Raw genomic sequence first — 124,516 nt, 5'->3', positions numbered from 1 at the left:
CAGTTCCTCTAGTCGCCAACCTGCTGCACAGACGTCTGTGGCTCATGTCCCTGCCTGCACCTTGGTCTTAGAGGATCCACCTCTTGAACTTCTCATAACAGTGCTTATTTTCCAGATCGGTGTCTTCCAAAGGGCTGCTGAAGGTAGTGCGCCTTGTTTGAAGCATTCAGTTCATTTCAGGAATGGGTAGGATGTGATGTAGCCAGGATATCATCAGTAATTCATTAACATAGGGGAATTGATGTCATCATCTTCAGATAAATAGGGGGTTCTATTGGGTGAAGATTCTCTGGTGGTTGGAGATTCTCTTGGATTTTGGTTGCACCATTCCAAAAAGGAGCAGATGGCAAAAGGTTCATTTGGGTGCGTTGAGAAGGGTCCACTATTTGTCCAGTGGCCTGCTTTAAATGTCATTTGGGTTTAGGAAGGGCACATACAGGCGCACTATTAAAACACAGGGATGGTTCTTTTTTTGTCCAGGTATCAGTTGTCAGTGGTACTTGAGAAGTTTGGGGTCAGAGTGAGAATTGGGACCACAAGTAAGGCAGAGCTGTGAGGCCTGCATTCTGAAGTGGTGCTGAAAATGGGCAGGTGGGAGTCTATGAAATACAAGCTACAGTATAAGTGCGAATACATCCTGGCTGCCCACTGTGTTTCATAGTGCTTGACTGTACTACCGATGCAGGGAAACGTGTGTTTGTACCCGCAAGAAACAGTTCTGACAATGGGGCTAATTTTTTAAATGCCTTGATGACAACAAGCCAGGACTTTTTCATGTCTCCAGAAATAAGGATCATTTTTGGATTGCTTAATAAAAAGCCTTTGTAATTGCCAAATGATTTTGTGACTAGCAAACCAATTGCAGGCCACAAAAAAGGGGATATTTTTTTCACTTCTCGTTGAGGCCATTATTTCTTCACAATTAAAACAGTACAGTACACGTGTTTTGTCTCCCTATTAAAGGGGTTGTGCCGCCATAAAGAATACAGTTAACCAACCAGAAAAGGTGGAAACAAATAGTTTTGTAATTTATAGTGATTCAAAATTGTGCTTCATTCAAAAGATACCAAGCTTTTATTTTTTTAATTCTGCTCTCTGGCGCCTCCTGGTGTTATTCTATTACGTCCTGGTAGAGGGTGATCAGCTGGTCGATTTTGCGCAGTTCCTGTCATAAGAGCTCCCCACCCGCAGAGTGTACAATGTGTTCTCTGTCACAAGGCTCCCTGCTGTAAGCACAGAGTGTCTGTGATTCATCCCCTCCCCCTGCGCTCACACCTGATCTCCGGGTGAGACACCCCCTCCCCTGCCTCACAGCTCCTCTCCAGGTGAGATAACCCCTCCCCCTACCTCACAGCTCCTCTCCGGGTGAGACACCCCCTCCCCCTGCCCTCACAGTTCCTCTCCAGGTGAGACACCCCCTCCTCTGCCTCACAGCTCCTCTCCGGGTGAGACAACCCCTCCCCCTACCTCACAGCTCCTCTCCTGGTGAGACACCCCCCTCCCCTGCCTCACAGCTCCTCTCCAGGTGAGACAACCCCTCCCCCTACCTCACAGCTCCTCTCCTGGTGAGACAACCCCTCCCCTGCCTCACAGCTCCTCTCCAGGTCAGACAACCCCTCCCCCTACCTCACAGCTCCTCTCCTGGTGAGACACCCCCTCCCCTGCGCTCACAGCTCCTCTCCAGGTGAGGCACCCCATCCCCTGCGCTCACAGCTCCTCTCCAGGTGAGACACCTCTTCTCCCTGCCTCATCGCTCCTCTACAGGTGAGACATCTCCTCTTCTGCGCTCACAGCTCCCCTCCGGGTGAGACACCCTCTCCCCTGCACTCACAGCTCCTCTACAGGTGAGACACCTCTTCTCCTGCGCTCACAGCTCCTCTCCGGGTGAGCCGCCCCTTCCCCTGCGCTCACAGCTCCTCTCCTAGTGAGCTGCCCCTTCCCCTGAGCTCACAGCTCCTCTCCGGGTGAGCCGCCCCTTCCCCTGCGCTCACAGCTCCTCTCCGGGTGAGCCACCTCTTCTCCTGCGCTCACAGCTCCTCTCAGGGTGAGACTCCCCCTCCCCTGACCTCACAGCTCCTCTCAGGGTGAGACACCCCCTCCCCCTGCCCTCACAGCTCCTCTCAGGGTGAGACACCCCCCTCCCCTGACCTCACAGCTCCTCTCAGGGTGAGACACCCCCTCCCCTGACCTCACAGCTCCTCTCAGGTTGAGACACCCCCTCCCCTGACCTCACAGCTCCTCTCAGGGTGAGACACCCCCTCCCCTGACCTCACAGCTCCTCTCAGGGTGAGACACCCCCTCCCCTGACCTCATAGCTCCTCTCAGGGTGAGACACCCCCTCCCCTGACCTCACAGCTCCTCTCAGGTTGAGACACCCCCTCCCCTGACCTCACAGCTCCTCTCAGGGTGAGACACCCCCTCCCCCTGCCTCACAGCTCCTCTCAGGGTGAGACACCCCCTCCCCCTGCCCTCACAGCTCCTCTCAGGGTGAGACACCCCCTCCCCCTGCCCTCACAGCTCCTCTCAGGGTGAGACACCCCCCTCCCCCTGCCCTCACAGCTCCTCTCAGGGTGAGACACCCCCTCCCCCTGCCCTCACAGCTCCTCTCAGGGTGAGACACCCCCTCCACCTGCCCTCACAGCTCCTCTCAGGGTGAGACACCCACTCCCCCTGCCCTCACAGCTCCTCTCAGGGTGAGACACCCCCTCCCCCTGCCTCACAGCTCCTCTCAGGGTGAGACACCCCCTCCCCCTGCCTCACAGCTCCTCTCAGGGTGAGACACCCCCTCCCCTGACCTCACAGCTCCTCTCAGGGTGAGACACCCCCTCCCCTGACCTCACAGCTCCTCTCAGGGTGAGACACCCCCTCCCCCTGCCCTCACAGCTCCTCTCAGGGTGAGACGCCCCCTCCCCCTGCCCTCACAGCTCCTCTCAGGGTGAGACGCCCCCTCCCCCTGCCCTCACAGCTCCTCTCAGGGTGAGACACCCCCTCCCCTGACCTCACAGCTCCTCTCAGGGTGAGACACCCCCTCCCCTGACCTCACAGCTCCTCTCAGGGTGAGACACCCCCTCCCTCTGCCCTCACAGCTCCTCTCAGGGTGAGACACCCCCTCCCCCTGCCTCACAGCTCCTCTCAGGGTGAGACACCCCCCTCCCCTGACCTCACAGCTCCTCTCAGGGTGAGACACCCCCCTCCCCTGACCTCACAGCTCCTCTCAGGGTGAGACACCCCCCTCCCCTGACCTCACAGCTCCTCTCAGGGTGAGACACCCCCTCCCCCTGCCTCACAGCTCCTCTCAGGGTGAGACACCCCCTCCCCCTGCCTCACAGCTCCTCTCAGGGTGAGACACCCCCCTCCCCTGACCTCACAGCTCCTCTCAGGGTGAGACACCCCCCTCCCCTGACCTCACAGCTCCTCTCAGGGTGAGACACCCCCCTCCCCTGACCTCACAGCTCCTCTCAGGGTGAGACACCCCCTCCCCTGACCTCACAGCTCCTCTCCAGGTGACATCATCTGCTTCACAGACTTGTAAACACGATAGCAGAGAGACGCTTCCTGAGGGGCCCGCCATTCATTACATGGGGGATACATGGTCGCACATTAGTCATAACTTATTAAACTGGTATAAAATTATTTGTATTAGGCTAATATCCTTCTCTAGTCATATTCTAGGTCAAAGGTTATTAAGGTCAGCTGTACAAGGGCCCGAGCAGGTTCAGACTGGTTTGTGGCAGTTTATTTGAGCAAGAAGCTGATTGGTGGAATAAAAAAGTGCGGGAAATTCATGCTGTATTTAATACCAGGTCCGTGTGTCAGCTGGCATTTGCCATCGGACGGAGATAAGAAGACGGATGGAGAGCCTCATAGAACAGCTTCTGAGGAGAGCGGGTGAAGCCGGCGGAGAAGAGTGGATGAGGAAATGCTTAGAAGAATCGGCGCTTCAATCAACATCAGGAGAAGAAAGAGAAGATTACCCAGTGCTGAAGATAACGAAGATTCCAAGGATCAGTCAGCGGCGGTGACTGAGTGAGGGCAATCCTAGCTATTAAACCTTAAGAGAAAGGACACGCCGAAGCACTTACTCACCGCCACCGGTGATGGCCAGGAAGTAGACCGGCGCCAAGAGGAAGTTACCACCCATTCTGGTTCAGAGGCCGAATCACGTCATGAGGCGGCGTCCGTGACGTTCAAGAAAAGCGCCCATGACACCGCGGGTCACCGGGTGAGTATTGGGACACCGAGGAGGGCGCCTGCGGCCACGGCACCAAGGTGCAGATCGCCTGCTGCGGAACGACCCAAAGGAAGAGCAAGTGCATCAGTGACAGGAGCCTGGTGTGATGATGCCAGGGAATCCTCTGAAGACAAAGAGACAGCCAGATCCGAAGAAGATTGGTGGCACCAATGCTCACCACTGCATGAAGCTGTGAGCACAGATGAAAATATCATCGCATCACCAGGATCCAATCAGTCTCAGGCAACGGAAAGGAGGAGTGAGATGTTATATGTTCCCTCGTATGTCCCTCCCATGTTTGATCAGTCTTTTAAAAATACTGTTAGGCTGTGTGCCCACGTAGCGTTTTTCAAGCGTATATGCTGCGGAATTTCCGCAGCGTAAACGCTTGAAAAACGCATGTATATCCGCACCCCATGGTCCCCAATGGCATTCCGCAATGTCAATGCCCATGCTGCGGATTTTTCCGCAGCGTATATGCTGCGGTCAAAAATCCGCAGCATGTTCATTAATTTTGCGGAAGCGCAGCGGAATCAATGTGCGGATGGTACCCAAGTCTGGATGAGAGGAGACTCTCATCCAGACCTGGGTACCAAAGAACCTGTAAAAAAAAGAATAAAATAAAGTTTATACTTATCTTCTGATGTTTTCCCTCCGTCGCGCTGTTGTCTGAAGGACCTGCCATGTCATTGAGTCATGTGACCCACCACATGACTCAATGACGTCACCGCAGGTCCTGCACACAACAGCGTGAGCCGCTCAAGACTCCGGACGGGGCCGAGAATGCATCGGAAGGTGAGTATAAAGTTTATTTTTTTATTTTTTACCATTCTGAACAAGTTGTCAAGCACTTTTCCAAGTGATGCTTGGAGAAGTGCTTGATAACCCGCATGCGGAAATGCATGCAAAGACGCCTCACAAACGCTTCTACCTGGCGGGAAAACCGCATGTAATATCCGCATGCGATTTTCCCGCCAGGGAGAAGCGTAAAAAATATGCTTCAGGTCCGCAACGTGGGCACATAGCCTTAGACAGATGGTAGCAGATATCCTTGAAGAGCCTGGTGTTAGGAATAATAGTATGGGTAGTCTTCATTTGGAGAAGTCTGACAGGCCTAGGATGAGTAAGAATTCTGGTGTGTCAGAGACTTGTCTAAAAGAAGCCTTAGTGTGTGACACCTCGCCATTGTGATTTCGTTTAAATCATTCAGTTAAGGAACAGCTCTGGAACTTGGAATATGTGGGTATATTTTCTTTACTTCCTATTAAAGATTCCTATTCCAGAGAGAAAAGAGAAGTTTAAAAGTGAGGATAAAAAGAAAGTAATGAGCAAGTCTTTTAATAATTGGATTCAAGCCTTTTCTATTTATGCTGCTGTGCTTGGGGGAATAAAGGCCCAATCTCTGTTCTGGCCTGTTTCAGCACATGGACATTGTGCTAGAAGCATACCGCAATTTTGGTGGTATTGCTTGGTGCAGCTATGATGAGCTATTTAGATAAAAACTAGCTGTGCATCCGTCTTTAAAATGGGGTGTAGAGGACTTAGGGCTGTGGATCAACCTTATGTTACCACAGAGAAGCAATTTCTCTAGACAAGCTACTCCTGGAGTATTGCATTTAATGAAACGGTATGCATATGGCAAAGCAACTGAAGATTTCGACATGAGTGTTCATTCTGTGGGGGCACCTACGCAATGTCTAAATGTTTCAAAAAGAATGCGCAATTGCCCCAACAGCAGCCGGGATCCAAGGAGCTTCCTTTCTTTATCGCTTCATTGGGGGACACAGGACCATAGGTGTATGCTGTTGTCGCTAGGAGGTTAACTCTATGCAAAAAAGAAATAGCTCCTCCTCCGCAGTATACACCCGCATACAGGCACCAAGCTCAGCAGTTTAAGCTTAGTGTCTGTAGGAGGTAGACCTGGATCCTAACAGATCCAATCCTGTTGTGTTTTATTAAACCCTGTCCTTTATTTTTCAGATACAGCTCTCCAGGGTTAACAGGGAAAACTGCGTCCCCTGTTATCCCCTTTCACAAGCGACCGAGAGAGCAGTGTGGCATCCCCCACATCGCCCACTCTCGGACCCGCTGGGCAGGACCTATCCCCTGTCACCTCACTGTGTCTCAGGGTGATTCCCGGTGGCCAGTCCTTGCCTATTCCCCACCCCAGTCCCCTCCTCGGAGTGGCCTGGGAGGGAGACTGTGGTTCCTGTGGGTGACCTTCCCCCAGATTCTGGGGTCGACACCATCTCCTGCACTGTCCAGTGCGGTCAGTGCGGGAAGGAGGAAGAGCCAGGAATCCCCCCTATCCACGGAGGACCTCCTGTGACCATCCTCCGAAGGGGAGAGGAAGAAGAGGTGTCGGGACCTTAAACAGAAGGTACAATCCCTCCCACTCCTGCTGCGTCACAACCACAGGCCCCAGACTCCTCAGAACATTGGATATTGAGTGCTTACTTACAGCAGCGCTTCCCTGGCCATGCCCCCTCTCCTTGCATCTTCATGGCATCTTTCGCAGCATGGCATCCCCCACAGCCCCCCCCCTCCTTCTCCTTTATGCGCTTTCCCTGTCGGGGGGCGTCTCGGGTGGGGCGTTCCTCTTATCGGCATATATGCCCGGCAATCGGCCAATCAGGGCCGTGGAGCATTGTGACGCTTCCGCCACACCCACAGCTCTCCCGGGGACCTATCAGCGGCCGGGTCCTTTAAGCCCACCCCCATTCCTTCTGCCTATCAGAGCCTCTGCTCCCCTAGTCACTCAGGACAGCGCGCTCTGCTCCTGCCCCGCCCCTCTATGCTGTTCTGTTCCTGGCTCCGGCGGCACCTCTCTGCTTGGTGGCTTCAGCACCACAGCTCCTACAGCGGCTCGCTCCTGCCTCAGCGCCGGAGCTCCGACGAGGGATACGGGACCGTGGTTACTCCAGACCGGATAGGTCCTGCCCTGGCACCGACCCACACCCTTTCCTGCCCACAGACTCCCTCTTCTGCAGTATTCCTGGTTAGGCACATATGCCCAAACCCAGGGAGCTCTCTGTCCATCCTGCTCACATAGTCACATACTACGCCTGTGCTCTTTGCAGTACTAATTGGCCCGCGGGTCTGACAACGGCTTTCTTCTCGACCTGCAAGCCTCTCACCATGCTGGCACCCCAAGACACCCCCGCCGCCCAGGACGAAGGAACTCCCTCTCCTCCGAAGTGGGCTGTTGCTATCTCCCAGTCTGTCTCTGACCTCACCAAGGTATCTCAATCTGTGGTGCAGGTCCTTGAAGGGTTGGCTATGTTATCCATGGCCACCAGTGCCCCGAACGTTCCCATGGACGGTTCACAGGCAGATTCAGACTCTGGATCCGACACGGACCAATATTCCAAGATCCAGGACATGGTTGACAGACTCTGCATGTTAAAGAGGACGAGAGCCCTTCTCAGGACTACTCCGTTTCCTTCAAGAGAATTAAGCGCCCGGCACGCACCTTCTCTAACCATACAGAAGGTGTCTTTCAGAAACAGTGGGAACATCAAGAAAAGCGCTTCACTGGAATGAAACAGTTAAACATGCTATACCCGTTTAACCACGACCTTGTCAGCAAATGGACGGAGTCCCCATCTGTGGATCCTCGTGTCTCTTGTCTCTCGGCCAGACGGTTCCTCCCTCAAGGACATTACGGATAGACAGGTTGAGGCCTTGGCTAAGTCTGCTGGCGCCTCCTTTTGTCCTTCCTTTGCCTCAACTTGGGTATCAAAAGCAGTCTCCGCATGGGTCAAACAGCTTAGGCAGGGCATCCTAACAGGGGCTTCCCACGACGATCTGGCTGACCTCGCAGATCAGATCGCCCACGCAGGGAAATATCTGCTCTGGGCTTTCCTCGACGCCGCTGTCTGTTCAGCCCGCGTCTCTAGCAATATCATTGCTATGCGTAGCATTCTTTGGCTGAAGGCTTGGAACGCCGACCCGGCTTCCAAAAAATCACTAACAAATCTCCCGTTTCAAGGCTCCAGGCTGTTTGGGTCCAAGTTAGACCAGATCATTCCGATGCCACTGGGGGCAAGAGCACCCCCCTTCCCCAGCCCAGACCTAAACGCCCTTTTCCTAGGAGACGTTCCCTTCAGTTCCGGTCCTTTCATCAGTTTGCTCAACCGGGCCCCTCCTCTCAACAGGACCGTACCCCAGCACAGCGAGAGAGACCTAAGCCTTCCTTTTAGGCCCACCCCCAACTGGCGCGCAAAGGGTCGCTCCTCCAAGCCTTCTGGATCCCGATCACGATCTAACAGATTTTCCTCAGCATGACGGGTCACTCCCATCTGTGACTTCTCCCAGGGTGGGTGGCCGTCTACTTCTGTTCCGAGACTCTTGGGTCTCGGCAATTGAAGACGCCTGGGTCAAGGAGATTGTGACCTCCGGCTACAAAATCAAATTCAACGCCATGCCAGGAACACGATTTCTCAGGTCCTGCCCCCCGCAACCATCTCTGCTTCCCGGCTTCCTTCAGGCCATTGCCTCCCTTCTGCTCTCAGGAGTCATAGTTCCCATCCCCTTTCAGGAAAGGTTTTCCGTTTTTTACTCCAATCTTTTCGTTGTTCCAAAAAAAGACTGTTTACTACGTCCGATCCTGGACCTCAAACAGCTAAACCGACAAGTACGCATCCGGCACTTCAGAATGGAGTCCCTCAGGTTGGTAATTGCCTCGATGGAAGCCGAGGAATATCTATGTTCAGTTGACATTCAGGACACGTATCTTCACATCCCAGTCTGCGCACCACATCAGAAGTTCCTTTGATTTGCCTTCCAGAATGCACATTACCAGTTCACTTCCCTCCCCTTCGGGCTTGCCTCCGCCCCGAGGGTTTTCACGAAGGTAATGGCGACGGTCATGGCCATTCTACGAGCCAGGGGATTGTAATTATCCCTTACCTCGACGACCTGTTAATCAAGGGCCCCATGTTCAGGAATTGTCTCCACAGTCTCCAGATCACCTTGAACACGCTCTCTTGGTTAGGTTGACTGATTAACACAGACAAATCCTCCCTGGTCCCATCTCAACGTGTAACCTTTGTAGGGATGCAGTTCGATCCCATCGGGGGATCCACCTTCTCTCCCACCCAAGTCCACACTCTCTTCGCCTATGCATGAGTGTCTTGGGGGAAAAATGGTGGCAGCTATGGAAGCAGTGCCGTTTGCCCAGTTCCTTACCCGGCCTCTTCAACTGGCCCTTCTGTCGGCATGGGACAAGAACCCGTCGTCTCTAGACTGACGCATCAGGTTACCTCTTCAAGTAAGAAGGTCATTAACATGGTGGACCCGCCCCTCTTCCTTCAGACCTGTGATGTCATTCCTACCGCTTCGCTGGCAGGTGTTCACGAGCGATGCCAGCCTCATCGGTTGGGGGGCAGTCTTCCTTCACCACAAAATGCAGGGCCGGTGGAATCCCCACGAAGTCTCTCTACCGATCAATATCTTGGAGATAAGGGCAATTTACCTGGCATTGCGCCACTGGCAGGATATTCTAGCAGGGTTCCCAGTCCGTGTACAAGTCCCAGTCGGCAGGGCCTTGCCTCAGGAGAATGGTTTCTCCATCCCGAGGTGTTCCATCAGATTTGCTTACGGTGGGGCACGCCGGACGTCGACCTCATGGCATCTCGGTTAAGCCACAAGGATCCATCCTTTGTAGCCTGTTCCCGCGATCCCCTTGCGATTGCGTAAGACGCGCAAAGTCATATTATGGTCTCAGTTCCAGCTGCCCTATCTCATTCCCCCTCTACCATTGATCCCTCGAGTCGTCAAAAATAACAAGACAGTACCGGTAATTCTAGTAGCCCCGGATTGGCCCAGACTCGTCTGGTACACAGATCTAGTAAACCTGCTTGTCGACTCCCCCTGGAGACTACCAGACCGTCCGGATCTCCTCTCTCAGGCGCCTATTCTTCATCAGAGTTAATAATAATAATAATTTTTATTTATATAGCGCCAACATATTCCGCAGCACTTTACAATTAAGCGGGGACATGTACAAATAATAAATTCAATACAAGGTGAGACAGTTTAACAGTTACATCAGGAGTGAGGTCCCTGCTCGCTGCTTACATTCTACAAGGAAATGGGGGGACACAATAGGTGGAAAGTGCTTGTTATTTCAGGTCAGGCAATTATAATAAGTCGGGATTATCATATAAAGCTGTATGATCCGGTCATCAGCCTGTATGTTCAAGTGCAATATTCAATTACCGAGTGCAGTTATCGTGTGTATGGAGGGTGTAGAGACAGATGAACAGTGGGGGGCAGATTCTGAATAGTATTTAGGAGGGAACAGGGGAAAGTTAGTTTACTGGGTATTTGAGGTGGTAGGCTTGTTTAAAGAGATGGGTTTTTATAGCGCCCTTGAAGACATCGGGGCTAGGCATCAATCGGATCGTCTGGGGTAGAGCATTCCAGAGAACTGGCGCAGCACGAGAGAAGTCTTGGAGAGGGAGGTGCGAGGTTCGGATTATGGGGGATATTAGTCTTAGGTCATTTGTGGAACGGAGGGCACGTGTAGGATGATAGACTGAGATGAGAGAGGAGATATAAGGTGGTGCAGAACTGTGGAGAGCTTTGTGGGTGAGAGCAATGAGTTTATATTGGACCCTGTAGCGAATGGGTAACCAGTGTAATGACTGGCACAAGGTGGAGGCATCGGTGAAGCGGCTGGTCAGAAACATGACCCTGGCTGCCGCATTCAGGACAGATTGGAGAGGGGAAATTTTGGTAAGAGGGAGACCGATCAGGAGAGAGTTGCAGTAGTCCAGACGAGAGTGAATAAGAGCGACAGTAAGAGTTTTAGCAGTTTCAAAAGTGAGAAAAGATCGGATTCTGGAGATGTTTTTAAGATGCAGGTGACCAGAGCGAGTGAGTGATCGGATATAAGGAGTAAAGGAAAGGTTAGTGTCGAATATGACCCCAAGGCAGCGGGCGTGCTGCTTGGGAGTTATGGTTGAACCCTCCAAGGTAATTTCGATGTTAGGTAGAGTTAGGTTAGTAGAGGGGGAAACACAAGAAGTTCAGTTTTGGAGAGATTCAGTTTAAGATAGAGGGAGGACATGATGCTAGACACAGCAGACAAACAATCCTTGGTATTTTGTATTAGGGTAGGGGTGATGTCAGGGGAAGAAGTGTATAATTGGGTGTCGTCAGCATAGAGATGATATTGGAACCCAAATCTGCTGATTGTTTGTCCAATAGGGGCAGTATATATAGAGAAGAGGAGGGGGCCTAGGACTGAGCCCTGCAGAACCCCGATAGTAAGGGGATGAGGAGGGGAAGAGGAGCCGGCAAAAGATACAGTGAAGGAGCGGTCAGAGAGGTAGGAGGAGAACCAGGAGAGAACAGTGTCCTTGAGGCCTATAGAGCGGAGCATAGTGAGGAGGAGAGTTCTTTCTCCGAATTTACTGGCATGGCCGTTGAGGCCGCAGTGTTGAGGAAGGCGGGTTTTGCAGTCAACGTCATTCAGACCCTAATTAGCGCCAGAAAACCCGCAACCTCGCGCATATACCACAGAACCTGGAGAGGCTTTTTTTGTCACTGCGAGAAAGATCAGCTACCTCCCATGTCCTTTTCGTTACCAGTCATTTTGGCCTTTCTTCAGTCTGGCCTGGAAGCGGGACTCTCTCTAAGCATTCTCAAAGGCCAAGTTTCGGCCTTGTTCATTCTATTCCAACGTAACTTGTCTGCCCGTCCTCAGGTCAAGACATTTCTACAGGGAGTGGCTCACCTGGCACCACCTTATCGCCCCCTGGGGGATCCATGGGACCTTAATATGGCCCTAAGCATCCTCCAACAGCCCCTGTTTGAACCCATTCATGACATCTCAGCCTCTCTTCTCTCCTGGAAGGTGGCTTTTCTGGTGGCTGTTACCATAATTAGGAGGGTTGCAGAGCTCGCAGCCCTCTCATGTCAGTCGCCCTTTATTGTCTTCCATCAAGACAAGGTAGTGCTCAGGTCGGTTCCTTCCTTTTTGCCGAATGTAATTTCCTCTTTCCATACCGATGAAAAAACCTACTGGATCTTATCTGGAAGCGCCGCAATACTTAACCAGAACACACTTATTTGATCTTTCCACATCAATGAGGACATTGTTTTGCCTTCTTTCTGCCCGGCCCCAGTGCATCTAAATGTGCTTGGTCGGCTAAGTCAATTAGACACTTGTTTTTTTATTGTCTGCAGAAAAATGTTTGGCTGAAGGCACATTATATTGAGGGATATGGTAACAAGATAGCTGATTCACTTTCTTGCCGCCAGTTGGAAATATTTTGTTCTTTGGTACTGGGAGAGGAACAGGAAGGGATCCATTGCCCAGCTCATCTATGGAATCTAATTTGGGAATAATTCCGAGTTACATTAAGAACTCGATTATCCAGCCCATGTTCTATTGGCAATCAGCCGCATGGATGGAATGGAAGAATTTCTGTAATGCTTCAAATTTTGACTTTAATAAAAGTAGAATTGAATCGACGCTAATATTTGTTCAACATTTATTAGATAGACGGTTTCAATTTTCTGCTGTTTTCAAAATGCTAGCCGGTGTATCTTTCTTTTTAAAATTAATGGGTGAAATTTCCTTAATGAGTTTTTTTTCCCAGTGAAACATGCATTGAAGGGCTTTAAGAGAGCCTATGTTCAGCCAGATGGTAGGCGTCCAATTTGAGTCAAGTTGCTTAAAAAGCTTTCTTTTGTTTTACCGGAGGTGTGTTCTGATTGATAATTTTGAGACATGTTTATTTAGGAGTGCATTTTTATTAGCCTTTTTTGCTGCCTTGAGGATTGGAGAATTCATGTGTCAGAGTAAAGATAAAATGTCTGGTTTATTATTCAGTGATGTCAATGTAAAAAAACATTTTATGTTGATTTTTATAAGCAGGTCAAAAACCGATTAGACGGGTAAGGGTTCATGTATTAGGATAAATGCGTTAAGCGATGTAATCTCGTGTCCGGTGGTAAATATGAGGAAATGGTTAGCTGTGAGACCTGTTAGTGATGGTCCGTTATTTATTCATAAAAATGGGTTATCAGCTACAAAATTCCAATTCAATGCTGTTCTTAAAAAGTGTTTAACAAAGTTAGGTTTAAAGAATAGAATGAGACGATATTTTTCATCAGGATTGGCGCGCCCACTGAAGCTGCGAGATTAGGTTTGAATGAGAATATTATCAAAAGAATAGGTAGATGGTAATCTAATAGGTACAAACTATATGTGAGACCGGAGCTTCTTTTAAAAAACTAATTTTATCTCTCAGGGACAGTTATTATCTGGATTTTGGGCCATTCCTATGTTCACTGGGCCCAGAAGAGGGCAGCCAAGAGGTCTAACTCCGAAAATCTATCTTTTGACCAGAACAGGTTTAATATATTTTGGCACGGGGTTAGAGGACTAAGGTGTAGTGTTGAGCGAGTATGCTCGGTTAACCCTTTCGCCGAGCATGCTCGGGCCGAGCACCTATTATCTGCAGCGTACTTGAGCGTTAAGTTTTCGTCGCTCCGTGAACATGATTTGCGACTGTTTGACGGATTTAATACATGTGAGGAATGCTGGAAAAACAGGCTTTCCTCACACGTATTAAATCTGTCAAACAGTCGCAAATCATGTTCACGGAGCGACGAAAACTTAACGCTCAAGCACGCTGCAGATAATAGGTGCTCGGTGAAAGGGTTAACCGAGCATACTCGCTCAACACTACTAAGGTGGGAAAATGTTTGTAGTGAGATAATTTCTTTATCTGTGTTATGGCCGAATCCTTATTTAATTCTAATACAACCCCTGGCAAAAATTATGGAATCACCAGGCTCGGAGGATGTTCATTCAGTTGTTTAATGTTGTTGGAAAAAAGCAGATCACAGACATGGCACAAAACTAAAGTCATTTCAAATGGCAACTTTAGGGCTTTAAGAAACACTAAAAGAAATCAAGATTAAAAATGTGGTACTCAGTAAGCGTAATTTTTTTCAAGAGAATGCCAAGAGTGTGCAAAGCAGTCATCAAAGCAAAAGGTGGCTACTTTGAAGAACCTAGAATATAAGACATATTTTCAGTTGTTTCACACTTCTTTGGTAAGTATATAATTCCACATGTGTTAATTCATAGTTTTGATGCCTTCAGTGTGAATGTACTGACGCGCCCCCTGGGCCGTGGGGTACTCGGTAGCCGGGCCGGTTTTTGCTAGGGGAGATGCCACAGTGGCGGTGACCCGGTCCGTGACCCATGGCAGTCAATAAAAGGGGTTATTTACCAGGGATTTATAGTTTTTTATAAAGTTCGTGACGCCACCTGTGGTATGCGGCTATATGGAGCAGCTGCTGCGGAGCAGGTCCTCTGGAGCTGTTGTTAATGCAGCAGAGTTGGTTTATCTCTCCACAGGTAGAGCTTAGCTCCAGGGCAGGATGTGGTGATGTCATAGCTGTTGCTGTGCAGTGTAGTGCAGGTGACGGCGCTGTAAAGTGGCTGCCGGACAGGTCGTGGACGGCAGGTATGTGTCCCCGAAGTGCCAAGCTTCGGTGATGTAGGACCCGGAGAAGCAGGCTCCAGCACACATAGTGCTGAGAGGAATTTAATTAGCCCGGATTACAGGGCCGTGTTTTATGAGCAGCTGAAAGAGCTGGGGGGGAACAGCTGCTCACTTACCTCCAGTCCAGGTCCTGGAAGGCTGATTTAAGACAGCTGCGCCTGTCTCAGTGTGTCTGTGTTTTGTAGGGCAAGGTGAGCAGACCTTGCAGGTGCTTCTTAGACTCTGCAGGAGGCAGAGAAAAGCAACTTGTTTAAACGGCTGGAGCCGTGCTGCATGGACTTGTTACTTTTGAGCTTTGTTCTGTTATTCCTTTTTGTGCCAGGAAAAGGCTGTTACTTTTGTTTCTTAACTGGTGTATGGACACTAAATAAACCACCAGTTTGTTTGAACCCGTGGACTGCATCACTGTGTGAACCCGTGCCTACCTCCAACGCGGCTCAGTGAGTACAAATCCCTACAATTGGTGCTAGAAGCACGGGCACAGATCCTAAGCGGCAGTGTGACTGCTACAAGAAGACGTATATGTCCTGGGTGAAGTCGGCCATAAGCGAGCAAGTGTCGCCGGACAAAATGGAGGACCTACTTAAACATACAGTACAGTTTGGACACACCTTCTCATTTAAAGATTTTTCTGTATTTTCATGACTGTGAAAATTGTACATTCACACTGAAGGCATCAAAACTATGAATTAACACATGTGGAATTATATGCTTATAATGCCAAGAGTGTGCAAAGCCGTCGTCAAAGCAAAAGGTGGCTACTTTGAAGAACCTAGAATATAAGACATATTTTCAGTTGTTTCACACTTTTTTGTTAAGTATATAATTCCACATGTGTTAATTCATAGTTTTGATGCCTTCAGTGTGAATGTACAATTTCCATAGTCATGAAAATACAGAAAAATCTTTAAATGAGAAGGTGTGTCCAAACTTTTGGTCTGTACTGTATGTTGCAGGCGCAACAAGCCAGCAGCAACTTCAGCAACAGCAGGCGCAGTTCCAGCAGCAGTACCAGTAAAGCATGCAGCAGAGCCAGCAAAGCATGCAGTAGAGCCAGCAGAGCATGCAGCAACTGCATCAGGAGCAGTTGCGGCAGCAACGGGAGCAGCAGCAGGAAACAAACTTCTGATGCAGCAGATCCAACAGCAGCAAAGACAAATGGAAATCTTGGCAGAGCAGATCCGTGGCAGGACGACCGCCACATCCTCAGATCCAGACTCACACGTCAGGAAGACGGTAAGAAGAGCATTACAAAAGATGACTCCGGGTGATGACGTTGAGGCGTTCCTGACGGTCTTTGAGAGGGTGGAGGGTGGCAGAGCGGGAGAAATTGCCTTCAGAGCAGTGGGTGGAGGTACTGGCGCCATATTTGACAGGCGAGCCACAGAAGGCCTATTATGACTTGGCCTTGCAGGACGCGAAAGAGTACGCTAAGTTGAAAACTGAGATTTTAGCACGCTTGGGAGTGACTCTGACTGTCAGGGCGCAACGGGTGCACCACTGGGCCTATTGCAGTGACAAACCTCCCCGGTCCCAGATGTTCGACCTCCTACACCTGGTCCAAAAGTGGTTGCAACCTGAATCTTCCTCCCCAGCACAGATGGTGGAGAAGATCGTTATAGACAAGTTTATACACTCTCTCCTGAAGTCGGTGAAATCCTGGGTTGCCCAGGGAGAACCCCATAATACCGATGACTTGGTGGGGTTGGTGGAAAGATACCAGGCGGTTGAGAGTCCGTTGGGAAAACAAGGGGTTGTAGCCTCCAATACTGCGGTTCCCAAAAGGCGGCGGACATCCAAAAGAAGGGGGCTAGCGCCACACCTGGGGGGCGTCCTAGAGTTCGGGAGGGGTCTGAGTTGCTGCCCAAGGTCCCACCCCATAATATAGTGTGTTGGAGATGTCATACCCCTGGCCAAATGGCCGCCTAGTGTCCCATAAACTCTGAGCCAATGGACTGCAACATGGGCTGGCGTTGCTCCTATTTTGCCTACCCCGCCTGCAGCGCGGTTCCTCAACATGGCGAGGGTCCTCAGGCATGCTCAGTGTCAGTAAACGGGGCACAAGTCTCTGGACTATTGGACTCAGGAAGTTTGGTGACCCTGATAAGGGCCACACTTCCTCATTGGCTGGTTCCTGGGAAGGTGGTGGGTGTCCGCTGTATCCATGGGGACGCTAAGAACTATCCGGTGGCCCAGGTGGATGTAAACACGGACTGTGGCACCACATCTCATGAAGTGGCAGTCGTTAAGGACCTATTGCATCCCATAATAATTGGACGTAACTTTGCATTATTCTGGGAAATATGGGGGAAAGCGGGGACACCTGGTTGCTCGGACAGCCAGATCGCCCCTAAGGAAACTTGCTCTCAGAACATGGTAGATGATTTTCCCATGTGTGTGCTTGTGGGCGATGAGGATGAGGTAGCATCCCCTGAGGCCAATATCCCTGAGCTGGAGGTGTCCAAGGGAAACTTTGAAACTGCCCAACTCAGGGATTTAACTCTGAAAGGGGCCTTTGAAAATGTTACTGTGTTAAATGGGGTGCCTCAGGAACCGGGGGCTGACACTCGGTTCCCTCATTTTGCTGTGAATGGGGATTTGCTGTACAGAGTAACCAAGCCAAGGGGTGAGGTAATAGAACAGTTGCTGGTGCCAGGGCCCTATAGACGCAGGGTGTTAGACATGGCTCATTCTCATGTGTTGGGTGGTCACCTGGGTGCAGACAAAACTCAAGAACGGATCCTCCAGAGATTCTTCTGGCCAGGTTGCTATAGAGTAATAAAGAGTTATTGTCGTTCCTGCCCCACATGCCACATAACCTCCCCAGTGGCCCACTTCCGCAGTCCCTTAGTGCCCCTACCAGTCATCGAGGTTCCATTCCAACACATAGCAATGGATCTAGTGGGGCCTCTGGTCAAGTCCGCCCGAGGGCATCAGTATATCCTGGTGGTATTAGATTATGCTACACGGTATCCGGAGGCCGTACCACTACGAAACTCCTCTGCCAGGTGTATAGCCCGGGAGTTAGTTCACATGTTTTCAAGAACGGGGTTACCTAAGGAGATCCTAACTGACCAAGGAACTCTATTTATGTCGAAGGTCATGAGGGAATTGTGCAAGACATTGCAGATTGCACAACTGAGAACCTCTGTGTACCACCCCCAGACGGACGGACTGGTCGAGAGGTTTAACGAAATCTTGAAAGCAATGTTGAGGAAAGCAGTGGAAAAGGATGGCTGAGACTGGGACTGTCTGCTTCCTTATCTGTTGTTCGCCATCAGGCAAGTTCCCCAAGTTTCCACAGGTTTCTCCCCGTTTGAACTACTCTATGGACGACACCCTCGAGGACTCCTGGATGTGGCGAAAGAGTCCTGGGAAGCTGAGACCACTCCCTATAGGAGCATGGTGGAGCACGTTGCCCAGATGCAAGAGAGGATTGCCCACGTGATGCCCATTGTGAAGGAGCACCTCCTCAAGGCACAAGAGGCACAGTCCAGGGTGTATAATAGGTCAGCCAGGGTGAGATCGTTAAACCCAGGAGATCGAGTGCTTGTGCTAGTGCCCACAGTGGAGAGCAAGTTCATGGCCAAGTGGCAGGGCCCCTATGAGGTGGTAGAGAAAGTGGGGGAAGTCAACTATAAAATCCACCAACCAGGGAAGAATAAGCCCTACCAAATTTACCATGTTAACTTGATTAAGTCATGGCAAGATAGAGAACCCGCGGAAGTCCTCTGTTTAGTGGCTGAGGCTAAGGCCGATGTGAAAGAGGTCAAGGTGGCAGAGTCACTGTCACGTGCCCAAAAGCAACAGTGCAAAGAGTTGTTACAGCGAAATAAAGACCTGTTTTCGGAGTTGCCAGGACTCACTCAGGTCATAGAGCATGAGGTTCTCACAGAGCCTCATGTTCGCGTCAATCTAAAACCATACCGGATCCCCGAAGCCCGCAGAGAGATGATCTCAAAAGAAGTGAGGCATATGCTTAACCTGGGAGTCATTGAAGAGTCCAAAAGTGGATGGTCCAGTCCTATAGTCTTAGTGCCGAAACCAGATGGGGAATGGCGGTTTTGCAACGACTATAGGAAGCTGAACGAGGTCTCAAAGTTCGACGCCTACCCAATGTGTAGATGAGCTTATTGAAAGGCTAGGACCCGCCCGGTACATCACCACTCTGGACCTCACCAAAGGATATTGACAAATTCCCCTGTCCAAAGAGGCCAAGGAGAAGACAACCTTCTCGACGCCAGACGGATGTTATTAATACGTCAGGATGCCGTTTGGGTTGCAGGGAGCTCCGGACACCTTCCATACAGCCATGGACCAGATCCTAGTACCCCACAAAAAGTATGCAGCGGCCTACCTAGATGACATCGTCATATTCAGCCAGGACTGGGAAAGTCATCTGGACAAAGTTCAAACCATACTTGATGTCCTAAGGAAGGCGGGCTTTACTATCAACCCGAAGAAATGTGCCATGGGGATGGAGGAAGCCAAGTACCTAGGATACGTGGTTGGTAGAGGGGAAATAAAACCACAAATAAATAAGGTTGAGGCGATCTTGAACTGGCCACAACCCCTCTCGAAGAAGCAGGTCAGGGCGTTTCTAGGCATTGCGGGCTACTGTCGAAGATTTGTCCCTAACTTTGTCCTGATAGCAGCCCCGCTGACGGATCTTCTGAAAGGGACGAAGTCCGCTATGGCCAAGTGGTTCCCGGAAGTAGAAGCGGCCTTCCAGGAATTGAAACTGGTCCTCTGTAAACAGCCAGTCTTGGTGGCGCCCTACTTCTCCAAGGAGTTTGTGGTCCAGACGGATGCATCGGATATCGGGCTGGGAGCAGTCTTGTCCCAGGAGATTAACGGAGAAGAACACCCTGTAATATACCTCAGTCGGAAGCTCTCCACTTGTAAGAAGAACTACTCCATTGTAGAAAAATAAGGTTTGACCATTAAGTGGGCGTTAGACACTCTGAGGTATTACCTGTTAGGTAGAAGGTTCAGGTTAGTGTCAGACCATGCCCCACTGAGGTGGATGCAAGAAAAGAAGGGGAGCAATGCCAGAGTGACTAGGTAGTTCCTGGCTCTACAAGATTTTAGTTTCCGGGTAGAGCATAGGCCTGGGAAACAACATGGGAATGCTGATGCCTTGTGTATGTAAGGTGGCTGCCGGACAGGTCGTGGACGGGAGGTATGTGTCCCCGAAGTGCTAAGCAGCCCGGAGAAGCAGGCTCCAGCACACATAGTGCTAAGCGGAATTTAATTAGCCCGGATTACAGGGACGGGTTTTACGAGCAGCTGAAAGAGCTGGGCGGGAACAGCTGCTCACTTACCTCCATTCCAGGTCTTGGAAGGCTGATTTAAGACAGCTGCGCCTGTCTCAGTGTGTCTGTGTTTTGTAGGGCAAGGTGAGCATACCTTGCTGGTGCTTCTTAGACTCTACAGGAGGCAGAGAAAAGCACCTTGTTTAAACGGCTGGAGCCGTGCTGCATGGACTTGTTATTTTTGAGCTTTGTTCTGTTGTTCCTTTTTGTGCCAGGAAAAGGCTGATACTTTTGTTTCTTAACTGGTGTATGGACATTAAATAAACCACCAGTTTGTTTGAACCCGTGGACTGCATCACTGTGTGAACCCGTGCCTACCTCCAACGCGGCTCAGTGAGTACAAATCCCTACACGCAGATAATAATGCACAGAGACAGTAGGGTGCAATCCTCAGGGTTTTACTCACGGTTGTTGCACTTGCCACGTCGTCCTGTGCTTACTCAGGGAGGGGTTCAGCAAACTCCCAGGTCTCTCCGGAGTACGTAACGGAACCCCCTTCTGTGTATTCCTTCTGGCCGTCTCCCTGCACCTCACACCCAGTGTCTCAGGCCAGTGGCCGCGGACCTTGTCGGGCGACGTCTTCTCTGTCCCCTGGGTCCTCTATGTCCACCTTTCTGGTGATATAGATGTGGCTGTTGGCTGCAGTACCTGACATACTGCACCTTCCGGTTTCTAGTTGTACTTTGTAATTCTTACTAGTTAGGGGCCGGTCCCCTCTGTGCGACCAGATCCTTCCACTCCTCTGCAGACTCGGGCGCACGGGTGGCATCCGCACTGCCCGTGCCCCTAGGATCCTCTCTACGTTCCTGGAGCGTTTCTCCTGCTCCTCTCTCTTCCATCTGTCCTGGGCATTTCTGGCTAGACCGTCGTCCTCAGCAGAGCTCCTGCTCCTTTCACTTCTCTTCCTCTGACTGACTGTTCTCTCACTGTTCTGACCACTTCCAAGATGGCTTTCCTCTTTTTATCTCCTCCTTACAAGTGCTCCCCTGATATACTTCTGTGTCACCCCAGGCCTGGATGCCACAAACTTGTAAGGCTGTGTCTGAGAGCAGGAGAGAGGTTCTCTGGTCATGGACCATTTGCATGCAGCACCTCCTGTCCCAGGCCAGTAGGGGGAGCAGGCTGCCCCTATAAAAACTGGTACTGAGGGCAGGGTTAGAGAGACCAGGACCCACTTCTGAAGTATCCAGAAGGGTTCCCAGAAGCAGAGGGACAGGTCAGCCGCAGCTGAGGAGTCCAGGAGGCATAGGAGGAACACCAAACCAGGGACAGAGGCGACGAGAGCCGGTCCTGGCAGAGAGAAACTACATACTGGACGCTGGGGTCCGAGGCTGTCAGGATTGCAAGTCCTGCAGCAGATCATCTACCCGCGAGGGATTTTAGGTCCCTTGGCCAAGAAGCCTGGAGGTTCCGCCACCCAGAGGGACCGGTACAGCACGGAGAAGCTACAGGTACCTAAGGCCCGAGTCGCAAGCCATACAGGCGTAGTACACGGCAAGCTCAGGGACGTGGGCTATCATACCACTAAAGGGGGACATAGTCAGCAAGGGCAGGGAGAGAACGGTAGGCCTACCCACTCACCCTGACCAGCGGAGCTCGCCTGAATGCCCTCAGACACCCAGGTCCATTCCTACCCTGTACTCCTGTTGGGTCTTTGATAAGATCAGTAAAATACCCTGGCCTGCATTATTGGACTCTGTGTGGTTACTGCTGCGCCTGCACCATCACCCCCAGCATCCTATCACACTGCCCTGAGGCTACACTCCTCCCGTGGGGAGTTGTACTATTCCCTGCTGCATCCCCAACACCAGCCTCAGCGGTCTGCCTTGCAGCGTCGGTCCTACCTGACCGCAATCCACGGGTGGCCTAGTCGGACATTACCTAAAACACATCATTGACTACCACTGGTCTGACCACCCTGAGCCACGGGACCGGGTCGCCACTACTACTCCCAGCATTGCCCTGAAGTCCAATCTCGAGTGCCCCACGGCCCAGGGGGCGAGTCACTTCCTCCACCCACACCCACTACATAGTTCCCCCTCACTTGGTTCCCCCCACACCAGACAGGGACAGGGCTCAGCAGGAGAGCGACGCATCTTGCCCCTCCTGCAGGTCTGGAGTAGCAAACTGTTGGATGCAGGCGTTAGGGTCCCGGGCAGTATTCCTGCCTTACTTGAGCGTGAGATACCACACCTCTGGGTGAGATGCAGTACCTCTGTGGCGACTGAACCCGCAAGGGCGCCACATACCCCCCTGGTAAAACACAGCATGTCCACGGGCTGGAAAAGAGTAAAACACATTTTAGACATACAAAATTTTAGAATGCATTCACTTAAAAGAAATTTCAAGCAACTTTTTCTTCCCTTTATGGGAGGCACATTTCTTAAACGTTGCAGATTACTATATAAAACTTCTTTTTAAATAACATTTTTCCATATAAAACATTTTTAGCAGGCTACAGCGCGATCTGTAACCGGTTGTCCATTCCACTGAACAAGGTGCTATCTGGTGAACATGACGGACCCGTCCGAAAACCCTCAACGCAGGCCCTGGGCGTGGCTGCAGGGCATAGGTGATCCGGGTGTTGGACCACGTCTTCAGCCACGCCAAACGGGTTTTTGTTCTGAGGTCAGTCTTGTTGTATAAAACCAATAAGAGGCACTTTAATAAGTGCAAACTATTTACAAGGGAAAGTTTTTAGCTGCTCACCGTCCACAGGCAAATGTCTTTGTACCTTTACTGGGTACTCTAAATAAATACACTTTTCAAACACACTAAATGATTATTTCAATACGCTTCCAGGTAACTATATATAGTCTTTTCAAATAACCAGTTCAACAGTGGTGCCCCCTCCTGGGGAACACCTGGTTTCTGCAGGCTGACCCAGCCAGGTCATCAGCCTCAGACGGCGAGGGTACACTCTCCTCCTCCACCACCCTGTGTACACAGGGAGCGTACCAACCCCGTTCCGCTTTGTGCTGGGTGTAAGTGACTCGGTCACCGGGGTACAAATTTCGGTCAGGGTGTCCCTGTTGGAGATGGAACTCCATGTCCCGCCGATTGACGAAGAAGTCCCCCGCCATTTGGGGCTCTCTTATAAATCCCCATCCGGCCTCTAAATCAAACTTCACCACGGTCCCCTCTGCATGTGGCTCAGGAGTGGTTGACTTTGCCTTGCGGGCCCGGGTTTTCTCCTCCATATTCTTCGCCTGCATCTTCTCCCAGCGCACCCACCGGATGCGCCACTCCTTCTCTAACTGGAGGAGCTCCCTCCGACAGTGCTCCTCCCGTCGGGCAGCTTCCCTTCGGGTCTCACGGGGAAAACCCATAAACCCCACCCCCCTCCGGTTATCCCACAGGAACTGATCCTCTTTATTCCCATAGGTGGCTGAGGACTCAGGAGCGGGTAGCAGCAGGAGCCTCCGATCCTCTACCTCCGCGGACCACTCCCAGGGCATGCGCCCGTACACCCATTCAGATATAGGGGCAGGTGGTTCTTGCAGGGGGCCCAAGAGCAGGTCTGCGTCAGCAGCGCCCAGGGTCGATGGTTCCCGGCCCAGGAGCAGATCTGGGGCGTGAGTGCCCGGGGACGGAGGTTCCTGCAGGGGGACCAGGAGCAGGTCTGCGCTTTCAGCGCCCGGGACCGGGGGTTCCGCCAGAGTGCCCAGGAGCAGGTCAGCGCTTTCAGCGCCCGGGACAGGGAGACTCCTCTTACCTACTCCCGCGGCCGCTCCTGTGCTGCACACTGCCTCCTGGCTCTGATCAGGCTCCGCCGGGGCTGGGGCGCTGCCGGTAGAACACAGCACTGGCTGCTGCCTGGTTACCATCTTCCCCAGCATCTCCTCCTTCCAGCTGGCGATAGTTGCCTGCTGGGCTTTCTCCATCCGCCGACCCAGTTCTTGCATCTCGGCGTAGAGGAACTCTACATCCTCCAGGGATAACTTGGAGACCACCTCCTCCAGGGTGAGGGGTGTCTCTGGCTACTGCAGGCTACGGGCGGGAGCTCGGTTCTGACTCCCGTTCATGCTGCCTGCCGGGTGCGGTCTGTTTGCACGGCTGGAGACTCCGTCCTGTCTCCCAGGTTTCTTCTCTTCTCTCCCCTTTCTGGTGCGGTCCCATGGCTGCTTGCTGTCGGCACACCCGGAGGTGGCTTCCCCAGACTGATGGACAGATCCAGGTATATGGCCACAGTTGCAGGGGACGGGTTGCGCTTTTGGCGCCATTCTGGGACCCGGCCCACGATAGGAGGTTCTTCGTTGTCCTTGATAACACACATAATGGCGTCCGTTCTTCTGGGGCGGGCGCCACATTCAGTCTAGAAAACAGTCTGTAGGCGCACAATACCCTTTGATAACGGGTTGGTTCATATCCTGTTCGTGACGCCAAGTATGACGCGCCCCCTGGGCCGTGGGGTACGCGGTAGCCGGGCCGGTCGTTGCTAGGGGAGATGTCACCGTGGTGGTGACCTGGTCCGTGACCCAGGGCGGTCAATAAAAGGGGTTATTTGCAGGGGATTTATAGTTTTTATACAAAGTTCGTGACGCCACCTGTGGTATGCGGCTATATGGAGCCGCTGCTGCGGAGCAGGTCCTCTGGAGCTGTTGTTAATGCAGCAGAGTTGGTTTATCTCTCCACAGGTAGAGCTTAGCTCCAGGGCAGGATGTGGTGATATTATAGCTGTTGCTGTTCAGTGTAGTGCAGGTGATGGCGCAGATAATAATACACAGAGACAGTAGGGTGCAATCCTCAGGGTTTTACTCACGGTTGTTGCACTCCAAGTTACAACTGCAGATCATAACTTCCCACGTCGTCCTGTTCTTACTCAGGGAGGGATTCAGCAAACTCCCAGGTCTCTCCGGAGTATGTAACGTGTATATTCCTTCTGGCCATCTCCCTGCACCTCACACCCAGTGTCTCAGGCCAGTGGCCTTTTACCTTGTCGGGTAACGTCTTCTCTGTCCCCTGGGTCCTCTATAGCCACCTTTCTGGTGATATAGATGTGGCTGTTGGCTGCAGTACCTGAAATACTGCACCCTCCAGTTTCTAGTTGAACTTTGTAATTCTTACTAGTTAGGGGCCGGTCCCCTCTGTGCGACCTGATCCTTCCACTCCTCTGCAGACTCGGGTGCACGGGTGGCATCCGCACTGCCCGTGTCCCTAGGATCCTCTCTACGTTCCTGGAGCGTTTCTCCTGCTCCTCTCTCTTCCGTCTGTCCTGGACCTTTCTGGCTAGGCCCTCTGTTAGGTTTTTTCTAGTTTGCTGGTCACATGACCTTTTTTGCCTATTTAATCCTGCTCCGCCCTTCTGGCCTTGCTGGACTTCATTGTAATTTCAACTCTTAAGTTAGACAGGTGCTTTGTTACCTTACTCCATCAGTTTAGCTACGTCTCTTGACCTCTATTTTCTATGTTGTTTGTTTGTCCTTTTCTGCTACATTTTCTGCTAGGAGGTGTCCATCTTACTCCCAGTCCCTAGTTCTTGTAGGGATCCCTCCCTCACATCTATAGGTCTTCGTACAGACTAGCTGAGGACTTTAGCGGGTCTGATCGCAGGATCAGGTTCCCCGTTACATCGTAGGGATCAAGCTTAGTTCTATTGTAGGGACAGATCTCCTGTCTTTCCTTAGTGCTTGTAGAAGATCATAACACCCTCCTCCTGAGCAGAGCTCCTGCAGAGCTCCTGCTCCTTTCACTTCTCCTCCTCTGACTGACTGTTCTCTCACTGTTCTGACGACTCCCAACATGGCTTCCCTCTTTTTATCTCCTCCTTACAAGTGCTCCCCTGATCTACTTCCTCCACCCACACCCACTACATGGTTCCCCCCACTCCAGCCAGGGACAGGGCTCAGCAGGAGAGCGACGCATCTTGCCCCTCCTGCCGGTCTGGAGTAGCCTAGTGTTGGATGCAGGCGTTAGGTTCCCGGGCAGTACTCCTTCCTTACCTGAGCGTGAGATACCACACCTCTGGGTGAGATGCAGTACCGCTGTGGCGACTGAACCTGCAGGGGCGGCACAGTACAATTTTCATAGTCATGAAAATACAGAAAAATCTTTAATTGAGAAGGTGTGTCCAAACTTTTGGTCTGTACTGTGTATATGTATATATATATATATATAATTTTTTTTTTTTTTCTGGTTAGCCAATAAAGGTATCACTCCAAGAATACTTTTGTCATTTTTGGCATAAAAGTATTTACATCGATTTTTCTGGCTAACATGGTACCACAATATAACTTTGTATTGTACATCGTAATTAGAGATTAGAACATGTATGAAATTCTTTTCCTTACTCGCTATTTTTCCTCCCAGCTAGGTTAGGGCTAGGTTTATGGTCATGTTGGACCTACAGCGATCAGTGAGTTTTCTTGGTTGTTCACCACTTCTGTACATGCAAGACGTATGCCTAGTGAGAAGACATCACAACTCACAGCCTAGCTATCCAGATATGGAGGGAAAGCCATAAAACACTGAAAAAAATGTACAGTTAGTGTGTGACAGCGCAGCTGGGAGTTAGAATAGCGAGTAAGGAAGAGAGTGTCAATGTATGGATATTATCAGGGCATTTACGGGATTTGAAGTGCCATTGATTTGGTTCAAATTAAATTTCTTGGAGAACTTTGGCAAAGCTGGTAAATTCAAATGTAATCTGTTAATCTATATTCAGTTTTAAGAGCTGCTTTTACGTTTTTACACACACACACCTTTTCTAACCCTAGCTAGGGTTAGAATTAAGCCAGGGTCAGGTATAGGCCTAGTGATAGAGCTAGGTTATCAGGTCTACAGATAGAGATGTGTTTAGCTTTAGGCTGAGGTTAGGGCTAGGTTGACTTGCCATTGACAGGCAGCCTCACATAATTTGATCAAAATAATAATAAGCTAAGAACTTCTAAGTACAGTCTTTATGGCAGTATTGCAACACGAAATTCACATGCAAAACCAATTAGTTGTTATCAGGACCCTCAGCATTTGAAGAACCATTACAAAATGTATGGAGTTGTGCTGTTCCAGCTCCGTCTACTGAATGAATTCTTCCAGGGACCTACTAACATCTGATCTCAAGGGTTGACTGTTGTCGAACCCCAACTGATCTGAAATTGATTTCCTGATTTCATAGATCACCAATATCCTAGCTCCTGGACCATCTATTTTAGGCCTTAACATACATAGGCCGATTAATCAAGACCGTGCTGGATCATTCTCCGTAGAGCACCAAAATATGTGTATCTGGTAGACATCAGTGGATCAGGCAATATTAGAATAAGCCTGTTTTGTAATGATTTTCCCAGGAAATTTGATTAAAGAAGTTACTCTCAGCTAATTTAATATCCTGTAATATGCCCTGGGGTCTCTCCAGAGTTCAGAACATAATAAACGTAATATATGAAAAAAGGTAACATACTTTTCCTCGCCTCAATGCTCACCTCTGCGGATTCTCCTTCCTTACCGTCACCCATCCGGTACTCATTGCATCTGCAGATTGCCACCGCTCGCATTGAATTCCTTGGGCCTCTAATGTTGGGCTCAGACTTCCTGGTCTGATGAGCCCCGGGAAGGTTATGTGCAAGCTTGTGCCAAGTGTCATGAGGTCATGACTTTTGCGTGCATGCTGTGAAGAGCGTCGGTGATCTGAAGATGACTGGGAAGGTTACGATGAGGAGCGGAGGAGCCGGTGAATATAATTTTTTATTTATTTTTTTACATTTTGATGGCCTTTTGTGTTAATGCAAAAAAAAATTTGCCGAATCCGCGTGGAAGCAAATTACAAACAATCCGCATTTTGGTGAGTAGAATTCCACTCAAATCTATTCACTCATCTCTAGGATATAGGTACAGTTTTGAAATGTAGAAGACATTGTTTTATTGCTGATAGTAACTAACTAACAAAGAGTTTTTTTTATAATATTTATTTAAAAAAATATAAATTTGGGGACTATCAAGTTTTCTCCATCCTGCTAACAGTCCCAGTACTTCTCCTCTTTGTGCACAGGATGTCCATTTATAGATGTTTCACACTGAAGTCTCATAAAATATAACTTCCACTCTCTCCAGTTTTTCATAGATCTCGTAACTGGGTGTTCCAACTTTAACTACTTTAACAGTTCCAATGCTTTTCCACTTGGTGGCCAGGATGTCCATGGCACGGTTACTTGCCTCCTTCAGCCCTGGATTATAGATTTGACTTGTGAGTCTCCTCAAACCTTTAAACACATCACATAATTCTGACGGATGGAGTTCTTCATAGGGTAAAGCGTCTTTTATCATAGTGAGGTGTTTTAGGACAGCGTCTACCTCGTCTACCATATACAGCATTTCAGTACTGTGGATCATCATCTTCACCAGGAGGCCAGGTTCTTTTTGCCCGAGTTGTTCATATATTTTGAATGATTTTTCACCATCAGCACATAACAGCTCTTCTACGTTGTTACATCCGATGTGAGGTAGACAATGCAATAAGGCTGCAATACCGGATGCCTTAACCTGCTGGTCTTTGCTGTGTAACTTTATCAGTAAGTCAGGTAGGCATCTCCTGACGTGGTGACTGAAGCCTCTCTTGTCCCTGTTGCAGTTCTGGGCGAGATCTGCAAATAGTGAAGTAGAGTATGTGCGGATCAGTGGGTTTGGGATGTTTAGGTAGTCTGTACAACGATGGACAATTCTCCCAAAAGCACTGCCAAGTTTTGATCTTTTCAGCAGTGTAACAAACTTTGATAGGGCTTGTAAGCTTTTGATGACAACTTTTAGCTTCCTATGATCCGTTAGTTTACTGTAAAGGCAGCCATAGATGACTTCTTTCAGTTGATGCACCTGTCTTGGCGCACCTTTACTAGCATTTCCCATAGCTTCTACAGCAAGACAGATCTCAAGCTCGTCCGAGCTGTCCATCTTTGAAGCCATGAATAAGATTAAGTCTTTTGCCATTTTCCCCTCCAGGAGCTCAGGATGGAGTAAGAGCTCCGAGAAGAACATGATGCTGATGAGTTTGCTTGTTCTTACAGCAGATTTCATTGCTATAAGCAGGTAATGGATGACCGTTTTCCTTTCCTCATCAGTTAAGACACATGTAATGTAATGACACATCGCAGCCTGGGTTGTGTCTGTGTCTTGGAGGACATCAGAGTCATCCTGATGGTTAATGTACCCATAGCTAGGGTGCAGAAGATGATAACAAAAATCAAAGCTGTCAGATGATCCAGCTTGGAGTTGTGTATGGACAATCAAGTCATCCACTGTCAGTATATTCTGCGCTTCACATCTCTCTTTCCAAACTCTGATGGTTTTGGTGGAAATCAGATCCAATATTTTCAGTTCGCTGCTCTGCGGATGCTCCTCATAGATTTCCAAGAGCTCCATGACGTCTTTGGAGCGGTATACAGCAATGTTAGCCAGGAGCGTCATAGCTGCACCAGTTATTTCCTGATGTCTCTCACTTTCTGCATTGAGCATGAGACAGTAGGTCTCATCAATCAGCTCATTAGTCAGAAAGTTGTCAGCGTCCGCTCTGGCAGATGTTACGGTTGACAAGAACAGGAGGGCATTCACCAAATCCTGTCCATCCAGATCGTGCAGATGTTCTATAAGCACGCTGGTCATGGTCTTCATTTCTTCAGGCTCATATGATGTGACAATGCCTGGAATAGTGTCCTCCAGGAGTGGGACAGTGAGCAGGTCCAGCAAGGCCAACAGGTCTTTATGTTGATCGCTGGATGCCATGCTGGAATGCTTCATCATATAATCAGAGGAAATCTGCCAAGAAAGGAATATGATGTTAGAAAAAATGTCATGTAAATTGTCAATGGAATACACATTATAATTAAAAGTAAATTGTTATTTCTACTATATAAATGCAAATAATAAAATATTTCACATTACAGCAGTTTTGTTCTTGCCATTATTATTACTATTCTTTATTTCTAAAGGAACCTGTCACCTGATTTCTCCTGCCCAAACCACGGGAGCATGAACTGCAGTCTGCCAGCACAATTGCAGCAAGGTGCATTATGTACAATGAAGAACGAGCCGGGAAACATAGCCGGAGACCAGACTAGTCCAGCACTGCACCTGGCCGTCTTCTTCCAGCTCTGCAGCTAGTGATTGACAGGTCTCTTTCTTGCGTGGACATAAGGAGACACCTGATAATCACCTGCTGTGGTGCTGGGAAAAGCTGGCCAGGTGCAGTGCTGGAATAGTCTTGTCTCTGGCTATGGTCCTTGGCTAGCTGGATCAGTTCAGAAAATAATACACCTTGTTGCAATTGTGATGCCAACTGTAATTCATTCTGGCTGTGAGTTGGGCAGCATGAATCAGGTGACAGGTTCCCTTTAAAGCACCATTAAAGGGGTTGTCTGGTCTTAAAAAAGTTGGTCACTACTTTTCATTACCCTCCCCCCCCCCCAATGTATCCCCCCGGGGGCCCTAACGGTTTTTGTAATTACCTTGTGTTGCAGTTTCTGCTTGTAAGCGGTGCTACCACAGGCCGCTCACAGGCATCACGTGACCCGCCACTGATGTCACCTCAAGTGAGGCGTGACATCAGTGACGCGGTCCTCGTGATGGTTGCTGGGTTGTGCGCCGAGTCACACCCGGCTGCTTTCGGAGCATGACATGACATCAGCGGATGTCAGAGCCGGCTGTAGCGGGGGGTCACGTGATGCCTGTGAGCGACCAGTGATAGCGCCGCTCACAGGCAGTAACTGCAACAGAAGGAATTTACAAAAACCCTTAGGGGCCCCTGGGGGGTACATTGGGGGGGGGGTAATAATAAGTAGTAGACAACCCCTTTAAGGTAGAAGTCTGCAGTCAGTCTATGTGATTGGAGACTTATGAATGCTCACATCACACGCACTGCGCTGAGGATTCTCCGGTGCCGGGAGCGGGTGGTCATGTGTTTGTATGTATGTGATTTGCCACATTCCGACTAGACTGCATCTGACCTGGCTCAGTACACTTGCATTAAGCGAGGTCGCGGCCAGTTAGTCGGCATGTGACCTCATGTAGGTAAATCACATAATTGTGGTCACGCACCCACCACCGGAGAATCATAGAGTGACTGCAGACTTGTGGCTTAAGACCGGACAACCCCTGTAATTCCAGAGTGCAGTACATGTGGAGAGGGTTTACATATATATAGATACAGAACAGCAAGACCTGGAGGCATTTTTGCACTTTATCCCCCCTCCCACCTTATAATCTCCATCTATCTATCTATCCCCCTTCCCCGTGTAAACAGATGGGTGCACATTTTGCATTATTGCCCCCTTCCATTGAACATGTAGTAAATGTTCTTTATTAACTGTTTGTGTGCTATGACTACTGGTGTAAAGGTACAAACATTCAAATTTTGAAACATTGCGAAAAATAAAATGGAAAAATAAGAAAGTCATGTCTCTTTGAAAAGGGGGAGAAAAACGAAAACAGAAAAACAAAAATTGGACTCCATCAATTTTTTTCTCTTTTTGCACATAAGAAAAAATTGATGACACACGGATGGTAAAAAAACATTCTGACCAAGAACGGATGAAAAACATCCCCAGCACAGAGATGAGGAAACAGACGAGGAAAGAATTGGTGTCTAATGTCGGCCTAACCCTGACATTGATATTTGCTCCCTGGTTTTCTATCGGGTGATTCCTACTTTTATATCCGGTCACTGAGGACTGGATTTGTTTCATGATTTGTAAATAAAACCCAAAATTCAAGAGACGGTTATTAATCTGTTGTACTGTGCCGTGATTTGTGCCGGACGAGTTACTCATCTCTAGGGGCAATGGCGGCTTCCCAGACAGCAGAATACATGAAAAATAATGAGGATGAAAACTTCTAGTTTCATAACAGCAACAATAGATTTACCTCCAAATGGAGAAGTCCTCAGTCAGTGATCTCCAGAAAAATCCAGAAGTAATCCGATAATCCAGAAGTAATCCGATAATCCAGAAGTAATCCGATAATCCAGAAGTAATTCGATACTCCAGAAGTAATCCGATAATCCAGATGTAATCCACAAATCCAAAAGTAAACCGCTAATCCACAAGTAAATCGCAAGTAATTTGCTAATCCACAAGTAAATCGCTAATCCACAAGAAGAAGATCTAAGTAAGTGCTGTCAGAAGACGAACAAATACCAAGTCTGACCTGTGTGAGACGGGACGGAATGTTTATAGGTTCCGCTCTATTGTGACATCACTCACCTGTGTGACATCACAGCCAGCTTCCATATAAGGTAAGTGATGATGTCACAATACAAAGTCCCCATCGGTGCCCTTGTCACATGATCGCAGGACCAATGAGCTGTCATGACAGCCAGGGGTCTGCCAAAGACCCCCGTGCCTGTCATTGTGAATCTCCTGTGATCGCTGGCTCTTAAAAAAAAATACACATATTTGATATCGTCACGTTACGAAATGTTCAGTCTATCAAAATATTAAGTAATCAGATCGGCGTAGCGATAAAAAAATCAAAACTCCAGAATTACGTTATTTTGGCCACCGCAATATTGCAATTAGAGGCGATCAAAACATCGTATCTACCCCAAAATGATATAATTAGAAATGACTCAGTGCGCAAAGAATAAGCCCTCACCCGGCCCCAGATCCCGAAAAATGAAAACGTTACCAGTCCCTGAAAATGGCGACAAATGTAATAACTTTTTTCATACAAATTTCATAAATACATGAAAAAATAATGATGGGATAAAAACGACCAGTCTTATAAATAACAGCTCACAATAGATTTACCTCCAAATGAAGAAGTCCTCAATGATCTTCAAGAAAATCCAGAAGTAATCTGCTAATCCAGAAGTAATTAGCTAATCCAGATGTAATCCACTAATTCAAAAGTAAACCGCTAATCCACAAGGAAATCGCAAGTAATTTGCTAATCCACAAGAAGATCTAAGTAAGTGCTGTCAGAAGACGAACAAATACCAAGTCTGACCTGTGTGAGATGGGACGGAATGTTTATAGGTTCCGCTCTATTGTGACATCACTCACCTGTGTGACATCACAGCCAGCTTCCATATAAGGTAAGTGATGATGTCACAATGCAGCGTAATAACCAATACTTTTCTCTCACTACCTGCCCCTTATAAGGCAGCTGATGATGATGGTGGCACAAATAGGGAGGAATGAAATAAAATCCTGGCCGTTCTCCAGTTAGTAGATTACAGCCGGTGGTTACAGAGGTTTGCCTGAGCTTTTCCTATTTCCAATTCTCATCATATGACATTATCTTGCATTTCATCTTTATCTTCTCATTCTGTCTGGTAAAATACATTGAACTATATAATCTAGTGCTCAAGATAAAGTCTTCAAACATTTGGTGTCATCATTGGATTTTCCCACATTTCCACTGATAGGGGGCAGTGTTCTGGGAATTGTGTCATCATCTGATTCCAGGCCGACCATCACCAGGGCCACATGTCCTCACACAGTCTATTGGTTGGATGAAAGAATTTGTCAAAGTGCCATTTCAATGATGAGAAGTGATGACATTGCTGATGGCCGGGGTAGGACTCAGACCTCTGCGACCAGGGCCAGCTCAGCTCCAGGTTTATTCGGGCTCTTGGATGATAGATTCCTATTGGGCCTCTTTTCGCTTTCGATTTTTAGCTCTTTGATTATTTTTGATTTTTACTTTTTGTTTTTCAAGAGCTCAAACTTTTTTATTCTTTGGTTGATAGAATTGTCCATGATTATCCATAAGGTGCTGGTTGCATAATGTGACAATAATATACTGTACGTCCACATTTAGCTGAAATATTTTGTTGCGCAGAAGCCCGCTGGCTCCCTGTACTGCAATACACGGCACCAGGAAATCAGAGGCCGGCAGCTGACATTGGTGCCTGTGACTGGGGGCGCGTGGCAGTGTCATCATGCGGCATGGCGGGGACGACAAAGTCAGCTGCCGGCTCCTGCTCCGGCTATAGAAGGGGATTCCGAATGTCATGGGAGAGGAGGAAGGTAAGAATCAGGTTTTTTTATTTGTTGGAGAAGAACATAACCAGACAGGAAGAGGCCCACGATGGGGCACATTACCCCAGAAAGGGGACCAGGATGGAGCATGTTACCCCAGGAAGGAGCACATATCCTCAGGATTGGGACCAGGATGGGGCTCATTATCCCATGAAGGGGTTCAGTATGTGACACATTACACCAGAATGGGGCAGATTACCCCAGGATGAGGCACATTATTCCAGGGAGGGGACCAAGATGAGGCATATTATCCCAGCAAGGGGCACATTATCCCAGGAAGGGGATTAAGGTAGGGCATATTATACCAAGAAATAGGCCAGCCTGGAAGACATTATTTCAGGAAGGAGTCCAATATGGGGGACATTGTTACTGGAATGGGCCCAGAATGAGGGACATTATACCAAGAAGGAGCGCAGGATGGAGGACATTATTACTGGAAGGGGCCCATGATTGGGGACATTATACCAGGAAGGTGCCAGGATGAAGGACATCATTATATGGGGGGGGGGGGGGGGCAAACACATGTGTCTTTATAGGATGCTACAAGGGTCCAAACATCTGACCAACATACAGGTGGAGGCCCAGTTCCAAATTTTGCTAAGTACCTGATGCCATCCTCTCTTTTCATTATAAGACCTTGATACCATCTTCTCCCACCCCTTAATTCGTTAGGATGCTATCAGGGACTTATAATGAATGTGTGTGGGGGGACATAAGACAGGGGCTAAGACTATAGTGCTGCTCACCATTATTGGCATCCCTTCATTTTTTTCATAGACTGTACAATATCTTCAGAAATAAGTGGAAAAATGTACCAAAGTTATGTCCCCAGGATTTTTTAATTAGTGGTCCAAAGTAATACAACAATAAAACATTGAAATTGCAACATGGAAGTTGAAAAAAAACAAAACAGAATAAATAGCATTTGCAGCAATAGAGGCACCCCTAATTAATACTTGGTTGCACAGTCTTTGGCATTGCATACGTTTCTTGCAGCCATCTATAAGCTGCTTGCACTTCTCAGCTGGAATTTTCTCCCACTCTTCCTTTGCAGTTTGTTCAAGCTCTTGAATGTTTGCAGGGTTCTTTTTCCCAATGGCAGATTTCAGCTCAATAGAGAAAGCAGAAAAATCCAGCTCGCAGATAATGTCCAAAAAAGTGCATTTTATTTTCCAAGGTACATGAAGCCAAGTTTAAAATTGTGTGTTTACAAAAAAGAGAATGTAGGCATCTTTCGACGGGTTTCATGTTATCTTGACAAAGAGTGCTTGCCGCTTGAAATGCGTCAAAATATGCCTGCATTCTCTTTTTTGTGAACACAATATTTTAATCTTTGCTTCATGTACCTTGGAAAATAAAATGCACTTTTTTGGACTTCATATGTGAGCTGGATTTTCCTACTTTCTCTATTAGATGTTGTGCCCTGCCCAGGTGCTATCTGTGCTCCAGAAGTGTGGATCTGCAGGTGGTGAGCTGGATTTACTTCTGTAGATTTCAGCTCACCCTAAAGATTTTCAATGTGACTGAGGTCAGGACTCATTGCTGGCCATTTTAAAACAGTCCATTTTTTTATTTTCAACCTTTCGTGTGTACTTTTGGATGTGTGCTATGGGTCATAGTCTTGCTGGAGGACCCATGATCTCCGACTCAAACCAAGTTTTCTTACACTGGATAGGACATTTCACTCTAAAATCTCTTAATTATTCTCTGATTTCATGATTCCTGTGATACGGTCAAGGCCTCCAGTACCAGACGCAGCAAAGCAACCCCACAGCATTATGGATCCTCCATCATGCTTAACTGTTGGTAAGGTGTTCTTTTCCTTATAAGCTTCATTGCACCATCTGTTAACAATTATTGCTTTGCATTGTCAAAAGGCTCTATTATTGTTTCATCCGTCCACAGAACATTTTCCCAGGATTGTGGTTTGTCAAAGTACTCTTTGGTAAAGATCAGTTGTTCCTTTTATGTCTTTTCTTCAGCAATGGTTTCTTCCTTGACTTTCCCCCATAAAGCTCTGTTTGGTTTAGTGTGCGGCATATGGTAATTCTTGAAACCATGACCCCAGACTGTTCTAAGTTGGACTTCCGGTCTTTAGATATTTGACGTGGTGTTTATCCACCATTCGCACCAACCTTAGAAGACATCTCGTCAATCTTCCTTTTTGCCCCACGTCCAGGGAGGTTCTTGACGGTACCATGCTTGGCAAACTTCTTAATAGCATTGCGCACTGTTGAAACTGGGATACCAAGGTCTTTGGAGATGGCCTTATACCCTTTGGAAGTCTTGTGTTTGCTAATAATAGCAGTTCTGATATCCTCAGACAGCTTCTTTGTCTTCACCATTGTAACAAAGGAACAGGGCCTACCATGTGGCTTTTTAAACCACTGAAGTCATCATTCATTGGCTAATTTATGTCCCATGGGCACCAACAACTAATCACAGGTGAATCTCTTTTGTGATTTAGCACAGGCGAGTCAAAACATGTTTCCATACTAAATTAATGTAAAGGGTGCCAATACCAGTTACACAGCAAGCCTTAGGTTTTTCTATTTTTTCCTCCCATTGTTTTTAGTTTAAAATTATTGTTTTTCATTTGCTCTTTTGTATTTATCACAAGTGCTCTATACAAGAAAAACTGTTTCTCTTGATTCATTTTTTTTAGGAGATATTCCACATCATGTATTTAAACTTCATGGGTGCAAATAACGATGAGCATTTGTCACGCCAGATTGAATGCAATACAAGGGGGAAAGGTAAAGGGAGCCCAGACACTAGGGAAAGGGGAAGTGGTGACCTCCTAAACTGGACTAGTGTCACCCTGTCTTCCCCTACCGTCCCTATACAGCTTCCGCAGCTGTCGCCGATCACGTGCCTCGCCCTAGTATCCCTGATGTAAAGCTACAACTGGGGGTGGAAGGAGATGAGCACTAGTCAACCTCCGCTAGCACTCTAAAGACAAAAGGGGAAGACAACACAGGGGAATAACAACTTAGCTTTAGAAGAAACTTCAACAGGGCACACAGCCTCAAGACTCCAAAGAGGACGTGATGCTACTTCACCCAAACTCCAAGTAGGAATGAGTACAACTGGCGACGCCCACCTAGAGAGACCAGGTATATAAACACCCAGGCCAGAGGGAGGTAGTTGCTGGGTCCTAAAGACAACCTCCTATCTAGGAAGCTGTCTGCAATGCCAAACGTGGAGATCTCCTACAGGCCACTGCAGGGCGACTGTCTGTTACCTCCGACACACCCGTGACAACATTACTGTATGTGCACACATTCAGGATTTGGAGCAGAAAATTCTGCTGTAAATCCTGATGTGTTGGCAAGAAGAATGCTGCGTAAAATTCGTGTTTTTGCTGTATTTTTTTTACAAACATTTCTGTTGCATATTTTCCCCACTTGTTAGTATGGGTGAAATATGCTGCAAGAATTGACATGCTGCAGATTTTAATCTGCTGTAATTCTGCAAGGAAAAAAAAAAGGAATGTGTGCATACAATTTGAGAGATCTCATTCACTTTGCTGGTACTGAAATATGTTGCATATTTTCTACAACAGATCTGTGAGGATAAAAAGCAACAAAAATGCAACATGTGTGTGGCGCCCCTGTGGGTTCAGTCGCCACAGAGGTACTGCATCTCACCCAGAGGTGTGGTATCCCACTCTCAGGTAAGGATGGAGTACTACCCGGGACCCACACACTTGCATCCATTACACTTCAGGAGGGAAGGGCAAAATTGCTCCTAAGGGAGAGCACAGTCCCTGATCCCTAGCTGGAGGGTGGAACCATGTAGTGGATGTGGGTGGAGGAAGCTGGACAAGGGAGCACTTCAGCAGGAGTATAAAAAGGGGAGCCATCTTGGGAGTGGTCAGAACAGTGAGGAGAGAGTGTGTGGAGCAGGAGCTCTGTAGGAGCTCTGCTCAGGAAAAGCGGGCCTGAGTTGAGAGGCCCAGGAGGAAAGGCTGAAGAGGAAGGGAGCAGAGGAAAGCTCCAGGAGTGAGGGGATCCCAGGGGCACAGGAAGTGCGGATGCTACCCGTGTGCCCAAATCTGCAGGAGCGTGGAGGGATCAAGCCGCAGAGAGGACCGGCCCCTAAACTAGTGGAGAACTACAAGGCTCAGCTAGAAACCAGAGGCTGCTGTACTTGCAAGGTGCAGCTGCCGACCACCACAATTACATTGCCGAAAAGGTAGCCACAGAGGGTCTAGGGGACTGCAGGTCGCCCGACAAGATCTGAGGCTACCGGCTTGGGACACTGATTGTGAGGCGCAGGGCAGGAAGGTGAGAGCCAGCGCAGGAAGACGACTGAGGAAGGAACATAGAACGGGGTCCCGTTTAAGTGCTCCTGAGTTACTTGAGAGATTGGTGAACCCCTTCCTTGGTGAACGCAGGACGACGTGGGAGGTTACTCTAGTACTGGTAACCTGGAGGTCAACAACTTTGAGTAAATCTTGAAGACTGCACCCCACTGTGTCCTAGAATTATTATCTGCGCCATCCCCTGCACTACACTGCAGAGCAACATTTACCTCATCATTAACCATCACAGCACCACTCTGGAGCTTAGCTCTACCTGTGGAGAGCTGAACCAACTCTGCTGCGTCATCATCAGCTCCAGAGAATCGGCACCGCCGCGGCAGCTCTATATAGCCGCATACCACAGGTGGCGTCACGAACATTATATATAAAAACTTTATTCCCCTTCTTCATTCCCTTTTAATTGACCGCCTGGGTCACGGACCGAGTCACTGCCACTGTGACATCCCCCAGCATCGACCGGCCTGGCTACAGAGTACCCCATGGCCCAGGGGGGCATCATTTTTGGCATCACGAACAGGATATGAACCCACCCGTTATCACCGGGTATTGTGTGCCTAGAGACTGTGTTGTATACTGAATGTGGCACCCGCCCCAGAAGAACGGGCGCCATTATGTGCATGATCAAGGACAACAAGAAACCTCCCATCGTGGGCCGGGTGCCAGACTGACGCCAAAAGCGCAGACCGCCCCATGCGCCTGTGGCCATATACCTGGACCTGTCAATCGGTCTAGGGAAGCCGCCTCCGGGTGTGGCCGACAGCAACCAGCCATGGGACCGCCCCAGAAAGGGGAGAGGAGAGAAGAAACCTTGGAGACAGGGCGGGGTCTCCAGCAGAGCAACCAGACCGCACCCGGCAGGCAAGATGGACGGAGATCAGCCCCAGACTCCGGGCCGTGGCCTGCAACGAAGTGTATCACCCCTCACCCTAGAGGGAATATTAATGAAGTTATCCCTGGAGGATACAGGGTTCCTCCGAGATGAGGTGCAGGAACTGGGCAGAAGGATGGAGGACGCCAAACAAGCTGCTGTTGCCGTCTGGAGAGCCGGGCTCCTAGAGACGATGCTGACCCGGCAGCAGTCGGCGCTGCATGTGACCGGCAGCGCCCCAGCCCCAGCAGAGGTGCTCCTGGACCAGGAGGTGTCAGGCTGAGCTGAAACGATCACGGGAGCAGGTAGGAGCGGTATCCCTGTCCCTGACGCGGCTGGCACTGCTCCGTTCCTGGTCCCCCTTGTGGAACCTCCATCCCCGGGCCCTCACATCACAGATCTGCTCCTGGGCCCGGTAGTGGAACCTTCTATCCCGGGCGCTGGTGACACAGAGCTGCACCTAGGCCCCCTGCTAGAGCCACCTGCCCCCACACCCGAATGGTCCCACGTGTGGTAGCTGTGAAGGGTGAAGGAGTGGGGTTTTTTGAGCAGTGTATATATACAGTACAGACCAAAAGTTTGGACACACCTTCTCATTTAAAGATTTTTCTGTATTTTCATGACTATGAAAATTGTACATTCACACTGAAGGCATCAAAACTATGAATTAACACATGTGGAATTATATACTTAACAAAAAAGTGTGAAACAACTGAAAATATGACTTATATTCTAGGTTCTTCAAAGTAGCCACCTTTTGCTTTGATGACTGCTTTGCACACTCTTGGCATTCTCTTGATGAGCTTGTGTTGTGCAGAAGTCAGGTGGATACACAGCTGATAGTCCTACTGAATAGACTGTTAGAATTTGTATTATGGCAAGAAAAAGCAGCTAAGTAAAGAAAAACGAGTGGCCATCATTACTTTAAGAAATGAAGGTCAGTCAGTCTGAAAAATTGGGAAAACTTTGAAAGTGTCCACAAGTGCAGTTGAAAAAACCATCAAGCGCTACAAAGAAACTGGCTCACATGAGGACCGCCCCAGGAAAGGAAGACCAAGAGTCACCTCTGCTTCTGAGGATAAGTTTATCCAAGTCACCAGAAATCGCAGGTTAACAGCAGCTCAGATTAGAGACCAGGTAAATGCCACACAGAGTTCTAGCAGCAGACAAATCTCTTCAACAACTGTTAAGAGGAGACTTTGTGCAGCAGGCCTTCATGGTAAAATAGCTGCTAGGAAACCACTGCTAAGGACAGGCAAGAAGCAGAAGAGACTTGTTTGGGCTAAAGAACACAAGGAATGGACATTAGACCAGTGGAAATCTGTGCTTTGGTCTGATGAGTCCAAATTTGAGATCTTTGGTTCCAACCACCGTGTCTTTTTGCGACGCAGAAAAGGTGAACGGATGGACTCTACATGCCTGGTTCCCACCGTGAAGCATGGAAGAGGAGGTGTGATTGTGCTTTGCTGGTGACACTGTTGGGGATTTATTCAAAATTGAAGGCATACTGAACCAGCATGGCTACCACAGCATCTTGCAGCGGCATGCTATTCCATCCGGTTTGCGTTTAGTTGGACCATCATTTATTTTTTAACAGGACAATGACCCCAAACACACCTCCAGGCTGTGTAAGGGCTATTTGACCAAGAAGGAGAGTGATGGGGTGCTACGCCAGATGACCTGGCCTCCACAGTCACCAGACCTGAACCCAATCGAGATGGTTTGGGGTGAGCTGGACCGCAAAGTGAAGGCAAAAGGGCCAACAAGTGCTAAGCATCTCTGGGAACTCCTTCAAGATTGTTGGAAGACCATTTCCGGTGACTACCTCTTGAAGCTCATCAAGAGAACGCCAAGAGTCTGCAAAGCAGTCATCAAAGCAAAAGGTGGCTACTTTGAAGAACCTAGAATATAAGACATATTTTCAGGTGTTTCACACTTTTTTGTTAAGTATATAATTCCACATGTGTTAATTCATAGTTTTGATGCCTTCAGTGTGAATGTACAATTTTCATAGTCATGAATATACAGAAAAATCTTTAAATGAGAAGGCGTGTCCAAACTTTTGGTCTGTACTATATATATATATACCGTTTTTAATGGTATAGTTTCCTCACATAACACCGTCCCTTATTACGTTTTTACCCCTCTAGTTATGTACAGTAGTGTTCAAAATAATAGCAGTGTGTTCAAAAACGTGAGTTAAGCACAAAATCTTTCTACTAGTTTTTATTTCCCTGCATTGGGAACATTGCACACTGTTTTCTAATTCAAAACATGAAGTGAAATGTAGATAGTTTTTAACTACTTTACAGAAAATAACAAAAAATGAAGATTGGGCTGTTCTACAAAATAGCAGTGTCTGCATTTGTCTTTACAAACTCACAATATGTACTCTCTTTTTTTAGGATTTAGCATTCCTGTGAATCACTAACCTAATATTTAGTTGTATACTCAGTTTTTTAGAGCTGCTTCACATCTATGTTGCATAGAGTCAACCAACTTCTGGCACCTGTCAGCTGTTATTCCAGCCCAGGATGCTTTGACTACATCCCACAATTTTTGGGGGATTTGTTGGCTTTGCCTCAGAAATGGCATTTTTGATGTCACCCCACAAGTGTTCTATCGGATTAAGGTCCGGGGATTGGGCTGGCCACTCCATAACCTTAATTTTGTTGGACTGGAACCAAGATTTTGCTCTTTTACTGGTGTTTAGGGTCGTTGTCTTGTTGAAACACCGATTTCAAGGGCATATCCTCATCAGTGTGAGGCAACATGACCTCCAAGTATTTTAATATATGCAAACTGGTCTATGATCCCTGGTATGCAGTAAATAGGTCCGACACCATAGTAAGAGAAACATGCCCATATCATGACGCTTGCACCACCATGCTTCACTGTCTTCAGAGTGTACTGTGGCTTGAATGCAGAGTTTGGGGGTCGTCTGACGAACTGTCTGCGGCCCTTGGACCAAAAAAGAACAATTTTACTTTCATCAGTCCACAGTATGTTTCTCCATTTCTCTTTAAGCCATTGATGTGTTCTTTGGCAAATTGTATCTGATTTAGGAGTTGTCTTTTTTTTTAAGGCTGTGTGCCCACGATGCGTTTTTGGTGCGTATTTGCAGCACGTAAACGCTCCAGAAACGCATTGCATACCTTATCCCATGACTTCCTATGACATTCTGCAAGTTCTGTGCACATGGTCCGTATTTTTTCTGCGCAGATTTTACTTGTGCGTTTCTGCATGCGTATTCGCCTATACAATGCATTGGAAAAACGCATGGCAAATACGCATGCAAATACGCGTCAAAAATGTATGTAAAAAAGCGTTTTTCTGCCAAGGAGATGCAGAAATGCTCAGGAAAATTTCTGCTTCATTTCTGCATCGTGGGCACTAAGCCTAACAGTGGGACTTTGCAGGGACTTCTTGCTAAGAGATTAGCTTCACACAGGCGTCTTCTAACTGTCCCAGTACTGACAGGTAACTTGAGACTGTCTTTGATCATCCTGGAGCTGATCATTGGCTGAGCCTTTGCCATTCTGGCTATTCTTCGATCCATTCGAATGGTAGTCTTCCGTTTTCTGCCATGTCTTTCTGGTTTTGCTTTCCATTTTAAAGCACTGGAGATCATTTTAGCTGAACAGCCGATCATTGTCTGCACTTCTTTATAAGCTTTACCCTCTCCAATCATCTGTTTACTATTGTATCGAGTATTCTAAAAGAGAAAAAAAAAAGACGTGGCGCTATCTAAGCGTAGTGAGTTTATGTCAAGTTGTAAAAAGTCGGTTGTATAAGAAAACTTGCTCACCTGATATAGTTGTGCTGCCTGAGGCAAGAATCAGAAATAGAGACCAGGATCAGCCCCGTCTTCTGTTGCCACGATTGAATCAAAGACAGTGTTTGTTTTTTTTGTTTGCTTCAATGAGCATTTATTTAAAAATAAAAGATTAAAACACTAGTTTACACAACGCGTTTTGGTTGCTTACAGCCTTCATCAGGTGTAATAGAAATATAGTTATCCAACTTTATATCCTCCACCACCAGGCAGTGGGAGAAATGGATAGGGGAAGGGAACAGGGGAGAGGGCAGGGAAAGGATAGGTTTAATCATGTGCCTATTTAACCATTACTCTGTACTTTTGTTTGGAACCATATTCACTTTGTGGCACCCTAAACCTGATCCTGTTTTATATTTTTCTGCCACAAGGAAAAGTTAAATTACTAAAATTCATCTGTTCAATAGATAGTGCATACAAAAATGCAATAACGCTGTACAAAAAAAAAGGATAAAAAAAAATGGAAAAAAAAAAAAAAAAAAATTAAAATAACTAAATATATATATATATATATATATATATGAGAATAGAATAAATTTAGTTTTCCTCATATATAGTGTAATCTATATTGCCAAGGGTTGGGACTTAAAAAATAATGACGTAATTATGTTCATATGAATTAACTGACAGTAATCCCTTAACTACCTTGGGTTTTTCAGTTTTTACGGTTTATTTTTTTGCTCACTGTCTTCCCAGAACCATAACTTTTTTATTTTTCAGTCAATATGGTCGTGTGAGGGCTTATTTTTTGCGGGACAAATTGTACTTTTGAACAACATCACTGGTTTTACCATATCGTGTACTGGAAAACAGGAAAAAAATCCCAAGTGCGGTGAAATTGAAAAAAAAAATGCAATTCCACAGTTGCTTTTTGTTTTTGTTTTTTACAATGTTCACTGAATGCTAAAACTGAGCTACGAGTTCGAAGACGCCAAACTTGTATAGGTTCTTTTTTAAGTGGTGAAAAATACATCCAAAGTTTGCTAAAAAACATAAAATAAAATGGCACCATTTTCTGAGACCCATAGCGTCTTTATTTTTTAGGATCTGGGACCGGGTGAGGGCTTATTTTTTGCGCGTCAAGTGAATGTTTTATTGATACTATTTTGGGGTAGATCTGATCTTTTGATCGCCCGTTGTTGCATTTTATTGCAATGTTGTGGCCACCAAAAAAAAGTACACTTTTGGTGCTGAAAAATCCCCACTCGGCTTATACTCGGGTATATACCCTAGTATATGGCAATTCCATTGGTGGATAGTGGGGGGGTTGCGGCAGCGGAAGAGGGGGGTTGCGGCGGTGGAGGAGCGGTGTACACACAGTAGCCGCTGCTGCAGCTACCATGTGTGCAGCTGCTAAAGGGAAATGAATATTCCCTCTTCTCCACGCCCATGTGCGTGGGGAGGAGTGAATATTCATTCTCTTTAGTAGCGCAGACGGAGGAGCGCTGAGCCACGACTCCTGCTGACCGTGCCCTCTACTACAGAGAATGCATATTCACTCCTCTCCATGCACATAGTCCCGGCATGGAGAGGAGTGAATGTGCCAGCAGCAGCTCACTTCCGCGTCTGAGCAGCGCATGGCGGACATGATCTGCTGGCAGATGGGACACAGCAGCGCTGGAGCAGAGGTGAGAGAGGAAGGCGAGTCTAAGTGGTTTTTTTTTGAGTGTGCAGTGAGGGGGCGACATATACCAGGATTAGGGGATGAGGGGGCCACACATACCAGGATTGGGGGACAAGGGGGGCCACGTATACCGGAATTGGGGGATGAGGGGGCCACGCATACCGGAATTGGGGAATGAGGAGGCCATGCATACCGGAATTGGAGGATGAGGGGGCCACATATATCAGGATTGGGGGGTGAGGGGGCCACGCATACCAGGATTGGAGGGTGAGGGGGCCACGCATACCAGGATTGGGGGTGAGGGGGCCACGCATACCATGATTGGGGGTTTAGGGGGCCACGCATACCAGGATTGGGGGTGAGGGGGCAAGCATACAAGATAGGGGAATGAGGGGGCCACACATACCAAGATTGGAGGGTGAGGGGTCCACGTATACCAGGATTGGGGGATAAGGGGGCCATGCATACCAGGATTGGGGGTGAGGTGGCCACGCATACCAGGATTGGGGGTGAGGGGGCACGCATACCAGGATTAGGGAATAAGGGGGCCAAGCATACCAGGATTGGGTGATGAGGGGGCCACGCATACCAGGATTGGGGGATAAGGGGGCCATGAATACCAGGATTGGAGAATGAGGGGACCATGCATACCAGGATTTGGGTGAGGGAGCCATGCATACCAGGATTGGGGGGTGAGAGGGTCATGCATACCAGGATTGGGGGTGGAGAAGGCAATGCATACCAGGATTGGGGATGAGGGGGCCATGTGTACCAGGATGGTGAAATTTACCAGCAGCTGCTGCATTTTTCACCCTAGGTTTATAGGCTTATACTCGAATCAATACGTTTTCACAGTTTTTTGTGGTAAAATTAGGTACCTCGGCTTATACTTGGGTCGGCTTATACTCGACTATATACAGTAATTCTGGCGTTTAGAATTTTTTTCTCGTTACGTCATTTACCGATCGGATTAATTATTTTTTTATATTGATAGATCAGGCGATTCTGAACGCGGCGATACCAAATATGTGTATGTGGGTTGTTGTTTTTTTATTGTTTTATTTTGAATGGAGTGAAAGGGGGGTGATGTAAACTTTTATATATTTTTAAAAACTTTTTTTTTACACTCTTTGCTTGCTTCAATAGTGTCCATAGGAGACTAGAAGCAGCAGTTGTCAGATCTGCTCTGCTGCATACAGGTGACGAGCAGATCGTTTGTATGCAGCAGAAATGCTCACTTGCTACGACCACTGATCGGCGCTCATAGCAATCAGGACATGACAACCACAGCGGCATTTAACTGGTTAACAGTTGCGGGTGGATCGCGATTCGGTATAAATCAGCTGATATGTGCCCGGTTCAGTGCGGGCTCAGCGCCGAAGCAAGCGCTGAACCAGGGGTGATGACCTGAGGCGCACTAGTGGGGCGTACCAGGTCATAAAGCGATTAAACATACAGAAAACATGAGTATATATAAACACACATTTCCTTTCTGTTTCCATAATCTGTATGTTGGTTCTATATTTGGTTTCATATTAAAAGATATGAAATGTAAAATTAATATAATAAAAAAAAAAACTTAAGAATTTTTTCCTTTTTACTTCCATTCATAAAATCACTTGCTAGGAACCTGACTTTCCCTAGGAGAGAGATAAAAGGGAAAAAAAAGATTAAAATATACATATATATACAGGGTGGTCCAAAAGTAAGTGGACAAAAAGTCAGAAAGTGTAATAAGGTTATGAAGGGGGAGATTTATCAAACATGGTGTAAAGTGAAACTGGCTCAGTTGCCCTTAGCAACCAATCAGATTCCACTTTTCATTCCTCACAGACTCTTTGGAAAATGAAAGGTGGAATCTGATTGGTTGCTAAGGGCAACTGAGCCAGTATCACAGATCTAGTTTTCACAGATAGATCTCCCCCAAATCTGTTTTCTTTTTAGATAATTCAGATAACACATAATGGCAAATCATTTAGGTCAAAGAAAATGGATTTTAACAGAGTATTGGAAATCTCAAAATGCTGAAACCGTTAGAGCAGATTGGGTTGAAACATTTGGTACTCAAGCCCCAAAGAGACAAACCATTTACCGCATTTGTGACAAATTCAATGCCACTGGCTCAATCCTTAATGCTCCAAAAACTGCTCGACCCAAAACAGTCTGTACAGAAGATAATAAACAACTTGTTGCTGAAACATTTGTTCAGACTCCAAAAAAGTCCACAGAAGAGCCTCTATGGAATTGGGAATTTCACGAGCTTCTATCATGCGAATCCTGAAATCTATTGGGTGGAAAGCTTATCGTCCACGTCTAATTCATGGTTTATTGGAGGATGATCCAGACAGGCGGCTGCAATTTACTGAGATTTATGCTTAACGAAATTGAAGAAAATCCAGTAATTTTAGATAACATTATGTGGATTGATGAAGCTTCTTTTAAATTCTCCGGCCATATTAACAGACATAATTGTATTTACTGGTATAATGAGAACATGCATTTAACATTAGAGCAACAACTAAATGAGCCTGGTGTCAATGTTTGGGGTGGTATTTCAAGTTTTGGTGTTTTAGGACCAATATTTTTTGATGGAACAGTCACAGGAGATAAGTATCTCGAAATTCTAATGGATCAAGTTGTTCCCCAGTTACAGCAGCAGCCTAATTCAAATGACCTTTATTTCCAACAAGATGGGGCCCCTCCACATTATTCAGGAGTAGTCCACGAGTATCTTGATGAAACATTTCCTAATAAATGGTTTGGCTGAAGAGGCCCACTTGATTGGCCGGCACGTTCACCAGACTTGACCCCAATGGATTTTTTCTTTTGGGGAGTACTCAAGGACAAAGTTTATAGTCGAAAACCAAAAAGTGTCAGTGATTTGAAAAATTACATAAGAGATGCATTTCAAGAAATTATTACCCAAAGAGACTTGTGCAAAAAAGTTTGTTGAAGCGAAAGAGGCGACTTCAAAGCCGTGCAAATTGTAATGGAAAACAGTTTGAGCACCTGCGGTGATAAAATTGAAGGGCTTTTGTATTATTGTTCAGAATAAAATTTAATTGTCAATGTTATGGTGTGTTAGTAAATATCATTTTATATATAAATCAAAATAAATGTTATTTCTGTCCACCTACTTTTGGACCACCCTGTGTATATATTATATATATATATCTACTGTATCCTCACCCATCCCTCGTAGATTGTGAGCCCTCGCGGACAGGGTCCTCGCTCCTCCTGTACCAGTCGCTGTCACATTGTGTTCAAGATTATTGTAATTGTTCTTGTATTATACCCCTTTTTCACATGTAAAGCGCCATGGAATAAATGGCGCTATAATAATAATAATAATAAATATATATATATTGCTCAAAAAAATAAAGGGAACACTCAAATAATAATTTGAACAATTTCTCATTGAATACTTTGTTCTGTACAAAGCTGAATGTGCTAACAATAAAATCACACAGAAATCATCAATTGAAATCAAATGTATTAACCAATGGAGGCCTGGATTTGGAGTCACCCCCAAAATTATAGTGGAAAAACACACTACAGGCTGATCCAACTTTGAAGTAATGTCCTTAAAACAAGTCAAAATGAGGCTCAGTATTGTGTGTGGCCTCCACGTGCCTGTATGACCTCCCTACAACGCCTGGGCATGCTCCTGATGAGGTTGCGGATGGTCTCCTGTGGGATCTCCTCCCAGACCTGGACTAAAGCATCCGCCAACTCCTGGACAGTCTGTGGTGCAACGTGACGTTGGTGGATGGAGCGAGACATGATGTCCCAGATGTGCTCAATCGGATTCAGGTCTGGGGAACGGGCGGGCCAGTCCATAGCTTCAATGCATTCATCTTGCAGGAACTGCTGACACACTCCAGCCACATGAGGACTGGCATTGTCCTGCATTAGGAGGAACCCAGGGCCAACCGCACCAGCATATGGTCTCACAAGGGGTCTGAGGATCTCAACTCGGTACCTAATGGCAGTCAGGCTACCTCTGGCGAGCACATGGAGGGCTGTGCGGCCCTCCAAAGAAATGCCACCCCACACCATTACTGACCCACTGCCAAACTGGTCATGCTGAAGGATGTTGCATGCAGCAGATCGCTCTCCACGGCGTCTCCAGACTCTGTCACATGTGCTCAGTGTAAACCTGCTTTTATCTGTGAAGAGCACAGGGCGCCAGTGGCGACTTTGCCAATCATGGTGTTCTGTGGCAAATGCCAAGTGTCCTGCACGGTGTTGGGCTGTGAGCACAACCCCCATCTGTGGACGTCGGGCCCTCATACCACCCTCATGGAGTCGGTTTCTAACCGTTTGTGCAGACACATGCACATTTGTGGCCTGCTGGAGGTCATTTTGGAGGGCTCTGGCAGTGCTCCTCCTGTTCCTCCTTGCACAAAAGCGGAGGTAGCGGTCCGGCTGCTGGGTTGTTGCCCTCCTACGGCCCCCTCCCCGTCTCCTGGTGTACTGGCCTGTCTCCTGGTAGCGCCTCCAGCCTCTGGACACTACGCGGACAGACACAGCAAACCTTATTGCCACAGCTCGCATTGATGTGCCATCCTGAATGAGCTGCACTACCTGAGCAACTTCTGTGGGTTGTAGAGTCCGTCTCATGCTACCACGAGTGTGAAAGCACAACCAACATTCAAAAGTGACAAAAACATCAGCCAGAAAGCATTGGTACTGAGATGTGGTCTGTGGTCCCCACCTGCAGAACCACTCCTTTATTGAGGGTGTCTTGATAATTGCCAATAATTTCCATCTATTGTCTATTCCATTTGCACAACAGCATGTGAAATTGATTGTCAATCAGTGTTGCTTCCTAAGTGGACAGTTTGATTTCACAGAAGTTTGATTTACTTGGAGTTATATTCTGTTAAGTGTTCCCTTTATTTTTTTGAGCAGTATATATATGTGTATATACACATGTATGTATTTATTAGTTTTTTTTTTTCATTTATTTTAGCTTTTTTGTACAGTGTTATCACATTTTTTGTATGCATTATATATTGAACAGATGGATTTTAATAATTTAACTTTTCCTTGTGATGGTAAAATATAAAACAGGTTCAGGTTTAGGGTGCCACAATGTGAATATGGTTCCAAACAAACGTACAGAGGAAAGGTTAAATAGGCACATGATCAAACCTATCCTTTCCTTGCCCTCTCCCCCTCCCCCCTGTTCCCCTCCCCTATCCATTCCTCCCACTGCCTGGTGGTGGAGGATATAAAGTTGGATAAGTATATTTCTATTATACACCTGATGAAGGCTGTAAGCAGCCAAAACGTGTTTTTTAAACTAGTGTTTTAATAATTTTTATTTTTAAATAAATGCTCATTGAAGCAATCAAAATAAGACACAGTCTTTGACGCAATCGTGGCAACAGAAGACAGCGCTGATCCTGGTTCTCCATTTCTGATTCAATCAACTTTTTAATCAAAGTATGTTGTTCTTCTGAACAATAACTCGAACGACCCTTATTTCTCAGGCTTTCAAGGAGAAATGCATGCACAACATGTGCTGGCTTCAACCTTAAATAAGGGCTATCTGATTCACACCTGTTTTTTCACAGAATGATTGACCTCACTAATTGAACTCCACACTGCTATTATTTTGAACACACCTCCTTACAATTAATTATTCAAATACACAGAATCAAAAACATGCAGATCATGAATGCGGAGTCGGATGGTTTTCTTAGAATCTACTGCACCAACTGGTAAATTGTTTGACATATGGTAATATAATTTATACCAAAAACAGTGAATAATCTGGTTAGTCATATTGGACTGCTATTATTTTGAACACTACTGTATGGGACGGTCCGTTACCACCAGCTCTGGTGATACAACTGTAGTTTTAATAAAACGATAAAGCCCAAAAAAAGATCTGGTATCACACATTCAGCTATCAGTGGTTTTTGAGTCTGCAGGGTTATCCCTATTTTTACACAGAGATAACAGGGCATTTAAACAAGCTCAGAGGTCCAGACAGTCAATGCAGAGATTAGGAGACCTGTTGTGAAAGCTGCAGGGCTGATGATTTATAACGGTATCTCTTCAGAAGATGAGCAGATAACTGCTGTATAGAAACCCATGGGCTGGAGAGAGGTGGCTGGTATGTTAGGAGTTAACCTCTCCTTTGGAATGTAGCTACTGTGCACTCCTGGCCAGGGTCTGGGCAGGCATTGGTGGCTGAGCTCCATGGAAACAGGCTGTAAACTATAAAAAATAAAAACTTTCACTGCAGGAGAAGAGCAGCAGATAGAAAAAAAACAAATCAACTGCAAACTTGTTTAGTTTCATGCTGTCTAATTAAAGCAATTTAAGAATTTGAGAACACCCCTTTAATTGTGTAGATTTAGTGTAATTATTTCTGTTTAGATTTTTGGTTAAAGCAGTATCATTTGCCGTGGCCAAAATGGACTATGTAACAACAGATGCCAGGACGACGTTATCACAATGCCTCAAATCCCATAGTATAGTTGTGGGTTGTATGGTTGCCAGATTGGAATATTAAAGCAGGTATGCAAAAAGTAAAACATATGTAAAATGTTTTGAAGTTCTATACAGTGGGGAAAAAAAAAGTATTAAGTCAGCCACCAGTTGTGTAAGTTCTCCCACTTACAAAGATGAGAGAGGCCTGTAATTGACATCATAGGTAGACCTCAACTATGAGAGACAAAATGAGAAAAAAAAATCCTGAAAATCACATTGTCTGATTTGGAAAGAATTTTTTTTTTCAAATTTTGGTGGAAAATAAGTATTTGGTCAAAAGTTCATCTCAATACTTTGTTATATATCCTTTGTTAGCAATGACAGAGGTCAAACATTTTCACAAGTCTTCACAAGGTTGGCACACACTGTTGCTGGTATGTTGGCCCATTCCTCCATGCAGATCTCTAGAGCAGTGATGTTTTGGGGCTGTCACTGGGCAACACGGACTTTCAACTCCCTCTAAAGGTTTTCTATAGGGTTTAGATCTGGAGACTGGCTAGGCCACTCCAGGACCTTGAAATGCTTCTTCCGAAGCCACTCCTTCATTGCCCTGGTGGTGTGCTCGGGATCATTGTCATGCGGAAAGACCCAGCCCCGTTTCATCTTCAATGCCCTTGCTGATGGAAGGAGGCTTGCACTCAAAATCTCACGATACATGGCCCCATTCATTCATTCTTGTACACGGACTAGCCCCAAAGCATGATGTTGCCACCCTCATGCTTCACAGTAGGTATGGTGTTCTTTGGAAGCAACTCGGCATTCTTTTTCCTCGAAACACGCCGAGTTATGTTTCTACCAAACAGTTCTACTGTACTTTGATTTCATCTGACCATATGACAGTCTCCCAATACTCTTCTAGATCATCCAAATGCTCTCTAGCAAACGTCAGACGGACCAGGACATGTAATGGCTTAAGCAGGGGGGACACGTCTGATACTGCAGGCGTAGTGTGTTACTGATGGTAGCCTGTGTAATGTTGGTCCCAGCTCCCTGCAGGTCATTCACTAGGTCCCCCCGTGTGGTTCTGTGATTTTTGCTCACCGTTCTTGAGATCATTTTGACTCCAAGAGGTGAGATCTTGTGTGGAGCCCCAGATCGAGGGAGATTATCAGTGGTCTTGAATGTCTTCCATTTTCTAATTATTGCTCCCACAGTTGATTTCTTCACACCAAGCTTGCCTATTGCAGATTCAGTCTTCCCAGCCTCGTGCAGGTGTCTTTTATACTGATAACAAGTTCAAACAGGTGCAAGTACTACAGGCAATGAATGGAGGACAGAGGAGCCAGTACTACAGGTAATGAGTGGAGGACAGAGGAGCCAGTACTACAGGTAATGAGTGGAGGACAGAGGAGCCTCTTAAAGAAGAAGTTACAGGTCTGTGAGAGCCAGAAATCTTGCTTGTTTGTAATTGACCAAATACTTATTTTCCACCAAAATTTGAAAAAAATGTCTTTCCAAATCAGACAATGTGATTTTCAGGATTTGTTTTCTCTTTTTGTCTCTCATAGTTGAGGTCTACCTATGATGTCAATTACAGGTCGACCTCATCTTTTTAAGTGGAAGAACTTGCACAATTGGTGGCTCACTAAATACTTTTTTTCCCCATTGTATATTTTTGTCGGGTGGGGGAATAATAGTGTTTAAAAAAGACTAATAAAGAGTAACTAACTATGCATGAAAGGAATTTACGGCAACAGCCAGTAGTATTGTTGTGTTTTTTTTTACTTGTTAAATTGTAATAGTAAATAATTATGTAAAAACTCTTTCTTGTATATTTTCTTTTTAATCATCTCCTCCTTATCCAAAAATGCAATTTAACCCTAAAATTCTATGTTGGAAAGTAGCTACATATGGCATTACGCACGTAAACAAGCATGCGGCAACAGCATGCGCGATGGTCATGGGCTGTAAGTTAAGACTATTAAAACAGGTATCAAAAAATTAAAATGAGTCCTTTTTTTTTTTTTTTTTTATAAAATAAGTAAAACAAAAATTTTTTTTTTATTCAGTGTTTTTTAAAAAAAAAAATAACGCATGGCTTGTCCATCTCAAGCCAAGCACACTTTCTGTGAAACACAAGCCTTGGTTTCAGGATTTTAATTCAGTAGCAAAATTAGCAAATCGATTTAATTAAAAATGCCTCAGAGTTTGCCCTTTATAGCTGCTGTATTACATGGTCTATTGTTGGCTGCAGAATGAGGTAATTACCTTTATTTCATCAGATGTGCTGGGGCATGGTTGTGTGGCACTTGTTATACAGGAATATATGACCAGCCTTGCCCATCAGTCTCCTCTAACAGATAAGCATTTTTTTGCTCATGTGAGGTTTTCTATTGGAAAAGACTGACATACAGGTCTGGTTATATATTCCTGTATGATAGTAAATGCCATCAAACCATGTCCCCAACATATCTGATGCATTAAAGGTAATGTGGCCGACCGTGTCACCTCATTCTGCAGCCAACAATAGACTGTGCAAAACAGCAGCTATAGAAGGCAAACGGTGCAAAATGTTTAATGTAACCGAATTGCAAATATGATTTTTAGCCCCAATTTCATGTATTTAAGAAACAAAGATTCGCTTGGGTCTTGATCATATTAAAAAAAACTTTTATATTTTGAAAATAATTTTTCTTCTTGATTGCTGCATTTCTGCCAGGCGGCAAGTTGCATATGCTACCATGGCCTGCAGAGTCTCGGGATTGTCTCCCATCAAGCACACCTGAGACGTCATTAGTCGGCAAGTGCATAGGGAGCTGCCAGCAGTGGATCTTGATGATTTGCCCAAATGCATTCAGTGCAGCAGAACTTTCCTCAGATGACCATTAATAACCTCACTGATAGCAGCGGAGGTTGTGAATGCCGAGATTTCGGCACGTGGTGCTAATATTCAATACTGAACAAATCGAGATGTGTAGAAAATTTAGTTTCTATTTTTCCACCATTTCCAGACCAATAACCCGTCTATCCATCCTGGGATGGCTTTATCTTCTTGGTGGTGTAATGTTAAGGAGTTAAGAAACGCTGCCATCGCCTCCTAACAGTAGATATTATTTGGTCAGTAGGGGGAGCAGTGAACATTAATTCTGCTGTCTCTTTATGGTAAAGGGGTTTTTAATAATTTCAGAACTGCTTAGAGGGAAGGGATTGATATTTCATCATTATTTAAGTGTTATTTATCCCCTCCAATTCCTAGCCTATCTGTTTGTCTCTTCCCAGACCAGCAATGATGAACCACTTTGCATTGTTAGAAACTCGAAAATCTGTTCAACAACACGTTTCTACATAGAAAGGCGTATGCTCATTCTGCTCAGCATTCTCACATCAGTACCCAATAGAGTCTGTCTGGTTTTCTTCATGGTGTCCAGGTTTACCAACATAAATTCTGCTTTTTCGGTTGGGAAGGAGACGCCAGATGGATCCTCTGACGTAGATCTTAACGGAACCTAAAATTCTGTAAACTCCACAGCGATGAACGAGACACAACACGACTTATACATAAACATTTATTAAAAGGGAAATAAAAATGAATTAAATACTGAAAACGCTGAATGTAACGGAATTGTTACACCACATAAATAAAATAATCCCAATATATAAAACTTCTTTACATAAAATACATTAACGCTTGTAAAAAGTAACAATAGACATGACAGATGAGGGGTCTGATAAAATCTGAGGTCTATTACCAGTCTGAAGTATATGGCAATACACCACTAGGGCGTTTTTTTTATTATTTATTTCATCCCCGAAGTGGTAGCACTAATGACTAACGCTATTTGCTAGCACCCCTGCACGCGTCCCCTTCCCCCCACCATGCAGGGACGCCAGCATACTAACAGCCCCGGCTGCGCAGCATGGTCTCCGAAGTGGTAGCACTAATGTCTGTTCCCTGCCCGTCATAAAATACTTACCAGCCGCAGTCTTCTGCTCTTCCCAGCGCCACCATCTTGTGACCGCAGCTCCTGATTGACCAGAAGTCAGAGGTAATGGTCACAAGCTGTCAGTGTAAATCTGAGACTCTCATTCTGTCTCTCATAGACTTACATTGAGGACTGACCTCCAGCTCGTCCAGCAAACACTGGGGCAATCCTGCAGGTCACAACTAGCAGAAGACCACCGGAGAGGCGCTGACAACAGAAGACCACGACAGCTGGTGAGTATATTATTAAGGGCAGGGAGCAGCCATTATTGATAGCACTACAGCGGTAATATAAAAAAAAAAGAAAACCTTGGAGTGGTGCTTTATAGGGCTCTCTCTTCTGACTGCATCATAAGGAAACATAGGTGGACGCCCAGAAGAAGATTTCTGCGTCTCTATGATACAAGGCGACATGGAAACTCTGTGTAATGTGCAAGTAGAGGACAGAGAGAGGGAGTACGATTGTAGTCGTGTAGCAAGAAGGAACAGTGTACAACTGCAGGAGCTGACTACAAGAGAGCTTGTTTGTTGTCTGTAACCATGGAAACACACAAGAGCTGTAAACGCAAAGCAGCTGAATGTCACCATTATCATGCGCTGCAGCAGTGGAGCAGCAGAAGCGCCTCCTATGTTACATCTTAGATGAAGCATTTCTGCACATAGGATGAGAACGCTTCCTATTACCATACTACGAGCCTTGTGATCGATAATCAAAATGGGCCGAAACGCGGAGTTACACCCCATTAATAGTCGGGATACGGCCGCCTCCATTGCCGGTAACTAATTCATCGTCATTCATTCAGCATTGTAAGTTATGATGAGGTGCACTGGAGCTACATAATAAGGCATCTCCTGGCATCCAAGGGTTAAGGCTTGTAGATTACTTCTTAAAAGTTCACAGTACCTGGCACTTTCCTCAGTCTTCTTCAGTTTGTTTGTTTTTTTTAAGTTTTAAAGTCATCTTTTTGCTCTTAACTTTTCCAACGTTTTCTGCAAGGGTAAAATGTACTAAATTATTCCCAAGTAATAAGGCATATGTGCACCTTCACGAGCAATTGTTTTTTTTTTATTAAAATCGCATTTATTATGGCCTAAAAATCCTTTTTTGCAGTTGGGTTTATTTGAAAGGTTTGTACTATTTGGCTTTTACAAGCTCTTTTGTTTCCCTGCACATTGCTGGCTGTAGAATGAATTAACAGAGAATCCCACAGAGTTTTTTGCCTTTTTTTTTTTCTGAGCACCTCAGCTGATTATAGACCACATCGAAGTAAAGCTGAACTTTAATGTGGTCATCAGTCGTAAATCTGCACACGAGGAATACAGAAAAAGATAGAGGGGAAAAAGAAAAGTTACAAACTCTCTGGTGGATCCTTTAGTAACTCATTTATCAGACAGCAATGTGCAGGGAAACAAAGAGCCCGTAAACGCCACAAAGCGCAACATTTTTAAATTAAGCCAAAAATACATATATTTTACTTTATAAAAAAAAAATAAGCTGTCCCCAAAGATTTCCTTATTCTCTAGCACCCATGTAACTATGCCAGCTGTTCTGCTGGTGATACAAATGTATACCAAGAAAAAAGAAAAAAAAAAACGTGCACAGTCAATTAAGAGGTATCAAAATCTATCAAATTTTATTAGCAAAAATAGATAAAAAGAAAATCCAATGCATAAGGCTATGTGCCCACGATGCAGAAATGCCGAATATTTTTTCCACTTCTCCCTGGCAGGAAAAACTCATGCGGATTTTACATGCATTTTTCCCGCCAGGTAGAAGCGTTTGTGAAGCGCTCTTCACTTGCATTTCCGCATGCGGGTTATCAAGCGCTTTTCCAGGCGATTTTAGCATCACTTGGAAAGTGCTTGACAACTTGGTCACACTATATAAATCCATGCAAATGGCATGGAATTATAGTGTGACCAAGTTACGATGCTGCAATAGTAAAAAAAATAAATAAAATGGTGAAAAATAAAAAAAAAACATTATACTCTCTTTCCGATGGCCCCCGGTCTCCTTCTCCGGTGTCTTCGGCGGCTCGCTGTGGTGTAAAAGGACCTTCCATGACGTCATTTAGTCATGACAGGTCATGCGACCGCCGACACCGGACACAGCATACAGGAGACCGGGGGCCATCAGAAGGTGAGTATAAAGGTTTTTTTTTTTTATTTTAATTCTTTTTTTTAACTACAAGTACTATTTTTACCCGGGTCTGGATGAGAGTCTCCTCTTCTCCAGACCCGGGTACCATCAGCACATTGAATCGCTTAATATCTGCATGTGTACGTGTAGTCATGCGGATATTATGCGATTCAATGCAAGTCAATGGCGGCAATTACGCCGCGTTTCCGCAAAATTAATGGACGTGCTGCGGATTTTTCCGCAATGATAATCCGCAGCGGAAATTCCCGCAGCATGTGCACAGCACACGCGGATTATCATTGGGGAACATGGCAGACCTTCTACCAAGCGTTTTTTAAGCGAATTGCCGCTGCAGAAACCCTTTAAGAATGTAGAGTGGGCACACAGCCTCAAAAAGCAGTGCGACAAAAGAAACTAAAAGTATTAATACAAAAACAGTAATTACATGAAAGAGGTAGAGTACGCTTATAAGAGTTATCGAGGAGGGTTTTTCGCTATGGGGCTAAGGACTTACTGACATTTCTGCTCTGCAATGATCTGTTCCGGTTCAGAGCGATCACAAACAGCTCCTACAGGCGATTCTCCCGCTTCCGGTGGCCTCACGTCAGCAGAGCAGCTCTCTCTTCCATTATGCTGACAGGGTGTCATTGCCGATGTCACGCAGATTGACAGCCGGCTCCCAGTTGCCTAACTGCGGGGAGCCAGCAGTCCATCAGCATAAGTCGGCAGTCATGCCCTGTACTAGTGGTGGTCCCCACCCATCGATCAGTAACCAGCTCTGACGTGCGCTGCTCCGGGGGCTGAAGCGCACTGCCCCTGCATGCAGCACGCACACACAGCACTGTACAGAAAGTCTACGGATCTGTACAGCGCTCGGTGCAGAGCTCGTAGACTTTATATTGAGGTTGTGTACTGCCCTGTGTGTGCGTTCTGCATGCAGGAGCGGTGCGCTTCAGCCTCCGGAGCAGCACACATCAGAGATGTTTGAGCAATTATTGAGGGACCCAAAACCTCACCCATCAACACCTCATGTAAGAGGCATAAAATAATCCAAGATAGGTGCACTTTAAGGTAATGGAGTGGTCACAAGTACACACACCTATCAGAGCCGTGTGATGAACCCCTAATAATTCCTCACCTTCTTAAACTCTCTGGCCTTCTCGCGGTTCTTTGCATACGTTTCCTGCCGCATCTTCTCTTCTCTCCGAGTTTTAACCTCGTCGAGCTGATTATAAAGCCTGGAAGGGATAAATACACACAAAGAAAATTACAGATCTGAAGCCTCTTTTCTTAGACCCCTGCACTGTGCTGTTCCTCTGTTACACCTCCTGCAAATGTAAGAATAAGCTAACAGGGTATAGCCGTGCACTTGTCGATAGGATCCGCCCCACCTGAGTGATACAAGTTAGGGGGGCCGTAACCTGGCTCTAGTGCGTGCAATGGTTACCGTATAGTGCGCTGCTGCATCTCTATCTCAGACAGTCTGCGATCTTCTGGGGTGCACACGCGCACCTCAACCACTTTCTTCAACTGTCCTCCATCAGAAGAAACCAGTTCTGTGAAAATAACATAAAAAGTTACAGTCCTTTTTACAACACATCAATAGAGAAGGAAACAAACAGCTGAAAGGGTCATTCCCATCGTCATAGATGGACATTGCCGGATAGAGCTTGTAAATACAAACACTTTTTCAATTTACTGCTTATTAAAATTTGCAGTTGTTCCTGAGATAGTAAAACTTTTGTTTACAGCTCGTTGCTTAGGAGACAGACCACCGCTGCGGTCTAGCTTGTAATCACTGTGCTGAAGATGGCCGGAATTAGGAGGTAACAAACGTGCTCCAATGATTCTGGCCAGATTCACAACAGTGCTTACAAGCTCATGAAAAAAGAGCTTCTAAGCACAGTCCATGTTCTGCTGTCTAGCAGCGGTGGTCGGTCTCCAAGGCAATGAGCTGTAAACAAAAAAGTGTTAATATCTGAAGAATGGTTTAAAATTTTAATAAGCAGCAAATTACAAAATTGCTTGTATTAACACACACTATCCGACAATATGCATTTATATATATAAAAAAAAAAAAATGGGAATAACCCTTAAAGGGAGAAAAGAAAAATTCTACTGTAATTGAGGTGAAATATGAGATCTCACCGGAGCCGGTGTGCGGGTCGCCCTGGATGTCAGACACATGGGATCGGTCAGGCGTCTGACCTTCCTCCTTTGCACCTCTGTCTTTCTTCTTCATTTCTTGGACTCTTTTTGCAGAATTCTGAATGAAATGTCTCTTCTTCCTCATTAAGGCTTCCTGCAGATTTCCCGGAGTGGACGTAAACTCAAGACTCATTTCTGAAGAGACACATGAATATATGACGGGTTATAGGATAAGGTGGCCGGTAAAGTGATCCAGTGTTTAAGGCTTCCCCTCTCCTTACGACCCAACATGACGGCTGAGGGTCTCAGACGACCGATGCAAGCGCAGCGGCATATTGGCGGAAAGAAGAGGGGACACTTATTTTCCTTTCAACGTTCAGAAGACATGTAACGGGAAGGAGGTTGGGGCTCGGAAGGAATCTTTCAGCCAACAGCTCCACACATGGCCCGGCCATCTCTGGTTTTCTTCTGCTTTGTGGCTCCTCCAGCAGCAGCTGCACAAGGAGTCATAACACAACACCCCCAACTGGGCTCAGCCCCTCTTCCCCCACTCATCTGAACATGATGGCGGTATTTGGTTACCTGCGAATTGCTGTGATAAAGACATAGTCACTGATGACTGGTCTGATCCATCACGGAGGCCTGAAGCGTCCACCTCTGGCTGGAGTGGCTGAAAAGTGCTCTGCCAAAAAGTAAGGGGGGGTGACTGTATTATATTCTCCGGATTATAAAGTCAGTCATAATTTATAACTTATTTGCTGAAGTGATGAGAATCATGTGATCGCCTGTGCTAGGGAGCAGACCGGCAGTCCTTCTCCAGCAGTACCGGCAGTCCTTCTCCAGCAGTACCGGCAGTCCTTCTCCAGCAGTACCGGCAGTCCTTCTCCAGCAGTACCGGCAGTCCTTCTCCAGCAGTACCGGCTCATTCACACGACCATTTTAGCAGCCGTATGTTAGGGTCTGTGTTAGGTCTCACTCCCACCAGCGTATACATCGGACGAGTGCTATCCAATTTTTTATAAGATAGCACTCAGACCATTGTACACACACACACACACACACACAGGTTTGCAAAACAATTCACTCCCCCCACCCCCGGCATTTTTTCGTATTTTGCTTCCTCACAACCTGGAATTTCACAGTTTTTTTTTTAGGGTTTCCTTCAGTTCATGTAAATTACATGCCTATAATTGTGAGCATTTGGTTTTCTTTTTATTGTGAAGCAAACAACAAAATAAGCAAAAGGACAAAATAACTGAAAACTTCAGTGTGCATAACTATTCATCCCCCTAAAGTCAGTACTTTGTAGAGCCTCCTTTTGCAGCAATTACAGCTGGAAGTCGCTTTGGATAAGTCTCTATGAGCTTTCCACATCTTACCACTGGGATTTTTGCCCATTCCTCAAGGCAAAAAACTGCTCTGGCTCCTTTAACCCCTTTACAGCCTGGGAAATATTAGTACGCACCAGGCTGTCACCCCCTGTTCAGAGCGTGCTCCGATGCTGAGCCCACACTGAACCGGGCACATGTCAGCCGATTCTTACAGCCGACATGTGCCCGCAACAGCCGCGGGTGGAATCGCGATCCACCCGCGGCTGTTAACATGTTAAATGCCGCTGTCAATCTCTGACAGCGGCATTTAACATCGCCGCGCCGGAAGCGCGTCACTTACCCCGCCCATCGGTGCCCCCGTCACGTGATCGCGGGTCACTGATGGGTGGGCATGACAACCCTGGCTCTGCAGCAGACCCCAGTGGTTGTCATGTGCTGATCGCTATGAGTGCCACCTAGTGGTCGGCACTCATAGCACCGGAGCATTTCTGCTACATAGAGGTGATCTGCTCATCATCTCTATGCAGCAGAGGCGATCAGACAAGTGCTGCCTCTAGTCTCCTATGGAAACTATAGAAGCAAGCAAAAGGTGGAAAAAAATGTTTTTAAAAATCTAAAAAAAATTAAAATATAAAGGTTTAAATCGCCCCCCTTTCGCCCCATTCAAAATAAAATAATAATAAAAAAATAAAAACACATACACATATTTGGTATCGCCACGTTCAGAATCGCCTGATGTATCAATATAAAAAAAGAATTAATCCGATCGGTAAACGGCGTAACGAGAAAAAAATTCTAAAACGCCAGAATTACGTTTTTTGGTTGTCGCAACATTGCAATAAAATGCAATAACGGGCAATCAAAACATCGGATCTACCCCAAAATGTTATCAATAAAAACTTCAGCTCAGCGCACAAAAAATAAGCCCACAACCGGCCCCAGATCCTGAAAAATGGCGTTTTTTTTTTGCAAACTGTGGAATTTTTTTTCACCACTTAAATAAAAAAGAACCTGTACATGTTTGGTGTCTACGAACTCGGAATCACCTGGAGAATAAGAATGGCAGGTCAGTTTTAGCATTCAGTGAAAGTGGTGAAAAAAATAATAATAAAAAATCATCAGTGATATTGCACTTTTTTTGCAATTTCACCGCACTTGGAATTTTTTTCCCGTTTTCCCGTATACGATATGGTAAATCCAGTAATGTCGTTCAAAAGTACAACTCATTTCGCAAAAAATAAGCCCTCACACGGCCATATTGACCAAAAAATAAAAACGTTATGGCTCTTGGGAACAAGGAGAGCAAAAAATGAAAACGCAAAAACGAAAAATCCCAGGGTCCTTAAGGGGTTAAAGTTAGATGGTTTCCTCTGGTGAACATCAATCTTCAAGTGTGACCACAGATTCTCAACTGGATTAAGGTCTGGGTTTTGACTAGGCCACTCCAGAACATTTACACATTTCCCCTAAACCACTTGAGTGTTGCTTTATCAGTATGCTTTGTGTCATTTTCTGGTTGGAGGGTGAACCTCTGTCCTGGTCTCAAATTGCTGACAGACTGAAACACGTTTTCCTCAAGAAAATACCTGCATAATGCACCATCCATCTTCCCGACTTAGACCATTTTCCCTGTCCCTGCTGCCGAAAAACATCCCCACAGCATGATGCTGCCACCACGTTTCACTGTAGGCATGGTGTTCTTGGGGTGATGAGCTGTGTGTTGCTTAACGCCAGACAGAGTTTAAAAAGTTCAATTTTGGTTTCAGCCGACCACAGCACCTTCCTCCATACATTTGGAGAGTCTCCCACGTCTCTTGGCAAACTCAGTACAAGACTAACAATTTTTGTGTGTACGTAAAGGCATTTTTACTGCCCACTCTTCCATAAAGGACACATATATGGAGTGTATGGGTTATTGTGGTCATATGGACAGACACTCCAGTCTCTGCTTGGGAACTCTGCAGCTCCTTCAGGGTTACCTTTGGTCTCTGTGCTGCCTCTCTAATTAATGCCCTCCTTGCCCTGGTTGAGAGTTATAGTGGGCGGCCTGTGTTGCCATGTTCTTTCCATTTGATGATCATGGATGGTGCTCCGGGGATCATCAGAGATTGGAATATTTTTATTTCTCAACAACTTTGTCCCTGACTTGTTTGGAGATCTCCTTGGTCTCCATGGTGTTTGGTTAGTGGTGCCTCTTGTTAATGGCCACAGAGGCTGCAACACCTTTCAGAAAAGGTAAAGTGCATATACTGACAGACCATGTGACACTTAGATTGCACACAGGGGGACTTCCTTTTGCTAAGCATGGGACTTATGAAGGTAATTGCTTGCACCAGAAATTTTAGGGGCTTCATAGCAAAAGGTGTGAATACATATGCACATGCCAGTTTTTAGTTATTTGATCCCATAAAGTTAATTTATGCCTATATTTTTCTCACTTCACCAACTCAGACTATTTAGTGCTGATGGATCACACACAAATCGGATCACAAAAATATTTAAACACAAGTTGTAATGTAACAAAATAGATAAAAAAAAGTCAAGGGAGGGGTGAATACTTTCGCAAGCCACTCTATAGGTTTTTAACATTTTTCCTTTCTCTGTTGACGGTGATGAGAGAAGGCTTGTTTTTTTTTTTGGTGTGGAGAGCTGACATTTTTATTGATTGCATTGTACATAAAATGGTTTGATGTTTTTTTTTTTTTGATTTTTAAGAGGAGAGATTATTTTATTTCTATTAAATTTCCATAAAAGAAAAAGATGTAGAGCACATTACCTGGGACGTGTTCACATCCTGGTGATCACCGGACGAAAAGACAGGAGGCCGAGATGAGACCACGCTGCTGTCATTCAGGCTGATGAGGGTCAGATCTGGCTCCTCCAGGATTCCCCGCATCGAGTCCGAATCCTGGTGCACAGAATAAAATTATTTGGGATTCTGACTTTTGCCACTTTGCTGCAGCACGGCCGAAGTCATTAACTTTACGCTGTGATGTAGCAGCCAATATAAGAGTTTCAGACATTTTTTGTGCTTCACTAAACTTTTGTTTTTTGGGGTTTTATTTTTAAATGTTTATTATATGGCATTAATGACCCGGTAACACGATTCGCCATGTCAGTACAATTAGGGACTATACTAAACTGTGGATGGAGCTGTGTGAGGGCTCGTTTTGCTTTCTCTCGTGACGAGCGCAGATGTTTTGGTTGCTATCTCTTAAGGCTACTTACAATGTTTTGTTCTTGCATATTTTTGGAGAATATGAAAAAAAAAAAAAAAAAAGAAAATCATCAATTCTGGATTTCATTTTATTTTTTCTACACCGCCTTAACATTAAATTTACCATAGTGGTTAACTTAAATTCTATATTTTGATAGGTCAGACAAATACCGACGTGATACAAAATATGCTTTTTTATCATTTTTTCAAAAGGGGAAAAATGGGGCGGATTCAATTTTTTAGGTTTAAAAACTTTTTAATTTTTACTTTACTTTTTAAATACCCATATGGAACATGAACCTGCGATTGTTTGGTCACTTGCTCAATATACAACAATACTATTCTGTGAAGCCGATCCACAGGCATATCAGCCATGGGGGCCTTCGGCACGTCCCCAAATGCCATGACAATCCATTAGCCCCTCGCAATCGCCTGTTTGATACAAGTGGCTGCAGGCGTGCACTGGAAATCTGCTCATTTAAATGCCGCTGTCGGTGATTGATAACGGCATTTAAACGGTTAACCAGTAGCCATCGGACCTATCTCCGATTGCTGCCGGCACCGGCTATGTAGCACAGCTGACAAGTACCGGGTACAGTGAGGACTTGTGCTGTTGAGTGTGGGAACCGTACATGTGATGTACAGTACAGACCAAAAGTTTGGACACACCTTCCCATTTAAAGATTTTTCTGTATTTTCATGACTATGAAAATTGTACATTCACACTGAAGGCATCAAAACTATGAATTAACACATGTGGAATTATATACTTAACAAAAAAGTGTGAAACAACTGAAAATATGTCTTATATTCTAGGTTCTTCAAAGTAGCCACCTTTTGCTTTGATGACTGCTTTGCACACTCTTGGCATTCTCTTGATGAGCTTCAAGAGGTAGTCACCGGAAATGGTCTTCACTTCACAGGTGTGCCCCGTCAGATTTAATAAGTGTGATTTCTTGCCTTATAAATGGGGTTGAGACCATCAATTGTGTTGTGCAGAAGTCAGGTGGATACACAGCTGATAGTCCTACTGAATACACTGTTAGAATTTGTATTAATGGCAAGAAAAAAGCAGCTAAGTAAAGAAAAACAAGTGGCCATCATTACTTTAAGAAATGAAGGTCAGTCAGTCCGAAAAATTGGGAAAACTTTGAAAGTGTCCCCAAGTGCAGTTGCAAAAACCATCAAGCGCTACAAAGAAACTGGCTCACATGAGGGCCGCCCCAGGAAAGGAAGACCAAGAGTCACCTCTGCTTCTGAGGATAAGTTTATCAGAGTCACCAGCCTCAGAAATCGCAGGTTAACAGCAGCTCAGATTAGAGACCAGGTCAATGCCACACAGAGTTCTAGCAGCAGACACATCTCTACAACAACTGTTAAGAGGAGACTTTGTGCAGCAGGCCTTCATGGTAAAATAGCTGCTAGGAAACCACTGCTAAGGACAGGCAACAAGCAGAAGAGACTTGTTTGGGCTAAAGAACACAAGGAATGGACATTAGACCAGTGGAAATCTGTGCTTCGGTCTGATGAGTCCAAATTTGAGATCTTTGGTTCCAACCACCGTGTCTTTGTGCGACGCAGAAAAGGTGAACGGATTGGACTCTACATGCCTGGTTCCCACCGTGAAGCATGGAGGAGGGGGTGTGATGGTGTGGGGGTGCTTTGCTGGTGACACTGTTGGGGATTTATTCAAAATTGAAGGCATACTGAACTAGCATGGCTACCACAGCATCTTGCAGCGGCATGCTATTCCATCCGGTTTGCGTTTAGTTGGACCATCATTTATTTTTCAACAGGACAATGACCCCAAACACACCTCCAGGCTGTGTAAGGGCTATTTGACCAAGAAGGAGAGTGATGGGGTGCTACGCCAGATGAGCTGGCCTCCACAGTCACCAGACCTGAACCCAATCGAGATGGTTTGGGGTGAGCTGGACCGCAGAGTGAAGGCAAAAGGGCCAACAAGTGCTAAGCATCTCTGGGAACTCCTTCAAGATTGTTGGAAGACCATTTCTGGTAACTACCTCTTGAAGCTCATCAAGAGAATGCCAAGAGTGTGCAAAGCAGTCATCAAAGCACAAGGTGGCTACTTTGAAGAACCTAGAATATAAGACATATTTTCAGTTGTTTCACACTTTTTTGTTAAGTATATAATTCCACATGTGTTAATTCATAGTTTTGATGCCTTCAGCGTGAATGTACAATTTTCATAGTCATGAAAATACAGAAAAATCTTTAAATGAGAAGGTGTGTCCAAACTTTTGGTCTGTACTGTACATGTATGTTATATATTAGGAAGGAGTTAAAAATGAGCCCATGATGGTCCTAAAGTTAAAAAAAAACAAACACAAAAAAACATACTCTGGACCCCTGCTGTCTGTGCCTTCGCTTCTTTCTTCTTCCAGTGGGGGCATTAGGTGCCCACTGCAGACAATCAGAAGCTAGTGAGTGGCTGCAGCCAATCACCTGACTCCTCCCTGTGTTTTTGTCGGCCCCACAGAGATGAATGGAGCGGCTGCAGTCATCACTCCATATAACTGCAGAGAAGGCCATCTGGTGCCCCAATGTGTAGTAACCACGGGCGTTTCCGGGCCTGGCCCATACCTACTATATACCACCCAGTGAATAGACGGGTAAGGTTTTATCTGGAGTAACCCTTCCACCAGGAATACTATGGACTAGGTTTTGGGTCATTTACTTACCCAGGTACAGATAAAGCTCGGCAGAGAACCAGCAGAAGAACCTATGGTTAGGCTGGATAAGGACTGAAGAGCGGATCTGGGGTGAGATGTGTGGGTCAGGACCTCGGATTTCGGGGTCCGATTCAGTGAACCAGTGTGATTAGAGCCTTCATCAGGATCTTCACAGTCCTCACCACCTGCGCGCACTTCTCCATGCTGATTTTCCGGTACGGCGGGCAGCTCCTCGAAGTGAACGCTCTTCACGCTGTGCCTTTCCAGGGATTCAGAGACCGGATGTTCAGACAGTTCAGAATCGTGCGCCGCCGCAATTTCATGGAAAGATCCGCTCTCCTCCGCTGCACTCGTCAGGATGGTAGAGGAGCGCTCCGCTGCAAAAGGTCTGCGAGTGGCATCGAAAGACTGTAAGGTGCCGATCTGCAAAGAATCTTCATTGACCTGATCTGGATCAGAAATTACACAGGACGGCTCATCACGAAGGCTCACGTTTGGCTCATTAAGCGTGCTCTCCGGGTGTAATGGGAGAAAAGATCCAGAAAAATCTTTAAAAAAATATAAAAAAATATATATATATTAAATTAAAACACACCCAACGAAAAACTATATAAAATTACCATTATTGCATATAAAATGAAGGCAGCATTTACACCCAACTGGATAGGCAGACCAAAGCATTTGCACAAAGTGTTGTCCGCTGTGGCCACTAGATGGCGCTCGGGAGCAGTGGACATTGAAATCAGTAATTCAGTATGCAGTGAGCTCCCTCTAGTGGTAACAGCAGGAAACCAGAATCTCAGGTTTTAAATCTAATGTCTATTCTGCAGGCATCTGGGCTTAGAAAATAAAGCATCAGTAAATGCACACATGTCCCTGGTTGGCCAATGGGACAAGAGCGTATGGGTCACATCATGTCGACCGGGGACATCTGTGCCCAGGAAACCACATTGGTTTTATAGCTTTGGTACTGGTGTGTCATGTAATATGCTTGCTCTGCTATTTCTCCTGGGAAAGAAGATCTTTGACAAAGCTTCAAAAAGCAGATGTGAACACAGCCCAAGCCTTCAAAGACATTTGCCAGTTTTTGCAACTAAAGTTTTAAGGCCATTTGCTTCCTAAATGTAAAAAAACTTTCAAAATAGCCTTCATTTAACATTTTCTTCCCTTTTGCTGCTGCAGACAGTATGCAAGTCTGTATCTAGCACAGTGGTCTGCAAAAATGTTACACTCCATCAGGGCTATTGACCGCTCCCTCTGCGCTCCTCCTCCCTTCTCTCAGGGTTACAGGTAGCAGTAGGTAGGAGGGGGGTTATGCACAGTTTTCCAAAGAATGGGTGAGAGGGTAGAAAGTATCTAAAGTATTATTTTTAGAGAGCAGAGAAAACAGGATATAGACAAGGAAGAAAGCACATTTAGAGGAAATATGTGCAGGAAAGAAGCTGTGCTGAAATATGAGCAGTGAAGACAGCAGCACCCTGGATACAGGCAGACCTCACATCCAGCCTATATTACTGTGAGGGAAACTCCCATAGAAAAGAAATCTGAAACTTGGATCAGACTGCAAAACTGCCTATCAGGGGGTCTAAAAATGAATGAAGAAATGAAGATCGCAGACTGAAACTTAGTGATTACCTTTAATTAATAAAATTGCACTAACATATGTAAAAATTATTTTATCCTTCAGCTGGGGTCCAACTATGAACTAGGATGAGGGGAGTCCTGCTGTCTACTAGACTTCAGTAGAGGTGATTATACAGAGCTCACTCCCCTACTAAAGACAGGAGCTTGCCACTCCGCCTGCATAGATATTGTCTCCATAAGGAGACATGTTACCTTCCCCTCCCTCAGAGGCCTCTCATCAAGCCAAATCAGACCTTCTGCTTTGCACTAATGATGGGCAAACACCCGAAACATGTGTTTGCAAATGGAGGTTCTGGTTTGGCCTTTTTTCCCCCTAAATAAGGCGCATTAAAGGGTCAATATTCACTTTTAGGATTGTTACATTCAATAGATGGTGCTAGAGTTCCAGTCCTCTTCCTCTCTAATTTGCTTATTTAATTTCCCAGAGGAGCATTGCATGGCCTATAAGTCTCCTTACGACGACTTGGCACTCTCCACAAGGAGAAATGTTACTCCTTAGGCGCTGAAGAATTGGAGACACGTTTCCTTTCCAGGCAATGAAGAGTTTTGTGGCTTACTAATAGACTTTGGAGTTTAGCACCAACAAGGTCTCTGCTTGCACATATAAACCAAATGGACAAAAGTATGTGTCCTCTCCACATTTCACCTACAGGAGTTCTTGTGACCTCGCATTCTACATCCATGGACATTAATATGGAGTTGGTCCCTTTGCAGATAACAGTTCCCACTCTTCTGAGAAGATGTTCTACAAGGCTTTGGTGGTCTCCGTGGAGATTTCTGCCGTTCATCCAGAAGAGCATTTGTGAGTTCAGGCCCGGATGTTGGGGAGAGGTCGGGCTCAGTCTCTGTACTACTTAATCCCAAAGATATTAGATAAGGCCGAGGTCTGGGATCTGTGCGACCGCTCATGTCCCCCCCCCCCTCCATGTCTGTATGGAGCTTGTGCACTGGGGCTCAGTCATGGGGAACAGAAAAGGGCGAACCCCAAACTGTTCCCACAAAGCTGGAAGCTACAATTGTCCACAATATCTTGTGTTGAAGAATTAAGATTTTTCCTTCACTGCAACTAAAAGGGCCGAGGCTGCCCCCTGATAACAGCCCATAGCATTATCCTCCTCCACCATGTGTACAGCGGCACAATGCAGTCAGGGGGCAACGTCCTCCTGGAATCACCAAACCCAGACTCCTCCATCAGACGCAGATAGAGAAGTGTGATCCATCTCTGCACAGAACACTTCTCCTCCAGAGTCCAGTGGTGGCAGCTTTACACCACTCCATCCGACGCTCGACATTGTGCTTGGTGATGTACGGCTGCACACAGCTGCTCGGCCATGAAGCTCCCGGAGGGGGCGCAGGGTTTGTGCTGATGTTATACCAGAGGAGGGGTCTGGACTCTGCAGTTATGGGGTCAGCAGAGCGGTGGTGTGTCCTCTGCTCCTCAGCACTCTACCCCCCACTCTATAACATTACGGGGTCTCCACTTTGTGGCTGATTGCTGCAGTTCCTTCCACTTCTCAATAATATCACTCACAGGTGATGGGGAAGATTTAGGGGGGAAGAAATGTCATGAACGGACTAGTTACCCCGGTGGCTCCTAGTACAGGACCGCGTTGGTATCAGTGAGCTCCGCACCAGCAGACGATCTGTCATATGGTAGGCAGACGGCATGGCGGAGGGCTGGATGTTATATACAGGGAGCCGTATGTTATACACCAGGGGTGAGAGGCCGGATGTTATACACCAAGGGTGGGGGGCTGGATGGTATATACGGGGAGCCGTATGTTATACACCAGGGGGGGTGAAGAGACGGATATTATACACCAGGAGGCGAGGGACCAGATATTATCCACTGGTGGGGGATTAAATAAGAAACCTGAATTCAGTGATTAAGCCAGTTGTCCTAAAACGTTTGCCCATATAATGTATATAGCGTAGGAGCTCAGATCAAGTGTATGAACCCTCATATATAAAATGATCGGGGGCAACAGATGTCATCACAGCTCCGTTTGAAAGACATACAAAAAAACACACAAAACACCCAACACACACACACATATTATTATATATATATATATATATATATATATATATATATATATATATATATATATATATATATATATATATATATATATATATATATATATATATATATATATATATACACACACACACATATATACACACATATATATATATACATACACATATATACACACATACATATACACACACACACAGTGAGCTCAGTTCAAGTGTATAAAGCCTCATTGCATGAAATGCTGGCGACGGCTCTGTACATCACGGCTCATCATATGCAGCACATGGCGTCCGCTCACTCACCTTCTTCCCGCTGCCGCCGAGGTGACCGTCTCTCCACCACCTGTGAGTGGAATAAGCCTAGAGAGGATGCAGGACTCCTATAAGGCCGCGGTTCTCTGTGGCTGCTGCTACTGGAGCTCTGGAGGCAAGTGGAGAAAATACAATTATCTGATTGGGACGAAACTCAATGGCAGCTGATTATCCGAAACGGACACAGAGAAATCGTACCCGACTCCGGTCCTGCATGCTTTGCGGACTGATGGTGATGTCTGATCGGGTATAGGATGGAGTGGGAACATTGGAGTCCAGTTTTGGATCCAGTGAGTGAAAAGTATCCGACAGGTGGTTACCGTGAGATGAAATATCAGTGGCGACCGAAGGAGCTGGAATATGTAAGGGAAAATGGACAGTGTGTAAAATACATAAAAATTTCAACTTTCTTTCCCTATAGTGAAATGGGAACCATTCAGATATCTTGCTCCTCATGTTACAATGCAGAATTGAGTAAGAAGCTGCAGCTGCATCCCCCTCCTCTCCCCTCCTGCCCTTACTATTTTACACTAGGTAGATATCAGGAGCTGCAGATAAGGAGTTGTCCAGACATTAGAAATTGATGACTTAACACTAGGATAGGTGATCAATGAGATTGATGGGGCCGCCGATTACAACGGTTTACATAAATAGAAGCTGATCTGCTGTACCCAGGAGCGGCTGCTACACACTGAATGGAGCCGACTGGTTGGAGCCCTGGGTATCGGATCCCCTCCGATCTGATATTGATGGCCTATCATAAATATTAGATGACCGGACAACATGTATAATACATATCCTTGTGAGATGTCCCCCAGAGGACGGAGTGGTGAGGACTGCAGGACGGCATCTTCCTTTCATGTTGTGAGTCTCCAGAGAATAATTTTTGGACAACCTCAGTGATGACCCCGATCTGACGCACAAGGTCAGCTCAAGGACGCACAAGGTCGACAGAATGATACACAAAGAACGGCTTCCCAAAAAAGTCAGTACCTCCATATTCTCCCTTCTCATCCAGATCTTACTTACAGTGAAAACTGAAGTTCCTCCCCAGAGAAGCGCTGAGATCTTTGGTGTATTTCTCTATGATTTGCTGGATGTGGCCACGACTTTGCACTGGACACAAGTAATGACTCCATGTTGTTGCTGTTGATGGACTTGTGAGGTCCTTATTTTCCTCGATATCGGAGTAGTTACATCTCTGGAGGTCTGATAGGAGGTCTAAAAATAATATATATTATTACAATATCCATTTAAATAAATTGGAAACGTCATCCCAGCCCCCTGTACTATGTCTCTCTGAGGAAACGGCTACTGAGAGCTTGTAAGATTTATGAAGACCAATCAAACTTCTCCTAATGTAAAGTTTCCATGAGGAGGAGTAATACCTGTGTGGGGTGGTAGGAATGGAAATAATGGTGCAGCCGTAGCCTAAAAATTATCCATTTTTAGGACCTTGTAATTTGCAAACCTCCAGGTATTTGTGGGGTAACCTAGACGTTCCCTAAATTTACTGCTGGCACCAATGATATATAATCCAATGGCAATTCACTCCACAGTATCCTGATGGAGCCACTGACTTAACCTCTGTATGACCTTGCAATTTGCCATTTTTTGCGCTTTCTTTTTTTCCCTCTTCTTCTTCCAAGAGCCAGAACTTTTTTACTTTTCATTCCACATAGCTGTGTGTGGGCTTGTTTTTATGCAGGACAAGCTGTACTTTGATTTTACCATATATAGTGTACTGGAAAACGGGAAAAAAAAATTCCAAATGCGTTTAAATTGCAAAATAAATAAATAAATAATAATAAAAAAAAAAAAAGAGTGCAATTCCACAACTGTTTTGGGGTTGGTTTGTTTTTTTTATTTACCATGATCACTATATGGTAAAACTGACCTGGCAATAAGATTCTGCAGGTCAGTACGAGTATGCAGATACCAAGCATGTAAAGGTTTTTTTTTTTTGGTTTTGTATTTAAAATGGAGACAAAAAAAAAAATCCCAAATTTGTAAGAAAAAAAAAAAAATTTGCTTATGTCACCATTTTCCGAGACCTGTAGCGTTTTCATTTTTTGGGATCTGGGGATGGGTGAGGGCTTATTTTTTCCATCCTGAGCGGACGTTATTATTGATATAATTTTGGTGTAGATACAAGGTTTTGATCGCCTCTTATTGCAAAGTTGCAGCGGCCAACAAAAACGTATTCTGGCATTTTTATTTTTTTCTCGTTACGCAGTTTACCTATTGGAGTCCTGAGGGGAGGAGTCCGGAGCAGATAATTTGCATATTCCCACTGCATTTTGGGGTAAGTGAAGAGTCTCCGTGAGCTCAAAGAACACTGGATTTTGGCTGTTGGAGCTGAAAAGAGGACATCGGTAAACCAGGGGAGGAGTCCGGAGCAGATAATTTGTATATTCCCACTGCATTTTGGGGTAAGTGAAGCCAAACTTCACATGCCAGAAATGCAAGCTTGTGTCCCTGTTGGAGGAAAAGTTGCGAAATCTAGAAGAGAGGTTAACTACCTTGAAAATCATTAAGGAAGGTGAAGAGTTCTTAGACAGAGCAGAATTATCTCTTCATGATTCAGAAAGAGAAGAAATTCGAACTGCACCTGACGAAACAGAGGAATGGAAGCATGTGACCCACAGAAGCAGGAGGATCGAGAGGCAGTCAGCACCCATACTGCTCAGGAACCAGTACCAGGCTCTCACGCAGGAGAACCATGAAGAAATACAGCAAAATAAGACTTTGCCAGCAATGAATAACCTTGTAAGCCCTCAGAATCCTCCTGGATGGAGAAAGAAGAATGTTGTGAAGAAAAAACGAAGAGTGGTGGTCATGGGGGATTCCCTGTTAAGAGGAACAGAGGCCGCTATCTGCAGACCAGACATAACCTCAAGAGAAATGTGCTGTCTTCCAGGAGCAAAAATTAAAGATGTGTCTGACAGGATATCAAGACTCTTCAGACCTACAGATCACTACCCATTCCTGCTAATACATGTGGGGACAAATGACACCGCAAGAAAGGACCTGGAAACCATCTGCAGTGACTTTGAAGACTTGGGCAAGAAAGTGAAAGAATTGGGAGCGCAGGTGGTCTTCTCATCCATCCTCCCAGTGGATGGCCATGGAACAATGAGGTGGAATAAGATTCTACAGGTGAACAACTGGCTACGTCGATGGTGCCGTCAACAAGGATTTGGATTTCTGGATCACGGAATGAATTACCTATACGATGGACTACTTGCTAGAGATGGGGTGCACCTTACGAAGACTGGAAAACATGTATTTGGAAGTCGCCTTGCTACACTCATCAGAAAAGCTTTAAACTAGAACAATGTGAGAAGGGAAGCAAAAGGCCAGAAAAAGCCATACAGCTGACAAATACTATTGAGATCTCTGCTACTGGAAGTGGAAAGGAAGAACAAAGACAAAACAATTTAAATAATAAAAATATGGGAGGAAGAGAAACCAATCACAAACTAAAATGTTTTTATACAAATGCACAAAGCATGGGCAACAAACAAGGAGAATTAGAACTACTAACACAGGAAAAGAAATATGATTTAATTGGAATCACTGAAACTTGGTGGGACGATACACATGATTGGAATAAAAGGCTAAAAGGATACAACTTATTTGCAAGAAACAGACTTGATAAACGAGGAGGAGGTGTCGCATTGTATGTTAGAAAAGCGTATATCTGCACAGAGATTGAAGCTTCAGAGACTGGGAGTTCTGTGGAAACTGTTTGGGTAAGAATACAAGGAGAGAACAACGGAAAGGACACCATTGTAGGCATTTACTACAGGCAACCTGGGCAAGCTGAAGATATGGATGAACTCTTTATGTATCAAATGACCAAGTTCTCCAAAAAATATGACGTAGTGGTCATGGGAGATTTCAACTATCCAGACATTTGTTGGGAATCTCTCTCAAGTAAAACTAACAGGTCAAGCAAATTCTTATCCTCTCTTGCTGACAACTTTATCTTCCAAAAGGTAGGGGAGAAAACAAGGGGATCTGCTACTTTGGATCTAATCCTTATAAACAGGGAGGAAATGGTTGAGGAGGTAAAGGTGGCTGGGACCCTAGGAGGCAGCGATCATGCTATTATAGAATTTTGGATAACTAGAGGAGGAAGACATGTGAAGACTCAAACTTCAAGGTTAGAATTTAGAAAGGCAGATTTTAAGAGACTCAGAAAGAGAATAGGAGGGATCCAATGGCTGGATGTCCTTAAGGACAAAAATGTCCAGGAAGGATGGGAAATTTTTAAAAATGAGATTCTCAAAGCACAATCGTTAACAATCCCGAAAAGTAGGAAGAATGGGAAGCATTTAAGGAAACCAGGATGGATGAACACAGAACTTAAACACATGCTAAAAAGAAAGAAAGAAATGTTTATTAAATGGAAAGAGGGAGGCATATCTAAAGAAGATTATAATGCAGTCTGCAGATCCTGTAGGGCATGTATCAGGTTAGCTAAAGCTGACAATGAATTAAGGCTTGCAAGAGATGTCAAAAGCAATAAAAAAGGATTTTGGGGGTATGTCAAAAGTAAAAGAAAAGTCAAAGATGCTATAGGATTTTTACAGGATGAAAATGGAGAAATGGTAAGAGAGGATGTTGAGAAGGCCGAACTTTTTAATTCCTATTTTGCATCTGTTTTCTCTCAGAAAGAAAATGTAACATCAACTGATCTTCACTGTTCTTTTAAAGGAATAGAAGAATCCAAGTTATCTGTAAACAGAAAGATTGTGAGGGAATTTTTAGCTAACATAAATGAGTTCAAGTCTCCAGGTCCAGATGAATTACACCCCAGAGTACTGAAGGAGATCGTAGAAGAAATTTTAGAACCACTCTCCATAATCTTTGAAAATTCTTGGAGAACAGGAGAAGTCCCAGAAGACTGGAGAAGAGCAAATGTTGTTCCTATCTTCAAAAAGGGGAAGAAGGTGGACCCAGGGAACTATAGGCCGGTGAGTCTGACTTCTATACCAGGAAAGATCTTTGAACAAATTATTAAACAACATGTATGTAAGTACCTGGATAAGAATGAAGTGATTAACCAGAGTCAGCATGGGTTTATAACTAACAAGTCATGTCAGACTAACTTAATTTCCTTCTATGACAGAATCACTGACTGGGTGGATCAGGGAAATGCTGTAGATATAGTATATCTTGACTTCAGCAAAGCATTTGACAAAGTATCTCACACCATCCTTATTGAAAAAATGACCAAGTATGCAATGGACCAGGCAACTGTTAGGTGGATTCATAACTGGCTTAGTGATCGGACTCAAAGGGTGATTGTAAATGGCTTCACATCCAGCTGGATGAATGTCTCAAGTGGGGTACCACAGGGCTCCGTCCTGGGACCTGTATTGTTCAACATCTTTATCAATGATTTAGATGAAGGAATTGAGGGTAAACTGATTAAATTTGCTGATGACACAAAGCTAGGAGGGATAGCTAATACTAGAGAAGAGAGAGAGATGATTCAAAAAGACCTAAATAAACTGGAGCAGTGGGCAGCAACCAACAGAATGGTTTTTAACAGGGAAAAATGCAAAGTACTACATCTGGGCAATAAAAATGAAAAAAGCATATACAGAATGGGAGGAATAGAGCTAAGCAACAGTACATGTGAAAAAGACTTAGGTATACTAATAGATCATAGACTGAACATGAGTCAACAGTGTGATGCAGCAGCAAAAAAGGCAAATACAATTCTGGGATGTATTAACAGAAGCATACAGTCTAGATCACGTGAAGTCATTATTGGTCTTTACTCCTCTTTGGTCAGACCTCATCTGGAATACTGTGTACAGTTTTGGGCACCACATTTTAAAAAAGACATAGACAAACTGGAGCAAGTTCAGAGAAGAGCGACCAGAATGGTGACTGGTCTGCAAACCATGTCCTATGAGGAACGGTTGCAGGATTTGGGAATGTTTAGCTTGCAAAAAAGAAGACTGAGAGGAGACTTAATAGCGGTCTACAAATATGTCAAGGGCTGTCACATTGTAGAAGGATCATCTTTAATCTCATTTGCACAAGGAAAGACTAGAAGCAATGGGATGAAACTAAATGGGAGGAGACACAGATTAGATATTAGAAAAAACTTTTTGACAGTTAGGGTGATTAATGAGTGGAACAGGCTGCCACGAGAGGTGGTGAGTTCCCCTTCAATGGACGTCTTCAAACAGAGGCTGGACAGACATCTGTCTGAGATGATTTAGTGAATCCTGCTTTGAGCAGGGGGTTGGACCAGATGACCCAGGAGGTCCCTTCCAACTCTACCATTCTATGATTCTATGATTCTATGATTGTATTTGTACCTTGATAGATCAGGCGTTTTGTTTTTTTACTTTATAGGAGACTTGTAGCTGCGGTCGTCCGTGCTATACGCAGCAGTGCTTCAGCCTTGATATGTGTAGCAGAAATTATGTAAATATACATTAAAGGTCATGTAGGGGGTCAATGTAAACTTTGGACTGCTTGTCTTCCTTTTCTTCGTTGTTGAGCCTCTTTTTTGGCTTAGCAGATTGCCCTACACAAAAAAAAAAAAAAACTAAAAAAAAAAAATTAATCTAAAAACAACAAAAAAAAAAATGGACATTGCCAGGAAAAGTCAACATTTCATATTTTGGATTTTGTTTGCCTCCTTAAAGTTAATGGCTCCATCGGGATTGGGGTTGGGGGCCTCTAAATACCATTTTTTGGGTATTCAGATAGAAGCTCCTGACTCTGAGTGATGTGCAGCGAAGCGCGACGAGAACCCGGCCGGATGTATTTGCAGAACACAGACCACCACACGACGCCGATACCAACCGCAGGCTCCAGGACTGGTCTCTGTCTTCTCGCTGGTCAGGAAGCTGCCGGATGATATGGTTGTCGTGGACAAGTAATCGCAGGCTGAAGTTGGGCTCCTTCCTTGTCCAGTCGGCCCCTGCACAGAAACACAGACGTATACCATTCCCCAACCACAGTACAATAAGCATCCGCCGACACAGTCTGAGCTCAGATCAAGTGTAGAAACCACCACAAGAAGTGTCTGGTGAGGAGAAGATGCATCATGGCTCAGATAAGACACAGGACGGACACAGCCGTACGGCAGGGGAACTTCCACAGGTACCTGGTGGTAAGAAAGTCTTCTGACCACCGCACATCTACACAGGCGAGCTTTGCTGCACCCCCAGTTTTGCAGCGGCAGCAGTTCTCGAAAAACATCAGAACGGCTTCTGCAGAAAACCGCAACTGCTGGATGTCGTAGATTTCCACATTGCCATCAGTGAGAAAATCCATGACGAATCCCAAAAAAAAGTGCAGTAGGGGGTCACACCAGTACTTGTGAAAGTGCCCCCAACACTCTCACAGGACACAACAGACTCACACCGCATAAAACCATCAGCTTCTCCGCTCTGGATAAATCACGTACCGGTGTCACCAATACTCAGATTTGGCTATTTTTCATCATTGATCATTTTTCCAAAAAAATGACCTCAGATAAGTCGGAGTTGACAGTTTATAGATCCCCACGGGTGCTGTAGATTTACTTACGAGGTCGGAAGCTCCTTCCTCCATTAAATGGCGATTAGAGGACGTGGCCCCGTCACTGCTAAGAATCTCGTGCAAAACTGAAGGAAAAGAACCATCTGAAGAAAAAAAAAAAAACGATTGAGCGCCAAAAGGTTAATGTGTCTGAAGGTCATTATTATATTTATATTACGTATTTATATGACATTTATTGTATTATTATAATTTTTTTTTTTTTTTTTTTTTTTTAAGAACGGCATGAAAATGGCAAAAATTATTTTATGATCTATGCAATGAACATGATATTTAACCCCTTCCAGACATCCGGTGTATATGTCAGGAGCAGGTGTATGGAGCAGGCTGGAGAGCTGAGCTTGCACCATTCCTGGCAGATGCCTGTAATGACTTATGACCCACTGAAACAGCAGGCGTCCTTCAGACGCGCGCTCTCCCTCCCTGCAGCCTATTTTAATGTGCCTTTGGATTTTGTAGGTCCAGTGAGTGGCACTTATTTTTTCTTTGTTATTTCATCTATGTATACACAGGCGCATCTCACTAAATTAGAATATCAGCAAAAAGTATATTTATTTCAGTTCTTCAATTCAAAAAGTGAAACTCATTATATACACAGTCATTACAGACAGTGTGATCTATTTCACGTTTATTTCTGTTAATGTTGATGATTATGGCTTACAGCCAATGAAAACACAGAAGTCATTATCTCAGTAAATTAGAATACTTTAGAACAACAGCTTGAAAAATGTTTTTTAAAATTGGAAATGTTGTCCTACTGCAATGTATGTTCAGTAAATGCCCTCAATACTGAGGTGTTATGGAAGCCCAGGTGGCTTTGATAGCAGCCTTCAGCTCATCTGCATTGTTGGGTCTGGGGTCTCTCATCTTCCTCTTGACAATACCCCATAGATTCTCTATAATAGATTCTCTATGGGGTTAAGGTCAGGCGAGTTTGCTGCCAATCAAGCACAGTGATACTGTTGTGTGTAAACCAGGTATTGGTACTTTTGGCAGTGTGGACAGAGGCCAAGTCCTGCTGGAGAAGGACATTTCCATCTCCAAAAAGCTTGTCGGCAGAGGGAAGCATGAAGTGCTGTAAAATGTCCTGGTAGACGGCTGCACTGACTTTGGTCTTGATAAAACACAGTGGACCTCCACCAGCAGATGACATGGCTCCCCAAACCATCACTGATTGTGGAGACTTCACACTAGACCTCCAGCAGCTTGGATTGTGGCCTCTCCACTCTTCCTCCAGACTCTGGGACCTTGATTTCCAAATGAAATGCAAAATTTACTTTTATCTGAAAACAACACCTTGGACCACTGAGAACAGTCCAGGTCTTTTTCTCCTTGGCCCAGGTAAGACGCTCCTGGCCTTGTCTCTTGGTCATGAGTGGCTTGACACAAGGAATGTGACACTTGTAGCCCATGTCCTGGATACGTCTGTGTGTGGTGGCTCTTGAAGCAATGACTCCAGCAGCAGTCCACTCCTTGTGAATCTCCCCCAAATTTTTGAATGGACTTTTCTTAATCCTTTCAAGGCTGCTTTTATCCCGGTTGCTTGTGCCCCTTTTTCTACCACACTTTTTCCTTCCACTCAACTTTCCATTACTATGCTTGGATACAGCACTGTGTGAATAGCCAGCTTCTTCAGTAATGACCTTTTGTGGCTTACCCTCCTTGTGGAGTGTGTCAATGACTGCCTTCTGGACATCTGTCAAGTCAGCAGACTTGCCCATGATTGTGGAGCCTACTGAAACAGACTAAGGGACCTTTTTAAACGCTTAGGAAGCCTTTACAGGTGTTTTTGGTGAATTATTCTAATTTACTGAGATAATGACTTTTGTGTTTTCATTGGCTGTAAGCCATAATCATCAACATTAGCAGAAATAAACACTTGAAATAGATCCCTCTGTATGTAATGACTATATAATATAGGAGTTTCACTTTTTGTATTGAAGAACTGAAATAAATTAATTTTTTGATGATATTCTAATTTAGTGAGAAGCACTTGTATCTCAGTGAGCACCCAGCACCACCAGGTTGAACTGCTCAAGTCCAAGATTGGATTGGTTTAATTACACATGGGTATTTGGTGCCATCAAATAGCTCTATTTTTTATATAGATATATATAAACTAGTGTAAAAAAAGTGACTCACTCAAATACCCCTCACCCCCCCCCATTTAGGCTATGTTCACACATCATGTTTTTTTCAGCATTTTTTATCTGCAGCAAAACCTGATCTCTTGCCGGGAGGTTGTTCAGGATTTTTCTTGCTTTTTTTTCAGTGCTTTTTTCACTGTCCTTTTGTCTCTTTATATGCATGTACATAAAGTTCAGTGAAAAAATATATATCGCATTCTGGTTGAAAAAAACGCTAAAAAACTGACACCTGTGTTTTGGCAGTGTTTCTTTCACCACCCATTACTTCCAATGGGTGAAAAAATGCTGAAAGAAGTGACATGTTCTATTTTGCAAAAAAAACATGCAAAGTCCAAAATCCTGAGCAAAAAAAAGGAGATTTTTGTGTACTCACCGTAAAATCTCTTTCTCTTAGCCTCTAATTGGGGGACACAGGACCTTGGGTGTTATGCTGCTGTCCACTAGGAGGCGACACTATGCTTATCTAAAAAAGATTAAGCGTGGCTCCTCCTCTGCAGTATACACCCCGGGACGGCATCAGCCTACTCCAGTTTTGTGCAAAAGCAATAGGAGGAACGTAACATAGATAACATAACCATGCCTATAAGAAGGCAACTATGTACGATCTCAAAGGAAAACCAATATGAGAACTCAACTTAACAGCCCGGAACTGGCAAAGGGTGGGTGCTGTGTCCCCCAATTAGAGGCTAAGAGAAAGATTTTACGGTGAGTACACAAAAATCTCCTTTACTCTGTCGCCTCATTGGGGGACACAGGACCTTGGGACGTCCCAAAGCAGTCCCTGGGTGGGAAGCAATGGACGAATATTGTGTAGACGGGTCCCTACAATTGGGGCACCGCCGCCTGCAGAACACGTCTGCCCAGGCTCGCATCTGCTGAGGACTGGGTATGAACGTTGTAGTGTTTGGTAAACGTGTGTAGGCTAGTCCAGGTGGCTGCCTTACACACTTGTTGTGCCGAAGCCTGGTGCCGAAGGGCCCAGGAGGCCCCTAACGCACGTGTAGAATGTGCCGTAATACCTGCTGGAATAGGCGAATTTTTGAGGCGGTAGGCCTCTTGTATGGTGGATTTGATCCACCTGGCAAGGGTAGCTTTGGAAGCTGGTAGACCCTTGCGGCCGCCTTCCAGAAGAAGGAAGAGAGAATCAGACTTCCGGAAGGGCGCAGTCCTAGACACATAGATACGCAGTGCCCTGACAAGGTCAAGCGTATGCAGAGCCTTTTCCACTCTATGAACCGGAACCAGACAGAGGGATGGCAGTGAAATTTCTTCATTGAGGTGGAAGTTGGACACAACCTTCGGAAGGAAGGATGGAACCATACGAAGGACTACCTTGTTCTGGAAAAAAAATCAGGAAAGGCTGTCCGCAGGAGAGTGCCGTGAGTTCAGACACCCTGCGTAGCGAGGTGACTGCCACGAGGAAAATCACTTTCTGGGATAGAAGACGGAGTGGGACTTCCCTAAGGGGTTCAAAGAGTGTTTCCTGTAATGCAGTCAGCACCAGGTTGAGGTCCCACGCTTCTAGAGGTCGTCTGTAGGGGGGAACCAATCGGGAAACCCCCTGGAGAAATGTTCTTACTTGCGGTTTATGTGCAATGCGTTTTTGAAAAAGCACTGAAAGAGCTAACACCTGGCTCTTAAGGGAGGCCAGGTATAGTCTGGCTTCCAGACCCGATTGGAGAAAACCGAGTACCCTGGGTAGGGAATAAGGGAGTGGGGTCTGGTTACGAGATTCGCACCAGGTAAAGAAAGTTTTCCAGGTACGGTAGTAAATCTTGGCAGAAGTTGGTTTTCGTGCTCTGATCATGGTTTTAATAACGTCTGGCGAAAAACCTGCCTGGGTTAGAACCCAGGTCTCAATGGCCACGCCGTCAAATTGAGGGCTTCTAAGTTCTGGTGGTAGAACGGGCCTTGTGACAGAAGATCTGGGCGGTCGGGAAGACGCCAGGGAACGTCTGCTGTGAGTCGTACGATGTCGGCGTACCATGTACGCCTGGGCCAGTCCGGTGCGATTAGGATGGTTGGAACTCCTTCCTGTTTGATCTTTCTCACCACTCTGGAAATCAGGGGGAGAGGTGGAAAAATGTACAGGAGCTGGGACTGGGTCCAGTCCTGAACCAGGGCGTCCGCCGCTAGAGCTCTCGGGTCGCGTGTTCTGGTCATGAAGTTGGAGACTTTGGCATTGAGGTGAGACGCCATTAGGTCCACATCCGGAGTGCCCCAACGATGGCAGATCTATTGGAAGATTTCGGAATGGAGAGCCCACTCTCCCGAGTCTATTCCTTGTCGGCTGAGAAAGTCTGCTTCCCAGTTGTCTACACCCGGAATGTGGACCGCAGAGATAATGGAGCTCGTTTTCTCCACCCAGTGAAGGATGCGTGTCACCTCTCACATCACTCTGGCACTGCGGGTTCCCCCTTGGTGATTGACATATGCCACGGCTGTGGCATTGTCCGATTGTACTCTGATGTGAGAGGCTGCCAGTAAGTGATGGAAGGCTCTCAAAGCCAGGAGGATGGCACGAATCTCCAGGATGTTGATGGGCAAGGTTGCTTCCACTGGGGACCACTTGCCCTGTGCTCTGTGGTGTAGGTGTACTGCACCCCAACCTGTCAGGCTTGCGTCGGTGGTCAGGACCTTCCATTGACCTGGGAGAAAAGATTTCCCTTTTGTCAGAGAGGTCCGGTTGAGCCACCAGTGAAGGGACTTCCTGGTTGACGACGTCAGCTGGAACTTCCTGTCGAGAGAAGAAGGGTTCCTGTCCCATGACTCGAGAATGTCTAGTTGGAGAGGTCTGAGGTGAAGCTGGGCAAATGGAACCACTTCTATTGCCGCCACCATCCTGCCAAGGACTCTCATTGCAAACCGGAGAGATCGAGGGGGTTTGCTGAGAAGGGTGCGAACTCTTGGACGGAGAGGCAGTGCCTTGTCTTTCGGGAGAAGCACTAGGCCCTTGGAGGTATTAAATAGCATTCCCAGGAATGTCAGAGACTGGTTTGGGGTTGGTGATGACTTTTGTAGGTTGACTAACCAACCCAGGCGACTCAGGGTGTCAACTGTGATTGAGACACTGAGCTCGCAGTCCTTGAAGGTAGAAGCCTTGACGAGAAGATCGTCCAGGTATGGAAAGACTACTATGCCTCTGGAGTGTAGAACGTGCATGGTGGCTGCCATGACTTTGGTAAACACTCTGGGAGCCGTGGCGAGTCCGAACGGGAGAGCCACGAACTGGTAGTGGTCCTGGTCGATAGCGAACCTGAGAAATCTCTGATGGGCAGGTGCAATCGGTATATGCAGCTATGCATCTTGTATGTCTATGGAGGTGAGATATTCTCCTTTTTCCATGGATGCAATGATTGACCGGAGGGACTCCATACGGAAGGGACGTACTCGTACATATTTGTTGAGTTGTTTTAGGTCTAGTATGGGGCGTACCCCTCCTCCTTTCTTGGGGACTACGAAAAGATTGGAGTAGAACCCCTGGAAGCGCTCGGCTGCGGGAACAGGTATTATGACTCGTGCTTGAAGAAGCGATGAGACCGCTTGGTGGAAGGCGCGAGCTTTTACTGGCGATTTTGGGGGAACAGATATAAGGAGTCTGTTTGGTGGGTTGGAGGTGAACTCTATTTTGTATCCTGAAGATACTAGTTCCCTGACCCACTTGTCTTCTGTAATAGGTAGCCAGACTTGATGAAAGAGTAAAAGTCGGCCTCCTACAGGTGGAGTGTCTTCCTGAGTCCGTGAGTCATGATGAGGAGAAATTCTTAGATTTTCCTCCTTTTGATTTTGAGTGGCCTGCTTTTGACTGCCAGGATTTGTCCGACCTTTGTGTCGGCCTCGAGTCTTCCCTGCGTGTGAAGCGGCTGTTATTTTGTGGTGGTCGTGAAACGGACCAGCCAGAAGAGTTCCGAAAAGATCGGAATCGAGCTTGGTTATGCTTGTTACAATTGCACTTGGGTTTCAGTTGGGGAAGAGAGGTACTCTTACCCCCTGTGGCGTTGGATATCATCGTGTCCAAGCTTTCACCGAAAAGTCGACCGCTGAGGTATGGAAGGTGAGTGAGGGACTTCTTTGAGGCTGCGTCCGCTTTCCATTCACGCAGCCAAAGGATACGCCGAATTGTGATGGCGTGTGATATTGCGCCCGCTGCACCTCTTGCAGAATCCAGAGCTGCATGAAGCATGTAATCTGCCACAACTGCTATCTGAACTGCTTGGTTCTATAGTTCAGGGGCAGAAGCTTGGAGGCCAGTTTGTAGATTTTTTGCCCAAGCCAGTATGGCCTTGGCTGCCCAGACTGAAGCGAACGCGGGGGCTAGGGAGGCCCCTGTGGTTTCGCAAATTGAGCGAGCCATACTTTCTACCTGCCTGTCTGCTGCATCCCTAAGGGTTGAGCTATCTGGCAGTGAAAGAAGGGTCTGTGCTGCTAGTCTGGAGACTGGGGGGTGCACTGCCGGTGGGTCTGCCCATTCTTTGGTGGTTTCCTTTGGAAAGGGGTAAAGGGCCTCCAGAAACTTGCGATTGTTAAGCTTCTTGTGAGGCTGTGAGAACTGTTTTGTGAGGATAGATTTAAATTCTGGATGATCCAAGAAAACCTTAGGTGGTTTCAGAGCTCCTTCAAATGAAATCTTATTTTGTGGTGAATCCGGCATCGGATCAGAGATGTCCAGCACCCGATGTATGGACGAGATTATGTCCTCAACTAGCGCTGCATTGCTAGGTGGGATTGGAGTTAGGGATCCATCAGTTTCCTTGTCTGAGTCAGAATCGCAGACGCCTTCTGACTCCTGTGTATCACTAAGGTGTGTCCTAGGTGACCCAGAATGAGGGATTTCTCTGGACGGAGAAATATCTCGTCTGTCCCTGGTAGGGGACTGTGTAGATGACCTGTGACTACAGTATCTCTCCCTAGACAGGAATGACTGTGTGCTATGGGATGACGCAGATGAGGGTGACCTATGGGTGCGCTTGCGTCCTGACCTTGACATGGATGTGCTTGGGTCAGTATGTGACTGCGTCCGGTTTTCCCTTTGTTGGGTAGCATTCATAGTCGAGGTATGGCTTTGCAGAGCCTGAAGCAATTTGGAGCTCATGTCATCTATGGACTGTGTCATAGATTGTGACATTTGAGTGACCCATTCCGGCGTAGCATTAGACACTGAAGGGTTGGTAGGGGCTACTTGGGACTCTGGCACAGTAGTCTGAGTACAATCCTTGCAATGCGGATATGTGCAGCCGCTGGGAAGAGCATTACTGCAGGATGTACAGAAAGAGTAAAAGCAGTCCTGCCTGGTTTTCTTAGACTTTGAGCCCGGCATAGTGCACCAGGAGTAGCTATGCAAAAGGGCTAACTGTGCAGAGGAGGATACAGAGTAATAAAGTTCACAGCTGAGGTAACTCAGACTGTGAACTTACCCCACCAATGTGCCCCTGTGAACAGCGCCGAAAGAGCCTGGTCCTGAGCCTCCCCGGAGACCTGGCTGGCCTGTATGCGTCCTGCAGCTTATGATGGCCGCCGTAGCTCTTCTGCTGCTTGCAGAGATGAAGGAGAAGGGGGGCGGAGCGCTGCAAGGGCGGCAGTTGCTATGGAGATGCGCGCCCTGCAGCCTAGATCCGCCCCCTGTGTGACACCGCAGTGAGTAAAAATGGTCATCCGGGGGACGGGCCGGGGGGGGGTGGGGGCAGAAAATGGGCGGCGGCTTTGGCTAGGCCGAAGCCGCGGTGTAAATTTATTTTCTATGCCCAAAAGGGCTCCAGGCCAGCGCGGTAGACCGGGAGGGGGGGGGAAGGTCAGATTAAAACCGGACCCCCCCGGATTGAAAGGCAAAATGGCGGTGGGGACATAAGTGGAAGGGGGTCTCTGAAAAGAGTCCCCCTTAGGCGCTTAAGATGAAAAGCTGCCGCAGGTACAGAGCCTGTGAAGGCCTGTGCCTGTATGTGCCATGGCTGCCTGCACTCCCCCCGGCGCCTACAGGGTCCCACAGACAGACTGGGGCTCCTGTATTGCTGCTGGTCCTCGGCTGCGGTGTGCTGGCTGGTGAGAGCTGCAGATGCTGCCGTCCAGGCCCTACCTGATGGTGTCTCAACCTAATACCCCCAGGGGGGATTAGGGAGGGTGCCGCTGTCACCGTCAGGGGGCTTTGTCCTCGCCTCAACTTCGGACCAAGACCGAGGGAATTGGGGAAGGAGGGGGGTTCTCAACTTAGAGCCTGACCCGAGGGGCCGGAGAAGGAGCAACATTGGGTATATGCCATCTCAACTTCAACTGTGCACCCTGTAGTAGGGGGCAGAGGAAGGAGCCATGCCGGGGGTCTCTTAAGAGACCCTCTTTTCTTCATCTGTAATCCCGTGCTGAAGCGAGGGACGAGTGAAGGTCTGAGGTGTGCCTCCTTGCGACACTAAGCAAAAACTGGAGCAGGCTGATGCCGTCCGGGGGTGTATACTGCAGAGGAGGAGCCACGCTTAATCTTTTTCAGATAAGCATAGTGTCGCCTCCTAGTGGACAGCAGCATAACACCCAAGGTCCTGTGTCCCCCAATGAGGCGACAGAGTAATAACCATGATGTGGACATGAGATTTCTGGAATCTCATAGACTTTGCTGGTACTGCAAAATGCAGCTGAAAATTTGCATAAAAAAAAAACCATGATGTGTGAACATAGCCTTAGAGAAATAAACATTCAGTATCTCCACATCCACAAAGTTCGATCTGTCAAAATATAAAATTACTTAACCCGTATACTAACACGAAAAAAAATGAATTAAAAAAAAAACAAAAAACAGTATAGGTTTTTCGGAGCCTGCTTTTGAATGTGATAAAAAAGCGATCAAAACATTATGTCCCCTAAAATAGTATTAATAAAAACTACAAAAAAAAAAAAAGTTCATCGATTGAAATGCAAAAAGATCTCAGAAAATAGCAACAGAAATCTTTTTTTTTTAGCATCTGGGTTTTTCTTTTCCACCACTAGAAAACTTCAAGTTTGGCAACGCTGTAATAGTGCTGACCTGAAGAATCATGTTGCCAGTTCGATTTTACAGCACAATGATTGCACAAAAGCAAAACAAACATAAATTACTGAATTCCACCTTCCCACCATTTCACCCCATTTGTAATTATTTCCCATTTTCCAGTACATTATATGATAAAATAAATGGTGCCCTGGGTGAGCACGTCACTGCTGCTCACTGTAGGCTCAATGCTCCTTTACAGACGCTGCATCGTCTCACCCGCGACTGCTGGGTCATGTGACCCCTCTAACGCCAGGGTCTCTCGCCATGATAACGTCACGCGGCTTTGGTTTGCAGTCTCGTCTCTGATGCTGGCCGACAGCCGGGACAGGTCGTCTGGTATTAGAGTGGAGTCACTGCTCATCCTAGTGACGTCAGGGTGACGTTGCAGAGGATCACCGTGTCCGGAACGCTCATTCCGACCTACATGGTATTGACCATAGAAAAGAATTTCAGAACTTATCAGAAAGAAATAAACCAAAAGGCAACATGGGAATGGGACACAAAACCCAACCTGGTTGGGCCCTTTCCCTGCCTTTTTTGGTTGGGCTCTTTACCTGTCTGGTTTTCTCTGAGTTCAGAAATCCCCGTGCTGGAGCGGCGTCCGCTGTCGCAGGGCGTCTCCACCTCCATGATGGCGCTCAGCTCGTGCTGCTGCAGGAACGGCCCCAATTTAGTCTTTGTGACCGGCGGCTTGGAAGGTCTCCACTTCTGCTCCCTTCCGGGAGGTCTCAGTAGGTAGCTATTACTGGACTCAAAGTCTAAACACAAGAAAAAAAATGGTAAAATTTAAAACTAGTTGAAAAAAAAAATACTAGAAAGCAAAAAACAAAACAATATTATTCATCTGTTCAATCCCCCATTGCACCAGTGGCCGATACCTTGCTTTCCTAGAGTGAAGACTTACCATACATCCATGTAACCACTGCAGCCAATCACGGGCTTCATCAGTACAGTACATGACCACTGAGAACAGTCACCGGTCCTACCAAATATATGCCGGTATGGCAGGTCTACACTCCAAGAAAATAAAGAACTAGTGGAATTCGCTGTGTTGAAGTGTCGGGGGGTGGGGGAAATTTAACAAGAGACTAGTGTCTGTTTTTTTTTCACATTTGATTTTGATATTTTTACATTTTATATCAGTGTAATCTAAAAGATATATGTACTCTATATAGAGGCAGGATATTGTACAGGAAGAGGAGGAGGCAAGCTGTGACATCACCTATTGTGAATGGTGGATCCTGTGTTATCTACTGTATATAGAGGTGTTATCAGTTATTGTACAGGAGGAGGAGGTGAGCTGTGACATCACCTATTGTGAATGGTGGATCCTATGAGTTTGCAGGCAGCCAGTGAAGCGCTTCACTTACTTGTAACCACAGAGAAGTCTTCCTCCTCCTCCTCCTCCTCCTCCTCATCATCATCATCCAACACCTTCAGCAGTGCAGACATAAACTGGTATCGTTCATGTTCAGGAACCATGTGGAGATCAGCAGGAATCGTCCCCTTTCTAGGCTTAAAAAAATAAAACAAAACACAAAAAAATTTTTCCATAATGTCCAAGATGGACTCTATTAGTCCAGTTAGGAAACCTGAACCTGCAGTCGCTGAAACAATACACTGTAATACTCTGGTATTGCAGTGTCCTGTAAAGGTACCGGTCTCCTGTGAAGCATGGCCACAGGAAGGTCTTTGTAGAAATGACACCATGTCAGATACAGAAGCCTTAAAACAGGCCCCCAGCTGCTATTGCAACCCATCAACGTGATGCGTGGGGAAAAGATGGGCGCCAAGCTGATGCCGGCAATCTATTAAGCCTTTTAGATGTCATTGTGAAGCTGACAGTGGCATATAAGAGGCGAGACTGCTGCGACAGCAGTGAGCTAAATGTATGCTGCTAAGTGGTCTAACATCCAACATCTCACCTCTGTGGGGCCAAGGAGCTTCTCCAAAGACTCTTGGTGCCTTCGAATCTGTTCCTCCAGCTCCTTCTGCTTGTGTAGGAGATGTTGCTCTTGACTTTTCTGCTTAGACAGTAGAGATTCTCGTTGCTCGTCCAGCTGGACCTGCATTTCCTTCAGGTGGTCCTGCTGGTTACGGATCTCTGTGGCAGAAGATAGAAGCCTCTCCCGGAATTCCTGAACATTGGAAAAGTCTCCTAGGGGTGGAGGACGTAGTCTTCTGCTTACTTGTTCTTCAGGAAACGTAAAGGAGATGCTTGGTTCGGAGAAATCAACCTGAGGAAGCCCTAAAGAAAGTGCTGGAGGAAGCGGGAGGTACGATGTACCGGAGGAGGAGTCGTGCTCTCCTGGACTGGACGTTGAGGAAAGCTTTTCAGAACCGGTTACAGTAACTCGGGCTTCATTTGGACTGTGAGATAACAGTCCCTGAGGACTTCTGCTTCCAAAAAGGTGAGGGTACGAGTAGTCCACACCAGCAGGACTCTCGGATCTAAGTTTATACTGGTTCAACGCCAGGAAATCACTTGCAGATGACGGAGCGGGCTCGAGCACCTGTCTACCATTTCTAGGACTCCTCTGTTGTGTATGTACTGGTCCTTGTGACAGCTTTTCTGTAGACAGAGATTGATTCGATGAGGATAGTAAGGAAGGAGGTGACACAGCAGCACACGGCCGGTCATTTTCAGGAGGCTTTGGTTGTGGACTTTGAGCACTTCTTGTGCTTTCTTCAGCCCTACCTGGGCTTTCTACGTGCGACGTGGATAAGTGAGGATACCGATTCTTCAACAGTAACTGGTATTCCTGCAAACGTTTACGGGCATCATCCAGAGATTGCTGGTGAAGCCTAAAACACGAAAGGACGAAAAGCTCAAAATAAAAGACAACGAGGAGAAAGAAGATTCCTGGGGAACAGATATTTATAGCTTGCAGTCTGATGTTACCCCCAGAGAGTAGAAGAAGTGGGGAAGAATAACCCAAGACTGCAAGACGAGTCACAATGGAAACTGCTTTTCATAATACATACCTATTCTGCTCTATCAAGCGCTGCTGGTATTCCCGAATCATCTGAATATGCAAACTTTCAGCTGATGTGTTCAATTGGAAGACTGGGGTTGCAGATTCCTTAGGGGCAAAAAAAAATAAAAATTAATGCAAAAACACATAAAAAAGGGAAATTCCACAAATAAAGTGTATTTATTGTATAATCTCAGCATGCAGTCATTGCATAGGAGGCATCATGTTTCACTACTTCCAAAAAAAAAAATCGTACTCTTTAAATCCTACTTGTGTGCAATCTACACAATTGGCAGTAAACGTACCCAGCAAAAACAAAACAAAACAAAAACTGCTGTGTGTCAAGCATCAGCTTCATACTAGATTCATTATATAATAGGGATGAGTAGGACAACACCGGGATTACTGAATATTATCTTAGGAGGGGTTCAGCATTCTGGGTGGGATGTCACTTATCCGACGGCCGTGTACAAGTCCACTCTATGCCGTCCAACTAGGGCAGCAATTGACTGCTGCAAGTGCAGTTTTATGCCTCCATGCAAATGCACCTAGGCAAAACCATTAGGCTGTGTGCCCACGATGCGTTTTGTAAGCGTTTCCGCAGCGGCAATTCCACTGCAGAAACGCTTAAAAAACGCTTGGTAGAAGGTCTGCCATGTTCCCCAATGATAATCCGCATGTGCTGTGCACATGCTGTGGAAATTTCCGCTGCGGATTATCATTGGGGAAAAAAACGCAGCACTACCAATTATTTTGTAGAAGCGCTGCGTTTTCGCCGCCATTGACTTGCATTGGAACGCATGAAATCCGCATCACTGGATCTGTACATGAGGATTACATGCGTTTCAATGTGCGGATGGTACCCGAGTGTGGAGGAGAGGAGACGAGACTCTCCTCCGGACCCGGGTACCATAGAACCTGTAAAAAAAAAAAGAATAAAATAAAAAATAAACATTATATTTACCTTCTGATGGCCCCCGGTGTCTCTGTCCTGGCTTGCCAGCAGATCGCGGTGGACTCAAGGACCTGCCATGACGTCATTTAGTCATATGACGGGTCACGCGACCGCTGACGTCGGCAGGTCCTTTCAGTGTACTGCGAGCTGCCGGCAAGCCGAGACGCATCGAATAAAGATAACCGGGGGCCATCAGAAAGTAAGTATATATTTATTTTTTACCATTCTTTCGGTCACACTATATAAATCCATGCTGGTTGCATGGATTTATATGGTGTGACCAAGTTGTCAAGCACTTTCCAAGTGATAATAAAAATCGCTTGGAAAGCGCTTGACAACCCGCATGCGGAAATGCATGTGAAGAACGCTTCACATCCGCATGTCCCTGGCAGGAAAAACACATGTACAATTCGCATGCATTTTTTCTGCCAGGGAGATGCAGAAACGCTCAGGAAAAAATCCGGAGAATTTCTGCATCGTGGGCACATAGCCTTAGATGAGTCCAAACTTTTGCACAGCTGATTTCACAGGTTTTAGATGCAGATTTTGATGCAAACATGTGGTAACAATTTGTGCCAAATGTGCAAAGTTATTGACACGCTGTGGATTATACTGTCTGCAGGATGCCCTAAATTATGAACAAAGTTCCCTGTTATATGTGGATAGCGTGTTTTTACACGTGGTTTGTCCATAATCTTCCAACAAAAAGAAAAGGCTTATACTGTGTTGCAGTAAGGCCGGGTGGTACCTCTGGTTTTCCATCCACCACTGCTGGCTCCGGTTCTTCCTCCTGGGACGTTACACTGCTCCCCTGTTCTTCTTCCCGCATCTTTTGGAATTTTGTCTCTAAGCTTTTTCTCTCTTCTTCCAGTTTGTGTATCAGTTCCAGTTGTTCCAGCTTCTGCCGCTCCAGCTCTTCCATCTGTAAATGCGGAATAACAGTAACCAAAAGGGATAATCTTTCATCAATACATTTACATGCTTGCAGCAATCATGATCCTAACCACCGCCCCGCCACATTATTAACATGCCACACGACTCTACGCCATCCGCATACCGAGCCGATCTAACACTAAGTGTACGAGCTGCACAAAAAGGCCTCGACTTTGCACACAGCAGCGAGGGGTTATTGCTATATCTGTAGGTACAGTCAAGTCACTTATGTACGCTAGACTTTAAAATCACAAATGCAAGAAAGAAAAGTTATGGAAATCCCCTGGAACATTCAACTTTGTTGAGCTTTGCAGTCATAAATCATCTGAAAGGAGCTCGGAAAAGTTACAAACTCTCCCGTAAGACAGGACAAGTTCACTGATGGATTCTAAGTTAGCTCATTCTGCAGCAAACAGTAATTTTTGCCAGAAAAAAAAAAAAATTGTACCTAAAAGTGGACAACTCCTTTAATATACTATACTAGTACTGATTCGCCCATAGGGTACATTTTAGGTGAGGTGCTGTGCCACCCCTCCATGTACTCTGTGCAGTGAAGACCGGGTTACCTTAATATTCCGCTCGGCTTCCATTCTGATGCGCGCGGCTTGTTCATGAGGATGGAGAATAGACTTCCCGGCCAATACTGTGTTATCAGTCACTTCATTAGAGTCTAAGAGAAGAAGACAAAAGGGAAAAAAAAAATCATTGCACAGAATTGCTGATTTTTATACATAATACATCACAGGGGAAGAGCCAGATCTATACGGCCAAGAACATCTTCAAAGAATAAGACAGAATATTAGAGTGCGCTTCTGAGTAATGACTTTCCCAGATCTAAGGCCTCCATTCACATTTATGACCTTTTTGATATTTTGAAGGTCAAGGAAGGCCCTATACATGATTTGTGTATTTTCTATTTTGGGGGGGTATTTTGGAGATCCACATTGTCACAGACTATCAGCCGACAGCTTCGCTCCTTTGAACCCGATAGTGCCAGGGCAAGCAATGATTCCCTGCCCCTTCCACCTGGTAGGCTATACCGCCCTGTAAAACACCAAAAAGCTCAGCCAAAAGCAGGACAGCAATAAAACGGCACGAAACAAGCAACAAGAACAAAAACTGTGAAGAGATCGATGTTCCCAGGCAATCGGAACCGATCCTGGGAAGGGAGAAAAGTAGAACAAGGTGGGATCTATGACCCGCAATGTATGCAACGAGAAATCTACCCATAGAAAACTGGTAGGATGAGAAAGGGGACAACCCCTGAGGAACTCTACACCCACTTGTGAAATGAAAACAAGGGTGTAAGGAGTCAGAAACCTGTACCCAAATGGAAAAGACTGAAAAAGGACAAGATTTTGAAAGTGAATAATCTTATGAGACGGAAATCCAGAAGTTTCTACCAAGGAAGTAAGAATCCCAAGTGTGCAGATAACCATGGCAGATGTATCAGCCATAGCCATGATTCACAGAATGGATAAAGAAAAGACCACTGAAATTCCAAACTTCGCCTTTTTCAGCCACTAGATAAGAGGAGGAATGACAGACACCAAGAAGGAAGTAAAGGACATGGAGCACCAGCATCAGATGAATCAGGTTGGATTATCAGGCTTGGTAAGGCCAGTCGGGCTCCATGAGCAGCATGAAGCCCTCCAACTGACCCTCAAGAGTACGAGGCAGATGGGAACTGTGGGCTCATGGAACTGGTGACTAAGCTGGATTCTTGATAAAGAGACGGAAACCATCCATCGAGATAGATAAGTTATACAAGGTCCCAAAAGGAGAGACCACTCCCGTAAATCTAAGGGTTGGATCTTCAAATGAGACAATATGTGGCCTAGATTGTCCACCTTGGAGAAAACACTGAACCCCCCCCCCCCCCCCCCCAAAAAAAAAAAATGCACCTGGGGCAGAACCCTGATGGCTACCGCTATGTCAAGAGGAGATCTGGAGATGACCGCAGTAGTTTATCAAGGGCTGAACCTGTACTTTATGGTCCCGGTGTGCACCTAAGAATTATTAAAAAAGGTGAGGTTCCAGTTAAAGGAGGTCATCGTAGGGTTGAGCCAACGAGAATTGGGCAAAGGAAACATCCTACATAGGATCTACATGAGATGGTGGATATGATCGCCATTTGGAGGCGAGACAGCAGAGAGAGGGCAGGAGTGTTAGCCAGGGAGAGAAGACCCTCAAGACATGAGGGAGCTTAATGACGTTACCAGAAAGTTTGCCGAAAAATGGCAAGTTAGTAGATAAAACACCCCTACACATGTCCACGAACATTTAAGGTTTAGATTGAGGAGAGTTCAGCAACACCTTGGAACAGGGAAGTGTAATAATAGCCGAAAAATGCCATCATGGTAATCATAAGATGTCACGAGTTTTCAGTTGTTTTTTTTCATAAACCTAGAAAAAAATCAAACACCATTTCCGTCAGTGACGACCATCCTGGCTGGTGAGGTGGACCTCACCCTTAACATGGAGGGTGTCCATCATTGCCCACATGAAAGTCCAGTATAGTAGAGGCCAGACTAGCACAATGTTTGGGGCTCAGAGGCCAAGTCAGAGGTGTCATCCAAGATATCGGACAGGGCAGGAGGAATACAGAGAGCAGATCGACTGTGCAGGATCAGTGTAAAGAGGCTCTTGATTCCTGGACACCGAGCCCTTGGTTGGATTCAAACACAGGACCGAAATGCTTCAAAGCTTCAGTCCTAACCACTGAGCCACTGTGCTGCTCCACGGTGAGGAGAAGGTTTAGGGGAGGACCAATCTGTGATGACACATGCTCCAGAAGCTTAGACCAGTCTGATAAAAAAGACTAGCGAGGGTACCCAGAGGCATAGGTTATGGGAAATGTCTATGTGAACAGCTAGGTTCATGAGCGGGTATAAGGAGTCCCGAGAAGGAGTAGGATAAAGATGCCAAACCAGGGGATGGGCCCTGGCTAGCCGCAGGACAGTCTTTATTGCGACAGCGAACATAGGATGCAACTATAATGAGAAAGTTACGGGGGTTGTGGGCCTTGGCGCAGAGTCCCTCAAAGATAATCATCAGCATGCTGTGCCAGGAGACATCTGGGAAAAATTGTGACTTTTGAAGGTCAGAAAGCCATGCCCTGCCAAACAAAGATGGGATTGAAGGCCCTAGAGGAAGATTCTGCCCTCCTAATTGAAGAATAGTGAAGGAATCAGAGGCTGAAAAAGGAGGTTGCGGCCTAGTCCTGGGAAAATCTAGGGACTAAAGTAAAAGAATCCCAGCATGGGCGAGGCACGCCTGTTGCGAAGGTCGGCGGACGGTGTCTAAATTAATAAAAAATAAAAAATGGCGGCGGGCAATGGAGAAGAGGGGGCCTGGTGATACCCCCAATTAAGTAAAATAAAACCTCTAGAAAAGAAAAGTAGTGCCAAAGAAGCTGCAATGAGACAGGAGTTACATTTAATGGGAGACACAGGACCATTGGTGATATTTGTTGCCAGCAGGAGGACATCACTAGCGATATTCCTCATGCATTCTGAAGGGGATAAAACTGACCCGTTCTGACGATTGGTGCAGAGGTTGGACCCCTCTGATCGATGTCATAATTATCCATATAAATGGCCCACCCTGTATACATATTATTTATATATATATATATATATATATATATATATATATATATATATATATATATATATATATATATATATATATATATACACACACACACACACTGCTCAAAAAAAATCAAGGGAACATTTAAACTACAGAATATAACTCCAAGTGAATCAAACTTCTGTGAAATCAAACTGTCCACTTAGGAAGCAACACTGATTGACAATCAATTTCACCTGCTGTTGTGCAAATGGAATAGACAATAGATGGAAATTATTGGCAATTATCAAGACACCCTCAATAAAGGAGTGGTTCTGCAGGTGGGGACCACAGACCACATCTCAGTACCAATGCTTTCTGGCTGATGTTTTGGTCACTTTTGAATGTTGGTTGTGCTTTCACACTCGTGAAACCCCTGGTGCGGTTGGCCCTGGGTTCCTCCTAATGCAGGACAATGCCAGACCTCATGTGGCTGGAGTGTGTCAGCAGTTCCTGCAAGATGAAGGCATTGAAGCTATGGACTGGCCCGCCTGTTCCCCAGACCTGAATCCGATTGAGGACATCTAGGACATCATGTCTCGCTCCATCCACCAACGTCACGTTATACCACAGACTGTCCAGGAGTTGGCAGATGCTTTAGTCCAGGTCTGGGAGGAGATCCCACAGGAGACCATCCGCAACCTCATCAGGAGCATGCCCAGGCATTGTAGGGAGGTCATACAGGCACGTGGAGGCCACACACAATACTGAGCCTCATCAGGAGCATGCCCAGGCGTTGTAGGGAGGTCATACAGGCGCGTGGAGGTCACACACAATACTGAGCCTCATCAGGAGCATGCCCAGGCGTTGTAGGGAGGTCATACAGGCACGTGGAGGTCACACACAATACTCAGCCTCATCAGGAGCATGCCCAGGCGTTGTAGGGAGGTCATACAGGCACGTGGAGGCCACACACAATACTGAGCCTCATCAGGAGCATGCCCAGGCGTTGTAGGGAGGTCATACAGGCGCGTGGAGGTCACACACAATACTGAGCCTCATCAGGAGCATGCCCAGGCGTTGTAGGGAGGTCATACAGGCGCGTGGAGGTCACACACAATACTGAGCCTCATCAGGAGCATGCCCAGGCGTTGTAGGGAGGTCACACAGGCACGTGGAGGCCACACACAATACTGAGCCTCATTTTGACTAGTTTTAAGGACATAACATCAAAGTTGGATCAGCCTGTAGTGTGTTTTTCCACTTTAATTGGGGGGGGGGGGGGGGTGAGGGGGTGACTCCAAATCCAGGCCTCCATTGGTTAATAAATTTGATTTCCATTGATGATCTTTGTGTGATTTTGTTGTCAGCACATTCAACTTTGTACAGAACAAAGTATTCAATGAGAATATTTCATTCATTCAGATCTACGATGTGTTATTTGAATGTTCCCTTTATTTTTTTGAGCAGTGTACTTAGTGTCTGCCTCCAAAAGCAGGGCTGTGGAGTCGGAGTCGGTGTCCATTTTGGTGGAGTCGGTATAAAATGGACCAACTCAGACTCCTAAAATATATAATAAATTGGGTACAGTAGTTCAATGCGGCTTGTGGGGAATATTTTTTCATAAGAATTTGGGAAAGTTATGAAATGTCCTATAAATGTCTGTCCTATTCCTGATCTAAGGGTCTGGACTTTTAGCTGAGAAAAATGTGTCCTACAGTAAATTTATCACTTAAACATGAGCCGTGTATGAGGGAGTCGGAATTATGGAAATTGAGGAGTCGGAGTCAAAGGTTTAGCTTACAGACTCCACAGCCCCGTCCAAAAGGCAGCAGTTATAACCCATGGACTATATCCCCAATAACATGGACCAGAAACTGATATGACTCTGTTGTCTTTCTTTTGCAGACACTCTATCTGCAAAAAAAACGTGGACATGTGAACAGCTCCATATGCTATAATGCATGCACCGTCCTTTTGAAAATTTGATGTATGAATGAAGCCTTAGCAAGAGAAAGCCGAAAAATATTGAGCAAGATGTGGGCTACATTTCACATGGTTTTGATTTTATCCAAGTACAATGTAATAGAGCAGCCTGGCCACTACCGGAACGCCACGATCAGGAGGAATTACCAATTGCAGACTTGTATTTCGCCTCTTGGACGACATCTGCAGCTTCCTGATGGGCGGGCAGAGAGCCGGACTCCAGAGTGCCGCTGGCGTGGTCTGACGTCTCTGCTTTGGCGTTCCACTCGTCCTTCTGAGTCCGTATTCGGTTTAATAACCTTTTCAGCACTTTCTTTGATGGTGGTTCTCCAGTTTCTCCTGAACAAATAGAAAAATCACCTAAAACGTCTCAAAAACAGGACACAGCATATAAAAAGAGACAATGACCAAAATGGTAAATCCTGTCTCCTTACTGTGCTGCTCTTCTACCTCCGTTCCCCCAGGATGGCGCTCTACCCCAGACACCACTTCTGGCTCCGCAGTCAGATCCAGGTCTTCATCCATACTGGCGACAGAGGGATCGGGCAGGGGCTGGGGTTTTAGCTGTAGGACCATGTCACCTCTCATTTCTTAAAAGCACAAAAATTAAGAATTTAAGGGGTGATCTCCCTTGTCTGTTTGGGTTTTTTTTTTTTATTAACAAATTGTGAGGGAACCGGACAGAAAGTTATCAATTCCTCAACAGCGCTGCCACAGAAAGCGGAAAACAATGTTCACTCCATATAATTACATAGCCACACCATTTAAAGGGGGTTTTCTGGTTTTGTAAAAAAATCTGCTTTACTCACTCTCTTGTCACATCAACAGCGCTGCAGCCAATCAGTGAGCTCAATGGCTCTGCCAGCATAAATGCTATGGGCCACTTAAAGCTACTGAGCGCACAGACTGGCTGCAGCACTGTCGAAGCGACGTTGCTGAGAACAACTCCGCATAGGAGATGTCGAACATTTAAAAAAATAAATAAAAAAGAAACCCGTTGGTCAGGTTAAAATGGAAACCGGCTGAGCGAGCTCTTACTTGCATTTCTCGTATACATGTCCTCGAACGCAGACTCGAGCTCCCTCTGCCATTCCTCCCTAATCTCTGCTCGGCGGTACGCCGGCTCAAACAGCTGCTGCGGCATCTTGGCTACGATCTGTCGCCGTCTGGACAGGTCATCCTGCTGCATCTGCTCCAGGTCTTTCATTAGCCTGTCCCTATCCTGGGGGAGAATAAGAGAAGCGGCATAAACCCAAGACGTTCTTAAATGGGTGGTCCACAACCTTAATATCGATGGCTTCTCCTTAGGAAGGGTCATCAATCTAAGATCACTGGGGAGCGACACCCGACACCCCCCGCCTCGCTGCCGATACCAGTAAACAGTGTACGGAGCAGCTCAGTTCCCATTGAAGTGTGCGAGACCACCTTTATAGCACTGACCTGGGCGAGTTGAACCATTTTTAAAGCGTGAGATCCGCGGAGGGCGGCCTTCTCCATTTGTTCCCGCCTCTCACGGTCCTCTTCCTGTTGAAGCGCACTCAGCCGCTTCTCTTCTTCCACGGCTGCAGAGAGCGCGTCAGTCTGGAAAGTAATAAATATGGCGGAAATAGTGAATAAGCGCATACTACTGGTATAGCAGCCGCCTCCAACCTGTGCCCCAGCAACTGCCCCAAGACTATAACTCCCAGCATGACCAACTAGAGATTGGTTGCAAATTGCATAAAATTCAAGATCTGCAGCCCCCTTCAGACACTTAGGGTCCGGTTCATTATTGCATTTGTGCCATTTCTTTTAATTTTATTTATTTATTTATTTATTTTTATAGTTTTTGTTGTTTTTCATTTGCGCCTTATTCTTCTTTTAATTTCCACCTTTTATAGATGTTCACCTATTTTTATTTTTTTTATATGTTTGTCATTGTGGGCAAAGTTTGGGGTTTTCAGGGTGTTTTTCGGGCAGATTCATCAATGGTGACTTTCTAAAAAAAAAGTTGGCAACATTTTTTGTGCACATTACGGAGTAATTTTTTTGTATGTCAGAAATTCTTGTGCAAATTTTACCACATTTTAGCGGAATATGCGACTTTGAGCTACAAAAAAAAGTGACAAAAATTATATTAAAGAGCATTTTTTGATTTTGCTTCAATTATAGGAATCGCATGTGACAATTTGAATAATTTGGTGCAAAATAAATAAATAAAAAAATAAATTAATTAAAAAGGCGGTGACAAGAAAATATGACGGTCATCAGGGACCCCCCAGGAGATGCCACAGTGCGATGGCCCCTGCTATATCTCACCTGCTCAGTATCCATCTCTCGGTCCACATAGGCTTCAGGTAAGTGGTAGTAGGAAGTGGAGAAGTTGTCTACATTGCAGACCTTCACCAATGGGAGACGCTGGGCAATTTCAATATTCTGTTTTGACATAAGGAAGAGTCACAGATATATTCAGGTTATATACAGGCAACCCTGTGCATTATTTTTATATTACCGTATTTTTCGGACCATAAGACGCACTTTTTTCCTCCAAAATTTTGGAGGAAAATGGGGGGTGCGTCTTATAGTCCGAATGTTGTATATGGGTGTATATTTATGTTGGGTGTGGGGAGAGCGGTATCGGTGGAGGAGCGGGGCACAGGAGGCAGAAGCTGCCTGCTGCAGCCTACACTGTCCCCGCTGCTGAAGAAAATGAATATTCACTGCTCCCCACGCCCATGAGGCGTGGGGAGCACTGAATATTCATGCTCCTTAATAGCAGCACACAGTGTAGCCGCACTGCTGCTCCTGGCTATCTCCTGTGCCCGCTGTTAAAGGGCATGAATATTCAACCTCTCTCCACGCCTATGGGCGTGAGGAGGTGGTGAATATTCATGCCTTTTAATGAGCGGGCACAGGAGATAGCCAGCAGCAGCAGCGCGGCTCCGCTTAGTGCCGGCTATGAAGGAGAGTGAAGTCACTGCTCCCCGCGCACACAGACCCAGCGTGGGGAGCAGTGACTTCCGGCAGCTGATCTGTCCTTGTGAGCCGTGCATGGCAGTGACGTCATGCACGGCTCACATGGAGAGATCAGTGCAGGCAGACCGGACGCAGCGCTGGAGGAGAGAGAAGAGAGGTGAGTAGGAGTGTTTATTTTTTTTTAATGTGCAGCCTGATGGGGGATTAGGGGTGCCACGCATACCAGGACAGGGATGAGGGGTGCCACGCATACCAGGACAGGGATGAGGGGTGCCACGCATACCAGGACAGGGATGAGGGGTGCCACGCATACCAGGACAGGGATGAGGGGTGCCACGCATACCAGGACAGGGATGAGGGGTGCCACGCATACCAGGACAGGGATGAGGGGTGCCACGCATACCAGGACAGGGATGAGGGGTGCCACGCATACCAGGATTGGAGATGAGGACCACATATAAAAGGAAGGGGGGCGGCATATATACCAGAATGGGGGATATTGTCAGAATTGGGGGACATTACCCCTATACCAGTGTCAGCAGAAGACCCCATCCCCCTTAAAAGTGCATCATGACCACATTTTTTGCTTAAATTTTTATATTTTTATTTTCCTCCTCTAAAACCTAGGTGCGTCTTATGGTCCGAAAAATACGGTATATATATAATATTTAGTATATCGATTTTTTTATTGTATGTATACACACACACACTTCAACTTTTATTCCTTATATGTCTATTTTAGTCCCCCTATATAAATAAATTTCTATATTTTAATCATCCCTTTTTCACAGCATGCACATAGATAGGGACATTAAAGAAAAAAAAAAAATTACCTGCAGTGGATCTGGCGGAGGAGGGGGGAGACCAGCAATTTTTGCGGCACGTTCCTTTTCGATGCACAGTGCCTTTTTCCGTGCCTTGATGTGCCTGAGAGAGGGCAGAAGACAGAATTAGGACACCGTTGGAAAAAAAAATAAAATTAAACAGACGCAGCAAAGAAAACAAATTACTATCTTGCACTTTGTTCTGCATCTTTGAAATCGCAGCGACACATCACATCATTGCTTGCACCGATTCCCTGCGGAGTTACGCTGCGACGGTCGCAAATGTTTCGAGTTGTCTGTTGGCGGTCACACACACACCCAATTTGCCACAGATGTCAATGCAAGTCGCATGCGTCATGCGACTTGTCTACAACTTGGCGGTTTTATTTACAGAAGATTCACAGTTCTAAATAATAGTCACGCGACTTTTAGGAGAATTGCTGTCGTGCGACACGTCACTGTGTAGCCTCAGCCTACATTTTACATAGATGAAAAAGGTGTCAATGCAATACTAAACTTGTGACTTTTTTTTGCCTCCAAATACATATATTTAAGTATATGCCCCGTTTTGGCCTTTACAGGTAGTTTCCCGGCACATTCAATTTTGATGTGGTCTGTGATCATCAATTAGCTGAAAGGAACAGAGAGCACAATGATAAAAAGCATTACAAGCTCTCCTGTCAGACCATCAGAATGAACTCACTGATGGATCCTCAGTTAACTCACTCTGCAGCCGGCCATAGACAGTGCAACACAGAGGCTACACGAGGCAGATGGTGCAATATATTTAATGAAAGAATAGCAAAAATGTAATTTTGGCCCCAACTAAATACATTTATACTAAGAAAAGAAATGTGTCTCCAAAGGTGGACAATCCCTTTTATAGTTACCTGTGGTGTTTTAGCCCAGAGCTGCATTAACAATTTTTGAGGCTTCAGAGCTGTACTCTCTCTGTGTTCCTTACCTGCTCGATGTCTGGGAAAACGTTTTCTAGCCGATTTGCAGTCTAGATAATGAGATGTCGTACAGTAACCGGCTGTACAGGAGCCCCAATAATCGGCCCCCTTCTGCACAGCCACATGACGGTAAGACCCCAGCACAAGACGCCGCCCTGAATACAGCTCCAGATCACAACGGGATAAGTAGCTTAATAGGTAATAGGATGAAAACAAATTCTAAGTCTAGGCGGAGGCGGGGGGAGGGGTAAGACTCCATAGTGGGGTCATGATACCATCTAATAAAGGTGAAAACCACCGCAGCAGCAAGAGGAGGGTACGGGTATCACTCACCAGGACTGAGCCCTGAGCTGCTTCTCTTTGTGCTGTTTTAACTCTTTCAACGCCTCTCTGTGTCTCTTCTCGGCTTTTTCTTTATTTGTAGCATTTATCATTTCCATCGCCTTAAAATCGGGCTCCTTGATTGAAGGAAGGGAAAAAAAAAAGAAATTGCGAAATTAAATAAACCTTAACCCTTTACTGACTGGTCGATTTTCCGTTTTTTGTTTCCTCCCCTTGTTCCAAGATCCTTGACTTTTTATTTTTCCTGCCATATAGCTATAGGAGGGCTTATTTTTTGCGGGAAGAGTTGTACTTTTGAATGGCATCATACATTTTATGATGTAATGCGCTAAAAAAATACAGGGGGGAAAAAATTGCAGGTGCAGCGAAATAGCAAAATGTGTGCAATTCCACAATTTATTTTTTTGTCAGTTTTTATTTACCTTGTTCACTATATAGTAAAAGAGGTACAAGTACGCAGATACCGAACATGTAAGTATGTATAATTTTGCTTTTGCTGCCATTTTCCAAGACCCGTAGCGTCTCCATTTTTCAGGATCTGGGGCTGGGTGAGGGCTTATTTTTTGCGCCCTGAGCTGATGTTTTTATTGATACCATTTTGGGATAGATATGATATTTTGATCACCTGTTATTGTATTTTACTGCACTGTTGTGGCGACAAAAAAAAACATAATTCTGTCGAAAATCAGGGTTAAACCATGGGGGATAATGATTGATTGCTCAGGTCAGAACACAGCTGTTTAGGACACTGCAGAAATTTGTCTGGGAAAGTGGACAATCCCTTTAATAGTGTCAGACGATCAGGTGCCGGATTAAAGAAGTTGTCCACTACTTTATATGAACCCACCCAATGTATCCCCCCGGGGCCCAGAAGTGTTTTTGTAAATACCTTGTGGTGCCTTTTCTGCCTCTGAGCGGCGATATCACTGGCCGATCACAGGCATCACGTGACCCGCCACTGAAGTCACAACAAGAGAGACGTGACATCAGTGACGCGGTCCCTGCGGTGGATCCTGGGCTGTGGGCAGGGTTACCCCGTACGTCACACCCAGCATCCACCGCGCGCTTTTCCGGTGAATGAGGAGAGGGAGAGCGCGTGGTGGATGCCGGGTGTGACGTGCTGGGTAACCCCGACCACTACCCAGCATCCACCGTGGAACGCAGAAGAGGGACCCTCGGCTGCAGCCTGGACTTGTCGTGACCTCAGCGGATGTCAGAGCCGGCTGCAGCCGGGGGTCACGTGGTGCCTGTGAGCGGCTAGTGATAGCGCCTCTCATAGGCAGAAAAGGCACCACAAGGTATTTAGAGAAACACTTATGGGCCCTGGGGAAATACATTGGGGGGGGGGGGGGGATCATATAAAGTAGTGGACAAACCCTTTAATGGAATTGTACACAGGACAAGAAGTTCCAGCATCAGAATATTTTTAGCACAACTGGAAGATATTACGGCTGAAACTAAAAGAAAAAACGTTTCCCTTCTTTCCGGCCCTCGGAGCGAGAGGTGGCAAATTAATCCCTCGACTACAAAAACAGGATTTAGCCGAAGTCTTAAAGCGGGAGGAGGATTACTGGGGAGGATCTTAGGTGGCTTAAGTAGCTGCTTCTCCAGGATAAGAGATGAAGAACCAGAAAGGAAAAGGAGATGACTCGCGCTCTGCCGTTTTGGGGAACTACAAGTACCAGCATGGGCAGGATAATGAGACGCCTGATCAGCTTTGTAATATTCATCATAACCCTAACGTTGGCTGACACCAGCCCCTACACACGGGACTATTCTGTCTCTCCCCAACCTGATAACAGTGGACAATAGCTCACGTTCAATGACACAGTCAGTAGGGATCCCATTACATTAGGTTGAGGGTCTCACGTTTTCCTTGGCCTGTCTATGTCCTTCCCCGATGGCGTTCAGCGTGCACAGGTAGATCTTCTCCAGGGCTTGCAGCTTCTCCGCCTGAGCCGCCTCCCACTTGGCTCTCAGGTCGTCTGCTAATTGCTGCAGCTGCTGATCTCTTCTTCCCTTAACATCTTGCCGGATTTGCTGAGCAATGAACTTCTCCTGCTCTCTGACCTAGAAAGACAATTAGAAGGGTCAAAACCCAATGGCACTGGAAGAAGCCGAAGACCAGAGAGTCAAATATATAGCAGTATTGTCACATGCACCCAAGTTTATACCATTGGGCTGCCCGGCGCCCGGGGCTGCACACATAACCCGACTCTGCATCCTGTCAGTGAAAGCCCCCGGACGATGATCACCCCTTTACCTGTTGCAGGCGCAGCTTCCTCCGCCTCTCCCGTTCTTGCTTTATTATTGACGCCTCTTCGTTCGGGCTCAGTCGCAGGGCACTCGCTTTGGCCACCTTTCGCTTCATGGTGTCGGTGGACATCAAACATCGGTCCCCTGCGCTGCAAAATACGTAAACATATTACACTTTTAATAGATATGAGGCGCTAATAGCATCGTCCACCCTCCGATTATGAAAGTAAAAATACGTTTTGTAATTGGGTTGCATTAAAAATATTGCACCGTTTGCCTTCTACAGCCTTCGTGTTGCACCGTCTATTGCTGCAGAATTAGCTAACTGAGAATCCGTCGGTGAGCTTCTTCTGACAGGAGTTATAACTCTTATCTTCCTTCTTCTGAGCGCCTCTTAACTGATTGACGATCACAAAGCTCATCTCAACTTGCATGTTACAAACGTTCCGTCGAAATGAGCTCACTGACGGATTCTCAGTTGACCCATTCTGCAGCCAGTAATAGACAGTCTAATACAGAGGCTACAGAAAGCAATGAAAGTTAAAGAAATCCACGTGCTGAAATTTTTTTTGTAACAAAATTCCAAGCATCAAAGTAAAAAAAATAAATAAAATAAATCTCCCAAAAGGTGTCCATATCGTTTTAACTTTTTTGTGGCAGATCCAACTTGAGATTTGTCTATTTCAGTTTCAAGTCTACTATGGGGGGTAATTAAAAAAGGTAATTTAAAATAATAATAATAATAATAATAAAAAAAACACAACTTAAAAAAAGTTTAAATGCACCTCTTTTTTTCCCCCTCTAACAAAAAAAAAAATTAATTTTGCCATTTACATTTTTACATATTCAGCCATGCGTGCCAAAAACAAATAAAGTATAAAAAATATTTATTTCACACGGTGTACGCCGAAATGGATAAAGAGAAGAGCACCTAAAATGCCAGAATCGGCAGGTTTCAGTCGCCACAATTTCTACCCCCCAAAAAATATGTAATAAAAGACATTGCATGAACCAAAAAAAAGAAGAAAATTACATTAGTTAAAACTTCAGCTCGACATGCAAAAACACCACAAAAAAACAAAAACAACTTACGGGTCTCAGAAAATGTCGACACAAATCAAATTTATTTTATTTTATACATCCACCAGCTACAAGGTTTTTTTGTTGCTGTTGACTGCAGCTCTGAAAGCAGTAGCAGCAGCATGGAGAACATTGTACAGCAGAACTGAGCAGTGTAACTGTGACTCCAGCTCTGAAAGCAGTAGCAGCAGCATGGAGAACATTGTACAGCAGAACTGAGCAGTGTAACTGTGACTCCAGCTCTGAAAGCAGTAGCAGCAGCATGGAGAACATTGTACAGCAGAACTGAGCAGTGTAACTGTGACTCCAGCTCTGAAAGCAGTAGCAGCAGCATGGAGAACATTGTACAGCAGAACTGAGCAGTGTAACTGTGACTCCAGCTCTGAAAGCAGTAGCAGCAGCATGGAGAACATTGTACAGCAGAACTGAGCAGTGTAACTGTGACTCCAGCTCTGAAAGCAGTAGCAGCAGCATGGAGAACATTGTACAGCAGAACTGAGCAGTGTAACTGTGACTCCAGCTCTGAAAGCAGTAGCAGCAGCATGGAGAACATTGTACAGCAGAACTGAGCAGTGTAACTGACTCCAGCTCTGAAAGCAGTAGCAGCAGCATGGAGAACATTGTACAGCAGAACTGAGCAGTGTAACTGTGACTCCAGCTCTGAAAGCAGTAGCAGCAGCATGGAGAACATTGCACAGCAGAACTGAGCAGTGTAACTGTGACTCGAGCTCTGAAAGCAGTAGCAGCAGCATGGAGAACATTGTACAGCAGAACTGAGCAGTGTAACTGTGACTCCAGCTCTGAAGGAAGTAACAGCAGCATGGAGAACATTGTACAGCAGAACTGAGCAGTGTAACTGTGACTCCAGCTCTGAAGGAAGTAGCAGCAGCATGGAGAACATTGTACAGCTGAACTGAGCAGTGTAACTGTGACTCCAGCTCTGAAAGCAGTAGCAGCAGCATGGAGAACATTGTACAGCAGAACTGTGCAGTGTAACTGTGACTCCAGCTCTGAAAGCAGTAGCAGCAGCATGGAGAACATTGTACAGCAGAACTGAGCAGTGTAACTGTGACTCCAGCTCTGAAAGCAGTAGCAGCAGCATGGAGAACATTGTACAGCAGAACTGAGCAGTGTAACTGTGACTCCAGCTCTGAAAGCAGTAGCAGCAGCATGGAGAACATTGTACAGCAGAACTGAGCAGTGTAACTGTGACTCCAGCTCTGAAAGCAGCAGCAGCAGCATGGATAACATTATACAGCAGCACTTTTTTATTTTTGTAAAGAAAGGTGTATTTTCCCAGTTTTTCAAAGTGAATGAGAAGTTCAGAAAAGGGGAAGTAGTAGAGTCGGCTCTTAAGTGGAGAAAGAAGCATATTTCTCTATTGAGATGTGTGACAAAGTTTTTAAATATTTGCGCCTTCTATTGATATATGCAGAGTTTGTTGAAACGACCCCGATAATGGCTCATTAACAGGGTGTTTAAACCTCTGCCAGGACCAAAATCTATATTGTCAGCAGGTTTTTGCTATGTAATCTGAGATCAGCATTATGTAGGGGCAGAGAGCCTGATTCCAGCGATGTGTCACTTACTGGGCTGCTTGATGTACAATCACGGTTTCTCTGCTGCAGATCTGGAAATGCTGAGCTGTGTATAACCCCGCCCACACCTGATTGGCTGCTTCCTGTGTACACGATAATCAGTGCTGGGGGCCTGGTTGGACCAGGAGGCATGAGACACCTAGTCCTGTAGTGATAATCTCCTGCTGATAAAACACTAATTATATTAAAGCTACAACAAGCAGCCTAATTGACACATCGCTGGAATCAGGTTCTCTGTCCCTATATTATGCAGCTATCGGATTACATATCAAAACTTGCTGATCGATTCCCTTTAAATGGGCTGTCCCTTAATAGACAAACCCTTCAAAAGTGAAGTGGCTGCAGCCTTTCAGTATTCCATCAAAGTGTAATACAGAAGGCTGTAGCCGGTCACTGCCTGCAGCGGTCACATAGCATAATGCCAGGAGGCCACGGGGGGGGGGGGGGAGCTTAGAGATCGCAGCAGCGCTGCTGCCAATCCAGAGGTTAAGAATGTACTTTCTAATTTTATGCCCCAGACTACAGCTATTAAAGGGTTTGTCCAGTTGTAGGCAACTTTTTGTCGCATGCGGTCAGGTATGAAGGTCATGTATGCCATCACTGGAAATCAATGGAGAATTACGCCATTCCTGGCAGCACATACCGGCACCCGAATCTATGAGATATTAGTGGCATGTACCCCCCAACTAGGAGCTGGTGGACTGACGTGGCAGGCGGGGGCTCATTAAAGGCGCCTTCTGCCGCAGTCCTGTTGGTGCGTCTTTAAGTAATTTTACTATATACTGTAATCGTGCAGTACTGCAATATATTGAACAAGCGATCAATCACAGGGTCCGCTCCCTTATGGGGACTAAAATATAAAAGTAAAAAACAAAAAAAAAAATTTAAAATCTAAACGATTAAACCACCACCTTTCCAAATAAAGAGAAAAAAAAAAAGGTTTGTCAGTGGAGTTGTATGAGGGCTTTCTTATCTCAGGCCAGTGAGCGGTCGCTTTTAATCGGGGCCACTTTAGGGTGTATACGACATTTTAATTTGCATCTATGGGGGACATTTGTCAGCTTGAAGAAAAAAAACAAAAACATTTCTACCTTTTTGTTTTGTTTTTTTAAAAACACTAAAATGATAAGTAGTTTTGCATTGTTTGGATCAGTCTGCCCTGGAAAGTCATATTCCCGGGTCATTTTTAATGCACAATGAACGCTGTAACATGAAAACAAAAAAAAAAAACAATGGCGGGATTGCTGGTCAGTGGGTTTTTTTTTTTTTTTAACCATTTCAATGCACTTGGAGGTTTTTTTTATCCCCCACACACTCATTTTCTAGGACATGATATGATAGGGTGGATGGTGTCATTCAGTACTGCAGCTCCCTCCGCAGATCCAGGCCTACAGCTATGGGGGGCGGGGGGGGATGGTTTTGGAAGCCCCTTGAAGGATGTGGTCACATGATCATGGCCCCACTGTTTACACGCAGCCATGGTAACCAGGAAGTGGGGCCAGGCGGTGATACAATGTTGCAATATTCCAAAACAAAAAACTTCTTACACCATTGCTGCTGTGCGATATCACACAACTGGTAACACAGTTTGCAAAACGCAATATTTGGGGGGAATATTTTGCATGTCACCTACAAAAGTAGGACCACTACAGACTCAATAGTGACGAACTACAAGTCCCAGCGTTCTCAAGCGCTCTGCAGCTGGGACTTATAGTTTCACAGAGCCAGGAGAAGACCAGGCACAAAGATCCTAGCAGTAATTGACCATAGACCTAAACAACCCCCCCCCCCCATCCCCAAAAAAAAACACTCTCTAAAAAAAAATAAAAAACAACCCCATGCAGTTCCTACATCTGGCCACAGGGGGGAGGTATATACATTACACGCTATTACCCCCTATACACAGCACCGGACACTGCCATACCTGCTTCCAGCTGCCGACTGCTCGTAACATCCACTGAACGGCTGTTTTCCTAGTCACGAACCGTCACTTCCGCTCTTCAAAACAAGCCGCCAATGCCGGAGCCGGACGGCGGGAAGTGTGGAGGCGCAGAGAGAGCGGAGAGCTGGAGGACGAAAGGGGCGGGGCTCCTCAAGACAGCCAGTGACGTGCTATGGATAGGCCACGCCTACTTTGTGCTCCATGCAGCGGTCGTCGCTCCATGCATGTTACCATAGAGTTTACACAGGAGGCGAGATCGGTCACCATAAAGTTCATAACGCGGGCCAGAAGGGAAGTGCGCATGCGTTGTGAGTGCTCAGTGATTTTTTTTTTATTATTAGGACCGGCAATAAAATGTGAAAACATTCAGAATGGCAAATTAAAGGGGTTGTCAGTTACTGAACACTCCCGAATTAACCCTTTTCCTGCAGGGTGATTTTTATTTTTTTTACATTTTCTTTTTAAATTTCCTCTTCCAAGAACCATATTTATTTATTTATCTTTTTTTAAATTATTTTAATTAGATTTTTTTTATTATTTTATATTTATTTTTATTATTTTATATATTTTTTATTATTTTAGATATGTATTATTATTATTTTCATTGACATAGCTGTATCAGGGCTCGTTTTTTTTGTTTGTTTGTTTTTGTGGGACGAGTTTTAGTTTTTAATGACGCCATTCACATTAGTACACAATGTACTAAAAAAACTGGGATAAAAATTCCAAGTACATTGAAATTGGCAAAAAAGAGATACCAAACTTGTGTACCTTTATTTTAAGTGGTGAAAAAATAAAAAATTGGAAATGTATTAAAAAAAAAAAAAGTGTCACCATTTTTTCTGGACCTGTATTTAGTGATGAGCGAGCACTAAAATGCTCGGGTGCTCGTTGCTCGGGTCGAGCACATTGGAATACTTGGGTGCTCGACCCGAGCAACGAGCCCAATGTAAGTCTATGGGAAACTCGAGCATTTTTCAGGCGGCTCCCCCCGGCGGTCTGCAGAGGGCCTAAAAATTGCCCAAATCAATGGGAGCAGTGCTCAAATGACATAGGAACAGCATGGGGAAGACCCCTGGAAGCATTTCTGACTCCGAGATCACTGCTGTCAACAACGTTGTCAGAGTATTACGCCACTTTTACAGACTCTCAATAAAACATACAAAAGCGAAACCAAAATGGATTTTCCTGGGAAATATATTAAGGAACATTCTTTCCAGGGTAATGACTTGCATATAAGGCAAAATAAATAACCAAAACCAAAAATACTCCTTCACACCTTGGGCTATGTTCACACGTAGTGTTTTTGATGCGTTTTTGCACTTTTGCATTGCTTTCAACCGTGACAAATGCATTCACTGGGAACTGTCATTTTAACATTTTACAACCATATCTGGCCATGTGGTGTGTGACACATCATCAGACACATCCTGTTTCATTTATGATGGAGGGACTCTGAAAGTCACAAAGCTTATTTTTATAGGCCCATCAGGTGGCCTTTACTATTCTTAAAGGGCCAGCAGTCGGCCCTCACTATTCTTAGAGAGCCATCAGCTGGCTATGTTTTATTGCTACCATTACTAAAGAGTGGTTTTCCTATACTGATATTGCGTATGCAGTGAGGGCCAGGGCTGCCGAAAATTTGGACACACACCAATACCACTTTGAAAATGTTGATGCACTCCAGTACCCCTTTGAAAAGACTTAGAGGAGGGCCTCCTGAAAACAATGTTCCCATTATTAGGAAGTAAGTCTCCCATTGTGTTTGCCTATGCAGTGAATGCAAGGGTTGCCAAAAATTTGGAGGCACTCCTATGCCCCTTGGAAGAGACGTGGAGGTCAGAGGGCCTCCTGAAAACAATGTTCCCATTATTAGGAAGTGGGTCTCCCATTGTGTTTGCCTATGCAGTGAATGCAAGGGTTGCCAAAAATTTGGAGGCACACCAATGCCCCTTGGAAGAGACGTAGAGGAGGGCCTCCTGAAAAAAAATGTTCCCATTATTAGGAAGTGGGTCTCCCATTGTGTTTGCCTATGCAGTGAATGCAAGGGCTGCCAAAAATTTGGAGGCACTCCAATGCTCCTTTGAAGAGACGTGGAGGAGAGCCTCATAAAAAATGTTCCCATTAGAAAGGAGCGGGCCTCCTATACTTGTAATGCCCATGCACTAAGTGTATGGGCTGACAAACATTTACCCCTGGGGGGTATACATGAACATACTGTATAAAAAAATTTTTTACGGGCATCATAAACACCCTTTAAAAAATGATGTGGGTGTTGCATCACGGACCCCGGTCACCCTGGTGATATGGTGGTGGAGGATCAGGAGAAGGAGGAGGACAAGAGCAAATAGCCAAAATCAGGAAGCGTATACCCATGTGTTGGTGTGAAAAGGTGCATGGGAATACACCTTCCAAAAATAAGAGTCAGTCTGTCAGCATTTTCAGTTGACAGGCGGATGCACTTGTTAGTTATAATTCCACCAGCGGCACTAAAAACCCACTCTGATAAAACGCTGGCGGCAGGCCAGGCCAGGACCTCCAAGGCGTAGAGAGCCAGTTCATTCCACGTATCCAGCTTGGATACCCAATAATTATAAGGCACAGAGGAATCACGGAGGACGTTGGTACGGTCGTCAAGGTTCTCCCTCAGCATCTTCCCAAACTTTGCACTCCTTGTGAGAGTACAGTCATGGCCAAAAGTTTTGAGAATGACACCAAAATTATATTTTCACATGATCTGCTGGCCTCTGGTTTTTATTAGTGTTTGTCTGATGTTTATATCACATACAGAAATATAATTGCAATCATATTATGAGTACCAATAGGTTATATTGACAGTTAGAATGAGTTAATGCAGCAAGTCAATATTTGCAGTGTTGCCCCTTCTTCTTCAAGACCTCTGTAATTCTCCCTGGCATGTTCTCAATCAACTTTTGGACCAAATCCTGACTGATAGCAGTCCATTCTTGCATAATCAATGCTTGCATTTTGCCAGAATTTGTTGGTTTTTGTTTGTCCACCCGTCTCTTGATGATTGACCACAAGTTCTCAATGGGATTAAGATCTGGGGAGTTTCCAGGCCATGGACCCAACATCTCTATGTTTTGTTCCATGAGCCATTTAGTTATCACCTTTGCTTTATGGCAAGGTGCTCCATCATGCTGGAAAAGGCATTGTTGGGCGCCAAACTGCTCTTGGACGGTTGGGAGACGTTGCTCTTGGAGGACAATCTGGTACCATTCTTTATTCATGGCTGTGTTTTTAGGCAAGACTGTGAGTGAGCCGATTCCCTTGGCTGAGAAGCAACCGCACAAATGAATGGTTTCAGGATGCTTTACAGTTGGCATGAGACAAGACTGGTGGTAGCGCTCACCTCTTCTTCTCCGAATAAGCTGTTTTCCAGATGTCCCAAACAATCGAAAAGGGGATTCATCAGAGAAAATGACTTTGCCCCAGTCCTCAGCAGTCCACTCCCTGTACCTTTTGCAGAATATCAGTCGGTCCCTGATGTTTTTTCTGGAGAGAAGTGGCTTCTTTGCTGCCCTCCTTGAAACCAGCCCTTGCTCAAAGAGTCTCCGCCTCACAGTGCATGCAGAAGCACTCACACCAGCCTGCTGCCATTCCTGAGCAAGCTCGGCACTGCTGGTAGTCCGATCCCGCAGCTGAAACAGTTTTAAGATACGGTCCTGGCACTTGCTGGTCTTTCTTGGGCGCCCTGGAGCCTTTTTGACAATAATGGAAGCTCTCTCCTTGAAGTTCTTGATGATGCGATAGATTTTTGACTGAGGTGCAATCTTTGTAGCTGCAATACTCTTCCCTGTTAGGCCATTTTTGTACAGTGCAATGATGGCTGCACGTGTTTCTTTAGAAATAACCATGGTTAACTGAAGAGAAACAATGATACCAAGAACCAGCCTCCTTTTAAAGTGTCCAGTGATGTCATTCTTACTTAATCATGACTGATTGATCGCCAGCCCTGTCCTCATCAACACACACACCTGTGTTAATGGATCAATCACTAAAATGATGTTAGCTGCTCCTTTTAAGGCAGGACTGCAATGATGTTGAAATGTGTTTTGGGGGTTAAAGTTCATTTTCTGGGCAAATATTGACTTTGCAAGTACAATAATTGCTGTTAAACTGATCACTCTTTGACATTCAGGAGTTTATGCAAATTGCATTACAAAAAATGAAGCAGTAAACTTTGGAAAAATTACTATTTGTCTCATTCTCAATACTTTTGGCCATGACTGTACCCCGCGCCTCAGGGCCTGTGTGATGGGAGGGGCTGAGAAAATTCTCCCAGAACTTTGACAGTGTTCCCCTGCCTCTGCTAGATTAAAGTTGTGCCTCTCTCGCCTGTACTTCTTGGTTGTCCAATGAACTGTGACCTCTGCCGCCAGCGTTTTCAGATGGGAATTTTTTTAATAATTCCGCAACAAGGGCCTTCTGGTACTGCCCCATTTTTGTAGACCTGTCCTCCTCATGAATCAGAGACAGAAAGTTCTCCTTGTGTAGCGTCGGCGTCCCTGCCTCCTGCTAGGCAGGGACGCTGTTCCCCTCACCTCTCCACTCCGTGCCCGGCGTCCTCCTCCCGCTCTGCTGGCAGCGCGCGCTGCTTCCCGGCCACTGTGCTTAGGGCGCGCGCGCTCCCCCTCTCTTAAAGGGGCCGCGCGCGCCGTCCTAAGGAGTCCCCGGCCAATGGCCGGAGGACCTCACCATATATAAGGTACCGCCTCCAAAATGGAGGTGCCCGAGCAATGTTGTTGCAAAGCCTTCATTCTGCTTCAGCCTTCAGGTCCCGTTACCAGTTACCTGCCAGTCACCTGCCAGATTCCTGCCTGTTACCTGCCAGATTCCTGCTTGATACCTGCCTGATATCCGTTTACCTGCTTGCAAGCCTGCGGTCCGACGGTCTGCCTTCCGACACCTGTCAGTCTGTCTATGGACCAGCCTGCCCGCTCACCTGGGAGCGCTCGCCTGCTACCTGTCTGCTAGCCTACCTGGAGGCTCCGCCGTCACTTGCCGTGACCACCTGCCTGTCCAGAGACTCTTGCCTGCTCACCTGGGAGCGCTCACCTGCTACCTGTCTGCTAGCCTACCTGGAGGCTCTGCCGTCACTTGCCGTGACCACCTGCCTGTCCAGAGACTCTTGCCTGCTCACCTGGGAGCGCTCACCTGCTACCTGTCTGCTAGCCTACCTGGAGGCTCCGCCGTCACTTGCCGTGACCACCTGCCTGTCCAGAGACTCTTGCCTGCTCACCTGGGAGCGCTCACCTGCTACCTGTCTGCTAGCCTACCTGGAGGCTCTGCCGTCACTTGCCGTGACCACCTGCCTGTCCAGAGACTCTTGCCTGCTCACCTGGGAGCGCTCACCTGCTACCTGCCTGCTAGCCTACCTGGAGGCTCTGCCGTCACTTGCCGTGACCACCCGCCTGTCCAAAGACTCTCGCCCGCTCACCTGGGAGCGCTCACCAGCCACCTGCCTGCTGTCCTTCTACCCAGAGACTGTCCCTGTCACTTGCCGTGAGAACCCGTCCTTCTACCCAGAGACTGTCCCTGTCACTTGCCGTGAGTACCCGTCCTTCTACTCAGAGACTGTCCCTGTCACTTGCCGTGACTACCTGCCCTTCTTCCCAGAGACTGTCCCTGTCACTTGCCGTGACTACCTGCCCGTCTTCCCTGGGAGCCACCCGCTTCCTTACAAGGACCGCCCCCTTGTATAGTTTCTCAGAGGTTCCGCCTCCCAGACCCGTTACAGTTTGCTCGGGCCATGGAACCCGGTGGCACCCAAGCTCCCTCGCTCTCGGACCTATGTCATGAACTGTCCCGTCAGAGGTCCCAACAGGAGTCCATCCTGAGTCATCTGCGGAATGTCAACTCTCGCCTGGACACTCTGACTGCTCCACCAGCAACCACCGCTAGTGTCATGACTCGCAGCCCGGCAGCGCCGCTGCCCACCAATACCATAGCTTCCTGCCCCGGACCCCAGCTTTCTGCACCTCCACGCTTCGGAGGCGACCCCGCTCAAGCTCGGGGCTTCATAAACCAGTGCACCCTGCACTTTGAACTCCTGTCCCACCAGTTTATCTCCGACCAGGCCAAAGTAGCCTTCATCATGTCCCATCTCACGAGGGAGGCACTGGCTTGGCTAAATCCTCTATGGGAGAGAGGAGACCCCCTGGTGTTCAACCTGCCAGCCTTTCTCACGGCTTTCCGGAAAGTCTTCGACGAACCCGGACGGAAGACCTCATCCGCATCATCTCTGCTGCTCCTCCATCAAGGAAATCTCACCGTGGGCCAATATGCCATACGGTTCCGTACCCTTGCTTCGGAGCTGGCCTGGGATAACGACGCCCTGGTGTCTGTCTTTTGGGAGGGTCTGTCCGGCCGTATTAAAGATGAACTCGCCGGTCGGGACATACCTACCACTCTCGACGACTTAATAACTCTTGCCACCCGGATTGACATCCGGTTCCAGGAACGCGCCAAAGAGGTCACCCGTGAGAGGAGGTTTCCACGTCTAGCCTCTACCTTTCAGAAACCTGTCACTTCTCCCGCTACTCCCCAGGCGCACTCACCCGAGCCTATGCAGGTCGACCAGACCAAGATGGTCAAAACCCGTCAAGAGCTACGCCGTGCCGAGGGGAGCTGCTTCTACTGTGGCAGTAAGGAGCACCGGATCCGTTCCTGCCCGGAGAGGTCGGGAAACGCCTGTGTCTAGGATCGTCCTAGACAAGAGTAAACCCTCTCCATCTCTGTTGCTGTCGGTCTCTATCATCTGCGGGGAGAACCGTTATTTTGAACTAGCCCAACTTGACTCTGGAGCTGCCGAAAATCTCATTTCTCAGTCTCTGGTAGAGAAATACCGCATTCCCACCAAACCTCTAGCTGTACCCTTATCTGTCGCTGCCGTGGATGAGGGCCTCTTACCACATCCCATCCAACTCATCACCGAATCCATAACCCTGCAGGTGGGAATGCTGCACTCTGAGAGCAACTTCTTTCATGTTCTGCCTGGACTCTCTCACGCTCTCTTACTAGGCCTACCTTGGCTTCAGAGACATGCACCCATGCTTGATTGGCAGACCGGAGAAGTCCTTCGCTGGGGACAGGACTGCCATAAGACTTGTTTAGTTCCCGTCCATCCTGTCCGTCCTTCTCCTACTCCAGCCAATCTACCTGGTCTTCCGGCTCCTTATTGGTCGTATGCGGACGTCTTTAATAAAAAGGAGGCAGAGACATTACCCCCTCATAGACCATACGACTGCCCAATCGACCTGATGCCCAGCGCTACTCCTCCCCGTGGGCGCATTTACCCTTTGTCCGCTGCTGAGACCCGATCCATGTCAGAATATATTGAGGAGAATCTGGCCCGGGGATTCATCCGGAAATCTACTTCCCCGGCGGGAGCAGGCTTCTTCTTCGTCAAAAAGAAGGATGGCTCACTCCGTCCCTGTATAGACTATAGAGGCCTTAACCAGATCACGGTGAAGAATAAATACCCCCTTCCGCTCATTCCGGAATTATTTGACCGTCTGAGGGGGGCTAGAATCTTCACCAAGCTGGACCTCCGTGGGGCATATAACCTGGTCCGTATCCGTCAGGGGGATGAGTGGAAGACGGCATTCAACACCCGGGACGGCCACTATGAATACCTGGTAATGCCCTTCGGTCTCTGTAACGCTCCCGCCGTCTTTCAAGAGTTGGTCAATGACATCTTCCGGGACCTTCTCTACTCCTGCGTAGTGGTGTACCTGGACGACATCTTGGTCTTCTCTCCGGATCTCCCCACACACCGGAGGGATGTTCGTCAGGTTCTGCTCAGGCTCAGGCAGAACCACCTCTACGCTAAATATGAGAAGTGCCTCTTTGAGCAGACCTCGCTTCCGTTTTTGGGCTACATAATTTCTCAGACCGACCTACGAATGGATCCTGAGAAACTGTCTGCCATCGAGAAGTGGCATCGAACAGAGGGGTTGAAGGCTATTCAGCGGTTCCTGGGCTTCGCCAACTACTACCGCCTCTTCATGCCGCACTTCTCTTCCCGGACTGCCCCAATCTCTGCGCTCACCCGTAAGGGCACTAATCCCAGAGAATGGCCGCCCGAAGCTGAGGAAGCCTTTCTTTCCTTAAAACAGGCTTTCTCTTCCGCCCCGGTGCTGCATCGCCCGGACGGCAACAAGCAATTCTTCCTGGAAGTTGACGCCTCCTCCTCTGGAGCCGGAGCGGTACTTACCCAAAAATCATCTTCCGGGAGAATGGTAACTTGCAGTTTCTTCTCCAAGCTCTTCTCCTCTTCCGAGCGCAACTATTCTATAGGAGACCGAGAGTTATTGGCCATTAAGCTGGCATTGGAGGAGTGGCGTTACCTGCTCGAGGGGGCTCTTCACCCGGTAATAATTTACACGAACCACAAGAACTTGGCTTACCTCCAGAGTGCCCAGAGACTTAACCCGCGCCAAGCCCGGTGGTCCTTGTTTTTTGCTCGCTTTGATTTTGTTCTTCATTTTCGCCCGGCTGACAAAAACATCAAAGCTGACGCCTTGTCCCGATCCTTCCTGGTGTCTGATCTTGAGGAGGAACCTAAACACATCATCGATCCCGCCAGAGTAATGCAGGTGGCCCCCGTGAGTCTAAATCGTCTCCCTCCCGGTAAGACGTTCGTAACGGTACCTGATCGGGAGAAGATCCTACACTGGGGTCACTCGTCTAAGCTTGCTGGCCATGCCGGTCAGAAAAAGACCCTCCAGCTTATCACCCAGCACTACTGGTGGCCTACCCTGCACAAGGACGTAATAGACTTTGTTTCTGCCTGTGTGTCCTGCGCCCACAACAAGGTTCCGAGACACCTGCCAGCCGGTCGCCTCCTTCCTCTTCCAGTACCTGCTGCCCCCTGGCAGCATATAGCTATGGACTTCATAACAGATCTCCATGTCTCTGCCGGTTGTACGGTCATTTGGGTGGTCGCTGACCGCTTTTCCAAAATGGCTCATTTCATTCCCCTGCCAGGCCTCCCGTCTGCACCCGAGCTGGCTAAAGACTTTATCCGCCACATCTTCCGTCTCCATGGCCTGCCCCTCCACATCGTGTCGGATCGTGGGGTTCAGTTCACCTCATGCTTCTGGAGAGCCACATGTAAGCTGCTAGACGTCACCCTGGACTTCTCCTCCGCATACCATCCACAGTCCAATGGTCAAGTGGAGCGGATCAATCAGATCCTGACCAGTTACCTCCGGCACTTCGTTAATGCCCACCATTCAGACTGGGTGGATCTCCTGCCATGGGCCGAATTCTCTTACAATAATCATGAGAGCGAATCTTCCTCCAAATCCCCGTTTTTTGTAGTCTTCGGTCAGCATCCTCGGATCCCATTTCCCGTCTCCACCTCGGTGGACAATCCGGCTGCGGAATCTCTCGTTAGCAAATTTTCCTCCATTTGGGAGAGTACCCGATCCGCACTCCTTCAGTCGTCCAAGCGGATGAAAAAACACGCTGACAAAAAACGCCTGGATCCTCCACAATTCCGTCCTGGAGATAAAGTCTGGCTCTCGTCCAAGTATGTCCGGCTCAAGATTCCTTCCTACAAGTTAGGGCCTCGGTTCATCGGCCCACTAGAAATTATCAAACAAATCAACCCAGTGGCCTGTAAATTGAAACTCCCGGCCAACTTGCGGATTCCTAACTCCTTCCATGTATCTCTCCTCAAACCCATGGTACTTAACTCTTTTTCCAAGTCTACAGGTACGCCTCCTGCTCCGGTTTCCGCTGAAAACGAGTTTGAGGTAGAGAACATTCTGGCCACCAAAAGGGTAAGAGGAAAAACCTTTTTTCTGGTAGATTGGAAGGGGTTTGGTCCTGAGGAGAGAACGTGGGAGCCCCGGGAGAACATCCATGCCCCTCTCATCCTTGATAAATTTCTGGTCTAAAAAAGGGGGGGCCTAAAGGGGGGGGTACTGTAGCGTCGGCGTCCCTGCCTCCTGCTAGGCAGGGACGCTGTTCCCCTCACCTCTCCACTCCGTGCCCGGCGTCCTCCTCCCGCTCTGCTGGCAGCGCGCGCTGCTTCCCGGCCACTGTGCTTAGGGCGCGCGCGCGCGCGCTCCCCCTCTCTTAAAGGGGCCGCGCGCGCCGTCCTAAGGAGTCCCCGGCCAATGGCCGGAGGACCTCACCATATATAAGGCACCTCCTCCAAAATGGAGGTGCCCGAGCAATGTTGTTGCAAAGCCTTCATTCTGCTTCAGACCTCAGGTCCCGTTACCAGTTACCTGCCAGTCACCTGCCAGATTCCTGCCTGTTACCTGCCAGTCACCTGCCAGATTCCTGCTTGATACCTGCCTGATATCCGTTTACCTGCTTGCAAGCCTGCGGTCCGACGGTCTGCCTTCCGACACCTGTCAGTCTGTCTATGGACCAGCCTGCCCGTTCACCTGGGAGCGCTCGCCTGCTATCTGTCTGCTAGCCTACCTGGAGGCTCCGCCGTCACATGCCGTGACCACCTGCCTGTCCAGAGACTCTTGCCTGCTCACCTGGGAGCGCTCACCTGCTACCTGTCTGCTAGCCTACCTGGAGGCTCTGCCGTCACTTGCCGTGACCACCTGCCTGTCCAGAGACTCTTGCCTGCTCACCTGGGAGCGCTCACCTGCTACCTGTCTGCTAGCCTACCTTGAGGCTCCGCCGTCACTTGCCGTGACCACCTGCCTGTCCAGAGACTCTTGCCTGCTCACCTGGGAGCGCTCACCTGCTACCTGTCTGCTAGCCTACCTGGAGGCTCTGCCGTCACTTGCCGTGACCACCTGCCTGTCCAGAGACTCTTGCCTGCTCACCTGGGAGCGCTCACCTGCTACCTGCCTGTTAGCCTACCTGGAGGCTCTGCCGTCACTTGCCGTGACCACCCGCCTGTCCAAAGACTCTCGCCCGCTCACCTGGGAGCGCTCACCTGCCACCTGCCTGCTGTCCTTCTACCCAGAGACTGTCCCTGTCACTTGCCGTGAGAACCCGTCCTTCTACCCAGAGACTGTCCCTGTCACTTGCCGTGAGTACCCGTCCTTCTACTCAGAGACTGTCCCTGTCACTTGCCGTGACTACCTGCCCTTCTTCCCAGAGACTGTCCCTGTCACTTGCCGTGACTACCTGCCCGTCTTCCCTGGGAGCCACCCGCTTCCTTACAAGGACCGCCCCCTTGTATAGTTGCTCAGAGGTTCCGCCTCCCAGACCCGTTACACCTTGTAGCATGGGTCTAGAGGTGTCACCAACCAGTAATGACTGTCACCCAAAATTTTGAGAACGCGAGGGTCATGGGAAAGGCAGTGTAACATAAACTCAGCCATGCGTGCCAGACTGCTAACAGGCAAGACTTCCGTGTCCTCACCAAGAGGATGACTGACCATGCTCTCCTCCTCCTCTCTCTCCTCTGGGCATCCACGCTGAACAGACGGTATGACAGTTGTGCAGGTAGTACCGTCTATAGCGCATGAAACTAGCTCCTGTTCTTCCTCCTCCTCCTCATCCTCTTCCTCATTGTCCCCCAATCCACGTAGGGCTGAGATGAGGCTGGGCTGTGTGTAATCACCCTGTATGGTTCCTTGCTCCATCTCATCGTGCTCCACCTGCAATGTCTCCTCTTTGATTGTGAGCAGAGAGCATTTCAGAAGACAGAGAAGCGGGATGGTGACGCTAATTATGGCGTCATCGCCGCTCACCATGTCGGTGGAGTCCTCAAAGTTTTGGAGGATGGTACATATGTCTGACATCCATGTCCACTCCTGAGGTCTTATGTGCAGAGGCTGAACTGAATACCGACGGCCTTGTTGATGCTGGTACTCAACAACTGCCCTCTTCTGCTCAAAAATCCTTCCCAACATCTGCAGTGTAGAGTTCCAACGCATGGGGACATCACACACCAGTCTGTGAGCCGGAAGCTGCAAACGCTGCTGAAACATGGCAAGGGCGGCAAAAGCTGTAGGTGACTTTCTAAAATGGGCACACAGGTGGCATACTTTAACAAGCAGATCCGGCAGCTCAGGGTAGGATTTGAGAAACGGCTGAACCACGAGGTTAAGCACATGGGCCAGGCTGTAGGTTCAACAGTGTGAGTCTCATATCTGCCTGCTCTTTCAGAGCTGTCCACAACTCTACAGCATTGTGCGATTTGTCACCTAAGCATATTAGCTTCAGCACAGCCTGTTGCCGCTTGGCCGAGGCAGTGCTGCAGTGCTTCCTGCTTGTGAATGATGTGGTCATTTCGGAGATGGAGGCTGAAGAGGAGGAAGAGGATGAGGTGCAGGAGCTGTAGACTGTGGGGGCAACCCTGATTGAACTAGGGCCCGCGATCCTTGGCATCGGGAGGACGTGTTCTGTCCCAATGTCCAACTGGGTCCTGGCTTCCACTATGTTAACCCAGTGTGCTGTCAGTGAGATGTACCGTCCCTGCCCACAAGCACTTGTCCACGTGTCCGTGGTTAGGTGGACTTTCCCGTTAACTGCATTGTTGAGGGCACAGCTAATGTTTTGGGACACATGCTTGTGTAATGCGGGGACACGGCACACTGGAAGAAATAGTGGCGGCTGGGGACCGAGTACCGAGGGACGGCCGCCGCCATCAGGTTGCGGAATGCTTCCGTCTCCACGAGCCTAAAAGGCAACATTTCGAGCGCAAGTAGTCGTGAAATGTGAGAATTTAGTAGTGTGGCCTGTGGGGCGTTGGCTGCGTATTTGCGCTTGCGTTCCAAGGACTGGGGTATGGACAACTGAACGCTGCCCTGGGACAAGTACGTGGACGTGCTTCCTGATGCTGCTACTTGATAGTGTGCAATGACAGGGGCAGGGCAGGAGGCATCTTCGCTTGCACCATGGACAGGGGATTGGCTTGCATGCACAACAGCGGAAGAAGCAATGGTGCCACCCGCAGACACTGTTCCTGGACCCTGGGGTTCGGCCCACAAAGTCGGGTGCTTTGCTGCCATGTGCCTGATCATGCTGGTGGTGGTCAGGCTGCTAGTTTTGCCATCCCTACTGATACTGTCCTGGCAGGTGGTGCAAATGGCTTTTTTGGGGTTATCGGCAGAGTCTTTAAAAAACAACCAGACTCGGGAAGACCTAACAGTTGTACTGGCAACTTTCTTCGTGTTGGTGTTACAGGGAACGGTTGCCTGCCTTCTGTCTGCGGCCACCACACTGCTTCTTCCTGCCTGTTGGGGTGCTCTGCCTCCCTCCCCCTGTGTGCTGCTGTCCTCACTCTGCATGTCCTCCTGCCCGGTTGGGTCAAGTTACTATATCATCCATCACCTCGTCTTCCACTTCCGCACCCTGGTCCTCCTCCTGACTTTCTGTCAATTGTGTCTCATCATCATCCACCTCTTGTGACACTTTCCCACCGTCGCCTTCGTGTGACCGTGGCTGCTCAAATATTTGGGCATCGCTACATGCAATCTCTTCTTGCCCCGCTTCAAGTGGACCGGGCGAGAGGCCCGAATCTATAAATGGAAAAGTGAACAGCTCTTCAGAGTGTCCAAGTGTAGGATCAGTTGTATCTGGGCACTCGGCATGGTGGGAGGAAGGAGGATCAGGGTGAGGAATATGCAGTCCAGACTCACGGCTACTGAGACTTGGCTGTGTGGAAGACAAGGTGGTGGTGGCTAAGTGACTGGAAGCATTATCCGCTATCCAACCAATAACCTTTTGACACTGCTCTGGGTTCAGTAGTGGTGTGCTGTGGTCCACTAAGAAATGGGACTGGAAGGACGGGCGAGAACATGTGGGTGTTTGTTGTGGCACACTTTCAGCTTGCCCACGGCCTCGTCCTCTGCAAGCACAATCACCATCACGTCCAGTTCCCCGTCCCCTGCCACGCGCCTTGCCCATTTTAAATGAAGGACAATATCTTCACTGCAAATGGCTGAACTTGGAGCGAAGTTATATGTAATCCGTGTGATGGAGAAACCACAGTTTTAAATACCTGGCCTGTAGGTAACTATTTTGAACAGCACATTGGTGTCGAAAACTTTGCTGACACACTGAAAAAAAATTAGAATGGAGGCCAAAAATGGCAGAATTTTCAGAAAACGTATATGTGATCCGTGTGATGAACAAACCACAGTTTTAAATAGCTGGATTTTTAGTGCTGTAATATGGAAAGGACCTGGCTGTATTCTGCAGTGCCAACAAGCAAATGGTGCAGAAAAAAAACTGTGTTCTCTGGATTGCTTTTTAAGCAAATAATGAGGATTAAGATACAAAAAAAATTATTCCTGGCCCCTGAGACCTGGGCCTTTGTCTAGAAATGTCTAACAGCAGCAGAAGGCTGAACTGGAATGGAGCCTCTTGTTCTATGTGCACTGCAGTCTGCTATATACCCTGCCTGCCTATACACCCTGCCTGCCTAATATCTCTGCAGATGGATTAGTCCTCAGAAGGACTGTTTGTTGAGATGGATATGTGTAATGTACTTGTTTTCTTCCTACACTACCTAATACACTATCAAATCTCTCCCTAGCTCAGCAGCAGCACCTCTCCCTACACTGCCTGATTCCGGGGTAGACTGTGACGAGCATGGCGGCGCCAGGTCTGATATAGACCTGATGACGCTGTGCAGCCAGCCAATCATTGTAATGCCACAAATAACATGGCTACGGCATTACAATGAGTGGCAGGCAATCCCTGCATGTTGATTGGCCAAACATGCAGGGAGGGGACCCGAGCATCCCTCCGAACATCTCGCAGGTACTCGGCGAGTGTCGAGCATCTCGAGTACTGAGA

The 124,516-nt window shown here is 46.6% G+C and overlaps 1 protein-coding gene and 1 non-coding gene across 3 annotated transcripts; both read right to left on the bottom strand.

The window, feature by feature from the left end:
- Window positions 1-54,698: 54,698 nt before the first annotated feature.
- LOC141192996 (uncharacterized) lies at window positions 54,699-109,930 on the bottom strand. 2 transcript variants are annotated; one of them, XM_073662074.1, is made up of 29 exons: window positions 109,745-109,930; window positions 105,150-105,291; window positions 104,756-104,956; window positions 102,878-103,002; window positions 101,598-101,691; window positions 100,108-100,224; window positions 99,250-99,390; window positions 98,848-99,031; window positions 98,244-98,399; window positions 97,957-98,148; window positions 92,817-92,920; window positions 92,066-92,239; window positions 90,373-90,470; window positions 89,313-90,192; window positions 88,758-88,902; window positions 87,942-88,145; window positions 87,604-87,807; window positions 78,220-78,314; window positions 77,491-77,608; window positions 71,683-71,874; window positions 70,852-71,006; window positions 70,645-70,762; window positions 66,667-67,205; window positions 63,524-63,655; window positions 59,999-60,098; window positions 59,417-59,611; window positions 58,716-58,824; window positions 58,407-58,506; window positions 54,699-56,118 (listed from the first exon to the last, which is right to left on the bottom strand). In XM_073662074.1, the coding sequence occupies exons 2-29, from the start codon at window positions 105,270-105,272 to the stop codon at window positions 56,086-56,088; spliced, it is 5,028 nt and encodes a 1,675-aa protein (XP_073518175.1). In that variant the 5' UTR covers window positions 105,273-105,291; window positions 109,745-109,930; the 3' UTR covers window positions 54,699-56,085. The 2 variants fall into 2 exon arrangements, with proteins under 2 accessions (XP_073518175.1, XP_073518176.1); XM_073662075.1 differs by having other exon boundaries at window positions 105,150-105,286.
- On the bottom strand, window positions 78,073-78,141 carry LOC141256947 (small nucleolar RNA U2-19). The gene has a single exon (XR_012317886.1). It is a non-coding gene; the product is annotated as a small nucleolar RNA U2-19 (small nucleolar RNA).
- Window positions 109,931-124,516: the final 14,586 nt, after the last annotated feature.

The sequence above is a fragment of the Phyllobates terribilis genome, unplaced genomic scaffold (assembly GCF_046119375.1).
Source record: "Phyllobates terribilis strain yellow unplaced genomic scaffold, ASM4611937v1 Scaffold_2__4_contigs__length_985480577, whole genome shotgun sequence".
Lineage (NCBI taxonomy): Eukaryota > Metazoa > Chordata > Amphibia > Anura > Dendrobatidae > Phyllobates > Phyllobates terribilis.
Note: the sequence above shows the minus strand (reverse complement) of the source record. Positions and strands in the feature narration are given on the sequence as shown.

What these genes read in the sequence shown, in the direction of transcription:
- LOC141192996 (XM_073662074.1), bottom strand. Translation starts at nt 105,272, where the DNA reads ATGTCCACCGACACCATGAAGCGAAAGGTGGCCAAAGCGAGTGCCCTG. An exon ending in GAGAGATGGATACTGAGCAG is followed by an intron (nt 99,391 to 100,107) that starts GTGAGATATAGC and finishes ATTACTTTCCAG; the next exon opens with ACTGACGCGCTCTCTGCAGC. An exon ending in CATGTATACGAGAAATGCAA is followed by an intron (nt 98,400 to 98,847) that starts GTAAGAGCTCGC and finishes TGTGCTTTTAAG; the next exon opens with AAATGAGAGGTGACATGGTC.